Raw genomic sequence first — 135,356 nt, 5'->3', positions numbered from 1 at the left:
AAGTGCTAATTATGTTTCCATTGCATTGATTTACACTACCAGAGTCATTAGTCACTACCTTCAACATCTAAGGTTCCCCTCCGGGTGCCTACTTGGAGGGAAGCTCTGAGGACGGCAACAAGAGAGAGGGCCTTCTCTGTGGTGGCCCCCCAACTGTGGAACGATCTCCCTGAAGAGGCCTGCCTGGTGCCAACATTGTTATCTTTTCAGCGCCAGGTCAAGACTTTTCTCTCAGTATGTGATGAGAATATGTGATGAGCCTGGGTCTGTTTTTTAGGCTAATAGTTTTTTAAAGTTGTTATAGCAGTTTTAAATGTATGTGTATATTGTATGTTTTTGTGGTTTTTAAGTTTTGTATATCGTTTTTTCGTGTCTTAATCTTATGTAAACTGCCCAAAGAGCTTCGGCTATGGGGCAGTATACAAATGCAATAAATAACGAATAATAATAACAACAACAACAACAACAACAATAATAATGCTAGTGCCGTGACAGAATTGGATACTGCCCTAGAATGATAAGGGAAATGCAACTCCATGTTTCCCACATCATCATGATTTGAGGAGGACAAGTGTGTAGAAAATAATTTTCTGGGTTGGGTATTATAATATGCAGAGTCACAAATCAGTTTTATTTCAATTTTGGAACAAAAAATAAATCAGAAAAAAACCTGGATAAGATTAATCGGATTGTGTTTATCTGAGAAAATAAATCTAACAGAGATCTGATGTTTGTCTAAGAGATTGGACTAAACTGGACATGCAGAATGTAATAATTATTAAATCAGCCACTAATGACTTCTTTCTGAAAGGACATATTAGCTTCTTTATCTGGCTCATGTGTTTTGTCATCAGTTGCTTACGTAGGTATTATTTTGGAACTAAAGGAGGTTATTAATATCTTGCATTGGTAGAAAAATGGAATCCCAGCCTAAAAAAAGAAGCAAAACTGAAGTTACTTGTTCTTGTGGGTAGAAGTGACTAAATACTCAGAAGAAAGCCACTCATGTCCATTATGTTTTCCGTGCCCATACGGAAATTTCAGTGGGCAGAGCTGAAGTGTAAACAGCACACAAACCATGTCCATGAACTGTTAATTATGGGCAATTAAATGAGGCTCTCATTATGATAATTTTAGATGAGGCCACATTATGCTAGCTCTTATTTAGGCAGCGTAAGGCCATGATGCGGAATACAATTTTTGAAACAAGCCTCTATTGTGTATGAGTATCTTGTACGCCCCTGCACCAAAGAGAAAGAATTTGGCTGTGTATGGATCCAAGATGGTATTTTGCAGCCCATTAAAATTACTAAAAGCCCAAGTAGTGACCCTCTGCTTGTGCTCAAAATCACAACGTTAACATGCAATAACATTTTAAAATAATGCTTTTCAGTGTCTTTCTATTTTGTCTCTGATGTTCCTGATTATAGAACACGCCTTGTATTGAGCTTTTTGAGCTTTCCTTCACAATCTTAGGGCACAATCATATGCCTGTTTAGACAGAAAAAAAGCCCTAAAGCATTCCTCTCTAAAAATTAGAAACATTTAATAACCACTGGAACTCTTCAGAGTTTTCCAGTTTACTGCATTATCAGAAAGTCTATTAACACCTTGAATATTGTGTGGCTCTGAACCAGAGACTATTGTGAATAATGCCATTAAACTTTCAGAACTAGAAAGAACCAGTTGGGTGTTGTGAAGGAAATTAAATAATTTTTAAAAGTTTGATCAGTTTCATTTGGTTACCTCCATACTTGAGGCCTGAAGATCTGAGATGCAAGCAACATCGTAATATGCATTGATTAACTTTTTGATATTTTTCTTTGTTTCTACTTTTAAAATGCCACGTAAACTCTGATTTCCTTAAACGATATTAAGAGATATAGCCATGTTAGTCTGTTGTAGCAAGAACAGCAAAAAGTTTTGTGGCACCTTAAAGACTTACAAATTAATTATGACATAAGCTTTCATGGACTGGAGTGGAGTTCACATTATTTAATGATTCTGACGCTGTGGACTCTAGTACACAAAAGCTTATGCTATAATAAATGTGTTAGTCTTTAAGGTGCCACAAGATTCTATGGCTTACGTCTTTAGTGTCCTTTCTGTAGGCAGAAGGCATGTTTGCTTCATGCCTATTGCTTCATCGCACACTTCTTCTGTAATGTCTGCAAACAGGAAATAAAGAGGGACTGCCCAATGATGCAGTTAATCACCACAATACATGAATAGCACTGAATGGCGTGGGATGGAGCCATAGGAAACAACAACGACACTGCAAGCTTTTGATCCAGCAGACGATCCTGCTGGTGGAAGAGGAAGAGGCCATTTTTGCTGGTTCCCTCCATCTGCCACTGCTCCCTGCAGTCCTCCAACACTGTCTGGATACACAAACGTGAATTGTCACACTTTAGCCTATGGAAGAAATGTTGCTTTTTTGGCGGTGTGTGTGTGTGTGTGTGTGTGTGTGTGTGTTTCTATACTAAACTTGTGCAAAATTCCAGGTTAGAAATGGTTCACCCAATATGCTAATCCATGTTTAGCTCACAATGCTTAACCACTGTGGCTTAGTGTGTCGCCTGAACAGTGTCGTTGCTGTTGCCTATGGCTCCATCCCATGCCATTCAGTGCTATTCATGCGGTGTGGTCATTAACTGCATCATTGGGCTGTCCCTCTTTATTTCCTGTTTGCAGACATTACAGAAGAAGTGTGCAATGAAGCAATAGGCATGGAGCAAACACGCCATTCTGGAAACATTGAATGGGTCATAAGATAGGTGTCCTTTATGCCATGACATTTAAATGGCTGCCACTACGCAGAAGTAGCCAATTGTGGAAGTCCTTACCATGCTATCATTGCCTAGCCAGGAATGGAATTGGAGTTGAGGACCATGTACTAAGGACCCCTGTGATTGGCTGCAGCCACACAGTGGCAGACATTTAAACACTATAACAGGATCATGGAACAAACCTACCGAAAAGCAGCTCTCATGCCACTGTTGTAAAATATAGAGCAGCCTTCTCCAACCTAGTGCCCTCCAGATGTTTTATACTTTGAATGGTTTTAATTTTTGTGAACCGCCCAGAGAGCTCTGGCTATTGGGCGGTATCGAAATGTAATAAATAAATAAAAATAATATCAGCTTTCATCAGTCCCAGCTAGCAAGGTCAGGATTCCTGGGAGTTGTAATCCAAAACATCTGGAGGGCACTGGGTTGGGGAAGGTTGGTAAAGTGTGTACCACAGACGTCTTTGTTCATAGTTCATGTATTTTTAAGGCAGCTTTTATATACTTGAAATCAGTCTTAGGAATGAATACCTCACTATAACATACCCTTTCTTTATAATAAGCATGCGGGTTTACTTTTAGAACAGATGTGTGGCATGAATATCTCTCTATTGTTGTATCTGATCACAATGGCAGTAAGTGTCCTGTACATTTTAAACAAGCTGGAGCAATGGCAAGACAATACAAAATAGCAAACTGATACGGATGTGAAGAACTGGTCTTCAAGCAAGATTAATTTGCCATGTACAGCAGTAGATCAAATTTAAGAGCGCCAGGTTCCTAGGCTAGCTATTAGAGATCTGCTAGCACAAGTCTATATTTGTTAAATGCTTGGTTTCACTTCTGAGTGCTACCAGTCATAAACCCTTGTCACTTTATTGGTCACAATGACCACAATACCTATTGTCTACTCAAGGTTCCACAGGCCTCTGGTCGGCCCAATATCCACCATCATGTGGGAATAATTTTCCATGCGATTCAGCCCATTTAAGCAGATTTAACTTTGACACTGGCTTAACTGGTTTGCAGATTGAGTTGCAAGATGTGTATATATGTGTCAGATATACAAAACCGGATATAGAGCTTTCTATAAAACAGTGAAATTTAAATGACTTTGTAGTCTTTATTGTTATCTTCACCAAAGAAGAGTATAGTTGCTCCACCTTCAAGCTTTTGCTACTGTTCATAAGGATGAGGTAATGCTTTTGACCTTGCTTATAAATGCCATTTCTTTACTGCGACTCTCCTCTGCTGCTTTGTCTCTCTTTGCAGAATAGATGGTGTATTTGGCCAGAATATCTTTGAGTTAATATGATGTTTGATTAATTATGATGGATATGTTTTGTCTTGTTGGATTTATAGAAATGTAATTTTATGGCTACAGTTCAAAGAATGTAAAAACCTGTTTTTTGTTCCTTTTTTTTAATGGATAAATCTTTCTTGATATTTATAATGCTGCTGTTTGATTTCTTACTAGCAGTCGCTCTTTGTACTATTGAATCTTTTGATCACATTTCATATATTTGACCATGAACTAATTTAATACATACTTTTTGTCGAAGCCTTTTTTATTTTAACCTGGATCACCTTCTTCCTTGGGATAAAACCCACTAGAATAAATGTGCTGTGCCTATCAGAATCTGCTTAGATCCAAGGTCATTAGAGGACAACTTGTGACATTTCCAGTCTACAACTCCAATTATCCCCCTATGCTAGCAAGGACTGATGTGAATTGTAGGCCAAAGATCTGGAGGACTACAAGTTGACCACCCCTGTCTCAACCTATGGGTCATGTTGCACCCCAGAAGCACCTAAAAGAGGTATCAAAAAGTTCTAGGGAGGGAGAGCATACTAAGGCAAGCTGAATATGAGCCAACAGTGCGATAGGGCTGCAAGAAAGGCAAATGCTATTTTGGGCTGCATTAATAGAAGTATAGCTTCCAAATCACATGAGGTACTGGTTCCTCTCTATTCGGCCCTGGTTAGGCCTCATCTAGAGTATTGCGTCCAGTTATGGGCTCCACAATTCAAGAAGGACGCAGACAAGCTGGAGCGTGTTCAGAGGAGGGCAACCAGGATGATCGGGGTCTAGAAACAAAGCCCTATGAAGAGAGACTGAAAAAACTGGGCATGTTTAGCCTGGAGAAGAGAAGATTGAGGGGAGACATGATAGCACTCTTCAAATACTTAAAAGGTTGTCACACAGAGGAGGGCCAGGATCTCTTCTTGATCCTCCCAGAGTGCAGGACACGGAATAATGGACTCAAGTTAAAGGAAGCCAGATTCGAGCTGGACATCAGGAAAAACTTCCTGACTGTTAGAGCAGTGGGACAATGGAATCAGTTACCTAGGGAGGTTGTGGGCTCTCCCACACTAGAGGCCTTCAAGAGGCAGCTGGACTACCATCTGTCAGGGATGCTTTAGGGTGGATTCCTGCATTGAGCAGGGGGTTGGACTCGATGGCCTTGTAGGCCCCTTCCAACTCTGCTATTCTATGATTCTATGACCTTCAGCCCACCCCCATCTCTTTCAGTCAGATCCTTTCTACATGAGCCTTTTATTGTTCACTTGTGATTCCTTACTCACAATAGTTTACAGGTCCTTTATATGATGTTGTCATCCTCCGGAGCCTCTCCCATATTTTGCAACCATTATTGTGGTTTGAATGTCTGAAGTGGTAGTGGCAGATGATGTAATCATCTTTGCTAGTCAAAAAGTACTGATGCTTTGACCCTGCAAGCCCTGGTTCCACTGGACTGGATAGAGTTGCTAGGAAAAGGAGAATTCTACAACCTGCCTTCCCTCCCTGTAGCTAAGGCTTACTGATGAGGCTACCACTACTTTCCTCCTTTGGAGAGGTTCACTGATCAAGGTGGAGATGTTTCTATAGCACGCAGCAGAAAACTGCAGTTGCATGACTGTGTGCAGCTCCACAGGCTCACATGCAGAATAAATTGTTGGAGTCAAGTTCAGGAGGATGGGTGGGCAAATTAAGGGCACAATCCTATGCATGTTTAGACAGAAAAAAGTCCTGCAACTCCCAGCATTCCTCCAACCAGCCATGTTGACTGGAGCATGCTGGGTGTTGTAGGACTTTTTTTCTGTCTAAATATGCATAGGGTTGCACTCAAAGGAAAGTAATTTTAGAAATGGGGGAAGGTTTGCATTTGTTTGTTTTTAATTCTGATAAGAATGGTTTAGGATGGTCTTCCCTGCCTGTCTTATCTATGGGCTTGTCTTATCCATCACTGGTCTCTTGAAGCATTTGCTTTAGTTTGTTCATTGAAATTCAGCTGCAGGAGGCAGCCAATTTGTTCAGATAAGCAGCAGCAGCAAGGGGGGGGGAAGTCACCCTTCTTCCCCATGCTATTTGCCTATTCAAAACTGCACCATGCACACAGTCCTGCTGTATTTTACTTGTGGGGCAAGCAGCAGCTGGGAAGGAGGTGGTCAGGAAAAAAAGCACAGTAGAAAAGGATTAAATAGCCCATCTCCAGCCCTAAATTCACTACTGTACCGTACTTATGAATCAGCAAAAAAAAAAAAAAAAAAAAAGAGAGGAAATGCATCACCAGAAAAATGAAGGCAAAATTTGCGTAAGATGTGCATATGCTAATTTATATGAATAGATGCAAACTGAGAAATAATTGAAATAGAAGTACAGTAAATGTTAACATAAGTGTGGCATGTTACGTTTTAAAAATAAGCAACAAGTGAAAATTGTCAGGAGAACCCAGTTTGCCCTCCCCTCATGAGCCTTGTGATTAAAAAAAGGCAAAAACATCCTTGGGAAAGATTATGCGCAATTCTCTGTCCTCTTGTGATCATTCCCCTGGGTCAGAGCAAGATGCTGTGTTCTGACTTCTTTTGCTGGAGATATTCCCTGGTGACATGAGACAAATGTAGGCATTAAATTCTCAGCCATTTTGGTTTGCTGGGAGTAGCAGCAGGCCATTCTAGCCCACCCTATTTTCCTACAGAGATAGGAAGTCCCTACCCTATTTAGCATGTCTCTCCCACATTGTCTCCCCCAATGCCCAATTTATACTACTGTATTTCTTTGATTCTAAGACACACTTTTTCCCCCATATAAACATCTCTAAAAACAGGGTGTGTCTTAGAATCGCAGGTCATTTATTATTTCTTAAAATCAAGGCTTTTTTTCTGTTGGTGGTATTGAAATTAGTGTGCGTCTTACAATCGATGGCGTCTTAAAATCGAAGAAATACAGTATCACAGTCTGTACACAGACCATAACTTTGTAAATAGATACAACAGGGCCTTAGGCTCTCATCCAATTCTCATTCCCATCACTCTCTGGGAGAAACCAGAAGCTGGGAATGCAGGCTGAGGTCCTATCAGAGCCCCAAAGGATAGAACATCAACCTTTTTATAGAAGATAGAAGTTTCAATTTAAGCATTGAATGCAAAATTATGTAATGATGGCTCCAAGTTGGAGACAGGTATAGCAATTGCATTATTGCTTACCCTGTCTTCACCTGTTTGAGGAAGTGCATAGTATGAACCCCCCACAAGGTTTAATATAACCTCAAAATATGAGCTGTTTTGAAAAACCCACTCAATGGCTTGGGCAGCTCCAATGAATCATGAAAGCTTTGTATGTAATTTGCCAATTTCTCAGTAGAAAAGTCTTAAGGGGTTTTACCTCTAAAGAACCTGAACAGTTCAGATGAAAACATTGTTTTGGGAGACCCCTTTCAGAGTTAACCCAACAATAACCACAAAACAATCCAGAGCTCCTGGGTTCAGACATTATGGTAACAACCCAGGAACAGGCTGTTCCTGGATTATTGATTGAAAGTGGAAGCGATGAGTGCACAAGAGCCAGCATACTCACGCCCGCTTAGTCACTGCAACTTCTGGATGAAATAACCCAGGAATTGTCATTACCTAATGCTGATGGGTCTGAGCCTGGGTTGTAATCAGGTAAAATGTCCAAATTATTGGTTTTCTATTCTGAATTTGTCCAATTCCAATTCTTCCCTTATTAGTGAAATGCAATAGTCATCCTTTGGTTGTAATCTAGTGCAAAGTCAAGTCCTGTATAAAATGGGCCACCTACAATGGAGAACCACACTATCTTTGTTCTGTCAAGTTTAACTAGTGAGTCCACTGTCATAACGAATGTTTTTCTGCTGGCCACTGTGATGTTTTACTGCATATAGCTATGTTGTTAAGTTTAATATGGAAGTTTATTAAAGTTTGCAGAGTTTAAAGAAGGTACTCACTGTGTGTTTGTAGCAGAATGGTAAGTATGAAGCCATAAAGGGGGGAGTGAGTGCTGGATGGAAGGAGAGCACTGATTGGATGTTTGTGTGGAGCGTCTGGACTGGCTGTGAGAAGGGGAGGAGTCAGAGAACTGTGTAATATATATGCTGCTTCTGTCAGGTATGGGGAGAGTTGTTTATTTATTTATTTATTTATTTTATTTAAGGATTTTTATGCCACCATTCAGCCAAAAAAGGCTCTCACGGCGGCTTACAAAAGTATTTCTTGACAGTCCCTGCCCACAGGCTTACAATCTAAAAGACATGACACAAAAGGAAAGGGGATTGGGAGGGAGGAGGAGGAGGGGGGGAAAGAAAGCAAATTCAGGCACTATAATCTTAGTTGCAAAGTTCAGCAGTTACAGTTGACAGCAGGAGGGAGGGGTGCTCTCAGCTGGAGCTGGACCCAGGCACGGTGGAGAAGTGCCTGGCTGCTGCTTCCTCCCTCACTGGTGGCCTCTGCAGAGACAGTAGGTAGCAGGAGGGAGGGGGCTCTCAGCTGGAGCTGGACCCAGGCACGGTGGAGAAGTGCCTGGCTGCTGCTTCCTCCCTCACTGGTGGCCTCTGCAGAGACAGTAGGTAGCAGGAGGGAGGGGGCTCTCAGCTGGAGCTGGACCCAGGCACGGTGGAGAGGTGCCTGGCTGCTGCTTCCTCCCTCACTGGTGGCCTCTGCAGTGACAGTAGGTAGCAGGAGGGAGGGGGCTCTCAGCTGGAGCTGGACCCAGGCACGGTGGAGAGGTGCCTGGCTGCTGCTTCCTCCCTCACTGGTGGCCTCTGCAGAGACAGTAGGTAGCAGGAGGGAGGGGGCTCTCAGCTGGAGCTGGACCCAGGCACGGTGGAGAGGTGCCTGGCTGCTGCTTCCTCCCTCACTGGTGGCCTCTGTAGAGACAGTAGGTAGCAGGAGGGAGGGGGCTCTCAGCTGGAGCTGGACCCAGGCACGGTGGAGAGGTGCCTGGCTGCTGCTTCCTTCCTCACTGGTGGCCTCTGCAGAGACAGTAGGTAGCAGGAGGGAGGGGGCTCTCAGCTGGAGCTGGACCCAGGCACGGTGGAGAAGTGCCTGGCTGCTGCTTCCTCCCTCACTGGTGGCCTCTGCAGAGACAGTAGGTAGCAGGAGGGAGGGGGCTCTCAGCTGGAGCTGGACCCAGGCACGGTGGAGAGGTGCCTGGCTGCTGCTTCCTCCCTCACTGGTGGCCTCTGCAGTGACAGTTGGTAGCAGGAGGGAGGGGGCTCTCAGCTGGAGCTGGACCCAGGCATGGTGGAGAGGTGCCTGGCTGCTGCTTCCTTCCTCACTGGTGGCCTCTGCAGAGACAGTAGGTAGCAGGAGGGAGGGGGCTCTCAGCTGGAGCTGGACCCAGGCACGGTGGAGAAGTGCCTGGCTGCTGCTTCCTCCCTCACTGGTGGCCTCTGCAGAGACAGTAGGTAGCAGGAGGGAGGGGGCTCTCAGCTGGAGCTGGACCCAGGCACGGTGGAGAGGTGCCTGGCTGCTGCTTCCTCCCTCACTGGTGGCCTCTGCAGAGACAGTAGGTAGCAGGAGGGAGGGGGCTCTCAGCTGGAGCTGGACCCAGGCACGGTGGAGAAGTGCCTGGCTGCTGCTTCCTCCCTCACTGGTGGCCTCTGCAGAGACAGTATGTAGCAGGAGGGAGGGGGCTCTCAGCTGGAGCTGGACCCAGGCACGGTGGAGAGGTGCCTGGCTGCTGCTTCCTCCCTCACTGGTGGCCTCTGCAGAGACAGTAGGTAGCAGGAGGGAGGGGGCTCTCAGCTGGAGCTGGACCCAGGCACGGTGGAGAAGTGCCTGGCTGCTGCTTCCTCCCTCACTGGTGGCCTCTGCAGAGACAGTAGGTAGCAGGAGGGAGGGGGCTCTCAGCTGGAGCTGGACCCAGGCACGGTGGAGAGGTGCCTGGCTGCTGTTTCCTCCCTCACTGGTGGCCTCTGCAGAGACAGTAGGTAGCAGGAGGGAGGGGGCTCTCAGCTGGAGCTGGACCCAGGCACGGTGGAGAAGTGCCTGGCTGCTGCTTCCTCCCTCACTGGTGGCCTCTGCAGAGACAGTAGGTAGCAGGAGGGAGGGGGCTCTGAGCTGGAGCTGGACCCAGGCACGGTGGAGAGGTGCCTGGCTGCTGCTTCCTCCCTCACTGGTGGCCTCTGCAGAGACAGTAGGTAGCAGGAGGGAGGGGGCTCTCAGCTGGAGCTGGACCCAGGCACGGTGGAGAAGTGCCTGGCTGCTGCTTCCTCCCTCACTGGTGGCCTCTGCAGAGACAGTAGGTAGCAGGAGGGAGGGGGCTCTCAGCTGGAGCTGGACCCAGGCACGGTGGAGAGGTGCCTGGCTGCTGCTTCCTCCCTCACTGGTGGCCTCTGCAGAGACAGTAGGTAGCAGGAGGGAGGGGGCTCTCAGCTGGAGCTGGACCCAGGCACGGTGGAGAAGTGCCTGGCTGCTGCTTCCTCCCTCACTGGTGGCCTCTGCAGAGACAGTAGGTAGCAGGAGGGAGGGGGCTCTCAGCTGGAGCTGGACCCAGGCACGGTGGAGAGGTGCCTGGCTGCTGCTTCCTCCCTCACTGGTGGCCTCTGCAGAGACAGTAGGTAGCAGGAGGGAGGGGGCTCTCAGCTGGAGCTGGACCCAGGCACGGTGGAGAGGTGCCTGGCTGCTGCTTCCTTCCTCACTGGTGGCCTCTGCAGAGACAGTAGGTAGCAGGAGGGAGGGGGCTCTCAGCTGGAGCTGGACCCAGGCACGGTGGAGAAGTGCCTGGCTGCTGCTTCCTCCCTCACTGGTGGCCTCTGCAGAGACAGTAGGTAGCAGGAGGGAGGGGGCTCTCAGCTGGAGCTGGACCCAGGCACGGTGGAGAGGTGCCTGGCTGCTGCTTCCTCCCTCACTGGTGGCCTCTGCAGTGACAGTTGGTAGCAGGAGGGAGGGGGCTCTCAGCTGGAGCTGGACCCAGGCACGGTGGAGAGGTGCCTGGCTGCTGCTTCCTTCCTCACTGGTGGCCTCTGCAGAGACAGTAGGTAGCAGGAGGGAGGGGGCTCTCAGCTGGAGCTGGACCCAGGCACGGTGGAGAAGTGCCTGGCTGCTGCTTCCTCCCTCACTGGTGGCCTCTGCAGAGACAGTAGGTAGCAGGAGGGAGGGGGCTCTCAGCTGGAGCTGGACCCAGGCACGGTGGAGAGGTGCCTGGCTGCTGCTTCCTTCCTCACTGGTGGCCTCTGCAGAGACAGTAGGTAGCAGGAGGGAGGGGGCTCTCAGCTGGAGCTGGACCCAGGCACGGTGGAGAAGTTTCTGGCTGCTGCTTCCTCCCTCACTGGTGGCCTCTGCAGAGACAGTAGGTAGCAGGAGGGAGGGGGCTCTCAGCTGGAGCTGGACCCAGGCACGGTGGAGAGGTGCCTGGCTGCTGCTTCCTCCCTCACTGGTGGCCTCTGCAGTGACAGTTGGTAGCAGGAGGGAGGGGGCTCTCAGCTGGAGCTGGACCCAGGCATGGTGGAGAGGTGCCTGGCTGCTGCTTCCTTCCTCACTGGTGGCCTCTGCAGAGACAGTAGGTAGCAGGAGGGAGGGGGCTCTCAGCTGGAGCTGGACCCAGGCACGGTGGAGAAGTGCCTGGCTGCTGCTTCCTCCCTCACTGGTGGCCTCTGCAGAGACAGTAGGTAGCAGGAGGGAGGGGGCTCTCAGCTGGAGCTGGACCCAGGCATGGTGGAGAGGTGCCTGGCTGCTGCTTCCTCCCTCACTGGTGGCCTCTGCAGTGACAGTTGGTAGCAGGAGGGAGGGGGCTCTCAGCTGGAGCTGGACCCAGGCATGGTGGAGAGGTACCTGGCTGCTGCTTCCTCCCTCACTGGTGGCCTCTGCAGAGACAGTTGGTAGCAGGAGGGAGGGGGCTCTCAGCTGGAGCTGGACCCAGGCACAGTGGAGAGGTGCCTGGCTGCTGCTTCCTCCCTCACTAGTGGCCTCTGCAGAGACAGAGATTGTTGAGAGAGAGATACGTGGCTTAGAGATAGCAAGGGTCTGTGTGTTTGTTGTTTTGGTGGATTAGAGTGTGGGAGAGAGAATAATGTAGGTAGGAGAACCTTAAGTTATATTGTGAAACATTAAAGGGAAATTAACAGTGGAAACCGTTACGCATTGTACTTTGAAACCATACGCTTGTGTCCTGAGAGAAACCATTAAGCTTTTGAACCTGCATTTACGTCTTGTTATTAAATTACATTCATTTATACCTGGTGTAGTCATTGGAGTACCTGGGGAAAGGTACAGGTCGATCTATGGTGGCAGTGGAAGGGAGAAGTTTGGGTCAAGGGTGTAGATCTGTATAGCTGTGGAGCTTAAGCAGAAATAGGCGTGCTACAGGGACGGATTTAGCATCTGAAACCCCTGACGAATGCACCTGAGCTGGGTCTTTTGGGGTCCAGAAAGAATAAAAGTGATCCAGAGTAAACCCAGTGAAGGGTGGGCATCACAGCCACTAATTCTGACTTTAGTGTCAAATTCTATTGGCTGTTACATGTCTATCATTTATGTACATAATTCATGTTCATCATAAGCTAGTTGCCCCCATAAATGGCTCTGAGACCATGTGGGCGTATGAGCGTGTGCTATAACCAGAATAATATTTTATTCATTTATTTATTTTATTTGTATCCTGCCTTTCTACTAAGAAAAATGGCACTTGACCATTTGAGTTGAACTGACTTGTTCACATAAAGTGAGTGTGTGAGAGGTGGCACTAAAATGTTCAGAATCACAGCAACTCTTTTTTTGAGCTAACATATCCCCCACCCACCCCCACACACATTGCACAAAAAGGTCAGTGCAATGCCTCCATATAATATCAGGTTGGTCAAGAAGCCCAGTAGTGGCCCTGCATGTTCCCAGTGGACATCATATGGGAGCTGTAATCTATAAGAACTGGTTCTTTGTGGCCCCTCACAAAAAAACAATAAATGGATAATATATCAATGTACTCTTTGTAATTCCCCTTTTTATTGAACAGCATGTACTGTCATTACCTGGCAAGTGCTTTCCTGAACAGCCACAAGGTGTCGCCATATCTGAGCATACCTTTTAAAAAAATACATTGCTATTAAACATTTCCAGTAACTGTATTAAATTATAGTATACTCTATGTACCTTCTGTTTAGTTTATTTAGTTATAACTTTTGGTAATCACAAAATGCAATATAGTTTATCAAATATACAGCTAATAATGAAGGGTGGGTTTGGCTAATCAGCTAACACAAATATCGAATAGCTGTAGTTACAAAACACTAACATTAATATTTGATATGGCACATTTCTTTTGGGGAAGCATTTCTTTTGCTACAGCAAACTGGACACGTTAAAGATTTGTTCTAATCAGAAAGAAGTCAACGTATTTAACAGTTTCCCACTGCATTTATTTGTTCCACTAATAATTTCAGCAAAAAAAATCTGGGTCTCAGCAAGGCCTATAATGGCAATACAGATTAGGAGTAAGGTCCTCAATCACATTTATGCACAAGATTAGCATTCTTGAACTTTCCCCTCAAATAAGCAAATGGTCAGTTCAAAATGGTGGACTTTTTGTGGCCTGTGGAAACATCATGAGGATGTAATGACAGTACATGCTGTTCAATAAAAAGAGGAATTACAAAGAGTACTTTGATATATTATCCATTTATGCCTCAGCTATACATTTTTGTGCCACAACATAGAATATGACCTGTGATTTGTGACCCACATTTAATAATAAAGAGGATTCCTCACATCTAGGGTTTTATATCATAGTTGTGCTACAAAGTGATAGATCCATGCTTTTTGTAGTGAACTGTGGTGATAGTCAATTTGGGGTCATATCAGATCTTAAGGATTAGTTAAGATCCATGATTTTTTTCCTATGATTGTGGATCTGGAGGATCCACTCACAAGAAGTGGGTATATCCATGCTTCTCATATGATCAGTTATTAGATGGTGTGTCTCTGGCGTCTTCATTTAAGAATCATGAGCATCCATGTGATACTGTACCACAGATCTATGCTTTTGGTGCTACAAAGCGGTGAGTATGTTTTCACATTGCCGTCCATGGCTATGGATGTAATTTGACACAACTATATTTTTATTACAGGTATTTATATACTGCCATTCTATAGATTACAATAAAAATCCAGTGTACCTGCCATCTCCATGTAAAAAATGAGGAAGGATCCATTTAGGGTTTACTGTTACTTCCCACCCCATCCCAGTTCTCCTGGATCAAAAAGTTGCTTAAGGCTCAATCCTATGCATGTTTTGACAGAAAAAAGACCTACAACTCCCAGCATTCCCCAGCCAGCATGGCTGACTGGGGCATCTGGGAGTTGTAGGACTTTTCTCTCTCTAAACATGCAAAGGAATATGATTTATTCCAAATCCCGTATTAGTGTAATATCTTTATTAGGCCAGCTGAAAGATCACACACACTCCAAATGTGCAAGCTTTCCAGATCTCTTCATCAGCCAAGATGTTATTAAAACAACCACCCTTTTCTAATATCTGGCCTAACCAAGAGATCTCGAAAGCTTGCACATTTTCAGTGATGTTTTGGTTGGCTTAATAAAAGGTATTACACTAATATGGAATTTGGGATTTTTCTTAGGAACAGCACTTTTGCTTTATTATTTTATTTATGTATGTTATTAATTTCACAGTTAAAATATACGGTGTTGAACAACTCGCGTATATCACACTGAGTTCTACTAAGGAATATTTAGACGACAGCCGTATATTCGGCTTTACTCCTCCTTTCGTTTCTCCATAGAGATAAAATGAGGGAAGAGTGACACACAGCCCTCACATGGCTGCTTCTACCTCCTTCCTGTCACGGCCTGCTAAGCTAGTCACCAGCGCAAACTCCAACGTCCGCGCTCCTCACGGGCCCCTCCCAACTGGGTGGGGAGTGAAAACGAATCGACGAAAGCGATTGGCTCCTTCTCGGTACTCTGTGGGGGAGGGGCCTCTCGGCTCACGTGTAACGCCCCCTGACCAATGGGGGGATCGCGTGATGTGAGTCTCTGTTGCCGCCGCCGCCGCCGCCGCGGTGGGGTTGTTGTTCCCTCCCCCTCCCTTCCTCTCTCCAAGATGGCGGCGCCGGCGGGTGCCTGAAAGAAGCCTGTTACTACGAGAAGGAAGCGAAGCCCTGGCTGCTGCCGGGGAAGGCAGAGAAGACGTCTCCGCCCCGCGCCCTTTTCGCCGCCTAGCCCTCTTCCCCCTCGGCCTTCTAGGAGGATGGTAAAATGACCCAAGCGGGGAAGAAGAAGAAAAGGGCCGCCAACCGCAGCATCCTGCTGGCCAAGAAGATCATCATTAAAGACGGCGGGACGGTAAAAAGAGCGGCGGGGAAATGGAGCGAGCACGAGGCCTGTGGAAAGGAGGGAGGAGAGCGGGAAGGTCGGCTGGGCTCGAGGGGATGCTTTACGGAGGTCTCTGTTCCACGGGAGGCCTGTCAGCGTGTTGTTGTTTTGGTGTCTTTATACCTGATCTTCACGTTCAGATTCAAACCGCTTTTAAATCGGGATTAACTGCCACGGCTTCCCAAAAGGCGAACGCTCCAACTGCCCCTCTTTACCAGGATTTTAGCTCTGGTGCTTCCCCTGGTTAACGATTTCCCTGATTTTGGCCCTCTTTTGCTTTTGGAGGGAGGTTTAGGGATACCTTTTTAAGAAACTTTCCTAGCCCATTAGAATGTGCTAGTTTCCCCTCCCTTTTCCCCATAATCGCCAATGCAAATAATACATACTGCAGATTGTTTCAGTATTACAAATTGTTTCAATATATCCCCAATCCCTAACTTCTATAATTACGTGTACTTAGAGCAAGGGTGAGCAACATGTGGTCCTCCAGATATTTTGGCCTAGAACTCTCACTATTGGCTAGGGCTGATCTGAGTTGTAGGCCAAAACATCTGGTAGATCAGGAGTTGCCCACCCCTAACCCTGGAGTGTCTCAGGTGTATAGGGGTGGGCCATTTTGGTTCTAAACTAATAGGCATTCAACTACCTAAGGAGGGGTGATAATAGTTACACCCAGATCCCCTGTGCGATTAAACACTTTATTAAGCAGGTGTTTTTTTAAAAATTAAAAGTAAATTGTAGCATGTTTACTAACAGACTTTCAGAAGCTGGTGTAGGATGGATTGTTGCAGAGTAAAATAATACGAAATATAGATCAGTTTAAACGTTACAGGTATCCAAGCTTGTCCCTATTTTCACTTGTGATTTGGGAAAGATGTGTAAAATCAATGCTTGTGTGTCCATCTTCGCCATAAATTCTAGCGACAGTTGTAACCTCTATAAGGATGTTGAGATTTCACTGTAATATATCCTTTTCTTGCCATCTAGTTTTTCTGCAGGGCTTCTTTGAAATATTTGAGATGGAGGCACTGTTCTGTCCTGCTCCCCCTTCCCCCAAATGATCTGTGAGTTACATGGGCCTCTTGCCTTTGCATAGGCAGCTTGAGGGCCTGATTTGGCCCAGGGTTTCCTATTGCTGGATTCTGCTTTAACCCCTTCAGACACTATGTTGTGTCAACTATAAAATGAATGGAATGGAGACAGTTTACTTCTGACCATAGATGTTTGAGATTAGCAGACATGCTGTTTTTACACTAGTATTTTCCATGATTAACACACAAAACATGAATGGTGGCTATCAACTGTGTGTTTAGGAGTGCACATGCATCAGCGAGCTGCGCCCAATTAAGGTCCCCTGATGTGTGTATCCCTGAGTCTTTAGAGACAGGTCTCCTGTTTATACTCTGAAAACACAATTGCTGCATGAAGTGTGAAGCACCTTAGCTGAATCTGCTGTTGCTTTTTATGCAGGTGAGGTGTTCACATTTCTGCACATTATGAAGTTATGCCTGCCTGTCTCTTCATGCACAGGAAAAATGTTTTGTGCAAATTGGTAAAACATTGCTTTAATTCAGAGTTCTGAATTTCATTATCTTGTTTAATAGTCAAAGTCATGTGTTACCAATTTACACAATGTGTTCCTGGTGATTAAGATATATGAATTATACATTTCCTGAGGGAACAAACTATGTAACGTCTTAATAAATCCTGTGCTCCCCATTTATAAAAGGGAAATAATAGTGACAGATAACTGCGATCACTGATAAGATAAAGATAGTAAAACATGTAATATTTTTTAAAAATGCTCTAATGCATTTTGACTTTTAATTAACTGTATTTTAAGCTTAGGGTTATTGTAATGCTCATGTTATACATAGCCTATACTTGTAGAATACTGTGCGTAATGCTGATAACACTGGCTTTAAAGTAGATAGAACACCTGTTATGGTCCCACCAGCTTGCACAATTTTAGATGTAATTTATTCCTCTTTTAAAAATCAGGTTTAAGGACAGTATGTACCCTTCTTCGCCCCTCCTGCTATCCCACTTGCCCCTAGATATTCATTCTATATTGAAGAGGTATCCTGGTGGTATTCAAAACAGGGATGTTTGGGTATTTATATCAGGTTGGACTATGTGATAGTACATATAAATAGTGATTTATATGTCGGCAGCTTGTGTGCGAATGTATAGGATAATGTTATCATATCACCTTCCAGTGTATTTGGGGCTGTACATCCAGCTTTTTATCTGGTCATTTCCATTTCAAGTAGTATTATATGGTACCTCAAGATCACACTTTCTCAAACTTCTTTCTACTTGCCTTTCTTCCACAAAGCATAACTAAGGGGAAATTGACGTACTTGTTGGTTTTTTGTTTTGACTGGAATCAATCATACGAATAGAAAAGGGACACAGGCACCCCACCCCACCCCCGGAATTCATAGTGCTGGTACAGGTTGTATTGAAGTGTGAGGTTGCATGCTTGTCTACTTAAGAGCAATTCGATAACGATATTTACTAAGGTTTATCATCTTGAACTGCACTGAATGGAGCAATTTTGATAGAGTGTTGCCTTCTTGTTCAACAAATATATATTCTGGGATTTGCTTCTGCTTTTAAGGAAGGGTGGTGTCACACTTTGGTTTTGTTAAATCTAAGTAGAGGAATCAGTCTTGAGTTCTGCTTTTATATTTCCACACTTACTGAATTTGATTCAGTAGATGTAGCCTTGCAATTTATTATTAAACTTTCCTCTATCTTCATCCACCTCCTGCTCAGTTTTTCTCTGTGTGTCAAGCTGCTGTTGTAGTTTCTGAAACTGGAAAACAAGTATTTTAGATTCCATAGGAATTTGAACTCTTTTTGGGAGCCAAGATCAGGTTTCTAGGGACCTGGACAGTATAAAACTCACGTAAAACATCCAAATTATTAGATGCTTTATCAGTTCTTTCAAAATATCTGGGCAGTTAAATAATCCTGGTGATTACCCCCTCCTGACCGTTGAAGCTAGTAACAGTAATATACCAATACATAGGTTGATCCTTTATTGCTAGGAGAGGTGGTGGCAATTGTGACCTAGTGCTGTTTTCCAGTTAGGAAATAAGTACATTGCTCACAAAGCTATCTCTCCCATCCTTAAAGGGATGACTGGGACTGCTGCAAAACTGCCTCTTGCACTCCTTAAGTACAAGACAGCAACCAAAGTTGTCACAGCTAACCATGCCAAATGCCATGACTCAGTGGTAAATCACACACTTTGCATGTAAAAGATTCAGGTTTAATCTTTGATGCCATTAGTAAAGAGTTCTCTGCAGTGGTGGGTTACTTGTAGGCCAAAAAAAGGAGGGTCACAACTCCCATGATTCCTGACAATTGGCTATAAAAATGTAATAAATAAATAAAATAAAATAAATAAATAAAATAACTCAGTAACCCAGTTTGCATGTCCCCCAGTAAATCTTGGATTATTTAAGTCGCGATTCACCGGTTGTGAGCCTCATGCAAGCCACTTCCAGTTTCTGTAAGTAACCTCTCATCAGCAAAATTGGAGGTTGCCAGCATCATGTGTGAACCTGGACCAATGGGTTGTTTAGCATATAAACCATGATTAATCCATGACTTGTTAGGTTAACTGCTGGGTTGTTTAGCCCTTAAACAACCCATCAGTCCAGGTTTGCCCGTCACATTGACAATGTCCGATAGAGCAATTGGAGGTTGTTTACAGTATGTGGAAGTGGCTTGCGCATGAACTGGCCCAAGACAGCTTCTTTCAAATAAAGGAAGAGCTGAGTACTTTATATGCCAGAGAGAAGCATGATTGGCGGTCTTGAGCAGGCTTAATACCTAACTGTATTTATGAAAAGTTGCAGAGTTGTTTATAAACATGGGTGACTTTTGTATTAATATATAAAATTAATGTAGTCAGTTGGAAGCAATAAATAAAAATGGATGATGCGGTAAGGTTTTTTTTTTGTAGTCGTGTTCTTTCAGATATTGCTAAGAAGTATAATGCTTTTTTAAAAAACCTATGTGCGGCTTCTAGAACAATTCTAACTAATCTTACAGTTCCATATTTTCAAGAAGTATAATGCTTTATTCACCTATGTGCGGCTTCTATTTATTTTTATTTATTATTTATTTAAAGCATTTTTATAGCGCCACCTCACCATTTCTGGCATCGAGGCGCTTTACAATACCATATAAAACAATTCCATTAAAACCCTCAACCCTAACTAATTCTAACTAATCTTACAGTTCCATTTTTTCAAGAAAATGTAACTGCATAATGTTAAAATAGCTGAAGGAAAGAATCTCACCCTACAAAGGAAGAAACATTAATACATCTTCTCTGACCTTTTCTATGCTACTTGTAGATACAGGGGGGAAAAGCACCACTGAAGCGAGTCAGAAGTGAGAGACGGGCTCTGGTGCTGCTGAAACAGTTAAAATTCTTTAATAATTCTTGTTTGTATATAAATGCTCAACGTTTCGGATTTGATAATCCTTCCTCAGGAGCTACAATAAATGAGATTTATACAGTTAAAAAAGAATTAGAATTAAAAATAATGTTCTCCTTGTCTGTTTGTATTTTTAATTCTAATTCTTTTTTAACTGTACAAATCTCATTTATTTTAGCTCCTGAGGAAGGATTATCAAATCCGAAACATTGAGCATTTTATATACAAACAAGAATTATTAAAGAATTTTAACTGTTTTTAGCAGTACCAGAGCCTGTCTCTTGCTTCTTACACTTTTCTATGCTATACCTTGTATTAGTATTCTATGAATTCCTAGTCTCTTTGTTCAGACCATTACTTTAAGGAAGTGAGGTATACAGCTCTTGAGTGTGACAGGATGTGGTTAATCTTTTACTTGTTTTAGCAAGTATTCTCGAAGTTAGAATTTTAGGGTAAATATTAATATATGATGTTGCTGTAGTTTTAGTTACTGCCAAATGCCTTAATCCTTTGCAGAATTAATCCTTGGCACACAATGGTCCCAAAAATAATACTGTAGGTGGATGGTACACAGGACCTACATTTTTTCTCTCCCTTCCCCTCTGCTCTGTCACTGCTCTAGCATCTGAGTGTTGTGTTATAAAAGGAAGGAAACATTGAGGGTGGCAGGAGCCAGAGTGCTTTGCTTGGCAAGCATATGAGTGCACTGTGCCTGCTGCCCAGTCTGAATGCACTGGGTGTGTCACTATCCCAGCAAAGATTCAGTGTACAGATGCAGGAGCCAGAGCATTTTTATGTAAAGTGAGGGGAGGAATCAGGGTGCTGATAACTCCTGCCATTCTTGGCAAATGCCAGATGAATTCACAGACAAATGGAAGCACACTCTAGCATAGAGCTGGTGAAGGATGGTAGAGGTGCATGGGCTTTCTCTCTCTCTCTCTCTCTCTCTCCCCCCCTCCCTGTTGGAGCTCCAATTTCTTGTCAGGTTCAGAAACAAGCTTTTGCCTATGTTTGGGGCTTGGGAAGGGACAGGGATCATTTCCCACTCTGTAGCTTCAGAGTTAGGTGGAAGCTTATGGCTTGGCTCGCTGCTCACCATGAGGTGAGCGAGATTGTTGCGCTGTGTGTGTGTCTACAGAAACATGCACACCCCTATCTGCAAACACAGCTATGGCAATGCCAGTAGTTTCTCTGGAGAAACAGCTAAGTACTGTAGCTGTTGCATCTGTGCATTCCCTTTATGGGAAAGAATTTTATATGAAGCACTGATGGGGGGCTCTGCCTGGTTGACAGGAGGCAATTTTTACCTGCCTTCAGTGCCCTGTGCATTCAAAATCTGTTGTCTTGGAATTCAGATCATTTGGTTTTAGTTTCCGATATTGAAGAGTACAAAAATTACTAGTCCTTGTTTTCTGTGTGTAGGTCAAAATTCTGCACTGTGTTGTGATTTGTGCATGCATTCTTTACTTAATCCTTACTGATGAGTAATTGGAATCCTGTGGCAATTAAGGCTTTTCAGCATTCAACCCTTTCCCTCTGTATCATGTTTTACCCTTGTAATCACAAGTAAATGTGGCCTCATGCAGAGAGTTCTTGGAGGAATGCTGTAAGTGAAAGAACTTTACATGAGCATCCTACCTGCTGGTCCCTAAATGTTATGGCCAGCAATAAGCAGTTGGCACCCTTACTACATTCCTAAACTTAACTTGCTTGTAATCCAGAAAAGTGTTTTACTTTAGCATCCATTTTAGCAAAAGACTATGGCAATCCTCCAAGGCATTCTTCAGTTACTGACCACAGTGGAAAACATGAATCTCTGCAAGCAATACCATGTTGGATGTTACTCAGTGGTTGATGAATTGTTTTGGGTGTTGTGAATGATGGGTTGTTGCTTGTTTGTTCATTACACTTACATCCCACCTTTAAATGGTCCTGAGATGATTGATGAAAATTCTCTAAAGAGGTCCAGCACTAGAACCTATAGTAGAATCGTTATATAAGTGTCAAAATAGCTATTCACGGTCTTTTTTGCGAAGTGTAAGCCGCTCCGAGAGCCTTTTTTGGCTGAGGAGCGGGGTATAAATATGATAAATAAATAAATAAATAAATAAATGGCAGCTCTTATTGTATGTAAGATTGTATTGAAAGTTTTGCAACATTAATGTTCACTTTGACTGCATTCAGACTATGGGGCCATTCACAAATTATGGGTTAATTAAAAGAGGGTTAAATAATCCAGAGTTAACCTAATTACTAATTGTAAGTTAACTGTGGGTTGTTGAACCCTTGATTAACCTATAGTGTCCAGGTTTGGACTTCATGTAACAATCCCTGATCAGGAGTTGAATATTCAAAAATCCTGTGGAACATGTTTGGAACATGCTGTGCAAATTTTGGGTTAATTAACCCATGATTTGCCAGGGTTACGTGCAAACCAGGTCATGGTTTGGTGTTATGTTCACAAGCAGAGCCAAGCCTCAGGCTCATGTACTTTCTCCTCACCTCTATTTTTTTTTAAATTGGCTTTGTGTTTGTCAACAATCCATAGTTTGCCATTGTGCCTGAAAATAGCAAAATGTGGTTTACTTAAGTCATAGTTTGATCCTTGTTGAAGAGCAAAGTATGACTGATCAAACTATCTCTTTCATGTGCGATGGTAGACCATGGTTTGTTAGCCAAAAGGAAGTCAGTTTAGGAATCTCTGGGAAATATCCTGAGAGGAAGAGCAGATGTTTCAGACCTAAGCTATGCTATAGTTGGCACTGTATCTGAATACAACTGTATGTACATTCCACAACCTTGACTTAAAATGTTCATTTTCTTTTCCTACTGCTTGCATTGAGAACATTATTTGTACATCACCTATTAAACAAGTAACACTCATATTTCTCCTTTTTAGCCTCAAGGAATAGGTTCACCTAGTGTCTACCATGCTGTGATAGTTATATTTTTGGAATTTTTTGCTTGGGGACTCCTGACAGCACCTACTTTAGTGGTAAGTGATACTTTTCTTTTTAAACTTCAATTATAGTTTTCTGGCTTATGTGGGCAATTGCCCAGTTCAGATGCACAATTCCTAGTTTGCTAAGCCATAGTTTAGCATTTGGGAACAAGAGATTGGATTGCCCCCTCCCTTTCTTGCTGCTTCAGTTTGCTTTATGATCTTGATTAATAAACTGACAGTAGGCCACAATTCCTTGTTCTGGTTATAACAGCTAATTGCATTTTAATTAAACCAGGCTGTAAGAGTTGAGGAGGGAGTGCCTGGCCCCATTGCTTATTCCTAGTTGCTAAATTATGGTTTAGCAAGCTAGAAATTGTGTCTCAGAACCAGGAGTCTTGACTGAAGACTGTTGCAATAATCTTGGAAGGGTGTTTGACTTGTCAGTTTCTCTCCGTTCTTAAGCATGCTTATTTGGAAAGATGTTGCAGTGAAATCTGTTAAGGGTTCCTCCAGGTAAATGTATTTAGAGCTGGTTAAGAGAGTAATGGGATGTTTGCCGACGTGGGGGAAAGAACCATTTTGCTTAAGCATACAGGAACTGAAAGCAAAACTTCACGAAGCAAAAGGAAGAGCAAACGCATGTAAGAATCTGTGCAGAATTTGCTTTCAAGTCTTCTGTTGCGATTTGTTGCTATTCAGGTATTGGGGGAAATGCTTTATTAAAGGTAATGTAACCATCTGTAATAGTATTTGTGTGCAAAGAGCATAACATAATAGAGATAAGTTCTCAAGTAAGCATTCTGTTCTCATTGAAATATTTATGCAATATATTCTTAGTAGACTGGTTTGTCTTGTATTTGATGTAAAATAAAAACAACAAGCTAGTCTTCTCTTTGAATATACTTCCTCATCATATTAAATGAAAAGTGTAATTGAACTAGTCAAAGCTGACTTTGTAGAGAACTGGAGGCATTAAAAAAAAACCTTAGAAGCTGTGTTTATATAATGTACAAATTCTGTTGCTTAAACAATTCAAAGACGTATAGATACATTTAGAACTTCTAGTGACAACTGTGCTCTGATTCTTCTTTCCCTGGCCCCCTTCTCTGATGGGATAGTGCAAATCTACCGTGATCAGTCGATTAAAAATAAAAGGCCCTTTAGTTTTGAAATCCATACACTTGTACTGTGTGGATTGCAGAATGCAACATCACAAGCATTTAAATTGGAGTGAAAACCACAAAACATGCTGACAGCATCTGGGGTGGTTGGGTAGGGTTTCGGATTTTGTTATTTACTTAAATGAGAGGCTTGTTTATGGACTCCAGTGCTACCTAATCCTTCAGCATGCACACTAGTCATGCCTTCTATCTTTACAGCCCTATTCTTCCCCGACCCACCCCTCCATAAGGTGCAACCTTTTCTTCACATTTATTTCATGAAGCACTGAGAACATACAATTCCAAATGTTGTATGTGGAATAGTTCTCCACTTTCGCACAATTACAAGTTGTGCAGAGCATGCAAATAAGTTAATGGGGTAGCAAACAAACTCCTGCCCATTAACGCCATTTCTTTGTTTTAATAATATTATTAATAATAAATGTATTTATTACCCGCCTCTCCCTCTGGATCAAGGCAGGGAACAACATCAGATATAAAAATAATATAAAATATATAAAACTGCTACATTATTAAAATAACAGCCAGACATTTTAAAATTCGACTGGGTAAGCTTGCTGGAAGAGATCAGCCTTTATAGCTTTTTTAAATTCAGAAAGACTGTTAAGTTGGCGAATCTCTCCCGGCAGGCCATTCCACAGTATGAGAGCGTAATCAATGATGCTTATTGTGTGCTATTCTATCATGATAGAAAAAGATCTGCTCTTGGTATCAGAATAATGGATTATACTGGCTCCCTAACGTTGCCTGTACCAAAGTGACATAATTTACTCATGGGGAAGGGTATCTAAAAGATCAGGGCAAGAGGTTTTTTCCCTGTAGTTTTGCCACCTGGATATATTTAATATATTTATATGTCGCCTTTCCTCCTCCTGCGAGGAACCCAAGGCAGCATACATGTTATGGCTTTCTTCCTAATGTGATTGGGAGTACATCAGCAGTTGTGGTGTAGCTTGTGTTAGAAGACATTCTCATGTTGAGTGACACAGTTGCATGCTAACACCGCAACCGTTGCATGCTCTTAGCTATAGAACATGTCACTCTTCTGTTGCCATTCCCACTTCTTACTTCAACCAGTCCCACTGTATGTCACAAAACTGATATCTCTGTTTAAATAATTGTATTAGCAGTAGTCAGCATTTTCTGCTATGAAGGGAAGTTAATCAATTCTGTGTGTAGATAAGGATCTTTTGGTGGTGATAGTAATTGTGGTTAATAACTTCCAAGCATTTTTCTTGTTTCTTACTAGCCTATATATGCTACTGTAGGAGTGTCCTCTGCTAATATGTCATATGCCTAATTACTTTACAGGTTTTGCATGAAACCTTCCCAAAACATACATTTTTAATGAATGGCCTAATCCAAGGAGTAAAGGTAAGATACGACTAACAATTAAATCCTTTCTGTTGGGGTGTATGATTTATTTATAAATAGAATGTCTTCCAATTAGAGCTGTATATGAATGAAGCACAGCAATTGAAGTTCAATATTACTTGAAGTTGTAAATTAAGAGCGAGACCAAACATGACCTAATAAAATTGCATTGCTATGCTTGACTGCTCAGTCTATGGTAGGTGAAGTGCAGAAGGTATTGTAGAAGCTTGTACTACTCAGTCAAGCACACTTCAATCCTAGATATCCTGACCTTCAGCTTGAATTATTAAATTTACCAGCCTGTGGAACAGTGCTACCTTACTCGTAGATAGATTCAACTACCCTAGTTTGATTATGAAGGGACTTAATTGTGGTTTTCCGAAGCTGCAAAGAGACACGCTGGAGCGGGAAGTAATTGAATGTCATATTGTCTCTGGGCTGTACCAGAGGAGGCATGTGAAGCCTCACCATCAGTCTGAAGTGATACAATCCAGACATAGGTTTATAACCTCAGAGAGACCTGGGCCTGAGTCCAAATTGGAATTTCACAAGAACATCTGTTTCTTCATTTTCATAGTGGGAAATATAAAGGCACTTTTTTGTTCATTATTGTTTCCCAAGAGTTGGGAGACCTCCAGCTCAAATGAGCTGGAAGGTCACACTCCTCAACTAGCCAGAGGCTACATTCTCTCCGCCCCCCATGCCAGTTTTGAGGAGGGCTTGTAGTAAGCCCAGTGGTTAGTATCTAAAAATACCCTGCACCATCCTGTCCCATAACCGGGTTCCACAAATCGTTTCATCAGCATCCACTATACAGCTCTGCCCAGCCGGGCTTGAGCATCCCCATGCAAACCTCATACACAGCTCTTCCCTCATCACTTCGTATTCAATCCTTTCCACAAATCACTATTTACTCTCCACAAATCTGTCTTCTGTCAAAACAGTTTCCATTCCAATTCTGCCAACTTAAACATCGCTGTCATCCAAATCTCCTCATGGGCCACTACCACCACCATCTTTTCTCTTGGCTCCTTCTCTGGACACTTTGCATTTTTAAATTTCTTCCAGTTCAGCCTACTGTATTCTATTCTTATACTTCTTGCACTCCTTGAAAATGCACTGTTCATTTAAAGGGAGTGCATGAACAGCCCCAAAGCAAACTATGCCAAAGCAAACTATGTCATTGACTCATTAACTTTGTCTAAGGAGATCACTTCTTAGCCTTGAAGGTAGCTCAATAACTTGTATGGAATGTTGGAGGGGGTGCCATGGAATGCACTGGGGATCCCAAAAGATCTAATACGTTCTATGTTAATAAGTCCTGCCTCTATCAGTTTTACTCTTATTTTGAACTAATCTATGTTGAGGTCATGGTTTTTTTTAATTTTGTAACCATTACAAGTCATGGACTAAATTGGCTTTCATTCACCATCCCCTGTACATACTTCTAGCAGCCTGTTTAAGCTCTGTGGGAGATTGTAGGTCTCGGTTTCTAATACTGACATAAAGCAGCAGCATGACTTCTGAAGGTTGTCTAACATGGAGTTAGAGTATTGCTTTAAAAAAAATGTTTACAGGCATTTTTTTCCTGACGTGATAAGAATGCTTTATATCAGTCTTAAATGCTGTATTGAACCTGCACGGCTGATGCCACATTGTAGGGAGAAATGTTCTTTGAAAAGCATATCACAAAACCTCGTGTTAGCCCCACAACTTGCGTGTTTCAATGTCCCTTTTCATTTGCTGCAGACCTCGTTTTTGTTGGTGTTGGCTGCCCCCAGAGTGTTAGGGCACTATGCCGCCGTATTATTCTCCTGATCCTTCCATGAAGGGAGAGACAGCCAGGACAATCTTCTGGTCTTGGAAACAGCTGTCCTTTTACCCTCTGTGAGGCTGGAAGTATTGCCACAGAGAGATAATGGGTGGGTAGAGGCCATAGTACTGCAGAACTCCTTACAGCCTTGCAGCTACGTCTGCAAAAGCTACTAGCCTAGCCACCCAGAAATCATTGGGGGGCATGTTCAAGGATAAGAAAAAAATCCTTCCTGATCATCTGGAGGTAAGTCATGCTCATGATGGACATCCTAGTGAGGGAGTGTTTATTGGTTTGCTTTACAACACAGGGAAAGGCTGCTGCAAATTGGCCTCCAAAGCTTGGAGGGGTTCTGTGGGACTGCATTGCTTTGTTTTAGTGGACTAAGAGATGGCCTAATAACCCTGTCATGCACTTTGTTTATGTGACAGAGGTCCAGCATATGGGTGCTGTAACTCTCTGTTTGTTTGGGAGAAATCGTTAGTTGTTTCAAGGAACAGGCAAATTGTTCCTTTCCTTTCAATGTGTGTGTTTTCCTTCACTTAAAGCATGTGTATTTCCTTCACAGGGCTTATTGTCTTTCCTGAGTGCCCCTCTGATTGGGGCTCTGTCTGACGTTTGGGGCCGAAAATCGTTCCTGTTGTTAACAGTATTTTTTACTTGTGCACCAATTCCACTAATGAAGATCAGCCCATGGTTAGTGTCTCTTTCAAAGTCTGCCTTTATATCCTGTGCAGTTGAGATTGTTTGTAAGTCTAGTTTAAAATGCCACACTCCTCTTCAATTCATTTCAGCTGTCTTTGTGCAAGCCATGATTGGGCCTGTTGGCAGGATACCAGATCACTTATCAGTGAATGCATTGTGTAAGGCATAGAAAACTGTCCTTGGCTTCTCTGTTTGTTTTCCTCACAGACAATACTGGAGGCTAATAGGGCAGCACTGCTGTTTTTCGTACACTTCAGACTTTCCCGGAGTACAGTCTCTAAACTTGAAGTCTCTAATCTGGTTCACATGGCTCTCCTATTTCTCTCTCTCTTAACTTTCTGGACAAGAACGAGCCCTATATTGATTTTGCCGTAGGAAATATACTGTATATGTCTTAAGTCAGTGTCTCTTGAATGGCTAGTTGTATGCCACTTTTAGGTCTATTTCTCTGTTGAAATACTCACTTTTTTGTGACTGAAGGAAGTTTTCTCTTGCCTACAGGGGAGAATTGCAATTACTCAAAGCACTGAGGGAATGTACAATACAACAGAGACCCTCTAATTATAAGGATGCATTATTTGTCTGGTCAACCTACCCATTGCATATTAGACCTTTTTTCCCTTAGATTTTTGTTTGAAGTGTTGTTATTTGGACATTAAACTAGTGTTGGCTTCACACAAAAGTCAGTAGCACAAAAAGATCGTGGACAGGATCGAAAGAGCTATTTTGCGTGCATGTAAGGCTTAGGCATGGCAAGTGGGACGTGGGTTTTTTTACTTTTTGTTTTGAACAGCACACACTTCTTTCTATTCTTGAAGCTTCCTTTCAGGTTCCAAAGTGATTTGGCACATGGCCCTCAGGGTGCAGTGTGGGAAATGCAAGTCCAAAGCCCCCTTGAGCTACAGAGCTATCTGTATGTTTCTTTGGATCCAGGTCAACATATTTCTGAAGAAGCCTTTATTGTACTAAAACTAGCACGCAACATAGTAGAAGTTCTTAATACTTTCGGTGCTGCGTTTGTTTGCATATTTGTGTCCTGCTTTTCCTCCTGGTGCCTAGGGGTTTGTTCTATTTATCTTCAAAACTGATAGGTTGTGACTACCAAGAATTGTGATAGTGACTACTAAGAACTGTGAACTTTGTGGCTGAACAGATTTCCCTGATTTAAATCTACATCCTGTTGCCTGTATGGACGTACATCCTGTTCTGGATGGGTTGTACTCCCTCTCGACTAGTTGCTCTTGATAGGAGTGCATTTGCCCAGGTTTGGCGGGTGTGCCAGTTGCATCCCTTCTTAAAGAAGGTAGATCTGGCTACAGTGACACATGCCTTAGTCAGTCCAGATTAGATTATTGTAATGTGCACTATACTTGATCTTAGCCACTAAATGGGGCTGGCCTTGAAGAGTGATTGGAAACTGCAATTAGTGCAAAATATAGTGTCTAGAATGCTTGATGATGCTAGCATATTACGCCAATCCTATTTCATTTGCGCTGGCTTTCTGGTTGTTTCCAGACCCAGTTCAAAGTGTTTATATTACCTATAAATCCCCAAACAGCTTGGGAGCAGGATATTTGAAGGGCTTCTTCCTCCCACATTAACCTGCCTGTCAGTTGCAGTTGTCAGTAGAAGCTGTGCCCTTGTGTTCTGCCACCAAGGGAGGCATGCGTGGTGGTGACGCAAGACAGGCCTTTTTCTGTGGCAGCGCCCTGGTGGAACTCTCTTCTGAGGGAGGTTTGGCTGGCTCCCTCTTTGGTTTGTAGGCTGGCAGCAAAGGTGTTGTTATTCTGCCAAGCTTTTAACATCTTTTAAATGGTTTGTGAATTCTTTTCTTTTTTATGGCCACTTTTTAAGTGATTGTTTTAAATCAGTGGTTCTCAACCTTCCTAATGCCGCGACCCTTTAATACAGTTCCTCATGTTGTGGTGACCCCCAACCATAAAATTATTTTCGTTCTTCTCTACACGATCCATTGTCATGGGATGGTTTGCTAATGAAAATAATACATAACAATAGCTTTAATAATACAAAAGATGATACATGACATAGTTCAGTCAATACAGTTTCCTAAGACCATCGGAAATATGTGTTTTCCGATGATCTTAGGCGACCCCTGTGAAAGGGTCATTCGACCCCCAAAGGGGTCCCGACCCACAGGTTGAGAACCGCTGTTTTAAATTGTAAACAGCCTTAGGGGCCTTCTGAGGTCGGAAAGGCAGTATATAAACATTTTTATAAATAAATATTTGGTACCATAAATGTAGTATGCATTGTATGGAACTAATGGTCTATGCCCAGAGGACCAGCAAGTTGCATTAGTCAGACCATGGTGATGTTGGGGAGGTAATTGGGGATTGCAAAATAAGTAGTGGAGATTGGGAAAGGAAGACTCACATTGCAGGAAAGGTGATGCAGCTCAGGTGGTTCTTGAGGACTGTCTTGGAGAAGGAAATTGGATTGACAAATAGAGAGAGTATGAGGCTGATTCAAGTGTAGGAAGCAGCACGCAGAAGGCACAGAAAAGGTGTGAGTGAATGATTCAAAGGGGGCTGATAGAAGATGAGCATATGGATACATCTGGATATAGTTTCATGGTGGGGTAACCTATGGTAGGCTTTGCTGTCGTATATAGTACAACTGTAAAGCAAGCTTTCTTAATGACATTGAAAAGATGGGGGTGTCATAGAAATGGTGGTAGAGAACTACTGGGCTGTATTTCATGAAATTGCATTCCGAGTAAGTTAATGGCTGAACTCTGTAGAAATAACTATTAAATGTTGAAAGAGTTCTTCAAAAGACTTTCCAAAAGTGTTTTTTTGGTTTTTTTGGAAAACTGTTTTTAAGTGACATCAGAGAATGGATGACATTATGCTTAACTTTCCTAATAAAGAAGTCCAGTGCTCTGGCCTTTTATTTGTGGTGCCCTTATAGTAGACTTGTGTTGGGTTTTTTATAGATTAATATGAAGAACTATAAAATTGTTGTATACTACACACAATTCACTTTTTATAGTTGACTCTTACAAATTTGATGAAAAAGTATATCCTAGTTTTATGTATGCTATCCATAGTGCTTTTTACTCATTGTTGATGATGTATTTATGACTGTCAGGATAATGGTTAGAACAGTAAATAACATACATATGCAACTTGGACAGGCAGAATTAAATAGGTGTGTGTCTGAAGTACTTATTGATCAACTGCCTTTAATATTTCCATTTTAGTTCTGATCTTATGGTGTGTTTTATTCTTAGGTGGTATTTTGCTGTTATCTCTGTTTCTGGAGTTTTTGCAGTGACCTTTTCAGTGGTGTTTGCTTACGTAGCAGATATAACCCAAGAACATGAGAGAAGCATGGCTTATGGCTTGGTATGTTGGAGTTTTTAATGTTTTAAACACAATATACATTAGTAATTATAACTTTTTAAATATAGTTTATAACACTTTACAGCATGTATACGGTTTGAGCCCTTCTCTATTAGCATTTTAAAGTACAACTTTATATTTCCATCTTGTCAGAACACAATATTCTTTCTCTCTTAATGCCACAGAAGTATGCTGATTTATAATTTAAGCCATTCTTCAGCTATCTTAAGATCAACACTTGCTACAGGAAGAAATGATCCAAATCTCACTAGTCCCAGATTTATTTATTTTTTAAAAGTTACATTTATAGTTCTGCGAGTTGCCTTGAATTGCAACTGTGTGGCAGAAAGGTGGTGTTGTCCCCTTTTTCTGATCAAGGAATGTATCTTTAAGACTTAAAAGTATTTGGGAGCCTCAGCAAAGCATGTGGTTACTCACTAAAAGTATTTTCACTTGCTGTCATTCATAGGTTTCAGTTACATTTATAGTTCTGCGAGTTGCCTTGAATTGCAACTGTGTGGCAGAAAGGTGGTGTTGTCCCCTTTTTCTGATCAAGGAATGTATCTTTAAGACTTAAAAGTATTTGGGAGCTTCAGCAAAGCATGTGGTTACTCACTAAAAGTATTTTCACTTGCTGTCATTCATAGGTTTCAGCTACTTTTGCTGCAAGTTTAGTTACCAGCCCTGCCATTGGTGCCTACCTTGGTCGAGTGTATGGAGACAGTCTAGTGGTGGTCCTAGCTACAGCTATTGCATTATTGGATATTTGTTTTATCCTTGTTGCTGTACCTGAATCATTGCCAGAAAAGATGAGGCCTGCCTCTTGGGGAGCACCCATTTCTTGGGAACAAGCCGACCCATTTGCGGTAATGTATTTAAATGTTTGGTACAGGGAGTGCTATCGGGCTACTTGAAACTGTTTAACTTTTATTCATGTGCATTGTTAGTTCTTTGGTTGTTGTTTTTTGCTAATTTAGTAAATTATTGAACTAGGCACAGGAATGGGCAGAAGGTAAATCTCCAGGTGTTTTGGACTTCAACTCGCAGATGCCCCTGCTAAACATGGCCAATGGTCAGAACTGCTAGCAAGTTGAAGTCTAAAACATCAAGATCTGTTTTCTGTCCACCCTTGAACTAGAGGATTTCATGAGTTCAAGCTGCCACCGCCCCGCCTCCACTATTAGCGTCTGGCTATATGCCTGGCTGGTTTTCAGTTGTTCATTGCTTTGTTTACTTAAGTTGTCTATCCAGATCCTACCTTGTTATGTCCCCAGGGAAGATCCTGCTTAAGCTACATAGCTAGCTGTTTACCGACCTGCCCCTCTCTTTTCATGCACTTGCTTTGGGTCAGACACTTCCGCCTCTCAGTCACAATCTCTGCCACACTGCAAGAGTCTTCTCTGTTTTAGATTCTGTCTACATTGGCTGACAGGGTTTTCCAGCCAAATGGAAAAAACACACTTAACTGTTTTAAAACTATTATTTGGGGAAATGTCAAGATCCAAAAGAACAAAAAGTTGAACAGAAAGCAGGGGAATGAATACAGGTTGGTTGGAGGGAATCCATCTCTAATGGCCATCAGGAACCATGCAGAGGACTGGATTCTGCCTGTTTGAGTTGGAGGCCCTGCTGGAGCAAGGCTGTTGCAGAAGAATACTTAGGCCTAGCTAGCTTTTGTTTTTTGCTTTGAGTTTCTGGAATGGTGATACGAAAGCAGTGAACAACTTCCTAGAAATTCCCTTCTCTATTGATGGGAGTGGCAGGAGAATAGTGTGGTGTAGTGGCTAGAGTGATGGACTGGGTGTCGGGAGATCCGGGTTCTAGTTCCCACTTGGCCATGGAAGCTCACTGCATGACTTTGTGCAAGTCACAGTCCCTCAGCCCAATCTACCTCACAGGGTTGTTGTGAAGATAAAATGGAGAGGAGGAAGAGGAGGGTTACGTATGCCGCCTTGGGTTCCTTGGAGGAAAAAAGGTCGGATATAAATGTAATAAATAAATAAATAAATAAATAATAAAATAGCTTCCAGCCCAGAACAAGATGAGATCCACATGAATGTTATCTTATTACAGTGTGGAGACAGATGGTTGCAGAGATTTCACTAATCAAGGGAGTTTGATTAGTGAAAGGAAATACCCACTGTGCATCACTATCAGCCTGTGCCATCGGTTTCATGTTGATATGCCTACTCCGGGGAATTCTCTGTTGTGTCTGCCCAGCATTGGAATTTTTTTTCCCCTTTCTGGACTGTACTTTTCAAATGTAGTGAGGTCAAGAGGGAGAGAGTCATTGTTGCAGGACCTTGGCCTAATTTATAACGCATTAAAAAACCCAGAATTTTCTCATTTCAGTGTAGTTGAGTCAAAGTAGGGTGTGTGGCTTATGAGGACCAATTGGAAGGGCTAAAATTGGGATCAGGCAATAATTGGGCCACGTGGATTTTGTTAAGGGCTTCTGTCATTGTTTTGCTGTAATTCTCAGTTACTCAGTTGAGTAAGGCATGGAATAAAGTACTGGTAATTCCAATTAACAATGATAAAATGTCAAAATAGTAACTTCTGAACCATGCCTCAGTTTCCCTGAGAGTTTTATATATTCTCAATTAACAGTAGAGAGAAATAATTCTGTACAAGTTGCTTCCCCCACCCCGCCCTTATAATAAGATATGACCGCTGAGCTTCAGGACCAGATGAGCAGTGTTTAATATTTTTCTGCATGCTTCAGGAGATCCCCAAGTATGAAATCCCTGCTTTGTCCATGGGTGCCCCCCTTCACTGCCCCACTGAGAGGTATGAGACCATCAAATTTGCTTTTAATAGGGGGTGATGCTTGACGACTTTTTCTCTTTCCACATCCTAGTCATTGAAGAAAGTTGGTCAAGATTCCATAGTGCTGCTAATCTGCATAACAGTCTTTCTCTCCTACCTCCCTGAGGCAGGCCAGTATTCCAGCTTCTTCTTGTACCTCAGACAAGTAAGCATTTGCCTCATATTGTCTTGATTGTAGAAGAATAAGGAATGACAAAGCCAGATTGATTGTTGATAGATTCAGTTGCTAGTTTCTGGGTTGTAATTCCATCATAGCTATGCATAAAAAGGGTGAATTGCTTGTACTCCAGTGTGGAATCATGTATGTTTTAAACTTTGTAATACTGCCTTGTGGCCCAGTATTGGGCAAAAGGCGGGATACAATTATTATTATTATTAATTTCCTGTTGGAAGAATGAGTAGTGCTCAGCACGTCTGTACAATAGTAAAAGTCTTCAGGTTGATTTATTTTTGCCACCTATCTTCAGTATTTTATTTAAAGATACATATGTAACTAAAAACTTGTATGTAAATTGACCACACTTGTTCATTTCCCTTTAAATATCAATGGCAATTTTTTATCTAGATAATGAGATTTTCACCAGAAAGTGTTGCAGCATTTATAGCAGTCCTTGGGATTCTCTCCATTGTTGCACAGGTAACTATAACCAACCATCATGCAGTTGTTGTAGAGGTTCTCTTCATAGAATTCCTTCAAGGAGTCAGACTCGGTAATTCTGTATACACCAATTGCTGGGGAACATAGGTGGGAAGGTGCTGTTGCAGCATGTCCTGCTTGTGAGTCCCTGGTCACCAGCTGGTTGGTCACTGTGTGAACAGAGTGCTGGATTAGATGGACCCCTGGTCTGATTTAGCATGGCTGTTCTTATTTGAGGAACTAAGAGAGGCATTAAAGCAGTTTATCCCAAGATAGTTGTGGGAGATATGAAAAGCTCATGCAGATTATACACATGTATTTTGGAGTTGTGCTAAAACTAAAAACTTTTGGCACTTAGTATTGCATTATTTTGAACAGATTATAGGCAACAACATTCCAAAGGAACCATTAAGAGTATATTAATTTTACTTGGAATGACGTATTGACATAGCTGATGTTGAGTTTATTACAAACTTTAGCTAAAATGTCACTTGTTATGTATTGGGAAAGCAAAGTGGCACCACCTCTGATTAGTTCTATAGGATTTGGGACATAGCTTTAGTGCATAAACTTACATATTATATTCGGGCTTATGATAACCAGATGTATGAAAATCAATTTATAAGGAAGTGGTCAGGTTTTGTTCGTTTCTGAAATGATAAATTTGAATATATATGTCCCTACATGAATTGTTTATCTTAATATATGGAATCAATCTATTATGTAGTTTCTTTCTTTTGATTTTTGTTTACAAAGTTGCAAGGAAATGATCAGTAAAAATCAAAACAACCTTCTCCAGCTTGGTGCCCTCCATTATCTTCTTCATTAATGACCATATGATGGGAGTTGTAGTCCTTTATGAAGGGATGGATAGAAATAGAATAAATATGTGAAAAGAAACAGAAGTTGTTCCTATGCAGCTGGTGGACCTTGTTAGGTTTATGTATCTTCTGTGTCACTGAGAGGTTTGTTGGTCATGATGCTTCTGTTCAGGGCTAAGTCTTGGGTTGCAGCCATAATATGGGAGCTGTTTGAAAGGCTTCTATGTGCTGCTGTGATATGGCACATAACTTACAGTAGCATTGGCAGACTTCCCACAATGTGGCTGACCTACCTGACAAATAGGTTTACATACATTGCAGCAACTCTTGTTAGGTAGTGTTCGTATGTCAAGTCTGCTGCAGAAAGCACATAAGAATTGGGCCTTAATAATATAGTCTTTGGATTGATGAACATTTCAGTGATGAGGAGCCGTGTGCAAACCTAACAGTGCTTCCCTTTGCTTTCTCCACATGCATTTATTCATTTTTGTTGGCCTACACAGTATAACTTCAGCAGAGTACTGGAGGCTTTTACTTGGAAACCTTTCAAGGTGTCTCAAATGGCAGCTATAATGCAAAAGTATGTTATGGTCTACTGACAAGCAGCAAACCAAAACTGTGGCCTGCAGTGAATAAAGCTTAAGAATTGTTGTTAAGGATGTATGCATTTTGGAAAATATTTTAACATCCTAGAAGTTTTGATCATAAACGGACATTTTGTGTCCCCTCTATTCTATGCTCTCAGTCTCTGGCTACTTACAAACCAGATTTATATGACTGATTAAGAACCAAACGTTTCTGTAGCTAATGCTTTTATTAAATCTCCGAGGTGTTGTGCTTATTTACAATAGTAATATACAGTATTAAGTAAAACATGGGTTTTTCCTCTCCTCAGACAATAGTTTTGAGTTTACTTATGAGGTCAATTGGAAACAAAAACACCATCCTGCTGGGCTTGGGATTTCAAATATTGCAGCTTGCTTGGTATGGCTTTGGCTCAGAATCTTGGTAAGTAACTTTACTGTGTTGCTTACTCTGTTCTTGATTTAGAAGACTTTAAAAACTAGTGTAAAGCACGTGTTGCCATGGGCACTATTGGTTCTGTTCCTTTCCTGCTTCTCCCCCCCCCCCATGTGGCCCTGCCCCCTCCCTCACATGTCCTAACTGGCCACTTCTGTCCCTTTCCCTCTACTCGCTGCCACTGTAGCTGTGCGGCTGGGCCTGGGAGCCCCCTTCATGCCACACTGATTGGCCAAGCAGGACTGTCTGTCATCCCACCGGCATTGGGGCTGCCCTACCTGTTTGGCATGGAGGAAATTAATTGCTGTTAAAGGTCGAGCTTTGAACTTCTTCGATCTCTCAAATTTTTCTGTATGTCTGCACTGCTCAAGCTTCAGTTTAAAACAAAAATGAGCAAAATTGGTCTGGTAGATCTTTAGTAATGAGCCTTACATTTCTGTATTCTTATCTAAGACTATCCCTCAATACTATGTGACTCAAACATTCTCGCATGCAAGTCCAGTGCTTTGCTTTTATTCAGGGTATTGGAGACTATATATTGTACAGCTATACCATAAGTGTTTATTGTTATGAAGACTCTATTCAGAACTAGGCATAGAATGATTGGTAGAATTATGGTGAAGCATTTTGACAGTAAGTAGCCATCATTCTTTGCTGCTTCTATGGAGACCTTAAATATGGTGTTCAGGCTATTTTCTTGCTGCCTTCTGCACTAGTAGCACTGACTGAACTTTATGCATACATATATAAAACTGATGCATTCTTGTCATGATGAGTGCTTACCTGCCCATTTAGAATTCAAAGTAAAATTGGCTTAACATTTTGTTAAAATTGTAAGAGGAAATTCTAAATGGTAGCAAGACATCTCTTCCCTTATCAATTGTAATTTTCCCCCCAGGATGATGTGGGCAGCAGGAGCTGTTGCAGCTATGTCTAGCATCACATTTCCAGCCGTTAGTGCACTTGTTTCACGGACTGCTGATGCTGACCAACAAGGTAGGTGCTCAAAAATCTTAAATGGAAAATTCTCTTCTCCTTAGTGCTGGTGGAGATCTTGCCCTACTGGAAATGGACAGGTTTCCCTACCCAAACAAGTACATTGAGTATTAGTTTAAAGATCAAATGTTTATCACCAGGCAAGGCAGACAAATATTTGTTGAACATGCAGTGTCTTTTTATCACGAGCCCAGAATAGGAAAGCTTTTGTTTGTAGCTCACTACTTTGAATGTTGGTTGTTTTCTAGGTGTCGTTCAAGGAATGATAACAGGAATTAGAGGACTCTGTAATGGCTTGGGACCAGCACTATATGGTTTTATATTCTACATTTTCCATGTAGAATTGGATGAAATAGAAAATAATGGAGCCACCCAGTACCACCCACAGCAGCAGGTATTGTCTCCAGTCTTTTGTATGCATAACAATAGCAAAAACATTTCACACATGCTTTTAAAGTGTATACCTATTAATGTAAACCTTGGTGAAGAATCTGCAGTCTAAGGGTTGTATGCAGCTCTTAGCATAGCTTCATGCAGCCTGCAGCTGGGCTGCCATATAAAGCAGGAGGGGTGTGACACAGCACTGTATAATTCTGCAAAGTTGCAAGTCTCACCCAAGTTTGGATTCTGTCTCTGCCATTGCTGGCAATGCAGTCCTTGATAGAAAAATGGTTTCCCCTCCCTGATGTAAACTATCTACGCCAAATGCTCATAGTTGCAGGCCTGTGTATCAAGGAGCAGCAATTGGCAGCCCTTCTTTGCTGAGTGTATATCTTTTCAGGTATGGCCTTAGCATGGATTTGTCCACATGGTAGAGTGCAGGAGCATACCTTGGGCTCTTTCCCAAGGCTCTGTGAAACACTGATTCACACCAGACATGTTATATGCAGTAAGAGGGGTGCCTATGAGGTGGAAGCTCCATCTTGTGCCTCACTAAATATAGGACAATGCACTATTCTATGGCCTTGTTGGAAAATTCTTCCTGTCTTTGTTTCATTTAACTTTGGACTTGACTTTCCTGTCTTTGTTTTATATAACATTTGTGTTTACAACTCAACTTTACCATTGAGTTTCACGTCTTGTAGTAATTATTTCAAAATATTTCCTTCTTTTAATCTCAGCTTTGATTTAGGTGTCTCAAAGGGTTTATCTGTTGATTCATAAAACTGCTAATACTGCTAATCTATCAATAGTTGGAAAAAAAATTTCTTTTGTTTAGTGTTTTTACCTATTTCATACCCTTGACAATTGAAAATGGCAGTGACTCACAAGTGAGCAAGGACTTTTTTTTACACTATGGTGAAAATCCATATGCTACTTAGAACTGATTTCTGATTGAAAACTCACACATCACTTAGAAATGGTATGCACACATCACTTAGGAGTTGTATGCGAGTGTAAATTTAGATTTTGCCAGCAAAATTCATGCAAGCAAGGATCCAGTTATTACTAGGCTAATATAATGCTGGCAAAAACCACAATGCCATTGTGTGCTCACTTCGTTCTGGATTCTGTTCCTGGATACAAAAAATAATGCATGTCTACTATTGGTCACTTGCCTGTTTGACGTTTGGTAACATCTGAAGCAATTCTGCAATTTAAAATCAACAGCGAGAGGCAAGTTTAACAGGTTATTTATGAGTTTACTGACTCAAAGTTCAGTGCCCTTTAATCTCTAAGGCTAGCAGGTGGGGTGAGAAAGAAATCTGTGCAACATGGTGTAATCAAGCACAATGTCAAATTTTTGTGCAGTCCACTCAGTTCTGACATACGATAATATAAACAGGGACATCATTTAAATAACTGAACTAAAGTGCTTTTGTTCTTCTTTTTGTCTTAAACTTATTCTGTGTTTTCCTTCCAGAACTCCATCATTCCTGGTCCTCCGTTCTTATTTGGAGCTTGCTCTGTATTACTGGCTCTGCTTGTTGCCTTGTTTATTCCTGAACACACCAACTTAAATGTCCGATCTAGCAACTGGAAAAAACACTGTGGTGGCCATGGCCATCCACACAGTCCACAGGCCCCCGGGGAAGCCAAAGAACCTTTATTACAAGACACAAATGTATGACAAGAAAACTCACGGACTCCTAGAGCGAGTTTCTTTTTATCCTTTTCCACCTGCAGTTCTGGATGCACATTCCATTTCCATTGAAAATGTATTTCTTAAGGTGGTCTTAAGGAATTTATCTCTTTGCATGAAAATTGTAAGAACCACGAAAAGGAAGTGGGAAATTCTCCAAAGAAGTTATAATTTAATTTTTTTGTTTAAAAAAACTACTTAGGATTTTTGCCATAAAGTCCTAATGAAATATTAAACCCGTACATCTTAATTTTTGAAACAAAACTATATATATTTCAGGTATTGGCATGTGTTCCTGCATCAGTTTCCTGAAGGTGTTAAGCTTTATTCTCTTCATGCTGGTCTCAATGAGACATACTAGCAAGACTTGGGCACCCATTTATTTTATCCGTAAAATCTTGGGTCAGATGAATTCAAAGCCTTAACATAGATGCACTTGACCAAGAAGGTGAATTGGGTTGACTTTCAAATCAGTGACTGACAGGCTCTTTTTTTCTTTTTACTAACACAATCATGTGTTGAACACACATCCTGAACAGTACACACTCCTTTAAGTGCATTATTCTGCTAATTCTTTGTTCTTTGAATTAAGTATAGTATCAATATGTAGTACTTAAACTAGTGGGTAGTGTGAGCCTAGAAGATTTTATTACTGGCTCCAAAATTCTACCTTCCTAAATACAATTTGATACCACTATGCTTTGGATGTTTTGCATAAGGACCTCAAAACTTGAATACACAACTCTAAGCTGATAGCCTTGAAGATGTCAATGTGCTCTATATTGGATTGCCACTTCTATTACTTGAGAGGATCAGTAGCTATTGAATGTGGAGTTAAGGGCAAATGACAGTTGATTGCCTTTTCCTACTCCTTTATTTGTGAGGGAAATCTGCAGGGTGAGACGTGAATGGTAAGTACCTTGTCTAATAATCGAAGTGGCAATCCTCACTCTATAGTGGCCTTTCAGGACTGTCACAAGTAACACTTCAGAGCCAAGGGTTTGTCCTGCAGTTTCAGGACCACAGTACAGGAGAGAGCTTTATACAATTACTGATGTGAATTTCTCTAAAAGTGTATATTTTTGTGTCCAGTTGTATTATTTAAGTGTTCCTTTGTATAAAACGTGTATAAAGTATTGTATAGTTCAAATGTTTTCATCTTGTGCTGTGGTTATTGCTTAAGCTTTTTTAACTTTCACCACGGTTGACTAAAAGCTGGAAAATATGTAAATATACTGTTAATAAAGTTGGATATTTTAGTGATTTTTTAAAAAAAAATCGAACAATTTATAATGAGCTTATAGCTATATTGTAATTCTACTTTTATACAGGTCTGTATCTTTACTGATGGCAAGACCAAGTTGTATTTATCTTTGGTGCGGTCCACGAAGAGAGGCTATGCAAATTCCCCGAGTTTTAGTTGAAGTTTTCTTTAACTGCTGTAAAAACTTAAGAGGGCATCAAAACTATATAAGGTCAAGCGGAGAATGGGATGTTGTGTAATAAATTGCTAATACAGCAGTGCTATAGGCCTGATGTTGCCCTTATGCGTAACATATTTATTTATTTATTTATTACATTTCTATACCGCCCAATAGCCGGAGCTCTCTATTATAGCAAAACTCCAATCGTTCAATAATGGGAAAGAAGTTTTGGCAAGTGCATATTTTTTTAACCTCTGTAACCCCATGAAGTACCAATATGAATATGCCGAAACTCCTTTTTACTGTTAAGTAACTCAGGAACTTGTGTAGCATAGCTATGTATTTTATATCTAATTCTTTTGCTACATTTTTGTAGAATTAACTACAGCCAAATTACAGCTATAACAACTTAAACTATCCATGTTTAAGTACCTCTGCTGGTAAATAACTATAGTGTGCTGGTTTTATATTGAGGCAGTAATATAGCTATGGTCTTACCTTTACTTCTCTTCCTTTCCCACCTCGTTCTTTATGTAAAGGCAATGTGAAAAGCTTTATAAAATTTGGCAATAGAGTCAAAACCTAAAATAAGGTCAACACCCTAAAGTTATTGTTCTTTGTCTAGTACTGGGCAAGTATTAAAGTAGCATTGTCTAGTTTAATGCTTGCCAAGTATCAGAAGTACAGTAACAAAAGTAGGAGAAGCCTTTCACTCTTCTGCTGTAGTTGTGAGGACCTAGACTGAAACACATGGCTACTCTTAGTTCTTCCCAGGGAAGCTACAAAATAAGAATTGCTCATAGAAGTATTGCTTCTAATTACTTGGGTTTAGGTGTTTAAGGTCAAAACAATACTGCTAGGTCTCTCTAGTAATGTCTTGAAGGCTATATGCACTTCCTGCTCCTACAGCACAAAACCTGCAGCATTTCTGTGCTGGAACATAACTCTGAAAAATAAGCACTGAATGATGTGCTCTGAGTATTGTGAGACAATTCTTGGAATTGCCTGCCTTGATCTAGTCTAGGTTGCTTTAAGCAACAGCCAACATTGGACATGGAGAGTTCTGCTCACACATTGGGACATCCCCCTGCTTTCTCCCAGTTTGCTGTGCTGCAGAAGGGGACATGGAAGTCCATTTTGTCAGTGATGGCACAATTGGAGCCATGCTTAAGTTTTATTCTGGATGGGAAATTTAACCACTAAAACACACACACATAGATATTCCCTAATAGCATCCACAACAGGGAGGATCTGAAGTGAGCCTCTATATGCTCTGTCTTTCTTGACCTCCTAGGCAAAAGTCCCATTGCTGGAGTAAATTTATTATACAGTATTTTATTCTGCCCAATGAGTTTCCAAAGAAATCACTTTATAGTATCATCAAAGGTGTCAAAATCCCATTTTCTGTACATTATAGCACCAACATCTTTTGTTCCGCTATACTGCTTTTCAAAAGGTTTCCCAAGTCAAAAGAACATTTTGGAAAACTATTTTGCCCAAACTACATGTTTTAAGCTACTTAATCTTCAAAAATAGTTAATTCAAACAGCTTCAATAATGACTAATAGGATTACAGGGCTACATTTTTGTGACTATTTTAACCTAATTTTCAGGGGAAATGAAAAATGATACCACATGTCTCCTGTTGGGACTAGTATAAGATAAAATTGAATGACCCTTCAAATTAAGATTAATATTTAAACATTAATTCTATGCTAATATCCTTAATACTATTTTTGGAAATTAAGTTTTATTTGAAAATGTACTGAAACAAGCATTTAGATACATAAAAACACTGCATTCCGATTATAGACAAATGTACAAATTTTACACTGCAAAGACTGATTCAGATATACATATTCAAATTATTTCATTGTATTTACACACTTGCAATAATACACAGTATCACAGCTTTTCATTCATGTGCCAAAAAGCAAGTCACACATAACTCAAAGTTAAGCTTCTAGTACAACCCACTGACTCCTTTTAAAATACTTGAATCTTATTTGTATCCAAACAGCTAAAGAAATTTCATTTCAACTTTTAAGCCACACAGTGTTACAGGCAAGAGAGAAACATCAAAATATATGCTTGACAAAATCTTAAGGTACCCCAGTTCTGTCTGGAATAAAATTTGAACAGTTCATGAATGCAGTGAAGTCCCACTTAAGTGAACAGGAATTATGTAAGAACACCATTGGATATTTTGAAACTATTTCAAGGGGAGAATTTAAGTCATTCCCATTGATTTAAATAAAATTGGCTGATTAATATTCACATGTCAATGGGTTAGAGCCAGTTTCTCCCCTCTCTGGATAGAAGGGCTCCTTCCATTCACAGAGGGCACTGGAATCCAGGAGAGGCTTCTTGCTCAAGGAATGGACAAGGTCCCTCTTTTACAATTCCTCCACCCCTGTGCCATCTCCCATGCTATTTTGGAGGGGCCCACCTTCAGGAGGAGCTTTGCAAGGACTGCTGAACGACTCCTATCTTCAACACAAGCAGAATTCTGGATCCAACATTGTACCTCATGGACTATGCACCAGTTTTATATAGTGGGCATGATTTCTAAACTGACATCAATACATTTTACAGCTTTAAGAAAACAGGCTTTCTAGAGTTAAAAACGACAATAGCAGCAAATGTCACATTATTCTGTTTTGAGTCAAAAGATAAGAATCCTAACATACCTCAATATTACACCACAGACCGGTTTCCCGACAGAACAAGTATTTCATTTTCAATATGATTTCAAAATTGCATGCTAAAGAAAACTAATATATTGTGCTATAAAAGTTGAACAGAAATATAAATTCGAAAACAGTAGCTGTAAACAGGTTAGAAAATCCTGGCATGTACTGTTTGGAATGCTTTACTTTTGACGTTCTTAAGCCCAAACTCAGCAATGCTTAAGTAACCCTCCTAAGCCCTGGAGAGAACTAGCTGTCCTTGTTTATTGATATCAGATATCATACCCACTAGCATTGGAATTCATGGTGGATTTGTAGGCCAACATTGCAATCCTAAACCACGCTGCCTAACAGTTCCACTGAAATTAGTGGGACTCACTACAAAATTATATTTTGGTTAAATAAATCCAGAAGGTTGCAAAAGGAACTTGTCAAAGCTGTTTTATATGTTCATTTAAGGTTTTTCTATCCATAAAATTTAAAATGTTCAGAATAGGTTTGTTGTTGGGATCTGACAAACAGCAAATTTCAGACATTTAAGTTTCAGATTTAATTTGGCCATGTAGTAGTGCTATTACAAAATTTCTAATGCCACAAATATTGCAAAGGTTTCTAAAATGAATGTAGAAACTCGTCCTTGGTATACTTATTTAAACTGAAATGCACTTTAACTTTGACAGGCTCCATAAGCCTTCTCAGATGCATTCTTTGCCATGTTCCAGAAGAAGCTTCTGGCACAAAGGTAAATGAACCTAGAAGGGAAAAAAGCAAGCCTTTCTGGCTTGCCAGTGCACCTTTGATCATGGCTATCCAAAGCAAGTCCCATTATATATAGTACATGGATGGCTCAATAACCAATTTTAGTCTGGATGTTTGAAGTCAGTGTTAGGACATGTCTATTATTCACATAAAATATAGTTTAAACTTTAAACAGGCCAGAGAAATGCTAGCTTTTCACATTAGACTGTGTCCATAAATCTCACAGGTATTTGTTTACTGAACAATTTCTTGCTGATACTTTAAGGGGGAAATTAATGTATTTAAAACAATGATCATCAAAAATTCTCAACTGTTGATAAATATTTTATGATATTTTATCTGCTATCCAGGAAAGTAAGCAGAGGGTCTTGAAGATGCTGGAGGTTTGGATGGTATCTGTGTGTTTTTCAGTACAGTTTTCTGATGCCCTGGTAAAGATAGGAGAGAGTGCTCTTAACATCTTTAGAAGGTTTCAACATTTTAGAGTTCTCACATTTTAGTTAAACACACATGCTCACTTGCGTACCTGTGTTGTGAGATGTGTTTTGGCTCAGTCCTCGTAAAGGTATGCTGTCTTCCCTTTTTTTCAGATATTTTGCTTCCAATCCCAAGTTTTCACCACTAGACAGAAGAAAATAGAGCTGTACTAAACAGGAGCATTTTCAGTGTGCCCAGCTGGATGCATGTTTCACATTTATTAAAGAGAAGTTTCATATTACTTCCTTTAGAACAGGTCTAAGTCCCTGAACACTGAACTCAAGAACATGAAATGCAGTCATTTGGTCAAGGTCACCAAGTGAATTCCATGGCTGAATGGGGTTTTGAACATGAATGGGTCTCTTCAGTCTGGTTCTGATGGTAAATAGTGTCCAAATCCCATGTACACACAGAATCTAGTAGCAGCTTTAGTCAGACCTCTAAGGAAGGGGCTATAGCTAGGAGGGTGAAGATGGTCCCGGTGTACCTCAAGTTAAGCGGAGCAGAGCTGCCCAGCAGAGTTTCATTGGCTCCACCAGCACCATCATTTGTAGGGCTACTGGGGGAGGGGGCTGCAAAGGGTCCCATGAAGCCTGGAGCTGGCCCTGTAGGGCAGATCTGATTTCCACATTGGTAAGGTAAAGCCAATGGCATCGTCAGACCACTTTGAGTACCCCCATTTTAGAATCATAATTTTACTTATAAGATCCAGTGGACAAGATTATTCTCCAAAATTATTTTGAACAAGTTCATTTATCACCAATAATATAAGCTGCATTTTAACTATAAGATTTTACATCAATTTCTCCTCTAACCAATGTAAATTCTGGGACATATCTATGAACACTGTACTTTTTTTGTCCACTCAAGCAAACTATTTCCAGGACTGCATGCACATAAGACAATAACTACACATGTCTAAGTAGGCTTTTAGACTTGTGTTTCTAAGACGGGAGATCTTGAAAGAATGGCTCCTCTGGGAGCTGACTAACCTGTGGGCCAGGTTAGGTCCGTGGCCCACAGCTTCTCCAGCCCTGTTCTCTAGAAAACTAACTGTAGACTGGGAACTACACACTTATTTTGGTGAATGCATTATGTTTCTTTTCCCCGCAGCCAAACTGGGTATGTCAAAGCTGTTGAGAACATTAAAAGACGCTCCTTTCACGTGGTGGCCACAAAGGTCTCAAAAGTGTTCTGAGATGCAATGTTTTGGTCCAAACTACATATGACATTAGATACATGTAACCACTTTTTTAATATGCATTTTAAAATTCTTTAAATATCAGCTGCTACTTCTGAAATTGAAGGGACTTTCAAAGGCAGTTAGTGATATGAAACATGGGTCTGTTCTGCACAGTAAAAAAAAGTAATAAATCCAACTGGGCATATTAGTCAGGATGTTGAAAGGGGCTGGCCAGTATGATCATATAATATCTGCACTGAAAGAGCTTCATTCACACCCAGTTAGATGTTGACCTTTACAGTTGGGAGAATTCTGGGAGAAAGGCACTATATACATTTTTAAAAATACATTAAAAAGCAGAGTACCAACTTGGATCCTAGCCAGCGTCATGAGCAGGCTATACGCATGATCAGCTAGTTCACACGGTGACCTCATTCACACTTAACAACCCGCTAGTTTAAAGAACAATGGGTTGGTACTCATGAGCGGAAGGGAGCGGAAGTTCTGCCTGCAGTGCCCACCCCTTCTGCTTTTACTTGACAACCCCGAATCAGCTCCTTCGTCGGTTGCTGATGTCCAAATCCAGACTACTGGGTTGTTAGGTGGCCAAACAAACCTGCAGTTGACTCTAGTTTGTTGTTGGGTTAACCACTTGGTTGTTTAGCACCTAAAGAACCCAATGGGTTCAGACATCATGCTCAGCAGGAGCTGATCATGGGTTCCTGAGCTGATCATGGGTTGTGGAGTAAAGTGGAAGAGGCAGGCACACTACTGGCAGTGCACTCACAAATCCCAACAACCCCTTTAAACCGATGGGTTGTTGTTATGTGCGAGCAGCCCCAGTGTGTGATGAGCTGCTGCCTATTCAACATGATTGGCTAGTTCAGACATTATCTGTCTGTGCAAGCTTGAGGCCACTTACTTAATTGCTGTGTAGAACCTTCTACACAAAACACTAAATCAGAACCAGTGGCTATAATCTCAAAAGCCGGTTTTGGGTAGGACTTGTGCATGCACAGCAAAATCTTCTGTTTTTCCCCTGCCCTCCACCAAAGGAGTGTAAGGAGGGTAACCTACGATAAGAGGTGAATAAAATTATGCAAGTTGTGGGGAAGGGAGATAGAAGGGTTTCCCCCCCCCCTACTTCTCTCATAATACTAGAACCTGGCATCATCCAATGAAGCTGAAACGTGGGGGATTCAGAACAGACTTCACTACCACAGGATGTGGAAAGTCATCAACGTAGATGTCTTTAAAAGAGCATTCATTAAATTCATGGAGAATAAGGCTATCAATATGTATTAGTCATAGCTATATGTTACTTCTAGATCAAATAGGGAAATTGCTTCCAACTCCCAGGTGCTGGAGAACGAAAGTGGAAGAGGGCCTCCTTGCCCTCATAGCCGCCTTGTGGGCTTCCCGGGGACACTTTACCTGATCCTCCGTCGGTCTGACAAAATAGAGCTGCTTTATGTTAAGTATATGTGACATTAATTGCATGCCATCGTTTTGATTTGCACATTCTGTCTTCTTTAAATATCAGCTGCAACGCACAGGGAGTTTAACTTTCACCTTGCATGTGGCAACCCTGCCCAAAAACTGTTTCCTTTGGCACCAGTGGAAACGTCTGGGGCAAATATCAGCTTGGGAGGTGAGTGGCGGCACTGTGACATGTGGGGAATGGATTAAGCCGCCCACCCCTCCATCCCCCGAGCTTTGATCCTGTTTGGAGGCAGCCAATATTAAAGAATTTTTAAAATGCGCATTAAAAAAAGTGGTTACATGTATCTAATGTCACATGTAGTTTGGACCAAAGGATTGCATCACAGAACACTTTTGAAACCTTTGTGGCCAGAATGCTGGAAGGAGCAGCTTTTAATGCTCTCAAGGGCTTTGGCATACCCAGCGTGGCTGGGGAAAACAGAGACTTAATACATACAGAGAAATAAGTGTGGAGATCCCAGCCTACAGTTGGTTTTCTAGAGAACAGGGGTGGGGAATCTCTGGGCCACAGACCTAACCTGGCCCTTAGGGACCACCCCCATCCAGCCTATGGTGCTACCTGTCCCATCCCCAGGTACAGAGTGCACAGAAGGGGCAAAGAAGATGCTTGCAACTTGGTCAACACTTGGAGGAGCCATTCTTCCAATAACTGCCTGAGTTCTTTGGAATGCTACTGAACCATTCCCATCGGGATGGTGGGATTCTGCCAATTCTCTAAGTGCCAGCCAAGTCCCTTTATTTGCACAGAGAAAGGAAAAAGTGGGGAAGGGGCAGAATTATATCAGGGGAGGAGGCTTGGGGCAGAGCCCTGCACCCGACAATCATCTGGCTCATCAAATTGGTCCTCTGGACCAGAGGAAGTTTCCTGTCCTGATATAGTGCGAGTTTTGACAGTTTGTACAAGTGGGCTTGGTGGTAGTGTTGAATCACTCCCTCACATAAATGTATCTAATCAAAAAAGATCTCAGTATCTTTTGTTTACATATTTTATTATTTCTGTTCCAGAAAGAACAAAAAACATCTTGTTAAAAAAGAACTTTAAATTAAATGCTGTTGTTAAATTGTGTATTGAAAAAATAAACTTTTAAAATAACTTTATTTGTTGTAACTCATTTACAAGCATGTCTAAATAACTCACTTTTCTTTATTTGTTGGATGACTCATCAACACTGGAATTCCTGGTTGTGTATCTGAACATCTGTTGGTTTCTGAAAGATGCATATTGAACTGAACCTGTTGGGACATTAAAATAAATAAAATATATTTTATATCAAGACTTGGGTCATACATAAAGAAAGAATGAGAGTAGAGTTATCCTAAATATGTCAACGAATGATGCTTGATGGCAGTCAGCCAATTTAAATTGTCAACTAGACAGAATTATTCAAACTAGATTTAGACCAACTTTCCCAGTTGTACTTTCTAAACAGAAGTGTGCATTAATTGGCCTGACAATAAAATACTTGGATTTACAACAGAATAGAAGTGGGTAATCCAAAGCTTTTGCTCATGGGGCCCACATGTCTTTTGTGTGCAGTATTCTCTTTAAATGATAGAGGAGGGCGGCTGTGAAAATAAATGGATTTTTCGTCTCTCTCTCTCTACAATTGAACAAAATAATATTTCCTTCTGTCTAGATGATGACTCTCTTTCACTTAAAAATGAGAGGGAGGATGCTGTAAACCTCTGCTTACTTTTCAACTCCATTTTACATGGAACTAGGTAACAAATAAACAAAAACCCTTCCTCTTCACATGCATTGCTCTAGTTGCAGGCGGAAACCTGGAGAGAGCATTATTTTATTCAAAGGATCCAGAGGATTGCAGCTTACAGCGGTGATGACAAAAGTTCATTAAGAACACACACACACACACACACACACACACACACACACACACCAGCAAATCTTGTTTTAGTTCTGCTACTGTGAGCAACAGAAAAGTTCGCAATTCATGTGAAAACTTTTGGCTCAGCAACTATACTTACAAAGCCTGCATCCGGGGTGTACATCAATTCTAACTGACTTGAAAAGAAGCAAAAGAATATAAAGGAGATTGTAAAATATATTTAAGGTGCCTGCCTTTGCTCCTGATGCTTGCTGGTTGGTGCTTTTGACAGACGCTGCATCTGGTAAGTTTTGAAAAGCTAGCAAGGGAGAAAGATAGCCCAGTCCTGAGCTTAAAAATGGGATCCTGCTATCAACCTGTTAAAAAAGAATGGAACTTATAATGCCAAAACAACAACAACACAAAATCAATTCCCAGCTGATGCCTTTCCCATTTTTGTCTTTAAAGTAAGCACACCCAAAATTCAACTACTATACTACTAACCATTTATATGCACTTCATAATTTTTAGAGTAGTATACCCTGGGTAGTTCCCGTCTATAGGGAATCCATCTTCCTCAACAGTTTTGAATGTCTGAACCTGGTGTTGAGATCTCAAGTAAGGGAATCTGTTGGTGTACTGACCATCCTGCTGCCTAGCAGTCTTCCTGCCTGACGAGATGGTCTTCAGGGTGCTATTGAGGACCCAAAGGTTGGTGGTCTTGGGGACTTTAATATTTATACTGAGGCTACTTCAACATGAGTTTATGGCCTCCACAACAACCATGGGCCTGTCCCAGTTAATATCTGACCCAATGCATGTGGCAGGACATTCCTTAGATTTAGTTTTCTGTACTGGACTAGAGGATAATGATCTGTAGGTTGAAGAGCTGTTAATGATGCTGTTGGCATCAATAGATACACACCCTGACCAGTTTTAATGTTCAAACTACCTGTAACCTACACAGGAGTGGTGGACTTGAATTTGACGGACCACCCAAGAAGGCTGATGAATCTCAATGGTTTTCTAAGGTCTCTTGGAGATTTTCCCGCAAATTTAGCCAGCAGTCTTGCTGAGACCCTTGTCTCCACCCAGGTTCTTGACAGGCTCTAGACAGGAGAGCTCTCAAATATCCTCAACCCAATCATAGAGTTACATCAGTGCCCTGGTATTTTGGAGATCTGTGGGCAACAGGGCCAGTGACTTGTGCACTAATAGTGAAAAACTCAAACGAATATGACCATGAGACCCCTTTGGGTGGTGAAAGGCCTTCTTGGAGCAGGCCCTGGACAACAACAAGTTGAGTACTCAAAGGCCCACTGTGATCAATTTACTGGACATTTTGCAGGTAAAATAGTTCATATTTGTGCCAATTTAGAAGCCATTGTTTTCGGAGTCAGAGCTGGATGTGACAAGAGTGCCATCTAGTCATGTTATCATGGATATCTTTCAATTTGTACAGCCTCAGGATGTACACAAACTGCTTGGAGGATTCAAGTGAACTGCATCCTCTTGTAAAATCAGCCAGAGTTGGCCTGGGTGTTTGAACCTCAGGCGTCATTAATACCTCCTTGAAGAAAGGTGTGGTCCCCGCTAGCTTAAAAGGAAGCAATAGTGAGTTCTCAACTCTAAGTAGTAAGGCTGACTACTGGGATCCATTCCACTGGACTACTGAGATCCATTCCAATCAATATGCCAATGAAACTCAGCACTACCACTGAGTTTCATCTGCACTACGATGCACATGAAACTCAGCACTACCACTCCTTTGCATCCAATTTCCCTTGCTAGGGAGGCTGTTGAACGCCTAGACTGATGTGTGAAGGCGATTTTAGGATAATGAGGGCAAAGAAACTAAGACTCAGTCCAGACAAGATGGAGATACTGCAGATATGGAAACTGAATAATCTGAATAGGGGATTATATCTGGTCTTACATAGTGTTGCACTCCCTCTGAAGAACCAAATGTGCTGTTTGGGAGTGCTCCTGGACTCAGTGCTAACTGAGGAGTCCGGTTCTAAAGAGGGAGGATATTGCCTCGGTTATTCATGATCTGTTAACATCCAGGCTGAACTGCTATAATGTGCTGTACTTGGGGCTGCCTTTGAAGACGGTTTGGTAATTTCAACTGGTGCAGAATACTGCCACATGGATATTGGGGAGGACTGGGTTGTAGGCTCATGTGACACCGATACTGAGCCAGCTGCATTGGCTGCCAGTGCATTTCTGAGCCCAATTTGAAGTGCCATTTTTAACTTTCTAAAGCCTTAAATGGTTTGGGCCCATTTAAGGATGATTTTCTCCTGTACCAGCAGTGGAGGCCCTTCTCACTTGCCACTCACCACCAAAGGCAGCTAAGCTGGCATGTACAAGGGAGGGGGCCTTCTCAGTGGTTACCCTGCACCTCTAGAACCCCACTGTAGACTTGTCAGGCCTCTTCTTCTCAGGTTTTCAGGAAAGCTCTAGACACCCACCTGTTTTCTCTGGTTTTTCTTTAAGGTCTTGAGCTATTAGTTTTATTAGTAACTTGTGTTTTTATTGAATTTTTATCAGTAACCTCTGTTTTTATTAAATGTTTAATGAATAAGTATTGAATTTGTTTTGTGTGGTTTTAACCCTGTATGCCACTTTGGGGTGGGGAGTAATCTTAAAGCCAGCCTCAAAATAATTTTAAATAAAATGAATAAGTTTGCTTTTATCTGCTCTTGCTTGTTTGAAAACAAGGTCCTCTAGTTGAGTCAAGGTTGTTCCTCTACTTGGGACAAGATTGGGAGTGGATCCTAGACACCTCCTCTGCTCCTACCATGTGTAAAAAGTTACAATTTATGTACAGTGAGGGAGCAAGGAAATGGGACCAGAAGGAAGTATGCAAGGGTGAAGTAGTATCATCCCAAACAGGCCGCAAGTACCACTGGTTTCTAAAGAATTCGTGCAAAATATGCACACCTGATCTATGCAGGCTTACCCAGAAATCCCACTTTTATACAGCAATTTGTTGCAAGGCTGCAATTCCATGTGAGAGTTACATTCCACATAGGATTGCAACCTTGGAATCACAGCAGGTCACTATCACAGATATAAATACTTAAGAGTAATATTACTATTACCATACTGTGAGGTGAACTACCAGTTCTTGAAGTGGTATTGCTAGGAGAAGTAGATGATGCTAAGACTTCCTGCTTCTTGGTCATCTGAATTTCATTCAGTTGCTTGTTTAGCCATGTGATAACTACAAAGAAAAATATAAATCAAGCATTTCAATTTTCAGTTAATTTTATTGCTCTTTGAATCTAAAAAATAGTTAATCTCGGTATACTGTTAGGTATAAATTTCTGTTAATGTAGAAATTTCACAGCACAATCCTATGCGTGTCTACCCAGAAGTAAGCACCACTTAGTTCAATGTGGCTTACTCCCAGGTAACTGGGATTGCAGCCATAGCTTCATATTAAAATTAGGACATCCGAGGGAATTCCAGCTCACGGAGCCTCCTGGAATTCCTCCAGGAGATGGGGCTTGGCCTCCACACCTACCCAGTGAAGGAAACCCCACTGTTATTTCTGATTTAAGATAACAGTGGGCATGTGGGCAATAGGGGACTCCTGCGGTACTGAGAGGAGCACCGTCTGAGTCCCTTTCTCTGTGCTGAGAGACGCACAGAACTCCATGTTTCTGTCAACACAGAGAAAAGCAAAATGGGTAAGGTGATGACAATTACTGCATGCGTAAAGCAGAGAGAATCCCTAGCCCTGCCAAACTGAGATGGGTCACTCAAATCAGCTCTATTTGTTAAGACTCTCAAAAGCTAACAAGATTAGCCACTAATGCAATAAAATCACACACACCGTTTTCATTAGTTTTGAGAAGATGTTTGCTCTCTTCTAGCTTCTGCACCGTAGTTTCTAATTGTTCTTGCAGTTTGCAAACCTGAAATGTTTTCACAATATTAGTCCATGTTAATTTAATCTATTTTTGTCAGCAACATCCAAACGCTAGATTACTTTAAAAACCAAAGCCAAATACCAATCCAGAATAGATTTTTCTACTCATTTAAGGAGAAACATACTCAAGCTATTGGTGGAATTGGTCACGGAAGCCAAATACAATAATCTATTCTAAATACAAAATGACGTACTTGTTGTAAGTTATAAAATAAAAAATAATGCTCTAGATTGTATGTAGACAAAGATCTATATAAAATGCATACAAGGTATAGATCTAGCGCTTACTGCAGAGAAGTCAGACCCTTACCTCTTGTTCTTTTTCTCGAAGCGAACATTCTGCCTCCTGTAGTTCCTTTTGCTCTTTCTGCAGTTTTTCTTCCTTTTCAGCCAAGAGTTTTTCTTGCTGAATTGTTACTGTATTTTTCAGTTTCAATTTACTCATTAGAGTTTTTACATCTCCTTGCAATTTCTTTATTATTTCATTAGCCTAAACATAGAAGTCTAAATTAAGATCACATGAAGTCAGATCGTCATTATCATCATCATAAAATACAATCGTATGCTTGAACAAACCTTAAGGAGTTCAGTTGATAATGACTTCAATGTTGCCTCTAGTTTTCCTATCTGAATTTGTTTCTTTTCTGTATTTTCTTCCAGGTTTGCCTTTGAAAAGAGTATATATTTCATATTAGAAGATTTTGTTTTACCAAGAAATATTCAAGACCTGTATCTTGTATGGTTCAATTTCAAAATGCACTAAAATAGTGGTTCTTAAAGTCCTGTTCTGTAATCTAAAACACTTGCAACTCATTAAAAGTTCATAATCTCTAAAAATGCTTGTTACTATAATCTCAAAACTGTTTTTAAGGCTATGCAATGTATTATTTATTACATTTATATCTCACGTTTTTTCCTCCAAGGAGGCGTACATAATCCTTCTCCTCTCCATTTTATCCTCACAACAACAACCCTGTGAGGTAGGTTGGCCCAACGTCACCCAGTGGATTTCTATGGCCGAGTGGGGACTAGAACCCGGATCTCTCGACTTCCAGTCCAACACCTTAGCCACTACACCACACTGGCTCCATGTAGTAGATTGAATCTAATTATGTCATTCTACATATGGAAGCAGTTCTGTCAGTAGAGCTGGGAGAGGGCTATTCCCCCTTCCCTAGTGTCCTGAGCACCCTCAAACTTTGCCCTGGAGGGCTGGGAAACCCCCCAGAACAGATTTTCGGATTGTACAGAAAGCTGCAGAGGGAAAAAGAGAGGAACAAAGTCCCACCATACTAGCAGGTATCTGCTAGTGAAACACGGGATTTAACCCAGTATGCTTGGATTTTCTAAGCATTGCCACAATCCAGAGTACTAGCCTTGCATGCCCAAGCAGGATTTTGGGCTTTTGTTTCTCATGTAAAATGTCCCATGTAAAATACTTTGGAAACGTCAGAGGAAATTTAAAAGCAGACTGCGAAGGTTCTGCTCTTCAAATAATAAGCAAACTATATATTGGGCATGTGAACATCTACTATTTGCCTACTGTTACGCTCTGCATTGTAGTCCATGTTCTTTAATTTCTCCATATAATTCTCCATTTATTAAGCATAATTACTCCTGGACTTTAGAAACAAAAACCTTTTGCTCTTGTGTTGCAGCCAATACTTCTTTTGTCCTTGTAACTAGCTGTTCTTTGTCTTTGATCTCCTGTTCTAAAACAGCAACTCGCGTCTGCAGCTGATTAATTTGTTTTTCCTTTTCATGACATTCAGCATCTAGGGTAGTATTCTCTCGACGCAGTGAAATGACTTCTTGCTTTGTTCTCTGACATTCCTATATGATTAAAAATACTTTTAAAAATATTATTTCAAACACATTTTTCTGTTCACTGATCAACGTTTATGCTTGGTTTGAAAAATTAAGTATTCCATTTGGTATTGTAGGTTAGAATACATAACCTAGAATATTAAATTTAATTTCTATAATTGGGAATATTTGCCATATTTTCAATTGCTTGTGTTACGAATGACTAGAAACTAAAAGTGTAACAAACTGTATCCTGATTTTAGTAGGTGAATATGTCATACATCTTCAATGCCAGACAGCTTCGATTTAAGTTCTCTAACGGTAGAATCGCCTTTATATCTCCTTTCCATTAGATCCTTGTTGGCAACTTCTAATTCCTTCAGCCTATTCTGCAGCTGTTGGACAGTTTTCTGGTGCAAGCTTTCCAGCTCTCTTTTCTGCTGCTCATTCTGTTGTTGATATTGTGCTTGTGCCTACAAACCAAAAACCAAAAACAAGCACTTCAACAACTACAAATGTATAAGGATCCCATTGCCCTTATATAGCCTCCTTTTTACATACCTGCAGAGTTTTCTCCTTCTCATTTGTCAGTTCCTGAGTATGTTTGTTGGTTAGAGCTGCTATTTTGGATGTCCATTCATTTCTTAACTTGTCCAATTCCCTGCTCTTCTCTGACAAGCTCTACATATGAGAGAGAAAAATTAGATAGTTGCATGTAATCAAAGAGTCTTAATCAATATTATACCAAAGCTTTATTAAGGTCACAGGGAGGATTTCTTAATTATTTCTATTGCAAACACATCCCAATAGAAAAGTTGTTCTGTAGACCGTTCCCCAACAATGTACCTGCATCTTAAAAAAATCACAATTGTTCTGCCCTTTCCTTCATATTTTTTTATTTACTTAGAATATTTTTTGGCTGCCTTTCAGGGCAGAAGCCCTCACAAGGCAGCTTACAACAATAAAATACATAAAAACAGGTAAAATGTTAAAAGCAATAAAAACATAAAACACAATAAAATAGCATTAAAAACAATAAAAGCCAACAGTAAAAACCAGCAAGAACAATGATGGCAATAGCAGCAACATATCATGAGAAGGCCATAGTAAAATAAAATGTTTACAGGGCCTTCTTAAAAACCTGCAAGGATTGTGCCTAGTGGACCTCTGATGGGAATTTGTTCCAAAGGTGTGGGCGCATTGCAGAGAAGGCCCTCTTCCATGTGGACACCAACCTAATTGCTCTCATGGGTGGGCAAATGAGAAGGACCTCTTTTTCTGATCTTAAAGTGAGGGCAGGCTGATATGGGTGAAGGCAGTCCTTCAAGTAACTTGGTCCCAAACTGTTTAGGGCTTTAAAGCTCAAAACCAGCACTTTGAATTGGGCTTGGAAATCTCTGTCTAGACACATACAACCCTTCACAGAAACAAAAAAGAGGATAATCTTATAGCACCAACAAGTTGCATTTAACGAAGTAGGCTTTTGCCTACCTAAGTTCATGATACAATAAATTTGTTACTCTTCAAGTTCCCTAGAGTTGTGTTAGTTTTCGCTACAACAGTCTAATGTAGAGGAAAACATGTAAGAACAGCTACTGACAGGTAGTCAGTAGTAGATCTTCCATATTTTATAGAAATACGTGATTAAAACAGATATTTTACACTCGCTTTCTATAAATTAGCCCACATTGAAATTTTGCTATTACCTGCTGGGTATAAGTCAGCTGTCTTGTAAGGTCCTCTTCCGTTTTGCTCAGTTTTTGTTCCAGCAGCAACTTTTCTTGCTATGAATAATTGACAATTCATTGGTCAATACTACCATTTCCATTTTTGCAAGTGATAAATGCTGCAATTCTAAACACTCTTACTAGTGAGAATAGGGATTGCTCAAAACATCAGTTACAAACACATATCTGTTACAAGAGTTGAGCTAGTTAGCTTCCTTTCTATATTCATTATTCTGAAATATGCATTGGCACTCATTTAATTCTGGAAGTATAAAGGAAGTTAGGCCAAGTTTACATTATTATTCCACTTTCTTTAAATGACAAATGTAAAGATTTTGCTCTGACTTTATACTGTTAGTTTTACCCTACCCTGTACCTGTTTGGTGCATTCTCTTCCCCTCCTTATTGTTTTATTATGATTTTATTAGAATGTAAGCCTATGCGGCAGGGTCTTGCTATTTACTGTTTTACTCTGTACAGCACCATGTACACTGATGGTGCTATATAAATAAATAAATAATAATAATAATAATAATAATAATAATAATAATAATAAAGATGTATCAAGTCAATCTCAGATCCTGTGTGCCTTACAACTTTATGGCCTGTTTCAGACAACACGCTAACCCAGCAGCATGGTTTAGCATGTTGTCTGAATCAGGCCACTATTTTACTTCTACAGGTGGACAAAAGACCAAAAATAGTCATTACCCCAACATAACTGAAAACGTATGCCACAATGTACAGTTTAAATCCTCATTTTACCTTAACACATTTCAGACAGGTTGCCAAGAACTTCTTGACTTCTGCATCATTTCCTGGTAAGAATTTTAGTGATAAGTGGGTGAGATGTTTAAATGGGTTTGTCTCAACCACATTTAACAAAGAAGGACAGTAATCTAAATTAGATCCTGATGGAACCAGTTGTAGCAAAAACCTAAAAAAAAGAAAAGAAAAGAAACTGGTCACATGTGACAAGAGACTTAGTAATTGAGCCTCTCAGCCCATGAAGCACATATCTCTGTGGAAGTGCAGATTGGCTGAAAAGAAATAACACCCTTATTCTGCATCCATCTGATCAATGTGCTAATCTACCAATCATTACAGAGACTAGTTCCTTTGCCAATTGATTGCAGTATGGATTAATACAGAGGCAATAAGCTTTTCCTAAGCAGCCTGCAAGCCTTATTTAGAAAGTCAGGCAACAAAATATAGCCTTCTAGGAGGGGATCACCATAACATGAGGAAGGGTAAAAGAAAAGGAACAAGGATTCAGCGAAATAAGGTTATGTTGGACCATATCAGGACATTAGCTGGAATGGGCAGAGCGCTAGATCCAAAATCAAACAGAATTTAAAGAGATAAGTAGTATGCTGGATCTCTGTCACCACCCTCTGACTTGGAACTAGGCAGGATTAGAACTCTTTCCCACACAGGAAAGCACACACAAGTTTGATTTGCATAAGCCCCGCCTATTGGAGCGACTTGGAGGAACAATGCATTTGAGGATACCGTCCTCCACTGCAGGAAAAGTATTATAATCTCACAACAGAAGATATGTGTCCTCCACCTAAAGGGTGCAAAGCAGGGGTGGGCAACTTGTGGCCCTCCAGATGTTTTTGACCTACAACTCCCATGATCACTCACCACTGGCTATGCTGGATAGGGCTGATGAGAGTTGTAGGCCAGAACATCTGGAGGGCCACAAGTTGACAACCCCTGGTTTAAAGCCAATTAGCATTTCTGGAGGCAAGTCAAAGCAAAATACAATGGATAGCATACGATTCTTATCACAATTGCTTTAATTCAATTCCTTTTCTTACTGAACTTGATATTTCAAATAGAGTAACTGAACAAATGTGCTTTAGACAAGATGCTGTGGCGTTCCTTTGATGCTAATTTTGTTGCTTGTATGATTTAATCGTTTTAAAGAAAATATTGCTTAGAAATCACTAACCTTGGGATATCTTTATTTTGTTCTTGGATACAGTGTCGAAGAAGATCTATAAATCTCTGAGGAAAAGCAGAAAAATCTACCAGAAGACTCTGCTGTAGTTTTAAGCTACATAAAAAAGTAAGAAAAGTATAAATACACATACACATACATATAGAGTACATGTTAAGAGTAACTAATCTTCTAGCTATTTCTTTCAAAGCATAGAAGTACTAATATGGCTGGCCCAGAAAACACTTTTTAATTACTTGTTTATCACTTTTTAAATACCATCATGCAGTGAGAATTTCAGTTGAGAATTATACTATTGTGTGGTCTCATCCATATCCAGCCCAATGCTTCTCATTTAATCTTGCGGCACGCAAGTGGGGGGAGACGTGAGGAAGGAATAGGATCCTGAGACAGGTGGAATCTTTCTTCCACCATCACCCCGGGACATCAGCAAATTGAATGCACACTCTGATCCATGTTGGATTTGTGGGAGTGATTACACAGACACACAGACACACACACACACCACTTGCCCCATCCCAGTCTGGATTTGGTAAGAGCTGCTGCATTTCCTATTCCTCTCCTAATGCAAGTGTTGGACTGCTTCCTTGCATGTAGCAGCAGTCTGGATGTACATGACTGTGTGCGAAAACAGTCTGCATACTCATTTGTGGAACAGATGTGGGGGGGGGGGAACTGAAGGTTTAGACACAACAATGGGGAACACGTGGCCCTCCAAACAATTCCCATCTGCCCTAGCCAGGATAGCCAATTATGAGAAATGATAGGAGTTGCAGACAAACAACATCTGGACATCCATACATCCCTCATCCCTGGTTTAGGAGGGGGCTGAGCATTAAAAGTCAACTGACCTAGCCATTTAAGAAGGCCTGTTTGCATATTCTACACTTTCAGACAAGCATTATAAACTTCTGCACCAAAGTAACAAATTGACTTCTGCAAAGTACAGAGGTCATACATAAAAAGGCACTTATGTTTCTGTTTTTCTACCATTTATTCTACATCTGCTCATCAGAGAAGGGACAAAAAACTACATAGAACATTAAATCCCACTCCTAACCATTTGGAATCCCCAACACCTAATCTTTACAGATTTAAAGGATTAGAAACATGCTGAAAGAAAGACCATTCGGCTAATGATTCCAGAACTACTACAGATTTAGACATGTATATAATGGTACTGCTGCATTACAGAATCTGCACAGCCTTGAAATTCTATTGTATAAATCTGGCAGTCATCATTCATGCAAAAGAGAACACTAACTAAAATTTACATAAATTTATAAACCACTCTCTATATAGGAGAAAGTAGTGAACAACAAAGAAAAAACAACAATTAAATTACAAAAGAATCAGAATATTTTAAATGAAGTTATACCAATAAAATTATGGCTATTTATTCAGAAAAAGCTTGTCTAAATAATTATGTCTTCAGCAAACGATGAAAACAAAGCAATGTTGGCAACATGCCTGAAATCAACTGGCGGGAAAGTACTACTTCACATAACCTTTAGTCTATAGATAACATAATTTGGTTAAGTCCTTCTGTATGGACTTTATTGTACGATTTATACTTTTTGAGATAAATACATCGATACTAAGTACTTAACAATCATCACATAAAAGTTTTGGAATTTGAAATTTAACTAAATATCCCTTACAGTACATTAACTTGAAAACATACCTTTGAAAATCTTCCTCAGAAATAACAAGATTATACAGGAAAAAGGGATCAGAATCCTCAGTTAGCCGAACAACTAAATCCTAAAAGCAAAGAGTTTGAAATAATTATGTAGTTGGTTAAAGTAATATATTTCTCTAGTAATGCATTCAGTAACAGCCTGCCCAAATTTCATAAAAGTGATGAAAGTTTCTATGCAGCATATGAACCCACTGAAGATCATTTCACAGAACAGAAATATACAGTTGGAGGGGCACGGTCATTCCTAACGTTCCACTACAAATTGTGCTGCAAAACCCACCGAAAACAACTTCTTAAGGCAAGGATAGGGGACCTCTCTATCCAGCCCACCAACCTCTCCTTCCAAACTTGTCCACTCTCATTGGCCCCTGAGCAGCCCTCTTTTCCCCACTTCCCAGCTGAGCAGTGCAGGGTCGGGGTGGAGGGAGGTAATGGAGGAAGTAAGGTTTAAACCTCTCTATGAGCTCTCTCCTCCCAAGTGATTTGCGGAAAGTATCTGAACAGTGAGGAAGAGGAGGCATGGGGCTGCAGTGTCTCCGCTGCCAATGGAGGAAGAGATCACTTTCTTCCTTCACTGGTAGCTTGCTGCATTTCCATGCTGTGTGTTGAGAAAGAATCATAGAATCATAGAATCATAGAATAGCAGAGTTGGAAGGGGCCTACAAGGCCATCGAGTCCAACCCCCTGCTCAATGCAGGAATCCACCCTAGAGAACCCCAGCTGTCTCAGCACCCAGTACAGAAGCAAGATTTTGATGACTGTGTGAAGGGGAAGGGAAGAGTGTGCTGGATGCATAGGTATGAAGGTGTGGAGAGTGTGAATTGGGAATGGAATTTGGATGGATGCATGTGAAAGGGGGAGTATACAGATGTATGTAATTTGGCTAGCCTTGCCCCATGTTTGGCTTTCATCCTGTCCTGCTAATATTCACCGCCCCCCAAGTGTGTTTTGATTTTTAAAAAAAGATTAATAATCACTAGATGATTACTACTCACTACATGGAAGCACATATTTGGTGCTGCCTCGTGAATAAGCCTACTTGCAGTAGTAAGCAGGTATCATATGTAGAAGCAACTGAATATCAATACCAATAGCATGATAAATGAAGTACAAACCTTTCTATGAATGGGATTTGTTGTTGATTGTAGTTCAATACTCACACGAACGTTTATTCGTCTGCAAAACAGACATGTAACTATAAATCACTCAACATTATATTGGAAAGTATATTGCTCATAACCAAAATCAAACAAAGTGACCTTGGATATGGTACATAAAGGATTCTATATGCTCCATGGTTCCCCATTTGCTTTAAAAGTTACTTTTAATAATAATCGCTTTCTACAGGGGAGGGAGCGTAGCTCAGTGGTAGAGCACATGCTTTGCATGCAGGAAGTTGCAGGTTCGATGCCCAGCATCTCCAGGTATAGTAGGAAAAACTCCGGCCTGGAACCCTGGAGAGCCAATGATCTGACTCAGTTCGGATGATTATGATGGGAAAAGAAGTAATTGTGGCTTCTCCCCCCTTGTGGCTTTTCCCTGCAAGGGGGAAAGAAGCCATCGTGTTGCATGCGCAACCACCATTTGCATAATCCCCCACAATGCAACATGGGTCAGTGTGTTGTCCAAACCCAGCGTGCGGCAGGGATAACTTCGTACTCACTCTACAAGCCACAAAACGCAGTAGAGGTTGTAGGGTGAGTATAAAGCCACCCCTGCTGCACGCCAGGATCAGATGACATGCCAACATGTATTGCATCACGAGGGATTATGCAAATGGTGGTCATGGGCACGCACACACTGGGGTGAGTAGAGTGGCCACAATGGCTTCATTTCCCATCACAGACTAGAATAAGGCAGCTTCTTATGTTTCACTACTCATTTATACAGAGCACTAATCCTAAAAACAATTCCAATGATAAACCAAATGAAGAACAGATCTTATTGAGTCATATTTGGAATTTCCAATTCATTCTAAATATATTGGTTTTTAATTCAGTCATAAATTGTTTTACTGTTCTCATATAATCTGGGGAGGGGGGAGCTTTGAGAGAAGATTAAAAACATAGCTAGCATTTAATTGCTCCAAAACAAATTGCTAATTAGCTTAAAATAGCAGCATTCCCATGAAGTTCATTAGCTCCTTCATGGGAATGCAAAGTTTGCACCTATTGACAACCCATGGGTTGTTGAAACCATGGGTTGGCAGGGCCAAAAGTGAATGAGCCTCCCATGTGTAGTGTGCATTAGAGCAAATGTGAAAAAATGGTCCACCAGTCCACAGAATCTGCATGACTCAGAAAAAGCTTGTCCACTTTAGAATCCGTGGGCCAGATTCATAGAAATCTGAACTCAACCCTTGTGTTTCTCCAACATCCCTAATTTGAAATAAGCTTCACTCAGATCCATGGTGTTTGCTCCCAGGTATGAGTTCATAGGAATGCAGTCTAATATCCAAGGGCTGATTTTGATCTTGAAAAGCCCTAAACAGTCTGGAACTATTTTAGCCTCCTAGATGGACAAAAGTGTTGAAGGTAAAAACAATGAAAAATACCTTTTTGTTGTGGAACCAAGATTTTGGAACATTCTCAAACATTCTACCTTAATCCATCCTTCCCTTTCTTATTGTTTTATTATGATTTTATTAGAATGTAAGCCTATGCGGCAGGGTCTTGTTATTTTACTCTGTACAGCACCACGTACACTGATGGTGCTATATAAATAATTAATATAATAATAATAATAATAATAATAATAATAATAATTACTTGTTTTGAGATAAACAGCAAAGACTTTTTATTTCAATGAGCCTCTAACCATGTATATTATAGTGTTTAAGAACTATGCTACACTCATGTTATATTAGTGTAAAGCCCATGTTGTCCTTTCTCATTTTTTTGTCCCTGTCCTTTCACCACAGAGGGGCTCATGAATAATGGAAATGTGGCTCATGCACAGTGAATACCCCCTTTGAAATTTGCATGCGGCGCAGCCCCACCCTGCACCTCCCCTCCCTCGTGCGTCCCAATTGGCCGCCACCGTTCCCTTCTCCCTCCCCGCTGGTGGCAACAGCATAACTGCAGGGCTGCAGCCGGGGATCACCTTCGCACCACACTGATTGGCCAAATAGGACTGTCCATCATCCTGCTGGCAGAGGGGCTGCCCTGCATATTTGGCGCAGAAGAAATGAATTGCTATTAAAGGTCGAGCTTTAAACTTTTTCAAACTTCCAAGGTTTTCTGCAGTTTAAGACAAAAATTAGCAAAATAGTCTGGTAGATCTACCACATATAAGATATTTGGATTGTGTTTACTAATGTTTTAATTTTCTTTAGCTGCTTTAATTATCTTTAAGACGCAAAAGAAGAATGAAAATAACTAGAAATAAAATGGCTTAAAATATGTAGTTCCACTTAACTGTGCTAAGGCATCTTAAATACACATAATATCAGATTATATGGATTGCATTATCTCAGGGAAGTTCCAATGATATTTACACATCAGAAAGGACTAAATAAGCTTACTTTAAATTGGGACTTTGCCAAAGACATCCATCAGGGAAACAACAATGTACATTTGGTTTACATAAAATGCAGACTAACTTTCACAGTATGGTTTTACAGTATGGTAAAGTACAAGCAGAATTAGTAAATGTTTTCTATCAGATCTAGTGACTAATATATTTAGGGCTGCCAGATTTAATGAGAAACCATGTACTAGTTATCCCATGCATTTAACAATTCCACAGAAACCTCCTTGCTACAATCAGGTTTGTATCTAGGTTTTGAAAAGTACATCTTATCACCTAGGTAACATATTTTAAATACTGCAAATATTGAACATATTCTACATATGTTAGCATATACATCTACAGCTACTAAATCCCATGGTTTTCAGAATTGGCCCAAAACTATCAATTTCCAGAGTAGGTGCACCAAAAGGATAGGTTCAACAATATCTCCCACTTGGTAATGTAATCCTCTTGCTTTTAAGTATTGAACTGACATTGTCAGCATACTCCCATTCAACACTTTCCTGAGTCTCCAGCAAGTCCAGAAAGAGGAGATATTGGCTCCCTAACTGCTCCGAGAAAGATCCATGAACAGGTGATGGTCTCTCTAAGTGCCATTTGGGCATCAGTGGATAGGCAGTCACTAGCGAGATTGCAAAGAATGGCATGAGCTCTTCTACTGCTGTTGCCAGTCAACCCCAGCACAGGGTGGATAAAAATCAATGATTTTTTAAAAAAAATAAAATAAAATTGGATTTTTTTTAAATAAAATGCTTTTTGAGGAAAAATCTATCTAAAGATAGTTTTCTATTTAAGATACATTATAGTCCAAAGGTTATTCATCATGAAATAAGGATTAGATTTTAATTATGTAGCATGAGGCTGTTTAAATTTTTTGGTAAATGAATTCCATTAATCCATTCACAATGTCATGCTCTTCCAGAGGTTTCTGTAAGATTTTTCTCCTTCCAATAAAGTACAGCAGAAAAGTTGTCCAAATATGAATGATTAACCTATTAAGCTGGAGATAGTTAATCTCGCAATAATTTCATAATTATCTATCTATGATGTGTTTCTAACAGAATAACCAAATCAGTATTTTTTGATATAATTGTAAAACTAATCTGAAAAGTTGCTATTCTAAAAATGAAATCTTCATCTGGTTGCAAATATTAAGATTATACCAGCAAGAATGAGTCTTTGGTAACTCTGAATTGTGTAAAATATAGCGAGGAAATTGATTGAAATCAAATCTACCCTGTCCCAGCAACTTATGATCAAATCGCTCTCCCCGGTTCAGACAACATGACAAACCAGCATGGGTATGAACAACCCTAGAACAAGCCATGGGTAGTAAGGGTGACTTGTTTGAGGAAAATAAGCCACCTTGCAGAAAACATGCCAGTTTCTAGCAACACAACAATCCATCATAGTTGGCTGCCTATAGTGGGTAGTTGTGTCATGGAAAGGAGTCTTGTATTAGTCTTTAAGATACCACATTTATTCTGGCAAAAGTTGTTAAGCCTGGTACCAAAGTAATCATACATACACAACCTCACATCCCTTTACTTTTTAGTTCTACCGTATAGTGTACTTAATGCAAATTAACTGCCAATAATTGGTCGCTAAGACTGAGTAGAATGTGCATTGGGTTCCATGCATAGAAGGAAAAATGGGCCTCACTACCACGTTGCACAGCTTCCATACATTGCATGGATATTTGGCCAGGGGAGATCTGCACATTTAGAGCTCTATATCCCGTATGACCACGATTCAGGTTTTGAAGAGATGAGAAGAAATCATTGTTTGACTACCTTTTACTGACCATAATTCTATGATAGAGCGGGATAAAATAGTTAGGGGTAACTAACCTGAGTACAGTGATACTAAGAATTCACCTGAAAAACAGAACTTTGAATAATATCCATAATTTCAACAGCTATTCCTTCTAATGCATTGGGGGGAGCCAAGGAGGAAAAATACCACTCACTAGCCACTCTTTAAACACTCTGATAAAGAAAAAAGACAACTAATGCCTGTTAAGTGACCCATAACCAAGCAATTTTGAGCAGATGTTAGAGTTGCCACTTTTTCCTCTGAGAGGGCTCTGAGGGTTTAACAGCTACACAACACCTGTTAAACTGGTGACTCTGAAAGCATTCCCTGCCGAACATCTGCCTGTCATGCATATATTAAAGGCACAGGAGTGCTGCCAAAAAAAGTGCCAGTCTAATACATCCTCAAGATTATTTGAGTACATGCAGCTGTTTAAACCATGCAAGTGCTAGAACTGGATTAACATTCGTAACCCAAGTATACTTTAGGCACAATACTTGTTTCCTATCAACGGAATACAACTGAAGAACATGGACAGAAGTTCCACAGGAGTAGCCCCTTTTATTTGTTGCTGCAAACACACCCACACCCACCCCATCTTAAAAACCTACGGGCACAATCCTATGCATATTTCAACAGAAAAGAAGTCCCACAAGTCCCACCATTTCCCATCCACCCGAGAGTTGCAGGACTTTTTTTTTCTGTCTGCACCCTAACAGATTCATTTAAAACCCGGGTGGGCTACAATCCACAAAACGTTATGTAGTAACAAACATATCAGGTTTTTCAAGCACCACATAAGTTTCGGGGGGGGGGGGGGAGTCGAGAACAGAAGTTGTCCTATTTCAGAAATCCACGGCCTTTTCTAGCTATTAGTTATTTTTGGAAAATATTTGCAGAAAACCCTAAGTTTGGTGTTGGTGGGAGAGAGGCGACCATCCAGCAGCTCAAGGCTCCCGCTCAGCCTTCGCAAAGCTCGTCAGGAACTAGCCAACTGCCCATGGGCTAACTTGGCCGACCACGGCCTGATATATAAGACGCACGGCTAGAACTGGGGAGCCCAAGCAAGTTATTAGAAAAGCAGCTCTCTGGCTTTCGACCATTGCCATGAAAGGCCCGAAGAGTCTTCCTTTCCGCCCTCAGGAAAGAAAGCCGCGCCGGCCGCTCACCTCTCCTCGCAGCCCTGACCCTTCACTTGCACGGGCACCAACTGGCTGAACAGGCTCTCCGTCGCCATCTTGCGCTTTGAGTTTGGCGCCGGGCTCCCGCGGGGGGGAAAAAGAGGGACGGGCTTTTGGAAACGGGCCGGCGACGGGAGTGGCGGAGGCGGAGCAGAGTGACAGCGAAACAAGATGGCGGCGCCCGCCGAGTCGGTTTCCCCTCAGCCTGGGCGGTGCGCCTATTTCGTGGAACGGAAGCGGCGCTTCTGCAAGATGGTCCCGGCCCAGGGCAGGCGCTTCTGTGGGGAGCACGGCGCTCACGCCGAGGTAGTAGTCGGCAGGCAGGCAGGCTGGCTGGCTGGCTAAGTTAACTGCAGGGGCGCCGAGGGGAAGTAGGACACTGGCTTCTTTCGGCAAAGAGAAGCGTCGGGGGTTCAAGAAGCCTGTTTGTCGGCAACACGGAGAAAGCGAAATCCAATTTACACAAGGACTAATTCGTTTGGTCTGAATAAGCGTGACACCGTACCACGCATTTCCAGATATAGGTGAAGTGATGAGGCAAAGCCACTTTGCATATGTTCAGAGGCGTTCGGCGTTTCACAGGTTTCAGCTTGCCCCTCTTTAACGGGACTCCATGCCGTTGTCTTTAGTACCCGGTACAAATGCAATAGACACAGAGGGGTTCGGACGACACGCTAATCAACAGTTGTTTTCCATTTTGTTCCATTTATTTATTTATTTATTTATTGCATTTTTATACCGCCCAATAGGCGAAGCTTCCTGGGCGGTTCGCCCCCGGTGATTAGCGTGTCGTCCGACCCGGCCAGATTTTTCCCATGCTAAGTAAAAGCTCCCTCTGTTTTTTAATTTATGTCTCCTGCCAGAAAAGACAATGGAACTAGAAACTGACACCGAGGCTGTAGCATGACTCACTTAACATTTTTTTTTTTTAGCCATCCTCCTCCTGATTTAGGTAGGACTTAGAACACTTTGAGGTGGGTTGCTTATTGTGCCAGTGCCTTCATTCATTCATTCACATTTAACAGGGGAAGACTGTAATCCACCAGAGTTTTATGAGTAATTCTTTTCCCTCCTTTACTGCAGAAAATGGGACTTTAAAAAATATTGGTCACCCTAGGACGTATCTATCTATCTATCTATCTATCTATCTATCTATCTAAAATGCTTAGGTATGTTTCCGTACAGGCTTCAGCTGATACAGGTTGCTAAGCAACAGTAACAATGTGTAACGTCAGCTGATACAGGTTGCTAAGCCCCTCGCCCGACTCCTCTGGGCTTTCCAAGGTAATCCTACCCCACTTTCTGCCTCTTCACTCCCCGCCCCCACGAAGGGGGCAGCGCCATGGTCCAGAGCATAAGCGAGGCACGGCCGAGGCCCTGGCCTAATCTCATGTGATCTGGGCGGGTGGCCCAAGGCTGACAGGAACCCTGGGGAGAGGGTCTGGATCATGAGCGAGGCATGGCCGGGGCTCTTGGTGGCCGGGTGAGAGGTCGCTTGCCTGCTGCGAGCCCAGGCCCTGGCCTAATCTCATGCGAGCTGGGCGGGCGCCCCAAGGCCGACAGGAACCCTGGGGAGCGGGGGACACCTGCTTCCCCTCCCCTGACCTCCTTGCCCCCAGGTCTGCCAGACGGCGCTGTATCGGCGGCCTCCAAGCAGCCTGCGCCCCCGCGATATTTAATTAATAAACTTTAAGATATGCTACAACAGCATATGTTACGCTGGGTAGCTAGTTTTGAGGAAATCTGTTGAGAAATTGAGTGTAAACCACGCAGGGTGCTTCCAGTTGAGGTTTTCATGGAATTTTGCAGGAAGTCCAGATGATGGGCTCCATCGCACCAGCATTTTATCACACTCTCATCATGCATGGTTTGCTGTTTTGCACCATGGTACTCACATGACGTCATGCCTGTCTTGCAGTCACCCCAACTCTTCCCCTCCATTTTCTGTGTTTCCCTAGAGTGGGGAAAGCTCGTTTTATTTCCTCCATGTGGGATTAAAGCACCCTTCCAACCCTGTGTATTGCCGTTCTCGCACTAAGTCCTTTGTTGGGGGGGTGTGCTTTGAAGGGAGGTCTTGCTGAGGGAGGAGGGCAGGGTGGTTCTCCTCCTCCAGCATGCAGTGTTGAACAAACGGGCTTGTGTTGACTCAGCTGAATGACAAGAACCAATGAACTGGAGGGGGAAGGAGGAGGAGAAGGGACAGGGTGGAATGGGAGAGCAAACAAGCGAAAGGAGATTTCAGTAGTATAGTGGCAATGCCACAAACACACGTGAAAGGGACCATTAGTTTGAACCGCTAATGAAACAGAGACGGAAATTGTGGAGGCAAACCAGGGGGGAAAAAGTAGGTGTGATGGCGCCCAATATAATCTTCCATTTGTAACCCTCCTGTGTGTTCCCATTATTTCCATGTTTTTTCATTCTCCCCTCCCCCCCCCCCAAAAAAAAAACTAAGGAAGAAAAGATGTATACTGCCATGTAGCACTAAGGGCCTTCCATCTGGAAGCATCCATAGTCAATTCTATTACAGTATGTTGGCTGTTTTTATATTTTACTAACCAATGTACCCAGCTTTGCACAGGTTGGAATAAACCTTACTGGGACTAAAAAGCAAATGTACACAACTGTCAGAGTTGGACGCATTGTGCTTTTATATGAGTGAATGCACAGCTCCTGGCACCCTTGCCGTGGTGCACTTCTATAGCCTTCTGAGGTAGAGATCTGCCCACTCCATTCCTCTGAGGGAAGTCAGTCACCTAGTGACTGAAGATGGTACTGCAGGCTTCAAACACCAACACATTTAAATTAATTAAAATTAGGACACAATACTATTGTGTTCTCACTGCTTGGAAGCCCCTGAACTCGAAGACTTCCAAGTTTCCAATGTCCTGCAAGTAGGAGGAGAGGTGATCTCTGTCTCCCTATCCTCCGTCTTTCCTGATTTTTGCTAGACAGGCTTTTCAGCCTATCTAAAGAGGGCACTTCAGGGGCAGGGGGAAGGCTGGAGGAGGCTCAAAATAACTCATATCCTGGCCTCTTTGGTCTCCTCCCCTCCCCACCCACTGGAATACCCCCTTTCATCCCCTTTTGCTTTTCCGACCTCAGAGAAGCAGTCGGCGCAGTTCTTTTTGCGCCAGCTGTGAGGGGGAGGGGGTTAGAATTGGATTTCTGACCTCGGAGGGGTTTTCCAAGCTGTCTTCTGGTCCATGGGATGCATAATGTGTTTTACAAATAAAATGATCTTGACGTGCGTGCCCCAAAAGTTGCCCAGCATGTATGCTACCCGTCAAGTGTTCTGGTTTCACAGGCCTGAAGCTGTGGCACTGACAGACATATATCATCTTTTATTATTATATATGATTACAATGTATCTACATACTTCAGAAATTCCCTATATTATGTATATGTAGTTTAAAAAGAAGGAATGACTGCTCAGTACACTATATTAAATTTCAAACCTTTTTTTTTTTTAATTAGGATGAAAATAGCAGAAAAAGGATTCCTTGCCCTTTGGATCCAAAACAGTAAGCCAGCTATATTTTTGTGTGTGTGTGTGTGTGTGTGTGTGTGTGTGTGTGTGTGTGTGTGTGCATTCTTTTAAGAATGTGAACAGCATTGCTTGTTTTCTTTCCATTTCTGACTTTAGCACTGTATATGAAGATCAGCTACAAAAACACTTGAAAAAGTGTAATTCAAGAGAGAAGCCAAAGCCTGTAAGTTTTCTTGGAACTGTTTGAAGGAATTAAAGTGGTCTCTAAAATGTGTAAGCACAGCTGTTTTATGCAACGGTTCTCCCTTCTGCAAGTACTGTAACGAGAAATGTGCTGCTTATGTGGGTGGTACTTTATATTACAGCAAAGCACATTGTTTATGGAGTTCTGGGCACCCTTAAAGCTGTGGATATCGAAATATAAGGCAGGATTTAGTCATCACATCTGAGGAGGGGATGACAAAAGCACTAAATCAGTTTTTAAAAGGAGATAAATAAAAGAGATTGCATAAAAATAATGAAAAAAGAGAAAGGGGTGGAGAATAGTTTTTGAAAGCACAGGAATAAAATAAAGTTTGACTAAATATGACTACATAAAAAGAACCATGTAAAGTGAAATTAGCATTCACTGCTTTCTCATTTTGAACTTCTTATTCTGGTTACAGAAAGTAAACCAACTTTGGTTTACCTTCCCTCCAGGCACTTTGAGCATTATTAAAATCAAGATGACCATTGTGATTGTCTTAATGGAGTAGTTTGATCAAGCCTTGGTGAAAAAAATGGATTGTGTTTTTCATTCAACCTTTTAATTAAAGGCTAGGTGAATCATTATCAACATACTGAAAAATAGTGCATATTGTTGAATCATAATTAAACTGTAACTTGATATTTGTTCGTTGGTTTACTTAAGGTCTACTTTGTTCAAGATATTAATGCAGGAGTGAAAGACGCAACAGAGTTGCCTGAAGAACAGGTGAATGTTTTTTTTAAAAAAATAGATGTTGTTTATCACACATGATAATCAAGGAGGCAGAGTTCATCCGCCAGTTACACAGGGTTCTCTAGTGCAAGAATGCTGCACTCTGTTGTAGATGCTGCAGCATCAGAGGCAATAAGCCTATATACACCAATTACTGGGGAACATGGATAGGACGGTGGTATTGCACTGTGTCCTGCTTATGGGTTCCTGGTCAACAGCTGGTTGGCCACTGTGTGAACAGTGTGCTGGACTAGATGGAGCCTTGGTCTGATCCAGCATGACTCTTCTTATGTTCTTAACTTGAATGCCCAGATTTTATTACAATCTGCGTTGACCATGGTTTTGGAGCAAGACTTAGTAGACTTTGCACTTATGTTTTTTCATTGATTAAGTTGTCTTCCTCGGGATAGAGCTGTTTCTTTGCTTTGGGCTTAGGCAGAAACTTGCTCCTGATCTTTTTTGAGGCATCTCACCTAAAACAACTTTGTACAGGATCTAGGTGACTGCATCCATTTCACGTCTGCTGTTATCTCTTTCATCCCAAATCACCAGACTTGTGTAGGTCATAGGCAAGCTTTCTGATCCTAGTGCCACCCAGAAGTTTTGGATTTCAGCTGTCATCAGCCCCAGCCAGTATGGCCAATGATCCAGAATGGTGGGAGATGTAATCCAAAACATCTGAAGGCATTAGCTTAGGGTATTGCTTAGGGCGCAATCCTGTGTCTGTTTAGACAGAAAAATCTCCTACAACTCCCAGTTTTCCTCAGCCAGCTTTGCTATAGGAAGTTTTCCTATCCAAACAGGCATAAGATTGCATCCTTATCCTAAGTATCCTTTTTCAAAAGTAGACATCGCTGACATCGCTAATAACCATTCTGCTAGATGTGTGTTTGTCCTTACAAGCTACAGTGAGGACAGCAAAACATTGAGTACTCCTAGATAAGGGAATTGTGCCATATTTATTACCACAGTAAACTCCTCTTTGCTCTCCAGTGGCTACATTTTGTAATTGAAGAGAATTTGAGTATCATGCCCAGCAGAGTTGTATGTGGTCACCTCTTTCTGTTGACTAGCACCAATCTAATGGATTTGCATATTGTTTGGAGCAGGCCAAATTTGATACTGATTATTTGAGCATTATTCTGCTTGGTTTATGTGGGCTAACCTTTTGTTAGATAAACAAAGAGAAGACACTTTGTATAAATGTCCTTTTCTGTACATTCCAGCAGGTACCAATTTCTACACTTTCAAAAGAAAAGTTAGAGGACTTAATTAGGAAGCTAAGAAGAGCAAGTAACAGTGAGTCTGCTTTTTATTTTTAGATTAGGTTATGTTGGTGCTGAAAAATCAAACATTTTAGGAATATGTCTTATGGTTACATCCTAATTGTTTTAGAAATAGTTATTGGACACCTATTAAACTCTAGCTGTTTAAAATAATTACTTAGCCAAATTAGACTCTGATATGACATTGACAACTCAGCATTAAAACATATTCTCCTGGAAGGTAGTTCTTTTCAGCTACCTCAACTAAAACGCAATGGAATAACTCTGCATCTTATTTATAGGTGTAAATTATGTACTTAAGGACCAAACCCTCTCTCATCAGGCCTTACAAGAGGCTCTAAAAGACCCCCAAAATGGAGATGCAGCTTTTAAGCATTTGAAACAACAGGTAATAAATATATCTTTCTTAGCAGTGAATATTATCTTTTCCATAATTTTCTGGTTATTTTCAAGTTGGTTTGTAATCTCAGCAGTTGACTTATAAAACTCTTAACTTTTTACAGTATATTCTTTACATTCTCAAAACATTAGCAGCATTACCTGGAGATTTCTTTTAAAAAGTGTTGCTGAATCTAATTTTATTTATGAAACTGCTTAGTGCATAATGGAACTTTTGTTCACATCTCTCTTGTTCTGAGTTTTAATATGAAATAAACCCTTATCCATAGATGCTAAAAGTAAATGCTGTAGCATTGCATAATTAATAATCAAAAGGATGTGTGACTACAGTTTACATACAATTTACATCAATCTGAATCTGCTGAAAATAATTATGCAATAATCTGATCCTCAATTCCCATCTCAAATATCTATAATAGGGTCCTATGCACAGGGGAAAAAAGAGATGTCACAAGAACAGGAATCCCAGAAGCCAAAGCAAAATATGTTGTACCAGTATGTCCCATACGTATAGGAAGAATCAGAATTAGTAATTTAGTATGCGTTATGAAAAATTATCAAGAGATACATGAATGCTTTCCATCTGATATTACAGAAAATAAGTTTGCTGGGTTCATAAATAATCTTTTGACATCTGTAGGCTTCTATATTAGGTAACATGGAAAGACTGCATTTGCTTGGATCAGGGAACTGTTACGTTGAATTTGGAGCTGGGCGAGGGAAGCTGTCCCACTGGGTGGATATAGCCTTACAAGATGCTCAGGATGTTCATTTTCTTCTTGTTGAAAGAGCAGCTACCAGGTTCAAGGTAGGGCATTACTGCGAGCTTTCATTTTTTGCATTCTGTGTTATTCAAGTTTGGTTGGTTGGTTTATTTTAGTACAAACAATTTCCCAATAAAATTTCAAAAGCTAAATTCATTCCGTTTTAAAATCATGCCAATAACACCACCATAAGCAATGAATCACTTTTAATACTGCGTGTTTTTGTTTTGAGCTGAAAAGTTATAACCAGAATTTTCTGAGCAGATTATTGGGTGGCCATTCTTTCATAATAACAGATTGTTTTGTTTACAAGGTAGATGGCAAGCACAGAAAAAATGGCTTTGAAAGGCTTCAAGTTGATATCCAGCATTTATGTTTAAGTAAGTTGCTCACTTGTTTACATAAGTTTCAATTACAGATTTTTTTAATGAACTTTGTGAAAGACAGTGCAGAAGAACATGATGATTTTAGGACAGATTAAGGCAGGTTCAGTCCTATTAATGTCAGTTAAATGTGAGAGCCAGAGTGGAGCAGTGGCTGGAGAATTGGGTTGAGATGCCAAGATTCTGTAATAAATGTTTAAATATGATTTTTGAAGTGCTTGCCCAACTGCATGGGTTGCATCTTAACCCTTGTCATCACATTGAAGTGAAATGTGTTCTGAACTCTTTGCAGAAAATGCTAGATTCAAATGTAACAAGTATTATGCAATTTACTGGAAGTGCAGCGCTTGAGCATTGGGGATTCCCATGACTCTAGTAGAATCCTGTTCCCCTCTCCCTTCATGTGCAGTGGAGCAAGTTGTTGGGGAGATACTGTTAAGCATGAATAAGTTGCCCTGAAGGAAGGGCTGGATGGAGATATGGGAGGTATGCACAGATTTCCCATTCTCTCTTGTGGGGTGTGTTTGCATAAGCAGGAGGAAAAGGAAAAAGAGGGGTCTGTTGAATTTATGGGAATCCCTGCATATGGATGCTGCTCTCATTATGAACTGTACTGTGCACAAACCAAATAACACCAGGACCATTTTGCATTAAATGGGTTTTAGGATGCAGCACCCATGTTTTGTTAATAAGTAATTCTGAAACAAGATGGTAATTCTAAGCATAATCCAGCTGCTATAAGTCAAGTGATTGGGGAAAGGAGGCAGATAAGTCTATCCAAATGGTTTCTAGGTAGATGATACCACCATTACGCAAATAGTGACCTCAAGGGCCAGAATCTATTTACATATAAGAATTGATGAAGTTACACTTTAGAAGAAAGACATCACATATTTAAGACCAAAGTATTCCACTAGGTCTATATAAATAGCACATAGTACTAGATTCTTCTTGTGGTCTCTATTTGTATTTTTTTTTTTAAAAAAAAAATCATAGTTAATCACAAACCAGGTCAGATACACAAATCAATTAGAATGCTTTGATTTCATGTGAATTATACTGATAGGCTTCTACCCTGCATATTTGGATTGCCATCAGATAACTAGTTTCAGCTTAATCCTATATACTTCTAGTTTATTGAAGAGGGCTATTGCCTTGATGCCCTGCTTGTGGGTTTCCCAGAGTCAGCTGAAAAAACTTGTGGGAGAGAGGTTACTGGACTAGATGGACCTATAGTCTGATGGTTCAGCAGGCCTCTTTAGATTTCTGATACTTGTTATCCTACTATGCTTTTTGAATCCTCATTTTGTTTACCTTTTATCTCGGTATCTCTCGCTGGCCTGTAGATATACACATATGCGATGTGTATGTAATACCAGGCTGTATTTAATCTGAAAACAATGTACAGCACCATGTACATTGATGGTGCTATATAAATAATAATAATAATAATAATTGAAGCAATTCTTTTGACTGCTTCATGTACATGTGTATAGCATTTAAAAAGATGCAGGCTGGAAGTAGTAATTCTTGGATTCTTTGTATTTTTCAGATAAGGTACCTGTTCTCGGGAAGGAGAAGCTACCTGTGATAGGCATTGGAAAGCATGTATGTGGTGCTGCAACAGGTACAAATTGTACAGATTTTCAGTGTTGGTGAAGATACTAGGTTGGGGAAACCTGTTGTTGGACTGCAGCATCCATTGTTCTTGACCATTGGCTGGGACTGATGGAAGTTGGAGTCTAACACCCTATGAAGGAGTACAGGTTCCCCACCTCTGGTGAAGAGAAAGAAGATGATTAAAGCATAGTCCACACAGCTAGTTTTGCTTAAAATTATACAAAGTTGAAAGGTCACATCAATCAGTGCAAGCTTTGACTTTATTCTGAGTATCAGTATTTCATTGCCTCTTTCTTTTGCTTCTGAAGACTCTAGATCTGCTTAAAATATCCATAAAAAATGTAATTTAAAGGTAAGAATACAAAGTAATCTAAGGAAGCAAGTAATACGGCTTACCAAATACTTCCCTACATTTACATTTAATATACTTTGGCTGCAGTTCTATTCACACTTAACTAAGTCCTATTGAACTCACTAAACCTGGAAAACATATGTAGAACTGGGCAGTAATGCTAAAATGATAGCTTGAAAATGTTGCACCATATATATGGTACATAGGTAAATGAGTCCCATTTTTCAAGTGTAAGAGATTGAATCAGATGAAAAGATGGTCCAGATATCGTATTATACAGAAATTTCATAACATTATATGCCTTTATTATTTATATTGTATAAAGCAGCCACCGTTCAAACAGTACGTATGTATTCACAGATCTTGCTTTGAGATGCTTAATTGAAACATATGCAAAAACTTGTGACAAAAAGGAAAGTCCTGCACCTAAACGCTTCAAGATTGATGAAGGAAACATAACTTCTAATAATTCTGATGAAACACTTAACAGCTTTATAAATGACCACTGGAGCCCTGTGGCTGGAATTGTTATTGCACTATGTTGCCATCACAGGTGTGAGTGGCAGCATTACGTAGGCCAAGAATTCTTTGCAACAGTAGGACTTGGGGCAATGGAATTCAATTATTTTAAAAGAATGACAAGCTGGGCTACTTGTGGCATGAGAGAATCTGCAACAAAAGTCTATGAAACTGACACACAGAATGAAGAACAAAGTAATGAGAAAGAAGAACATGACCAAGATGACAGAAGTGTTGAGTGCAATTTGGATAGCCTCCAAGGGTATGTGATCATTTTCGATACAAGTTCCTGAAATAAATACGGTATGCACTTCATATCTTTCAAATATGTTGATCAGGAGAACTATTTTCCCAACCGAAACGTATTTTGTAATTGAATGCAAATGACATGGTTTTAAAGTGGACTCTAGTCCACAAAATTGTGCCATAATAAATTTGTTAGTCTTTAAGGTGCTATAGGATTCTTAATTGTTTATAGATTGTAAGCAAATTTAAGCCTTCTGGATGCATTATAATGCTCTAAATCTAATGTCCTGATTTGATTCTTTGAAATGTTGGTATATTCTAACTTTTTCCCCTTTTGGTTCTAGGCTACTAAACACTGAAGAACGAAAACAGATAGGTCACCTTTGCAAACTGTTGATTGATTATGGTCGGATTCAATATTTACAGCAGAGAGGGTATGAAGCGGTGTTGCAGCACTATACAGATTGCAGTGTGTCCTTAGAAAATGTACTCTTGACAGCTGTGCCATATAAGTCTTCATTAGCCCCCTCAACTGCTTAAAAGCAAGAGGATTTCAGAATGGTTAAACACACAGTTTGTAGGAACTTCCTTAATTTCTATCCAGTATTGTTCTTACCAAACTGATACTGGTTTTTATAATCTACTGTGGAACCAGAAGAAGGAAGCACCAATTTACTCCTTTGCATTAAGAGAATACCTCAACATCTTTGCTACAGTGAATATGAATGCTCTTCAGTGTTTTTGTGCTTGGAAGAACTATAATAGTTACCTTCCAGTAACAGTGAAAACCCAGATTGGCATGGATTTATTTTTTTCATTTGTCAGCCGAGGCATCAGCTAGGATATCACTTTCCATGTTTTCTGAAAGAGAAGAAGCTTAATGGAACAAATCCACATGCCAAGAAACTTAAATTTATATTTTAAAAAATGTAATGAGAAGAGATTTATAATTCTCTATAACCTTTTTGTAAGAGTTTTTAAAACATGTTTTTAAATTGCCTTTGAACTGTGCATTCGCATAAGATTAAAGTACTTAATTGAAGTCTGATCAGTATTTTTTCCCCCAGCTAGCAATGACTATGGGCCATACTCAACTTTACATTTCAAGTGTTTCTCTTTCAAAATAGCAGCTATGGGCTCCAGATTTGCGTTGAGACCAGAGTACGCAGGTTTAACCTTTTCTGCTGTGCCAAGGTAACAAGGAAAATCCTATCCACTGATATAGCAATTTATCTCAGGAGGGGGATTGTTTTTATTAGGGAAAGGGTTAACCCCCTTTCTGTGCACTGCAGTCCTGATCCTGTTTATTTCCCCACCACTATGCATATTTTTAAAAGAAAACACACACAACACCAAGCTGCCTGTAACATTTCGTCTGTTTCTCCAGAACCTCTGCCATCAGAGACTTAGGGTGCTTCACATGCCCCAGAACAATGTGGAAGAACAGGTTCTAAGCTCCCCTTGCTAATCTTGGCATGAAGCCCTTTTCAAAAACAAAAACAAAACAATCAAAGGCAGGAGCTTAGATACCATTTTAGATAAAATTCTTATTAAAACAAGAGTGTGATAAAGAGGACAAACATTAAAAGTAGAAAGGTACAGGATTAGTGTAGATGCCTTTCTTCACTGCTTAGCTCTGGTAGAATTGTATGTTCTAAAAGGCAGGCCATTTCAAAGAGCATCAGATAGAACAGCAGCAAAAAGAAGGCAAGCTACTAGTCCCACTTGCTGCTTTAAAAAAATCCTGCCCAAACATTAGGAGCATGCCTTCAGGGGGTTGCCCACCCATGGTTGGACTAAAATTCCCATCATTCCTGTCCAGTGACTATTCTGGGTCCTTCTGATGAGAGTTATTATTATTATTATATTTATTTGTATCCCGCCTTTTGCCCAATGCTGGGCCTCAAGGCGGCCTTACTAAGTTTAAAATATACATGGGGTGAGGAGGGAAACAGAACCATAAACAATTAAAAATACACAACAAAATTATAAAACATTAACATAGATGGAGGGCTGGATTATTCTCCAAAGGTCTGCTTGAACAAAAAAGTTTTAGCCTGCTTCCGAAAGCCCATCAAGGAGGGAGCCAGCCTAGCTTCCCCAGGAAGAGAGTTTCAGAGCAACGGACCAGCCACCGAGAAGGCCCTCTCCCATGTTCCCACCAAGCGTGCCTGTGAAGAAGGTGGGACTAAAAGAAGGGCCTCTCCAGAAGATCTCAAAGCACGGGCAGGCTCATAAGGGAGAATACGTTCTTTCAAATAACCTGGACCCGAACCATATAGAGCTTTATAGGTCATAACCAGCACTTTGAATTGTGCCCGGAAACAGACTGGAAGCCAGTGGAGCTGTTTTAACAGGGGAGTTGTATGCTCCCTGTAACCAGCCCCGGTCAACAATCTGGCTGCAGCTCCCAAGAGTTGGAGTCCAACAACACCTGAAGAGCCACAGGTTGCTCACCCCTGCTAGTCTTTGTGTCAAATGCAGCTAGTCTAATAAGTTACAAATATATTAGCATTTAAATCGAGAAAGGGATGAGGCAGATAATCTGGCAGACCAAATAAATTGGTTCCCTGTACGTGACACTCAGGATTCAGACACAGGAAGTTAAAAGTACATTCAAGTTAGGAATGGCTATGTTTCCAGCTTTGTCCTCCAAAGTGGAGCTTGAACACTACAAAATGCCGTAGTACAATCTCAAACAAACTCCAGATCATCACACTTGTGGCTCTATTTTAACAATGGTTATTAGCTGCAAGAGCTACATAGATAACTGTTAAAATTATAGGCTACTTTGAGCTGACTTGATCATTAAGATGATGATTATATATGGGGGATGGGGGAGATATTTCAATGAAGTCAATTTCTGCAGTAAATGTAATTCATATTTTCAGAATGAATATTTAACGCAGATTAAAACAAACACGTACGGTGTGGGTCAAATTAAGTTAATTGTAATGTTAGTGACAGGAACACTGTCTTGCAAAGTCAACATTCCATGATGCTGACTTAATTCTTCTCAATGTGGGAGAGAGTAGTTCCCCCTCCATCAAGTTTCAGTCATGTTTATCTCTGAAAGGTCAATGGTAGCATTAAATAGGCAGCTGTGTGTATTCAGCTTTGCAATAAGACACTAGCTAGACTACTGACCTACTGCAACTGCAGTGGGAAACGATAGTTGCCAAACCCTTTTTCTTATTTCCTGTCTGGTTTTCTGTCATATGTGAGAAACAAATGGGTTCCTGGAAGAGCTTGTTCTCATTTTGCATGCACCCTGATATGAGACTCATTGCTACTAGTCAAGGCATTGGTTATTACTTAGCTGTAGGGAAATAATATCGAGCTCCATAACCAATGTTTTGACGTTGGCTTATTTCAAAAATTAACCACAGTCAGTCCAGAAGGCACTACAGCTATAGTTATGCTTCTGAACATCTTCAGGCCATGGAAGGTACAACACTTGAGTCTCAGGCTTCTCTCACCCTGTTCATGGCACACCATTGAGGGCAAAACTACCCATTATTTCTGCAAACACAGGTTCCCATTTTGCTGAATAATGTGACGGAACATTTTCAGAAGAAATCTGTTTTCCTTCAGGAAACCTTATTTTCAAGGAGGACATGAGACCTAAGATGACACATGCAAACATGCTTTGTTGTTTCCCCAATATGCCATAAACTAGCTTTTGATAGTTTGGAGAGAAATGACTTCGTTTCTCCTGCAGTTGGTAAAGTGGCAGCAACGATCTAAAACAGAACCTTCTTCCCTGAGGAAGATTAAAATGTAAAGGACTATGAGGTTGTATCACTTCAAAAGCCAGGGGCATATTTTCCTTGCTGAATTCAGATTTGCTTTCACTTTAACTGTATAAAGATACCTTTTCTGCTGAGTGACTCCTGAATGTATGCGTGCATGAATTGAATTCCATACAGTTCTCGTTCCTCTTCCTCTTCAGTATTCTCACAAGGGGGAAGTGTTACCTGCAGCTTCAGTGGGTTGTCTCTGAAGTTGACAAATCTAGTGATATATTAGAGTGTTAATGAAATGGCTTTCCCCCCCCAAACAAAAAACCACACAAACAAAAACAGGAAGGCTGATTCAAGCCTAACAATCTGATCCTCAGGTAAAATTGTGAGTAGCACAACTTCTGAAGTTCACTTTAATAGAAGCTTCCATTTTGGATTAACCTCAGTTTAGCATTATGACCAAACAAACTATGGTTAGTCTTACTGGTGTGTTTAAACAAACCAGCTTCTTAAAGTATGAAATTGGCTTGTGTAACAAACCCAAACTTTCCCCCTCCATTCTAGAACATGTCCTTGAATAAAGGATATGACCAGGCATCTGTAGGTACCCAAATCTGTATTATTCCATATCTGAGGCTTGATTCCTCAATGCTGGAGCATCCAACATGATTTACCTTTTAAAGACACACCAGACCTGCATGCAACCCATTTGTGCCTTAGCTCACACTGGGAATCATTGGTGTTTGGAAATGCAAAATTAACAATAAGCAGAAGCTTCAATCTTGCATGCTACTATTCAAACCATGCAGGGTTTGTGGCACTATGCAACATTTCAGTTTTTACTTAATCATAAGCAATATTGTTCTGTGCATTTGTCCACGGCAGGGGAAGATTCCAGCAGTGACTTTCCTCTCACCTTAGGTCTGTCATGTCCTTCATGCAAGCAGGAATATCCTGGAGTTTGTTGTTGGTGAGGACAAGGGTGCTCAGATTTTTTAGGTTACAAATGGATTCTGGTAAGAAAGCGATTTCATTTCTTTGGAGCCACAAAGTGTGCAGGTTTTCTGCTCTATAAAGTCAAATGGATCTATTAAATTATGAAGAAAATCACCTGGTTATATATACATATGTTTTCAACTTCTCTGGCTCTGTAATTTCCCATTGTGGCCATAGTCTTGGAGTGTGGCATGGATGGTGTCTTATGAGCAATTTATCAGAAGTCTTCAGTTATAGAATCACTTGCAGCATGGTGTGGCTAAATCTCCATCTGGGATCTTGAAAAGATTGTGGTAATCAGGGCTGACAATACCAAACCATTAGTCTGACTCAATGGAGGGAAGGCCCTTATAAATTATTTGATAAGTACCATAGCTTTTCTAGGGGAGAATATAGCCAACGAAGTAAAACAGTTTCCACCAAAATAGTTCTGTCATTCACCTGCTCGCCTTTCTCCATCATACCCATGGGAGGGCTTTCAGTACTCCTCATCAGTATATGAGCTCAAGCTACTAGCTCGATTAGGCAGGGGTGACAGAAGGTAGACCAGGATCCACTGGTAGACTTCTGAGTTATTTGCAGTAGATCAGCAACCGGTTTTGACTCCCAGGCTATAAATGAGGGATTTATAGCACGCTCGTGACTAGCTGCTCATGGAAGTTTGCGGGTCAATTTCATGACATTGTTATAAGGCAGGACGTCTCTTGCCCTTTCCCCCACCCCCTTATCCAGCTGTCAGAAAACACATAATCAGTTTTAGAAAATAAATCCACCAAATTGCCCCACGTATTACAGGTGTTGTGCTATAATTCCACCACTAGATAGCAACTAAATAAAAGTTCAAGCTCAAGGCAGAGACAGGAAGTATTCCATCGAAACCATGTGGCTACCTGTGTAATGAGCCAACTGCAAACTTGGGATGAAAATCGAAGCAGAAAGCAGCAGGTTTTTGTTTTGTTTTTTGCTTTTATTTCTGTTTAATGTAGAGAAGCTGCCAGTGGTTTAACAATAGTGACAACAAAAAGCCTTTTCCCTCCTTCTAAATTAGGCTGTTGTATATTTACCTATCAAGATTGCCAGGGATTTCCTTAAGTTTGTTACTCCCCATGTCTAACCATTCCAGGCTTGGCATATCCAGGATGACTGATGGGAAGGCAGTAAACTGGTTCATGCTCAGATCCAGGTGATAAAGCTTCTTCATTTCACTGAGCTGAGGAAAAGAAGGAAAGATCAGCAATAGTAATACAGCTCTCTAAACCATGTTTCAACAGAGGAATGGCTTGGGCTGTAATCATTGAGGAAGGACTGGATCTAATTTTTGTGCATTTGGGCATTAGACTGCAGTGGTCTGACTCAAAGGGTGGGACTGGGAAAGAGGAGATCTCTGCACATTACTCATGTTACTTGTGTGATCTTGAACCCACTGATCTTCAGAGTTCCAGGATTTCTCAATGGGACCTAGACAGGTGCCTGCCCTTATTAGGACCTGTTGCCAGCTAAGATCAAGTCATTTCCTTTCAGAAAATCCTTTAGACAACACTGGCACTACTCTACAGTTTTGGATTTATAATCAGGGTGCATTTTTATGGCGCCTATTTTAGAATTGACTAGCTACAAGAGTAAGTAAGATGAGTCATACCGAAATGTCTGCAGGGCAGATATTTTGAGTACCCTGCAAAATGCACCTGTATCAATGAACAAATCTGCTCTATTCCTACAGCAACCAATAATTTCCTCTGTTTCTCCAGGCAGACGTTTATGACAAAGGAGTACACTAAACTCATCACTGTGGGGAGAATGGAGTGCAGGCAGTACTGAACAGCCTTCCCAGACTTCAAGATGTTTAAGTAGAGTGACAAGGGAAAACTTGCTGTTATTGAAATTTGTCAAGTGAAGGGCTGCTGCAACCAGGCAAACCTTGGCCACTGCATTATAGCCACTTTGTGGTGGCACCAGTCTCCCAAACGGTGCCTCCATGTCAGTACTGCTCGATCATGAGCCCAGTGAGAGTCGGGCTAAATTGGTGCTTAGCGCAGGAACAGGTCCAGCACTAGTTACTCTGGTATTAAAATGGTCTTTATCAAACATGCCCAAAGAGAACAGTCTTTCCAAACCTGATGGGGAAGGTCACAGATGTCTCGATTCACTGCCAGCTCCAGTCTTTCTAAGCTGACACAATTGCTTAGCTCTTTAGGAACAGATTTAATTTTATTGTAACTGAGGATCAACTCTTGTAGATTTGGCAACTGACCTGCAGAAGTTACAAATAAAATAAAAACCTTAGTAATATGTTGACTTGTAAAACATTTATTTTTCAATAAATAGTATACCATTAAAAGTCAGAGAAAATGTCAAGAAAAGATGAACAGTGTTTCGGATCAGCTGTTAAAGATTTTGACAGCTCTCTATATCCCCCCCCCCCCCGCCAATGACTTTAGAGTTAAGTTGGGTCCATCTTCACGGATCAAGCAAAGGTATTATTTTGCTCTCACACATCCACAAAAAAATCAAATTGCTGAAGGGTCACTATTCGTATTCTGTTTTACTTTCTGGTTATAGGCCTAGTAGGGCCCCAGCTAACAACTAATTTTTAATGAGGCCCATAATGTAGCAAGTTATGTGGGGCACATAACATTGCCCCTACCTATGGATTCCTTCCCTTAGAAGTCAAGACAAGAGGGCACTTTAATTTCCTTATTTCCCCTTCTTTACATCAGCAGCAGGAGGCAGAGGGGATGGGATTGATTGCTCAGAGATGGTTTATGGGATAATGGGGAGGGGGGAGGAGGAAACGTGAGCAGGCAATGGTGGACCAGATCAAACTGACTTTCTAATATGACTGATGGAAGCCTTTTTAAACTAGCTTGAATATAGTATAGGACTCAAAAGGGCAATTACAATTTTAACTATAAATGCTGTCCTCCATTTATTTATTTGTCTATTTATATTCTTATTTATGCCACCTTCAAGGACAGATCCACAAGAAGGAGCTTCTGCTTTGACAGAGCTCTTGACTTTATGTGACAGCGCAGCGATTCATTTTCATTTCCTTGTCTCTTGGTTCAGATGAATGTATGAAAAGGGAGAACTGTAATAGACCCTCTGCCCATGCCAGGAGAGGAGAGGAAGCCATAGTGCCCTTTCCCGGTATCTTACTTTTGGCAAAGAAAGGAATTATGTTGAACGATGCAAGGGAACTTGGGATCTGAGGTTATGCTAAAGATCAGATGACATTGGGGGGGGGGCGGGCAATTGAGCCCCTAGGTTCCAGGCATCTATCTCTAGCCTATGAGGAAAGCATGAAGGCAGTACACAGTCAAAAGGGATAAGAAAGTACAACAGCTGAGTGAATTCCAGCTGCTTGCTGCTGTGCCCCCTTTCCTCAGAGGGCCTCAGTAGAAGGTTCTGTCTAGGTGACAGGAAGACACTAATTGGTGACTAGGAAGGACCAATGACAAGGGCAGGAAATTTTGCCTAAATAATCCTGCCACCATGTCTTTTCTGTTACTGAGACTAGATTCTAATATGACTTTACTGTGAGCCAGTTCTGGAAGCCAGTTCAAGAGCCCAGTGGTCTATAAGTTGGGATATGAGTTTCAAAACAAAGAGAATTAGTAGTTACAAAATATACTTTATTCAAAGAAGAGAAATCTTAATGGATTAGGAAGGAAATGTTATTCAAAAAAAGAGCTCCAAAAAAGGTTGTGAAACTCCTGATTCAGAAGTGAAACAATAGCTGAGAACTAAACATTTTCAGCATTCAACTCACCGATCTCCCTAGGAATTTCTGCAATGGAATTTCGAGACAGATCTAGAACAATGAGGTTTTGAAAGCGACCAATGAATTGAGGGATTTTTACCAAACCAGTTCTGTGAAGTTGCCATTCCTGGAGGTGGTTCAGTTTCAGTAAGCAAGAAGGTAGAGTCTAAATTTGTGGGGAGATAATTGAGCTTGTTAGATCAAACACTACAATAATCCAATCGGTTTTGGACTAAATAAGAGAATAAACAAAGGTAGACTGAAGCAAATGAATTAATATCAACACAAGTTGTTTAATTGATTCTCTTCCTCTTTGTATAATACTTTTCAAGATTCAATTACTTGATGAGAGAAAATACTCAATTAATATTCATCTAGCCTTTTCCTCATCCAGTTTTTAGTCCTACAGTGCAATCCTATGCCTATATACTCAGACATAAATCCATATAGTTCAATGAGGCTTTCTCTTAGGTAAATGTGTATAGAATTCCAATTATGTTTACTTTTATTTACAGTGGTTTTTGTTGTAGAGTGTAAGACCATTACGCAAGTCTTAACTTAATGTATTTTATAAAGCATTTCAGAATGTATTTTTAAGGTGCTCAACAATATAGTATTACTGTACAATAGCTTCTAAACGTTGCAGAGGATTAAATTACCAGAATAGAATTCTGGTTAATCTTAAATTTGGGAGGATTCCAGCACTGATTTTATGCCAGGTGAGCACATGAAGAGATGGTGGCAAGATGAATCGCCATCAGCATGTTACTCAACTATCGTTTTGCCTTGATGAAGCAGGTTCTGGTTCAATTTTAACCATATGAAAGTCAACCCTTCTATAGCAGTCAGAGCCACAATGATATGAATTAAATCATTCCAGTACTTATTTGACATTGCATTTGTTAGGATTCTCTGATCATAAATGATTGACTTCAAAAGAATCATTCAGAATATCAAAATTAAGATGAATGTGAGGATCTGTCTCAGCCTTTCCCAACCTGCTGCCCTTCAGATGTGTTGGATTACAACCCCATCATTCCCAACCAGCTTTGCCAAGTGCCATGCTAGCTGGGGATGGTGGGAGCTGTAGTCCAACAGGCAGATAAATCTCATGGTGCACCTGGTCCAATATACCTATTTATTTTATTTATTTAAAATGATTTTAGGCTGCCTTTAAGGGTAGAACATTCTCAAGACATCATACAAAATGAAGCTATACATAAATATACATGAAATATACATAAAAATCAAACAGAAAAGCAAGAAATAAATACTATAAAAACACTACAAAAACAGGTAACACCAAGAAAACAGACTAACTTCCCCTATATATACTCAATCAAGCTTTAATATTTTGTCAAAGGAGGCCTTTTTGGCAGTTCTGCAGCCAACAGAATGCAACCATGTAACATCATTAAAATCTGCATTCTCAGTTGTACCCACCCACCCTCTGGAATACCCTCTCCTGTGTGGTTCAGGAGGCATAAAATGTAATGACTTTTAAATGCTTTCTGGGCATGCACTTGTTCACTCAAGTTTTCCATCAGTATCATCATCAGCATCATCAATTTATTTCTTACCTGCCTCTCCATTTTGATCAAGGCGGGGAACAGCAGTAAGTATAAAATATCTAGCATATCCATGGTATGCTGCAGCTCTGTTTTACTGTTTTGTTTTGTTGCAAACTGTTTTGGTATTCTATATATTCTTTAGCTGTGGTCTTTATAATATTTTCTATGGAAAACAGCTAGATATTTTATTATATTAAGGGGTTTTCTAGTCTAGTCCTTTCCCCACTAGCTAGTTTTTTTACACATTTGGTGTTGTTCTACATTGAAGAATATCCATATAAGCAGTTTCTTCCATGTGCATATGAAATGGTACTAGGAACTATATGATTATTTGCACATGTACATCCAACCTGTTTAAGCTGGTTAGTTTGATATTTCAAAGTTTTACCCATACTCAAAGCTGGCATGATTATCTTAAGTCCCAATTATTTCAATGGGTCTATTCTAAGTAGGACTCACATTGGATACAATCCAGTATGTTCTGCTTGTGTTAGGGCAGCCATATTGAGAGGGCAGGAGCCTTGACCTCTTTTGTATCTAGTCACTTTAGCTATACTCCTGCAGCTTTACCTGTTGTGATGAAGAGGGAATTTCAGCAGGTGTCATTTGTATGCATGCAGCACCTGCTGAAATTCCCTTTTCTATACAACTGTTAAAGATACGGGAGCCCTGTCCTCCTTTTCATATGGCCACCCTAGGTTATGTATATATAAACAATATTATAAAAAAATACATGTCTCCAAGCGCATGCTCTCATCCAAAAGAAATGAAGCGCTGCAGCTCTCCAAGAAGTGAGGAGTGCAGAACAGTAGATCAAACTGATGATGTGAAACACCGAAGCAATGTAAACTCTTTTGTTAGTTGTATATATAAGGTGCTGGTTCTTGCCTTCAAAGCCCTACATGGTCTAGGTCCAAGGTACCTTAGGAAGCGCCTCTTCCCCTATACTCCAGCCTGCCACTTAAGGTCCTCGAAGGGTTACCTGCTCTGACTGCCGAATATAGATGGGCATCACGTGCCAGAGGACCTTTTCCTTTGCCACCCATCAGATGTAGGGTTGAAATGTGCCTGCCGACTTCTTTGTATGTCTTTAAGCAGGCATTAAAGACTCTGTTAGTCTGGCAGGCCTTCCCTTTTTAGAATCCTTTTGCTGACCATTATATCTTTTTATGCTGTATGGTTTTATTGATTGTTTCATCTTTTAAAATTGTTTTTAACATTTTTGTGCTACCTATGGTATTTTATTGATTGTTTTTATTTTGTTTAAATTGTGTTAACTTTGTATGCTGCCTAGGGTATTCTGTATATAGGCAGGTATAAATGGAAATAATAATATAATAATAATAATAATACGAATAATACCTTCCATTCTTCCTGTTCAATCCTTAGAACAGCCTTTCCATCTTCAGTGCTTACTTTTTCCTGAAGCTTGGCCAAACTGGCCCTTTCTTCCCAAACAAGTGTCAATCTACAAACAAAGTTACAACGCTTTTAATTTCCAACTTTTAATTTCCAAAATTCTGATCTATAGACATGGTCAGAAGTCAGGGCCCAGGATAGGTCAGGTAATGGTGCCTGGTACTGTTATCAAATACATAAGCAAGAACTGACATTTGTCACTTCGTAATGAAAAGGTACTAGGCCACTGTACTGATCTGTACTAACAAGGTATCCTTTAAATGCTGATGGCATACTGTCATAGGCCTGGTTTACACACTAGGAGGATGGGGCATTAGAATTCTGGATTGTATCACTTCAGCCTACAGACCTGGGGGTGGGGTGGGGTGAGTAGCATATTTGAACACTCCACCAAGTTAAGAGTTGCTACTTCCACCCATCCCATTGCTTTCCCCTTCTTTTTCTTAGGGGAGCATTAAAAATGTAATTTAAATGGTACAGTACACCTTACCTCCTCGTTCCACTGCACATGTAGACCAGGCCTCAAATGAGATTGTTTAACTGAACAAACAACCTCCCTGCAAATAAAAAACCTTGCATGTCTTGCAGAATGGTTCAAGCCCAACTTTACCTGCCATTAGTTGTCTCCTTGCAAAGGGTTGTTATGCTCACCCTGACCCCTTCTTTTTATTAAAAATGTAACTTTCCACCAGATTTCAGGACTCTGACTGGAATGAGATTGAAGTGGTACAGTGTGCCTTACCACCTCATTCTGTTACATTATATAGGCCAGGCCTCCAAAGAGATAGTTCAGCTCATGAAGCTTTGAAATCTTCTAAATCTTGCTAAATACTTACCTCCCTGCAGTCCTCTGCCTGAATTCTTTTTCTTTTCGAAGGTCTTCCTTTATTTTTTCAATTCTGACTTCCCAAAGTGCCTTAACAGCTGTAAAGGAGCCAACGCAAACTGCCTTTTCAGCCGTGGCTGTTCCATATTCTGATTCAGCATCTGGTTTCATTTTTCTGCATCACTATGCCATACCGGAGCGTCATGTATATAAGAGCGGAAAACCTGGAGAGATTGTCAAGTGTCTTAGACCCTGTAACTTCAACTAACTTCCAACAAAAACTTCCACAGCAAAACAACAACAACAAAAAACCCACAGCCTGGGATGGTTGGAGCCACCTTTGCGGGCCTCTGCATTCAAGCAGCAAGAAAGAATTTTGTGGCTTGGACAGACAGAGCCTGACAATTATGCCATGAAACACTGATCATGAACTGCCAGGCATCTGAAAAGCGTGATCCCAAGTTTAGCTGCAACATAATATCCAGCTCACTCCACAGGCCAGCAAGCCCCTTGCCAATGAATTCACCTCCAGACATTAAGAGAAGCATTTTGTAACAACTTACTGAAATCATTGTCTGTTTTTCCGTGGCTTGTTGCTTTCTGACGGACAGAAATCAGTCTTGAATCTTGAATGGTTTGCTGAAGCCATTTACAAACCTCACACCAGCTATGACAAGGTGAAATGTAATGCCAGCCAAGTTCTAATTTTAACCCATGACACAGGCTGGGAATAGTAAGTATTGCTGTGGCTAGACGCCATCCCTCTCTAAAAGTATTTCCCATTTTGAATCTGTTTCTACTGTTCAGCTGCTCTGGACAAAGGAAGATATTTTTCTATGTTTACTGTAATATCACTATGGTTACAATTAATGAGATGAATAAGGAATTTGGTATGGAAGAACTGCCATTTGGAGGGGGGTCAGAACATTGAAAATGGGACATAATGAGAAACATTTTCAAGTGCTTTATTGGAAAGTTCCCCAGACATGTTTTAAGTATGTTTTATCTGGAAGGAAAAAGTATTTTAATATTGTATTATCTTATGGTCAGTACTCTAAAACAGTCCAAATCCATCACAATGTCAGCATATCAGAATTGGCAATCCACAACCATTATTATTATTATTATTATTATTATTATTATTTATTTATTTATATAGCACCATCAATGTACATGGTGCTGTACAGAGTAAAACAGTAAATAGCAAGACTCTGCCGCATAGGCTTACAATCTAATAAAATCATAGTAAAACAATAAGGAGGGGAAGAGAATGCAAACAGACACAGGGTAGGGTAAGCAGGCACAGGGTAGGGTAAAACTAACAGTATAAAGTCTGCACAACATCAAGTTTTAAAAGCTTTAGGAAAAAGAAAAGTTTTTAGTTGAGCTTTAAAAGCTGCGATTGAAGTTGTAGTTCTCAAATGTTCTGGAAGAGCGTTCCAGGCGTAAGGGGCAGCAGAAGAAAATGGACGGAGCCGAGCAAGGGAAGTAGAGGCCCTTGGGCAGGCGAGAAACATGGCATCAGAGGAGCGAAGAGCACGAGCGGGGCAATAGTGTGAGATGAGAGAGGAGAGATAGGAAGGAGCTAGACCGTGAAAAGCTTTGAAGGTTAACAGGAGAAGTTTATATTGGATTCTGAAGTGAATTGGAAGCCAATGAAGAGATTTCAGAAGTGGAGTAACATGGTCAGAGCGGCGAGCCAAGAAGATGATCTTTGCGGCAGAGTGGTGAACAGAAACCAACGGACTGATGTGAGAAGAAGGAAGGCCAGAGAGAAGAAGGTTGCAGTAGTCCAACCGTGAAATAACCAGTGCATGAACAAGTGTCTTGGCGGAAGAGACAGACAAAAATGATCGAATCCTGGCAATATTATACAGGAAAAATCGACAAGATTTAGCTACTGCCTCAATAGGCAACGTGGTCCCCACAAGAACCAATGTGCCCCCCGACACCTTCCTCAGTGCCCGCTGTGGGATCCTACTCCTCCCAGATTTTATTTAAAAGTATTTTATCTTTTCTTACTGGCAGCTGAGGTTACTTCAAAGTGAAGTGGGAGCCGCTAGCTGATGCCATCTTAATTTCCCATGAATGCATCTGGGCAGGTTACTTGTCCTTTGTGACTAGTCATGCCCACCCATGGCAGCCATTTTATGGTTATGCCTAGGACAGTTTCCCAAATTACCAAATGTGCCTATAGGCCAAAAAGTTTGTCTACCCCTGACCCTAGAGCAGCCTCAGACCATAAGCCTTACTGGATCCCATCACTGTGAGATTGTTTAGGCACCAATTAATATTTATTTATTTCATTTCTCTGTCACCCCATAGCTGAAGAGCTCTGGGTGGCTTATAAAAAATAGAGCAGCTATCTCTAGGACTCGCAAGGTGTTTCCTCCTTCCAAACACACCTCATTCCATTAGTGCAGGACTCTTTCCTAGGGACCTGGAGATAATGAATCCCTAACTAACTCTAGGACTTCCTCATTTAGGCCCACACAATACAATTAGCCTACATGTAAGCACATTGCTAAAAAGTGTGATTCCCAATGGTGCCGAGGAAAATGTTTAATTTCAATCAACTTCATGTGCCAATGAGCTCAAAGTACTGCTTTCTCATGAGGAGACTAATGGTGGGTGCTGTAGCCCCTATCTAGGTATGTAGATTTATGTTCTTGAAGGACGTAAAGCCACATAACACCTCCAGATAAAAGTCTAAAGCCACAGACGTTGTAAGAAAACAAGATTTATTAAGAACAGACAACAATCAAAAAGAAATGTTAAGGCAGAATATACTTTTTTTAAAAAAATCAGCAAGAGCTAGTATAAAATTCTGCATGGATCTACAGGAGACATGAGTATCATTTCACATGTCTTCCCCCAGTCCCCCAGCCCCTCAGAACACCAAATATAGGGAAAAGTCTCTAATAGGAGATATTTTACCTCAACCTTCTTTTAAGGTATTTAAAACAAACAAACAAACCACCCTACTCATTTATGAGCTGATTCGGATATGTAGCCAAATAATCCTTCAAACACAGGATAAAAGATCTTAAAAAATGAACATTGTGAGTGCACAATATTAGGTTTCTATTGAGCACTTCGTTCATATGATTTTAATCATGCCTGCCTGCTTTAGAGGCATACTCGCTTTTAATCTTGCTGAAAAGCTGTGCATTCATGTGTTATTTACCTGAAAGCCTTTTCTTCTTCTTCTGAGGTTTCAGCCACTCTTAGGGCTAGTCTGTATAATACATTTAATCTATGCACAAGCACACAGAAAAATGGAGTGTGAATCCCAATGGTGGTGTGGGAAATCTTCAACTGAAACCAGTCCATCTATTTTGTGTCCGCTGTTTCTTCAGAGAATATATTTATTTAAATGTGTGTTCACATTTCTACTATTGTACGCAAGGCAGTGAATGCCTTTCCTTCCCTCTCACAGTTTCCTAGTTGCCTCTTGAGCCCCAGATATACATTCATATGGACAAACATAATGCATGAATTGGCTATTAGCAAGCTCCATGATTGTGGTGGCTGAAGAAATTTCATTATGATCACATCGACTGATACCAGCTATATTTGTGATTGCCTCTTTCACACATGAAATTTGTCCACAGCAGTATGTGGAGATATTAAAAAATATACGTGCAAACTATCCCTTAAAAAGCTCTGTTACATTTGTTATATTTTATACAGAATACTTAGCACATCTCCATATCGGCACCAAGAATTGTCCAAATTCAATTTGGCTCTAGGGATACTTCAGAAATCTCTTCTTGAAAGCACCTGCTTTTGCAGGGAGAAGAGCTACTCATGTATGACTCCTCAGTATATCTTGTAAAGTTGGCCTTTACACACTGCTCTTGGATACTTCTAAGGTCTTCTCATATTGAGAACTGCTTCACACATCACTGAAGTACCAGATGCATATGTACCTGCAGTGTTCCTTGTAATATGTAAGAGCCAGTTTCATTCATTCATATATATATATATATATATACTACATTTGTGGGACAGGGCTTCTTAAGGGGGTACACATGGCCCATAGTGCGTACCAGCTAATTTCTATTATAAATTTGTTAGGAAGGAAGGACATTTTAAAAAAGGGAAAAGTTATCACCATTAACCAAGAAAAGGCAATCCCCAAATATGTCATTAAATAAGCATAAAAGGCATTTTATTTGAACATTATTTGTAGTGTATTAGCTACATTAGAACTTAGTAGCATCCCTTTATTTTTTTCAAATAGAAATTCTTGTTTCTAATCAGGAATAAACTTTGACATAATTTATTTTGTGAACAGCACAAGCAATTAAAAACAAAAATCCCACAAGTAACTTTAACAGCCTTCTTCCGCTAATGTCAATTTAGTGGAATAGAGCATTGCTTCATCACCACAAATTTCCCACCGCCTTCCCAAGGAATCATGCTATGAACTATGATGGCCTTCAGCCAAATAATTTATATTATTACACAACTAGGCAGAATGTAACAGACAATCAATGCATTGGCCAGTGAGCTGATAGCCCTGTCTGTCACACAATGTAACTGTGAATTATAAAATGTCATTTTTAAGGGCACTTGCTAGCATAGCTAGCTTGATAGCTGTTCAAAATTTAAAAGGAACTGTCCAGCCATTACTTTTCTTTATTTAAGATCCAGCAGCATGGAAGCAGGGTTCTCCAAGTACGATTTCCATAAGTTAGAAAAACGGGACATGGTTGCGCCATCGATGATTCTGTGATCAGCTGACCAGCTCACATTCATTATCTGTGCTTTACATACTTCACCCTTACTGTTAAATCGAGGAACGATCTAGAAAATAAAGAACAGAAGAATATACTACAGGGAAACTGAGCAGGAGTATACAAGAATTCTCCAACAACTGATGCTTTTGACTGTGCTACACAAAAGCCCATGAAATTTTTCTGATCAGAGAGTTCATCCTCTAACTCTGGAAAAATGCCCCATAGAATTCATTGTACCACCAGTGCTTAGAAGACAGTTGATTGTGAGATGCCTTCGAAAGACCTCAAACCAAATGAGCAGACAACAAACTGTAAAGAAGAGAAACGCTAATATTTCAAGTCACTTTTCCAGCATAAACCTAAGCATGCTTACTCAGAAGTAAATCCCACTGCATTCAAGGGTAAGCAGCATAAGACTGCAATCTTACTGTACAATCCCATGCATATGCACCCAGAAATATATCCCATTAAACATCCTATTAAGTAGTGTGTTTAGGAAAGCAGCGTTTGTCATCTGAAGATGATTCTTACTTGGCACAGTCACAAAAAATGTCTTAGCTAATACCGGACTTCCAACACAGATAAAACATTTCATAAGATAAAACAGGACAATCCTGCATATGAGGATAGGGTTAGGGGCAAAGTCCAGCAGTCCTGTGGCTTGAGGCCAATACAATCTAGATTAAAAGGGGGCTCCTCCAAGAATATGCTTAGATAAGTATCCATACACAGGCTGAACCTACAGTCCTTTCCCCACAGAAAAATCCGAAACTGCTTTCCTTTTCTGCTCACCAATATCCCTCATTCCAGCAGCCTAACTCACAAGATGTCTTCCCTGCCCTCATAATTTCCAACAATATAGTTGAAGAAAGTACTTTCATATTTTAATGTCTGTCTTTTACTGATGTCTATAAATTAAGAGGAAGAGCTCAACCAAGCACTTCCCTGGGTCTAAACTACTTCTGCACTCCAAACTAGCCTTTCTTTCCTTAAACAGTCACCCAGCCTAGATGTGTGGGTGTTGGTGTGTCACTTTATGTTGCCTACCTCTTCCTTGAATGTGTTTTTTCTCCATCTGCATATGCTGGGAGAAGTTGAGAGAAACAGCCAGTAGTAAAATCAACTAGGGCTGCAATCCTATGCATGCTTAGACAGAAAAAAGTCCTACAGCAGCTCCCAGGATTGCGCTCTAATTTGCATTTAGCATCGAGAACTTGCAGAAGAAAGTTCAGGTTGGGAGGTGGGAGAGAATGAAAATGTACATTTAAAATAGTATGTTTTCAGCCCATTTCTTTTCCTGCCTCAATAAGGACTTATAAGTTATTAGAGCAACAATTATAGCTTTTAGCATAACCAGAAAGTAAAATAAATCAAGAATGCAAGTAATACATTCGTGATGTTACACCAGACATGTAGACTAGAAAAAAAAATACTGAGTGAGATTTTCCTTAGAAAAGGGCTCTGAAAAATCACTAATATCAAGGGTGAAAATGGGAGAGTAACCTATTATGTTGGAAGGTAGGATATTATATATAACCAAACTTATCGGCCACTTACTGGTCATCCGTAGCAAACAGGAATGACCTCTAAACAACCAGGCAGGGATGTTCTGGTCTATTAACTTTTCTAGATTTATTTTCAAGCCCGATAGAAACCTTTAGCTTGCACTCAAATTAGTTTTGCAGATTGACCTTACAATACATTTAAGACAGTAAAGAAGGAATAATGCTAATGCAAACTTTTATGAGGGAGATCTTATTTTATTTCAACCATAATTGTATGTTTATAAATCAAAATCAACACACCTGTATCTTTCCAAGAGCTCCAATAGCTACTTCAGGAGGTAGGATCACTGGCTTTGCATATGTACCACCAATCTAGGAAAGAAAAAGTATCAGGTATAGTGAACCGGAAAATCAACGTAGTTTGGGATGTTACCTGCATTAAGCAACTTTTATTTGGAAACTATCCACCATTGCCCATATGGGTGCAACTGCGCATACAGCACACAGCTCCATTGAGCCTCCCCCACCCCACTTGCCCTTGGTCACATACATTCAGTACATCTGTGCAACAGCACCCCAATCATTAATGGGAGGCCGAAATGTACCTCTCATTTCACCATTGGACTATCCCCTCCCAACACTCCACCCACATTCCTGCTTCTGCCCACTTCCCACAGGGAGATAGTTTGTTACCCCGTTATATTAAAAACAATACAATTATTTTTTTAGGGCTAACTTTTAAGTGTTATTGAACTCACTGTGCCAATGTTGGAAAGTGTGAACGTTCCTCCAGTGAGGTCATTTGTTCCCAGCTGGTTAGCAGACCCCAGGTTTTGTAGGCGGTTTAACTCTGCTGCAATCTCAAACAAGCTACAGGCCTGAACGTTCTTTACATTCGGGACAAGCAAGCCTTGTCCTGTATCCATAGCAATACCAATGTTGTGAGAAGCCTAAAATATACAGCCAGAGATAAATAAAGCTTAGTTGTTTATACTGAAAATAGTATTTACAAAGACAGCTATCCCCAAAACTCAGGAAGGCCTCTGCCAGTAGTTTCATATTTATGTTAAATAGCATGGAGGACAAGATGGAACCCTGAGGGATATAAACCAATGACCATGGTAGTAAACAGGGTTTCCCCAGCATCACCTCCTGAGATTGCCTCTCCCAGAAGGACTGGAGCCATTGTGTCTCTAAGTCTCATCTCAGTCAGGCAGTTCAGAAGGATACCATGACTGATGGTACCGAAAGCTGCTGAGAAATCTAGGAGAACCAATGTGGACATCCTCCCCCTGTCTAGTTCCTGGCGTAGATTGTCCACCAAGGCGACTAAAAGTAGTCTCTGGCCTTAGCTAGACCTAAGGTTTATCCCGTGATCATCCTGGGGTCGTCCCTGCCTGCTCCCGGGATCCCCTGTGTGTCATTTACATGAACAGGGATGACCCCAGGACGATCCCAGGATAAACCTTAGGTCTAGCTAAGGCCTCTGTCTCACAACCAGGCCTGAAGCCATATTGAAATGAATTTAGATAATCCATCTCATCCCTGTAGCTGAGATGTCACCAGGAACCCCAAAGTCTTACCCAAGAATGGCCATTATAGAAACCTAAGAAAATTATCTCTGGGTCCTGAATAACAATATAAGAACATAAGAAGTGCCCTGATGCTGGATCAGACAAAGGGTCCATCTAGTCCAGCACTCTGTTCGCACAGTGGCCAACCAGCCGTCGGCCAGGGATGAACAAGCTATAATTTAGCCTATAATTTACTCAATTAAAAACAATATATCTCACCGACACTAATTTTGGGACAGGGGAGCATGTTTCTAATGGGTTGTATATAAGATTACACCAATGGAAATCTGTTTGCCCAACTGAACTTCCCTGCTGCCTTTTCCCCACTGCAGCCCACCACTATCCCCAGCCTCTCCTGAGGGTCAGCTGGCCCTCAGGAAAGATATGAAATACGGTGTGTGTGAATTATAGAAAGGGGGGAGAATCATAAAAAAAATGGTCAAAAAAACTTGTAAAACCAGATACGTGCTTCTGCAAGGAACCTCCACTAGATTTCCAGAAATTTTCCCTTCTCACTGTAGTTTCCCTACTCCACATCCCAATCCCAGCTTTTTCCTGAAGATCCCCTCAATCCTCAGGAGAGGCTTTTTGGGGGCATAGAAGACTGTGCGGAGGGATTGGGGACAAGCAACTTCTGTTCGCAGAAACTTTGATAAAACCCAATACCTTTAACTCAGACTTGGTCCAAAGAGACCAGAATTCAAATCTTAAACTAGCCACAAAAGCCAGCAGCCTTCCCCAACCTACTGCTGCCCAAATTTGTTGGATTGCAACTCCCATCAACCCCAGCCAGCATAGCCACAGTCCTGGCTGGAAATGATGGGAGTTGCAGTCCAACATATCTAGGGGGCACCAGGTTGGGGGAGGCTGGCTTACTGGATGACCTGGGGCCAACTGCTCTCCACCAGCCAAACCTAACTCACAGGACGGAAAGAACTAGGTATGTTGCGCCCTGATTTCTTCGGGGGAAGAGTGAGATAATTTACTGTTTTGAAGTTATTCAAAAAGGAACACACCTAGCAAGCTGCTGTTGGGGAAACTTCCTGTCTGTGATACAAACTTAAACATCCCTTTATTATTTAATACTTGTAAAACTTAACCAAAGCTGGAACTTCCTGGCAGCTGAAGACTAACAGGAAAGCCGTCTTTATCATGTACAAACCTTGTATGTGATGTTTTCGCAGTTGTCATCCACAGAAGCATTAAGAATAGGGTAATGTAATAAGCCTAAAGAAGCAGCCTGTTAAAATATAAAACCAAACACACTAGTAGCAAAGACAAAAAGCAGTATACGCCAGTTTGTTTATTTTCATAAATATGTTCAAAATCAAGTTCTTCATATAAATAAATGCACTTAAAAGCAGGCTGCATGTTGGACCGGATTCAAACAGAGCCATTTGTACATGGAAGGGCTCCTTCTGTACAAAGAAGGCTTTTGACTGAGAAGAGAGAGTTCCCACTGGAAGAAGGGGAAGGTGACAGTTTCCACCAATTTCCCTGACCCTCTGCAGCCCAACCCCCTGGAACAGATTTTGGAGGCAGCAGGGGCAAAGTCTGAATCCAAGCCATTACATTTTCTCTGCCAAAAAAATAATTACATTTTGAAAGTGGACTTTGGATTACACCTCATGCTTTTCCAGCCTTTTTGAAATATTTTGAAAATTATTAAAGAATTCATTTTTTTAAAATAAAAAAGCTTATTTCCCATTGCAGCCAAACCAAAATGAAAAAGGTAAGCTTTTTTAAAAAATGTAAAAGCTGTAATAAGGAGGGCCGTCCGCCAATTAAAGACTTATTATTTATGATAGGAAATTCTATGTCGCTCCAAGAAAAACACACAGAATGGTGTACATACAAAGTATTTTTAAAAAAACACAACATTGCTTCATTTATTATCTTTGAACTGATTGCAGTTTAGTACATTTGCATCGTACCAAAACCACAGTGCAGACGGCTTGGGATACTAACAAAGGTGAAAGATGATTGATAATTTAATAATCTACCACTATAATCCCATGTGTGCTTATGTGGGAGCAAGGCATTACATGGTCTCTGTTGTCACCACATAAGCTAAAGTGACCATCTGAAAAGGAACACAGGGCTCTCATATCGTTAACAGCAGTATAGAAAAGGGAATTTCAGCAGGTGTCATTGGTATGCGTGCAGCACCTGGTGAAATCCGCTCTTCATCACAACAGTTAAGCTGCAGGAGCCCTGTCTGCTTTTGTACCTGCTATAATAGAGTGACCAGATACAAAAGAGGGCAGGGCTCTGCAGCTTTACCTGTTGTGATGAAGAGGGAATTTCATCAGATGCTTCCTGCATACAAATGACACCTGCTGGAATTCCCTTTCAATACAACTGTTAAAGATACAGGAGCCCTGTTCTCTTTTTCATATGGTCACCCTACATAAGAGCCATGTGAGTCAGGCCAAACACCTATTTAGTCCAGCATTCTGTTCACACAACGACCAACAGCTGCCTGTGGAAAGCTCACAAGTAGGCCATGAATGCAATAGCAGCCTCCTGCTGGTATTCCTGAGTAACAGAGACATACTGCCTCTGATACTGCAGGTAATATGGAAGCAGCCATTAATAACCTTACCTTCAATTCATTTTTCTAATACCCTTTTAAAGCCATCCAACTTGGCAGCCATCACTACAACTTGTGGTAGTGAATTCCATGGTCTAACTATGCACTGTGGAGAAGTACTTCCATTTTGTCTGTCCTGAATCTCCCACCATTCAGCTTCATTAGGTTTGTTATGGCCCTCGGCTGGAAGAAGACAGTTCCAAACGGCCAGGAAAATTAGTCTGCTAGCCATAGGCAACAAGAAATAGCATTCAAGGGAGTGAGCGGAGCTTTCACTTCCTCGCTCTTCTGAGCCCAGCATGGAATCAAGCAGACTGCTGAAGGAGGAAAGATCCTTTCTCCATGTCCAGCATAGGATGCGGTGGGCCGCTGCAGAGGGGATGGAGCTAGTATTTTTTTTCAGTCTTATAAATAAGCCCATGAAAGTTACAGTGCTGTGGTACTTGACCGCCTTGCATGAGTCATCTGAACAGAGGAGCAGTGGAGGACCAGAGGGGCCATGCCACCTTGTCTTTTGTATTGCCCCTTCCCCATGTATTGTTTTTAGAAGGGTGAGGGGGCATTATTTGGCTAAAACTGGTGAGGGACAGAGGGCTAGTCTTGTGGATTTCATAATGGTTTCTCCTTCCCCCCCCCCCCCCCAATAATTTGAACTTTACAGAGAAGTTGAGTCGCTCCCTCAGTTTGGACATTACACACACGTCCGTCCCTCAATACTAATAGTTTTGTCTGGATGGCTCCAAAGTCAGCCCTGGTGATGTGTATTTGATGTACAGCAGGTACAAGGTCTCTGATTCCTCGCACCAGCTGGTTAATATCATGGAGGTAAAGTTCCACTGAAATTAATTGGAATGTGCTTCTAGGAAAATAGCTCTGGGGCTGTGCAGACAGTCTTTTCTTTTTCTTGCTGTTGTACTAACTGACAATTAAGGTGTAATTGGCCATCTGCATTGTACACAGACCAAATTATCTTTGGTCCGCCTCGGCTGATGCAGTGCATTTTAAATACCTGTGGAAAAGCACACATGAATAAATGTCACACCAGCAATGCAAAATACAGGCAGATTTTGGATTCTGGTGTAACATTCCCTCTAGAAGAGAGGTGGGCAACCTGCTGCTCTTCAGATCTCGTTGAACTCCAACTCCCATCAGCCTTAGTCAGTATGGCAAATAGTCGGGGATGATGGGAGTTGGAGTCCAACATCGGGACAGCAGCTTGCCCTTATGTGCTCTGGGAGGATAAAACATAACAGTAAAATGAGCTCAGTGTTTCCTGTGAAATTTTACCATTCTTCATCGGCCAATGCCACATGTGGCTTCTAGGCTAGAATAAAAAAATCTTGCTTTGCACATTAGCTAGGCTGCCATTATGCCTCACCTTTAAAAAGAAGGGCATGAAGGAGAGGTTAACCCCCCGTTCTTGTGCTATAGGTTTCAACTCCCCTCTCAACTGGATGAGATGAGTGAGATCAACCTCATCACAATAACCAAAGTGAGGAATTTTCAAAGCAGCAGTCATGGTTTTCACCATTACCTTCTGGAATCCTGGAAATTAAAAGGGGGGAAATATAAACTTTAAAAAATGCTTTACAATTAGTGCTTTTCTTGTCTCTTGCTTTATGTTCCATCTTCCTTCAAACGATTTGTCTTAGCCATAAAAATCTAAATCACCTTTCCTCAACTCAGCATCCTCCAGTTTTGGACTACATTTCCCAGCATTCCTGACTATTGACCATACTGGCTGGGGCTGATGGAATTGAAGTCCAAAATGGTCTAAATACTGTGTAAGAAATTACAGAAACTCTGGGTCAAAACCCATACGAGAAAGGGATTTAACTGAACAGGACTGCAGTATACTTGAACTGACGAAGGTTGGCTTTGTCAGCTGAACTGATTGGGGCATCCAATACTGTAATATTAATGAAGCTAAGTGTGAACTTGATTGACACTGGGATGGGAGACTTTTGAGAACCACATATGGTGGTGTTCATGGCCTGAGGCCACAGTAGAGCCCTTCAGACTGTGAAGGGAGACATCTCCATCACCTCCAATGAGGGTGCAATCTTATACATGTTTGGACAGAAATAAGTCCTACAACTCCCAGCATCCCCCAGCAAGCCTGGCTGCCTGAGGAATGCTGGGAATTGTAGGATTTTTCCTCTATCTAAACATGCATAGGATTTCATCTTTAAGTAACACAAAGTACTGGGATAACCAGTTGCAGTAAGCAACACAAAGTCTACCTTACACTGCTACTAGGTTTTGGACTTCTGCCCCTAGTAATGATATCGCTGCATTTCAGGGCCTACAATTCTTACCCAGACAGAGCCTAGATTAACTTTCTTAGAATCAGGAAATTAATCCAGTTACTCCCAATTAATTTTGCAACAGATCAGGAGTGGGAGGAAGTCTGCTGATCCCTCGAAGCTGCCATATGCATCAGCTTCCAATTTCACTTTCCCAAAGCCGTCCACCAGTTGGCCCAGAACCTGGATCCATCTACATTGCCATTTGTACAACAGCTGAGACCCTGAATCATCTCTGTTACACCCAGCTGCTGGCCTTGGATGGAGATGCATGTATATAAAAAAAAATCCAGCTTGTTTACAGCATTGTGATCTAGATCCACATCGTGGCAGGTGGGTGAGTCTCCTCCTGAACATAGAGGTCTCTTGCTAGATCAGGGTGAACATGCTGAACATGTGCTTCCCACATATATTCTGACATGACTATTGAGCTAATTGTAGCTCTCTTTTTTTATGCATGGTGTCCCCACGGCAGCCTGATTACAAAAGTACTAATAGCGTTTTTTAGTATGTAGAAACCAATGTTCGTGGTGTAATTTTTCAATTGTTATTTACAAATATTTTATGTAAAGATTTTTTGTTTGTTTGTTTTTTACCTGATAAAGGCACTGTTTTATCTTTCCCTGTAATTACTACAGGCTTGGAAATGGGCGCAGGAATTCTCAATGCTTTCTCCTTTGCCGTGCTTGCTGCAGGCTGCAATTTTGGTGAAGGCGGGATTATTTCAGGCTTTGGCGAAAGAGGTAAAATTGCTCCTGTCTGCTTGGCCAGGTAATTGAGAATGTCTTCTTTGAGGATCCGGTCATCTTTCCCTGTTCCAATGACTTCGCTCAGTTTAATCTGAAAGATATACAGCAAGTGAAGGAAGTAGAACGCAATCAGGAAAAGCATGCACACTTCCAGGAAAAGCACAAACCTCTTCCACGTGTGGAAGAGAACCCGGGCAAATAGTGGGCTCCATACCTTTTTGTTCTACTCTTCCTCTGACCTTTTTTGCTACCACCAGGTGGAATCCCCCCCCCCCTTCTGACTGATTCCCCCAAACCAGCTTTAAAACACTCTGTTTGTAATATCCACTTTTAGTTAGTGTGGGGGTTGGCTATTAGATGTGGGGTGGGTATTTATTTTTATTTATTTTATTTATTTATTACACTTATATACCGCTCCCATAGCCAGGGCTCTCTGGGCGGTTTACAGCCCAACAAGGAAACAGACTACGAAAAAATTAACTCCGTAATATCCAAAAAGCAAACTATATATATAAAATACAAGACAATGCCGTTCTTTCACAGCACGTAATCCATGCGGCTATTTGGAGAAGAGCTCCTGCATTCAAAGGTGTAGTGGCTAAAGTGTTGGACTGGGAGTTGGGAGATCCAGGTTCTAGTCCCCACTCGGCCATGGAAACCCACTGGGTGACTTTGGGCCAGTCACAGACTCTCAGTCCAACCTACCTCACAGGGTGCTTGTTGTGAGGATAAAAACAGAGAGGAGGAAGATTATGTATGCCGCCTTGGGTTCCTTAACATGTGAACCGCCCAGAGAGCTCCGGCTATTGGGCGGTATAGAAATGTAATAAATAAATAACAGGAAAAAAGGCGGGATATGCAAAAAATAATTTTAAAAATATTGCCAAAACTTCCTTGTTGTGACTGAAATATTCTACACAAGAAGTTCACCACTTTAAATACCAGATCCTAATCATGCAAGCCACATAACAAAAGCATGAGAGTTGCTTGCAGGCCATCATGAGTCTCCTCATGCTTACTAGGGATGGGCTCGCTGGAGCCTTTTAGCCCACACTAATCCCCAGCAGCCATCCCCACCACCCATTGTCGCTTTTGGCCTTATATATTGTGGTGGGTGGAGCTTGCTGCAAGCCGAGCCCACAACATTGGATGTGCAGCCGCCATTAACAGCAACAAGACAAGCCTGCGTGGAATCAATGTAAACATATTGCAGGTTTAGAGGAAGGCAATGCATCCCTTTCCACCACAAAGAAATGGCCAAATCCTACCATCTACCAACACCGTCTTTGACCAGCTGTGATATCAGCACAATCTTTCTGTAACAACTGCATTTTACTACGCTCATATCTACCCCTCTCCACCCCCAACAATGCAAATGAGAGATCAATTGCAAGATGGCCTGTTTCAGTACATAACAAACGCACATTGTTTTCCATGGCAAGGCGTCGAACAGCTGGAGTCGCCAAGGTTTTGTGGCCCTTAATCTCTTGGTGGGTCTGTTCTTCATGCGACACAGCAGGTGTTTCAACAACATCCTCTTCGGGAGCTACATCTGTGGATCGGACGCAAAATAAAGAAACGTATGTTAAATAACATAGCGCTCTTTTGCACCAGTTTCTTTAAGGTAAGTTTAAGCACATGTTAAATGGGTCTCACTTAGATTCCAGCGTGTGGAAAATGTGGTTCCTTCGTACTCATTACTGGAGTAGGATGGAATAGCATCACAGGGCAATAGCTTCCAAGTTCCTGTAGCTATGTTCTATTACTGTATTGTTTTTTAAATGTGTAAGCCACCCTGAAAGGGTATACCCTTAAAGGCAGCCTAAACATTATTTTAAAAAAAAATTAGTGAGAATGTCAGGATTTGAAACAATGGCTTGATCCCTGTTTGTTTGCACTAACTATAGGTTAAACAAACCACAATTTCCTGAGTTAAGGCATCACGGGGAACTGTGGTTAGTTTAAAATGCAAAGCAGGAACTTCCAATATCCTCCTTCTGGTATGCAAAAGAAGAGGATAGGAGATGGGGACGAGCAAGCCCAAAGCTTGGATATATAACAAGAAACAGGAGCCCATTACATCTAAACTTAGTCCTGACATGAAGATCTGCTTTTCAAAGACTTAAAAAGTAAAAACAACACCACCACCAAGCCCTCTGGGCATGACCAAGCCTGTGGGTACACCCAAAACAAGTCCTTCTGGCTCTACTATTCTATGATTCTATGACTGATCAGTATCAAGACATAGATGAAGCAGCACATAAAGTGCTCATTTTATTTTCGCACTGTGTGGTACAGATAAACCCCATGCAGCTGGAGGACTTGCACTGCATTTCAAAACAAGAATTGGTTTAATTTTAAAAAATCATAGTCAGACCTTTGGTCGATGTAGCCCAGTATTGACGACACTGACTGGCAGCAGCTCTGCAGGAGATTTTCCTGCCCTACCTGGAGATGCCGGGGCTTGAACATGGGACCTTCTGCATGCAGAGCAGGTGCTCTACCACTGAGCCACGGCCCCTTCATGTCTGATTATTTTTGATTCTGTGGGACTAATACAGATGCCGTCTTCACCCCCATCACAATGATGACAACCAGTTAACATTACCTTTCAAGGTAGCTGTTTCTATATCCACCAGAGGTTTCCCCACATGGGCTATTTCATCTAACTCATAATGGAGTTTTCTAATGATGCCATCATAGCGGCTGGTGATAGTGACGGAGGCTTTATCGCTTTGTACTTCACAGATGCTGTCAAACTGCGACACAACATCGCCTTCTTTTACATACCTAAGAGGAAAGACAGACTTGCGTAACGTATGCAACAGTAAAGCTGGACGTTGTCACTGTTTTTGCAATGCTGTGCCTTCAGTAAGAGGAAGGGTGCACTCAGAAATAGGTACTACTGAAGAAAACATGGGAAATGCTGCATAAAGGGGTTGGTAGCGCTGCGTAAAGGTGGTGGCTCACTGAGGTTTCAGGAACGCTTCCTCCTAGCTGCTTTCCTTCTGACTGTCATGAGAACCTTGAAATGTGTGGCTTCCAGCCTACTCCAGCCTACACTCCTCACATAGGAACATACGACGCTGCCTTATGTGGAGTCAGACCATTGGTCCATCTAGCCCAGTATTGTCAATACTGACTGGCAGCAGCTCTCCAGGGTTTCAGGAGGGATTCCTTTCCTTGCCCTACCTGGAGAAGCCAGGGATCGAACATGTGACCTTCTACATGCAAAGCGTGTGCTCTATCACACTGAGCTATGCCCCCTCCCACACTCAATCACTCACTCTAAACCGCCAACACAGCCTCAGGCTGTGGGAGTGCATCTAAATGTTTTCATCAGTGGGCTTTCAGGATGGAGGGCATCAAGTAACAGTTTGGCTAGGTATGTACATCCCATCTGGATGATAAAAATAATGAAGTCTGCTCTTGCAAAATTCTGCTGCCGTTAACCTGCAAAGCAGCTCCTGACAGCTGGATTTTTCATGGCCTGGTATGTGAGGTCACTCTCTAATTCTGGCCAATAAGATGTCCCTCATGTCTCATCACTATCTACCATAGATACAAGGTTAGATCGACCCAAATAGATTAAGCTCTAATGTACAAATTTAAGTGAAAGTATTCTTTACTCTATGTGCATAGGAAGCTATGTAATAATAAAAATGTAATAAATAAATAAATAAATGCTGCCTTAAGCTGGTACAGTGTGCTGAAATAAATGACCTCTGGACATTTGAGGAACTGCTTTTCCCCACATTAGCCCATGTTTCAATGGCAATGAAACAATCAGGTTCTGTTCTGTATGCCCAGACTGAACTGGATTAGAACAGTGATAGCTATAAACCCTACACTCTAGAATGCTCTACCTATCAAGGTGAGGAGATCCTTTTCTTTATGTATATTATACAAGGGCTGTAAAATTTGCTTTTGTTTGATCCAGTGTCATGCTCAATGATTCCCTATTGGCTGTTTTAAATTAATTATTGTGTGGCATTCTCCTTATTTGGAAACTCTGGAAATTGCTCCCCAGGGAAACTTGCATACCCTCATCTCTGTTACCTTTTCAGCACCAGGTGAAGGCTTTTCAGGATGTCTAGCTTGTTGCAATCCTATTCTGTTATATTACTTAAATATATATTAAATCCTGTACCAATTTTAATATCTCCCCCGGCCGCCCACAACACTTTGTAAACCACTCTGGGAGGTTTTTTTACCTGAAAAGTGGTATATACATGCTTAAAAATAAAATTCCTGAAAGCGATTGTGAGCACTGAAGGGGAGGGAACCTTCTAAAACATTTCTTTAAAATAATCTTCCAGATATTATTCTTTAATTATTTATTACTTTTTATGGCTGCAATCCTATACACACTTACTTGGGAGGGGGATTTAATTCTGAGTAGACATGCATAAGATGGTGCTGAAAATCAATTAAAATCAGGATTGATTAAACGATTATCCTCCCCACCTCCCACTACCAACAAAAGTATTTCATTAACATTAGTTATCTATTCATCATTTTCCTCATACGCAGGAGTTGTTGTTTTTTAAGATCACTTCAGTAATGAAATAGATCTCTCTGACTGATGAGCTCCATTCCTCACACCTATGTCTCACACAACTCTGTAATGTTTTTTTCCTTTCCTCCCTTATGCCAACTTTTCTGTGGAAGGATGCAACTTAACTTACCATTCCTTTACAGTCACCTCTGTGATTCCTTCTCCAATATCAGAGAGCTTGAACTGGACAATTTGGCCATTTGAAACTTTAAAAAAGACAACGGAGCAAATGTCAAACAAAGGAGTACAACTAAAAATGTATCTGTTAAAATTATACTCATACAGATAGTGTATGATTGTTACAAAACTACAATGCAGAATAAATGGATCAGGAATTCGATAAAGGTGCTGATTGGCAGAATAATCCTATGCAAGTTTAGCCAGAAGTTAGGTCCCACTGTGTTCAATGAGACATGTTCCCAGGTAAGTGTGCACAAGACTGCAGTCTGAGCATATCAAAAACTGAAAATTTGACTTCTAGAATACCTGTGCATGAAGGACTGATAAAAACAACTCATTTTACAGATAAGTTCTCTCTTGGTTTGTTAAATTTGCATTGTAATAACAGTTTTTGCTATACTTAAGGAAAAATAAACGTGAAACCATGCAGCAAAGGTCATACTGGACTATATTTTGTGCATCCCGGTCCTATGCATGTTTACCTGAAAGTCAATCCCACTGTGTTTAGTAAGAATGCCTAGAATAATAGCCTGAGGTTGCAATCCTCTGGACATTTGCCTGATGAACGCAGTGGCCACATTCAGACAATCACATATTTGCTTAATAGGTTGAGATAAGAATGAACTCAAGCAATCCTTTTGCAGCCATTTTGCTCGAGACCCTCTTTGGAATTTATGGACCAAACACACTCCAATTATTATTTTTTTAAAAAGTGTGAAACTCACCAACAGTTGTTCTAAACAATCGGTGTTGATGTCGATACCTCCACACAGACTTGTCAAACCCACAAATGTATTTTGCCTTTAGCAAACGAATGCTACTATACAATCTAACATGGCGAACACGGAGCTGGCGAGGGAAACAAAATCAAAACTTTAGAATGAAGTACTACTGAAATCACGGTTTAGTCTTTTAAAATTTGCAGAGAATACACAGAGACAAATTACTTATTTTTAAAAAAGTTTGCAGAATAATAAGCATTTGTATTGATCTTATGGTTGATTTTTGTTTGTTCCTTTTCCTTCAGAAAGGAGATAGTGACAAATCATGTGCTCAATGGAAATTAACAAAAAATAAATAAATAATGTTCAGATTGTTTGGTTGAAAATTCCCAAGTCTGCACCAAGCTAAAACCACTATCCCATTGCATTTCCACTGGTATATGTGTATATGCTTCAGAGGCAACATAAGATGAAGCCGTCCCCTTTTCTTCAATGTTGGTCAATGTGAGTGAATGCACATCACACTGCATCCACAGATCATGCTTGAGTGCTGAAAGGACAGCCATCTTCTCTCCCATGAGCTAATAACCTAACCAAAATTCACATGTAGAAACCTGACCCACGAGTGACGTCTCAGAAATTTCAAACCGTACAAAATTATTACTTGTATCAAAGAAATCACAATTGATTTAATGCTGTAATTGGGTTAAAATGTCAATGAGAGGGTGCAACTGATTATTCTCTATGGACATTTACTTAAGGCGCAAACCTATGCATGTTTAGACAAAAAAAAGTCCTGCAGTTCTATGCTGGCTGGGGAATGCCTGGAGTTGTAGGGCTATTTTTTTTGTCAAAACATGCATAGGATTGCTCCCTTAATATTTTTAAGAGCAAACACATCCAGATAGGGATAGTTGGAATCAATTTGCAACTTATATGGGGATTCAAAACTGTAATAAAATGCAATAGAGATGCTGAACTCAGCCATGGAGACACATCATGGTGGGAAGTAGCTGGCAGGCCACATCTGGGCCTCATGCTTTGGCTTTGAAGTCACTTGCAAATTGAGAATGTCTGCCGAATAAACTATAGTGCAGCATTTTTCATTTTAAACTACATGATCACCAAAGAGTGATTATTTTGACAGCCTCCCAAAATAAGTTGCCTTGAAACAGTCTTGCCCAACCTGGTACCCTCCAGATGTTTTGGACTTCAACTCTCATCAGCCCCAGCCAGCACAGCTAATGGTCAGGAAGCATGGGAGTTGTAGTCCAAAATATATGGAAGGTAACAAGTTGTTGGAAGACTGTCTTAGAATCCCCAAAATTGACCATAATTGCTTTAAAAAAAATGCTTGGAAGTGTATCTAGTCCTTCAAAATACCTCAAGTTGTTCACATATTAAAAACTTAGAAATTATCTTCTTAGCAGATCCAGTAAACAGGGGACCTGTATGAGAGAGTAGGCAATTGTTTGTTTTAATGTGATACTTTTAAGCCCTTCATACAAACAAATAAAGCTATCCATGCCTGATTTATTATATTGTTCCTGTGGCTAAACACTAGCCTTCTTCAGATGTTCTTAAACTAGACACATATCAATATGGGGGCAATAAATATAATGGTGTCACGTCTTATCCGCAGTCTCTATGATTTTATTATTCCTTGTGTTCAGAGGCATTGTGTGTACAAGGTGATTAGTTGCTGCCAACTTGATGCCTCTGTGACTAGTTTAAGAAAGTCAACGCAGGGACTGTATCTGCTATCTCAGTGACAATTAACTAAGACTGCTTCTTGAAACTTTTAATACTCCAGTTACTTTTTTTTCAGAATATGGGGTTTCTTTTTGTAAGCATATGCTTACTCTCTAAACAAGCATTTCTCACTTTTTAAAAGTGGTTATAGATGGCTATTTCAGTACTTTTCATTATGATCATATTTACTAATTTATGAATCAAACCTTTGTCTAAATATTTTATACAAACCAAAATCAGACCAGACCGCAAGAGCATCTAACAAATACAACAGACCAAAAACATACACACCTGCTTCAATCATTAGATTAAATCAAAATAAAGTACTGAGATCCACAAAGCCAGGTGCTTATTCCTGGTAATCCTTTCATTGAGATTAGCCATAAAACAGTCCTACAATAGGCATATTCCACAGTGGAATTCAATGTAATTATAAAAGGAGCTTGAAGTTAACTAATATCTCTTTGCCAATTCAAATTATCAAGTTCCATTTGTCTTCCAAAAAAACTGCATGTATGTAGATAGGATTCAGCAATGCGAGAACAAGTAAGGGCCTAATCCTATGCATGTTTATACAGGAAAAAGTTTGGCTGAGGAATGCTGGGAGTTGTAGGACTTTTTTTCTGTCCAAACATGCATAGGATTGCACCCTAAGTGATATAATTGCAGTTAAGGCGACTTAATGCAGATTTGCTGATTAAGATACTTTGTGAATTATCCTTGTCCATCATAGATGGAGTGGGCATACATGGAATCTAATCCTCATCTGCAAATGCCTAGTTGGAACCATCAACATTCATAGAGGCCAGACCACTGGGAAATTGCAGGAGGCTGCTACAGAACATTGCTTGGATGAGAGACTCCCTGATCTCTTCAGAGCATCACATGCATAATACGTACACACAATATAACATGTTTTAATGCGCGAAAAAAACAGGCAAGATTTCTTCCCTCCGCCCCAATGAGTATGTCTTACTGAATATAGTGGGATTTACTTATAAAGGGTCCAGGTGCGACAGATTTTGGATTGTGAGGTTGAGATCAGAGAATGATAGTTATTTTGGATTAACTAACTCAAAACACCTCTTTGGAGATCATATTACCCAGGGAGTCTGGGAAAGGAGAGAGAAAGAAAGGCCAAATGGTGCTGGATTCAGAACAGACACATTGATAATATGTTATCCGCTTAATAAAGAGCAAGAATTTCAGAACCATCCATGCAATACTTAAAATGAGTAGCAGAACATCTTAATGAGAGGCAACAAGACATTTTCCCCCAAAATTAAAGTACAATTTTAAGGTGAGCTGTGGTAGACGTTATCTCTGAAAGAACTGGAATTTATTAGCTTGAAAGTCTCTTCCATTGACCACTTTGAAGCTACGGATCCCAAGAATGTTCAGATATCTGGTTAAAGTTACAAAGACCCTTAAAAGACGAGAGAAACTGGGGTGTCTAGAGATACTTCAGTGTAATTTCGGCAGGCTCTACAACCAGGACATGGTTAAAGGCAAATCTGGAAGTCGGGGACTTGTGTGAAGAAGATCTTGAAATTATAAGAGATAAACGGGCATTTTTTTAAAAAAACGTCCGCATCACAAATGCCACTTTTTGTTAATACTGATGTGGGCCAGAATTTTTTTCGGTGCTTTATTTTTCTACAGGTGTACTATCTAGTATCAAGTATGTGAAACAATACATATATGCCACTGAAATACATATATGTCTCAGTGTGAAATAGAATTAATAGCTAGTGACAGGGAAAATGAAGGTGTCTCAACAACCTCAGTGGAAGAGTTGAACTTTGTTGGAATAGAAGACTGGTTATCAGCATATCATGCAGTTTTTGAATTGATAAAATGTATTAGTGCGTCAACAGTTTTCAGTACCTTTGTTTAAAAATAAGGGGAAAAAACAATGTAAGGGAAGTGCATGCTATTGTCTTTAATTTCTGTCAAGTATTCCAATAAAAATATCTACATAATGTAGCATTTAAATTATATTAGGTGTCTGTTATTTTCTTTCTCTCAAATATTTCAGGTCAAATACTCAAGGTGTATTGGAACCAAAAGTTAATACGGGGTACTTTTTTTTAGTTTTGTTTTCTAAATTCAATAAAAAAATAAACATGCTAATTTTGATCACTCTCTGAGGTATTAGAAACTTTCCCCATGCAAACTGAAACTTTTCCAATGTAAATTACCAAATGCAGGTTACCCCAATTTGCATAGGAAAAATTTCCACCTGAATATTTTCCAAAAAAACCACATCACTGTCAAAAGCAACTGAACAGAGGCACACCGAAATCTACAAAGCCAAGAATTTAAGATTCAATGCTACATGCAAGATTAAGTCACACAGCTGCATTTTGTGTTCATTAACATGAATTGACTAGCAGACCTTGGGTTTGTACTCAGAATCACCAACAAAGATTAGAAACCTCCCTACACTCAGAGGTACATATCTGAAGGGCAAAAGAAATCCACCTTTTTATTATGCGTGAATAATGCATAACTTATCTGTATTGAGTCTTGTGTTTGTCCCTAACGTGCCACATTTATTATGGCATAAACTTTCGTATTAAGTGACCTTGATTATTAGGTGATCTTGTGAACTTACCATATGTGACCTACAAAGGAGTGAGCCCAGGATCACATCAAGATCCATCTAGCCCAGTATTCTGCTTCCTGTTTCCAAGAAGAGCCACCCAAATGCTTCTGGAGGCGCACATGCAGCATATGGAACTGCTGGACATCTACTGTTGGTTGTCCCCAGCATCTGGCACCCAGAGGTATACTGCCTCTATACATGGAGGGGTAGGTAACCTAGTGCCCTCCAGACGTTTTGGACTATAACTCCCATCAACCTCAGCCAACATGGCCAATGGTGAGGAATAACGGGAGCAGTAGTCCAAAAATGTGGAAGGCACCAAGTTGCCTACACCTTTCAGTCATGAATTTGCCTAATCTGTTTAAAATGCCATTTACAAGAATCCACGTCTGGCACCCTAACCTTTATACCGGAACTTCAGAAATGAGCGACTCACAATCTTATACCTGCAGCAGGACTGGACTATGAGGTGTTACAGACTGGATATTTTTGGAGAGAAGGATGAATCAGGCTGGGCACAGATAACTGTCACTGCAGTCCCCCTTTTTGGTGACAGTGGTTTAGATGTCATTTCTGGTTCTATAAGCCGCCCGGAACCAGCGGGGTAAAACAGAGAACCTATGCACTTGCATGCATGCAAACACTAGGAGATTGCCCCTCAACCCTAGGCAGGTCTTCCCAGCTCGTTTACTACTCTCTAAAGGGAAAAAAGGAAAGAGGCAAACAGGATCGCTGAGGCCGCGAGAACTACTACGCAGCTGCTCTCCTCCCCTCGCCGGTTTCTCTGGCGTTTCACTCTACACCCCGCTTTCTGCTCCCTTACCAGGTGCCCCGCAGCCCTGTAACAGCTCCTCAATGCGATCGCTGCCGCCATCTTATTCCGGAAAAAAAGATAATCCCCCCGCTCGCCTCTACACCCCTCCCACCTATCAGCCAATTGGATCGTACTATTTGCACGGTAGCCAATTAGACTGTGGGAAGCTGCCCCCTCCCCTTTGCTCCAATGAATGGCTAGGAGAAGGAGGTGCATTGTTTAGACGTCTGGGGAGAGGGATGGGGGTACGTCAAGTAGTTATGTATAGCTAGCCTAAACTGTGTCCGGGTAGAATATGTGTAAGCATTCGAGTTACACAGAACCCTTTGGACAACATGCCTTTTCTGATAAATCCAAGAGATAAAAGTTTATTCTTTAATAGCAAAAGACAGAGTGCAGTGACAATGATAACTAAAGTTAGTGCTCTCCAGAAGTTTGGACATCTGGGTTACAAATTCCATGACTCCTGACCATTGGCCATGCTGACTGGGGCTGATGGAAGATTGTAGTCCAAAATAACTGGAGGGAACCAGATTAGCAAAGGATGGCTAACTGATTTGCGGTGGCCTGAGCTTTCTTAAGCACCAGCACACTTCAACACCTGCTTTTATTAGTTTTGTGTAACTGACTTGCAAGCTTGAGCTGTGATACACCAACCCATCAAAAGCTGTTCCAAACAGACCTATTTTGTTGCTTTAAACATTCTGTTTCTGTACTCTTTGGAACAAGCAACAAAGCCTTGGCTAAGCAAATATTTTTTAAAAGAACTTGTACAGGCCTAATGGAATGAAACTGGGCAACAGTGGAAAGAAGTCAGGGAAATCATCCTCTGTTCACTCATGGTCTTGGTGGTCCTGGCTGTGGATGATGGGAGTTGAAGTTAAAACACTTCTGGAGAGCATCAGGTCAGGGAAGGCTGAGCTAGGGTGATGCTGGTTTGAAAGATAACCAGCCTGCCAGAAGGCTGTGACATTACAAATGTCCATAAAGATTATGCTGCTAAGGCAAATGTGGGCAACCTGTGCCCCCCCAGATGTTGCAGGACTGCAACTCCCATCATCCACTGGCAATACTAGCTAGGGCTGATGGGAATTGCAGACAAAATCTGGCGAGCCTCAAGTTGTCCACCCTAGCTCTAGGCAGACATTCCCCTAAACAATGAATGTATGTGTGTGTGTGTGTGTGTGTGTGTGTGTGTGTGGTGTTTTCAGTTTGAACATCTGTATGGAGTCCTTTGAACACTTACCTGAGAATGTCCCATTGAATTCAACAGGATTTACTTCTAAGTAGGCATGCACAGGATTACTCTATCATTGACGTATTATGTTTAGAGCACAATCCTATGCATGTTTAGATAGAAAAAAATCTATGTATGTACAACTATAAGCACATAGAACTGTACACATGTGTGTACACAAATGGGAACCTTGCATTTCTAGGGAACCCTGCATTAATGCATGGGGCGGCCCTATGTATGGGTCTTCATCAGACACACCTCGCTCAGAAACCTGAGAGTGAGGAATGAGACTGTAACCACTAGTCCTGACAAAGCCATGCTTGCTGGCCACATCCCTCTGGCAGCTGCACATGCAGCATTCAATGAGTGGGATTTAATTCTAAACAAGCATTAGGGGCATAGGTTCAAACCCAACTCAACCATGCCACTGACAGGGTGACGGGGTCAATCATTATTTGTCAGCCTAACCTCTCAGGGTTGCTGTGAAGATAAAATTGGTGTAGAGAGGACCATATATGCCACCTTGAGTTCCTTGAAGGAAAGGCGTTAATATAAGGGTGCAATCCTATGCACTTTTAGACAGAAAAAAGTCCTACAACCCCCAGAATTCCTCAGCCAGACATTCTCGCTGGGTAATGCTGGGAGTTTTAAGACTTTCTAAACCAGTGGTTCTCAACCTGTGGGTCGCGACCCCTTTGGGGGTCGAACGACCCTTTCACAGGGGTCGCCTAAGACCATCGGAAAACACATATTTCATTTATTTGTAATTAGAAATAAATATTTCACAATATATAATTACATATTGTTTTTGTGATTAATCACTATGCTTTAACTATGTTCAATTTGTAACAATGAAAATACATCCTGCATGTCAGATATTTACATTACGATTCATAACAGTAGCAAAATTACAGTTATGAAGTAGCAACGAAAATAATTTTATGGCTGGGGGTCACCACAACATGAGGAACTGTATTAAAGGGAAGGTAATTAGGAAGGTGAGAACCACTGTTCTAAACGTAATAAGTAGATAACACCGCAATCCTGAGTAGACGTGCATCATATATTTGATATGCAGTAAGCCTTGTTGAGTTCAGTGCCACTTATTTCCGGGTGAGTGTGCATAGGATTGCGGCCTGAAAAGAAAAGGAAAAAAAAACAAGTCTTACCATGCACAAAAAGGGTTACTCTTGTGATAAAAAGTTTTTAACAAATCGTAATACTGGGTAGCGCTGGGCGATAAGAAACTCCCACCCCTTGAGAAGCCCGAGGAATTGGACTTTGTAAGTCGCGGTACCAGCAAATGATGCTGGTTGGTGATGCGCTTCGACTCCTCGGAAGATCCGGCTCTAGACTGGCCTGTACTGCGCCTGCTCCATGCGCCTTCGGAGTCCAGACCGGAGCCGAGGCAGGAGGAAGTGCTGCCTTCGACCGTGTCTCCCTCCCTCCGTCCCTCCCTGCGGCCTGGGGAGACGGCTGATCTGTCGGGGTTTTCTCGCGCTTTGCAGGGCCCGGGCGCCTGCTTTTCAGCGACGGCCCATCATGGGCGACGGAGACCGGGTGGAGATAGATGGCGGCATTATGGAAGGGGTGAGCCGGGGAGGAGAGGGAGAGAGAACCGCTGGCGGAGAGAGTCCATTGGGACCGGCGGGTTCCTGGGAGGGCGCAATTGCGCATGCGGCGCTCCCGAATGAATGGGAGTGGGGGCGGCTGGCACCGAAGCGGCTCCCCGAGCGAGCCAGAGTGACAGCGAGGGCGGCAAGGGAGATCAGAGCTGGATCCCTGGAGATCAGGGCTCGCAGGGTAACGCCCCCCTCTTTAAGACTGGGTTCTCCAGTGGGAATATTAGCTTGTGTTTTCCTTTTTTCCTCACTCGATACGTTACGCTGGGATTTATTTATTTGATTTGTACCAAGAAAAATGACGCCTAAGGCGTGTTTACCTATATGTGTTTACTCAGAAGTAAGCCCCCTTTAGTTCAATAGGGTTTACTCCCAGGTAGGTGAGTATAGGGTTGTAGCTTTGGTGGCCTACCTCACAGGAGTGCTCTGAGAGCAGATCTTTGATAAATGTTGAGAAGCAGAGCACTTCAGAAGCAAACGGAGGCTGTAATGGTGCGTGTACTCATCCCGGATACCCAATAGGACTTGCTTCTGAGTCAGCATGCAAAAGGACAGGCTGCATAAGCCTACTTTAATTTCTGGAAAGAAAAGTGCAGGGTGTTCAGCAAGCCTGGAAACCAGCCAGGGATGGCCTAAAACATTTTGCTGCTTGAGGCAAAGAATAACACCCCCATCCCACATACAGATCTGACTGGGCTGGTAGTTGAATTTTATTTCGACACTAGCAATGGGACAGTAACCACCACCTCTGGGATGGCTCTGATGCTTTCAGATGGAGGGCTCCTAGCAGGCCTGTAGCCAGCCTTAAAGGTCTGAGCAGAGGGTACCCAAAAATAGAGGGCAGTTCATCTGGTTTGCAGGCCTTTTAAAGACAACATTTTAAACTTTTTTTTTAAAATGGTAACATTTTTTTAGGGGGCAGAGAAAATGTAGGGGGGTAGGCCCACCTTAGCCCACCCTTGGCTACAGGCCTGGCTCCTAGCACTGCCAATTAGAAAGTGTCATGTAGCTCATCCGTCTTTTTCTTCTTCATGGATTTCCTGTGGTAAGAAAAAGGACAGAAGAAGTAGTAGGAAAATACGGGAGTGTTATTAGTGGGAGGAAAGATCAACTGTCAACTCCATGAATGAGGCAGAATGATGGCACAATAAAAGCTTTGTCTAGAAGCATCCCGTTTATCTTTTCCTTGAACCTGCGTTCTGTTACTTGTAAGTCAGGACAGACGGTGGTTACTTGATGAGAAAAGAAAGGCAGTGTTCACATGCCCAAATAATGTTTTGTTTATCCTTCCTGATATGAGAAATATATTACAAGCTAGGTTTGGCACAAGTGAAGTCCTAAATAGCCCTTCTTGTCTCCAGCAAGGCCTGGTTTTATCAGCATTTGATCCTCTCTTTCTATTGCAGGGTGGTCAGATCCTGCGTGTTTCCACAGCTCTGAGCTGCCTCCTCAGTACACCTCTGCATGTGAAAAATATCCGAGCTGGCAGGAGTCAGCCTGGCCTTAGGTAAGACCTGGTGAACTCTTGTAAAAGCGGTTTCCTTTAAAACACAAGGCGGGGGGAATTAATCTTGGGATCAAAGAAGGGATAAAGAGCATAAATGAAAGCAAGGAAGTTAAGGAACTAGGTTAAAAATGCTATTTGATAAACTAAAATATAATGTTAAAAGTAACATACACAGAGCATTTCACATGTACAATAATATGACAAAACAATCAAACTGCTAGACAGAAAATGCTCAGTAGACTTAATCGATTTGGCCAGATGTGTTTCGATTCTTGGTCTTCCTCAGTGGCCAGTGTGCCAAGCTAATTAGTACCGTGGGCTAACTTTTCTCTGGACTGACTTAAAAGTTCCAAACAATATAGATAATCAGATGTCACTTCCCACAATATACGGTATAATTCCAGATATTCAAAGGAAGCCCATAGAAGGTATTCTAAACAGCCCGTGCTTGCAAGCTAGGCAAGTGGGTGATTGCACCTTTGCTGTAGAGCGCTGTTGCTGGGCATGCAAAAGCCAAGCATCCTTTGTAATATGAGCGCATACACAGGCTGTGTTTGTGTCCTAATTCAGTACTCTTGACTTGTAGGCCTCAGCACCTGTCAGGACTGGAAATGGTCCGGGCCTTGTGTGATGGAAAGATGGAAGGTGGAGAAATTGGGTCCACGGAAATCACTTTCACGCCTGGGAAGATCAAGGGCGGAACCCACACAGCAGACACCAAAACAGCTGGGTATGTTCCTGTGTATTTGTTGGTGCTGTGCTGATAATGCCGCAATTATCACTCAGTGTTGTATTACGGGATGAAAGAAAAGGGATTTAATACTGAAGTGACAGAAATGATAGTTTTCCTTCATAACACTAAACACTGCAAGTGACTTTTTAAAGTCAGCCATGCTTCAGTAGTTGGATGTTTCAGTAGATAGATTTTCAGGGGCGGGTCTATGTATGTTGTTTTGCTTTTGAAAGCATAACCCTTTTGCAAGGGGCATCTCAGTTTTGTGTGGCCTGTTGGGTAGAAAATGAGATCTGGGAGATTTGAGTTCAAATCCCAATCCTGCTGGGGACCTCACTGTGTGGTGCTGGGCAAGCTGCTATCAGTTCCTCCATTTATAAAAACAGGAACAACAGCAACTAATCTCAGACAAGGGGGCTGTGAGGTCAAAAATATAGATTGTAAAAGGAGCACATTGGCACAGTTTTATGCTTGGTGCACCAGGTTCGACCCTTTCTGGCTGGGGAGTGCTGAGTGTTTTAGGACTTTTTTTTCCATCTGAATTTGTATAAGATTGTGCCTTAAGCCTACCGCTTATTAGGAAGAAAGGCCATCATCACGAATTTATTTTTTCACTCGCTATAAGAGTAAATGCACCAGAAATAACAGATTTATCTCCCAGAATAATGGAATTGCCTCCCAATTAAGGCTTGCAGCTCTTCGTTGCAATTCTGCCTTCACAAAGCTCAGAGTGTAAAGCAACTTTCACAGGGATCCCAAGATGTTCTTCTGCTCCCAATGCCGCAGCTGCTTCCAACACATGCTCTTGCAGTGCAGTCCGGAGGAATGAGACTCATTGCCTGGGCTTTTCTGCATGAGGCACTGATGGTGTGCTTGTCATTCCCTATTTATGGTTGTTTATAGGTTCTTCAGACGATTTGTCTTCATGAAAGTTGGGCATTGAAGCTAAGGCCCAGATATCTAAAGTTGCGTAATTGTTCAGTAGATTCATTGCCCAGCTTCCACTTACTGATCTCTTTCCCAAAGACTACAATTTTATTCTTAGCATAGTTAATAGACAAGTGCGGTCTTTGTGCAGAACCTACTCAGCTTTCTCAAGAGTCTTTGCATTCCTATTAATGTATTGGAGATCATTGCGATATCATTTGCATATAGAAGAACTGAGAGTTTAACATCCTGAATAGAAACTGGGAAGTATTGCAAGTTACTCAGTTCTTGTGGAATGCTGTTGATATAAAAACTAAAAAGGGAGCCAGTTGATGTATGGGGCAGAGGTACCAGGATATACAAAAGCCTCTATTTCTGAGGTAGGCCAGAATTCCGTTATGGGATCTCTCTTAACTGTCCCCCAGGGTATACCTGCATCGCTTTTGAGGGCAGAAGTAGGATTGACTTCTGTTAAAACATTTATCTATGTTGCACTTGCTTTAGATTGGTTTAAGCTGGCTTATGTGAGTGACTCCTGCCTTCCCCAAAAAATGCTTTCAAGAGTAACTTCAGACTTATCCCAAAAGTCTTGGGTAAATTTGACCATGCCTATATTACATGCTTATGAAATTGATTGTACCTTAAGCCTACCACTTTTACTTCCTTTGCTTCTGATGATAGAGTCAAGCAGAGGCTTAAAGAAAAGAAAAAATCCCTATCCTAAGCGGTTGGATCTGGATACAATCTCACAGATGTCTTATAGCTGCTCATAACCACTATATAAGATGGCATTTGGTCTGGAGAGCTATTTTATAACTATTACTGTGCCCAACCCCCCTCCCACTGAAGGAAATCATTCACAGCATTATGCTTTCAATGTATGCCTTCTGCCTTTCTGGAGTGAAGATTGAGGCCTTAGCTAGACCTACCTGTTAGCCCGCGATGGAGGAGGGAAGATCTTGCGTTGTGTTTAACACGAGATCCCTCCTCTGTTTACACATGATGTGCGATGATCTCAGAAGGAGAGGCGTTGTGCCCGCTATGTTTTTATTATTATTAAAGGGCCAGCAGCGCATGAATGCTTGTGCGCATAAGGTAAGTGGTTTTTTTAAATGTAAATTACTTTCCCCACTCCCCCACTCTACCCTCGATGGGCGCAGTGCTCCTGAGAAGCGCTGCGCCCCATGCACGGCTCCCGGCTCCTCGCACAGAGCTGGGTCAACCCACGGCACCCTGCCACACGTTCCATGTTCTAGGGCTCAGCCCGGGGCCGCAGAAAAACCGGGGCCAAAGGGGAGGGTGAGATCCCGGGACAAGGGAAGGATCATCCCTCCCTGATCCCAGAATCCCCTGTGCATCATGTGGATGCACAGGGATGATACCGGGGATCACCCCGGGATAAAGCCCTGTCTAGCTATGGCCTGAGTAATACTCCAGTCTATCAAAGATTTTCTGTTTGTGGGTCTGGGGAGGTTGAGAATGTTTCCCAATATTTACTAAAATGTCCCCCTCTATGTCCATCCGAGGCATAAATCTCTTGCTATTATTCCCTATTTTTACCGTGATCCAGATAGCAAAATTTGCCTTGGCAGCAAGAGAATGTTCCAGATCTTAAATAGCTTAGGGGGATGTTCTTGTTGGGTATGCATATGTGTGTGTGTGTGTGTGTGTGTGTGTGTATATATATATATATATATATGGCTGTACTGTTGTTGTTTCTTTTTATGTGTATTGCAGTGGCCTATGGCTCCAAGCAATTTGTCCAACATAAATAACATTCTGTCCCTGTCCGATTCCCACTGTAGGAGTGTTTGCCTATTGATGCAAGTAGCAATGCCCTGTGTGCTGTTCGCAGCCTCTCCTTCAGAGCTTCGTTTGAAAGGCGGCACCAATGCAGAGATGGCTCCCCAAATCGACTACACTGTCATGGTAAGGGAAGGCTTATTTGCTGAAAGTTGACCCTTCAGTTTTGCAGCCCAAGTAATCATCGGCTTCTGTAGTTGTTGCTGAGTTCTATTGTGAAACAATGTTTAACAAGAAAGCTATGTTTGAAATGGATTACTGTGAATGGTTAAGTGAACATAGATTGCAGGAACTGGAAATGTTGCAAGTAATCTACAAAAGTTACTAGCTCTCAAACATTTTTACTCATTCACCTGCCTGGACATTGTGGCATGTCATTGACAGGAAAGAAGGTCTGGGATGTGGGGAAAACAATTTCTAAAAGTGTCTCTGCCAGGATCCCATAAATAATGTGGGAGCACCTCATGCTAAAGCTAGCAGATGTGGGGCTGGAAGCAAAAACAGGTTGGTAAATATTATAATAACTATAATAAATGCTTCCCTGTCTGATCACTTGGAAACAATTCTCACTCACCACAGGTGAATAGGTCCTATTTACCAACCTGTATTTGCTTATTGCAACCATTCAGTCATATGCTACAAATTCTTAATGGTTGAAATAAACAGGATTGCTTGGGTAATTGCACACCTCTCTTTACAGAATTGTGGTCTTTTATGCATCATACATTTCCCCTCCAGCTCATGTTTCATTCTCCTTCTTGAAAGGTATCTGCTTGTACTGGTCTTTCATTTTTAAATATTGAAGTACACTTGAATTTTAAAAGCTCTGCTTATTCTTTCTGAAATGTGAGCGAGCCTGGAAGAAAATGGCCAGTCCTAAAAGTAATAAAGAAATCTACAAATTGCAAAGGGAATGATCCTATATGGAACAAATTATTCCCCCCTCCCAAGTAATTAGTTTATCTAGCATTTCCCAAAGTAGGGGAGGAAAGGAAGGGGGATGGTTATGGGTCCACCTGAAAAGAAGTGGGATGGCATTCCACCCTATTTTGAGCACTGTCTGTCACTAGGATATTTGGTATACTGGCTCAGGTCAGACATAATGGCAACCATGGTGAGCCTTAGGATCATACAGTCCCTCTTCCCTTCATGCATAAGTGGAGGAGCCTAGACGCTTCTGCACAAAGCTGTTTAGCACAAACCATAGTTTGTCCTCAAACCTGGTTTGTGATCCTGGCATGAGTGTAAGCTATGGGTTTTGAAAACTACAGTTTTCTGCATTTAAATATAACTGAAATGGGAGCTTCTAATATCTCTCCTTCCACCCACCACCCACCCTCATGCACCAAGGGAAAAAGAAGAGGGAGAAATATGCAAACCCAAGAGTCTGAACAGAGTCGCTATCTGCCAGAAAGATGTTTTCTCTGGCAAAATAATAATAATAATAATAATAATAAATTTCTTACTCGCCTCTCCAATTGGAGAACATCAGGCATAAAACACTGATTAAAAACATGGTATACACTGTTTAAAAACATCCCAAAAGCATCCTAAAACATGATAGAAAGGGATCTTTTACTCACTAAAAGAACACATCTGTGTTTTTCAGCAAATGTATTTACTCTTCAGGTCTTCAAACCAATGGTTGAGAAGTTCAAGATGACACTGGACTGTGATATAAAAAGGAGGTAAGGCACAATTATGCATGGCTCTGTGCCTTTATCTAGGGCACCTTTCTTGTCATCCACAGAGTTGACCGTGTATGCCTGAGGGTGTGAGAGAGTGTCTAGGACTGATGAGCTATGGGTGAGAGAGCATATAGGGTGGTGATAGAGAATGTGATAGAAAAAGAGATGATGGGGTGCAGTGTGCTTGCTGGCAAGTGGGGGAAGAAAAAGGTTTTGCCTTCTATGAAATAGGTTTGTGTTGGCACTGAAAAATTTGGATCCAAGGGAGTTGTTTAGTGTGTTGGGGCTCAGACCCCACCTCTACCTTGTACTCAGGTTTTGGGACGGGTTACTTGTCCTTTGTGACTAGCCATACTCCTTTGACAGCCCCTTTGTGGTGGTGCCCAGGACAGTTTCCCCAGTTGCCAAATCTGCCCACAGGCCCCCAAAGTTATCAATCATTGTACAGTTTATACCATAACTCCCTCACTTATCATCTTCTGGTGCAGTTTTGAGGGTTTTTTTTTTTCTGTTTTAACTAACTACAGTTTAGTGTTGCACCCTAAACTACCCTTTCTCAACCTTAGGTCCCCAAATGTTGTTGACCACAGTTCCCATCATCCCCAACCAGCATGGCAAATGGACAAGAATGATGGGTCTTGTAAGCCAACAAAACCTTGGGATCCAAGGTTAGGAAAAGCTGCCTTAAACTATGGTTAGTCTTAACAATGGTTGAGTGATGAGCAAATTTCACACACACAGACACATCTGGATGACACCATGTCAGAGAAGACTGATCTAATCCAGCATTTAGTCTCCAGGAGTGATGAATCAGATGCCTTTGGGAAGCCCAGAAGTAGACCAAGATGGAGTCAGTTGTCCTCAGCGGAAACAGAAAAGAAGGGTTTTGTTTGGTAATGCCAGTAAACACTCTGGATAATGTAGGTTCTATGGTCACATTGCAAACCCAATTGCAGGAAAATATTGATGCCCCACCTGCCTGCCTGCCTGACAAAAGGTCTCAAAATATAGCCTTGCTGCTAGAACATATGTGAATTACCAAATTCTGTGTCTTGACAGGGGTTACTACCCCAAGGGCGGTGGTGAAGTGATAGTCCGAATGGCCCCTGTTAAGCAGCTCAGCCCAGTTGATTTAACTGACCGTGGCACCGTGACGAAGATCCACGGGAGAGCTTTTGTTGCTGGAGCTTTGCCAATCAAAGTAAGTATGTCAGACATTCTTTGAGCAGGGATGTAGTCCTGTACAATGGGTTGGATCGAGGCTTAGCCATGCTTAGAAGAGACTGATAGAAATCAACAGGACAAGTTCATCGTGATTACAGAGCTGGCCTGAGAGATTTTGCTGCCTGAGGCAAAGAACAAGATGGCAGCAGTTCATACACAGAAGCCAACTGTAAGAGATTCGGAGTGAACCAGCTGTCTGCATCATCCTGCCAAATAATAAAGATACTTTTACCACACATCGGGTTGGATACAGAAATGCCCTTCCATGAACAGAAGGACTCCTTCCACTTGCCAAAGGGACTGAGATCTAACATAGGCTGGTGAAATGGGAGAGACAGTTTCTCCCTGTGGCCCTCAGCACCACCTCCGATATTGCTCCACAAGGTCCCCCAACCTTCTGGAGTAACTTTTCAGGAGGCTGTGGGGAAAGGAGGAATTGGAAAAAAAATGCCTCTTCCCCTTCCTGCAGCAGGAGTGTCCCATGAGCAGAACTCATCACAGAAAGCTTGGATCCAATCAGTCACATACATAGGATCCATAAAATAGTTATCTGTATCCACCCCTTTTCTCTCTTGGATCTTCAATGGAAAGTTCTTGTATGAAGGTTTCAATGTAACCACTGTCCCTGTTTTATCTTGTCACATTAGATAGCAAAAGACATGGCATCGGCAGCAGTGCGGTGCATCAGAAAGGAGATCCGGGACCTCTACGTCAACATCCAGGCTGTTCGAGAACCTGATAATGAAGCCTTTGGAACTGGAACTGGAATCATGTGAGTAGGTTCACATTGCACAGTATCACCAATCAGGGATCCTAGTTCACAGCCCACTTAAGCCAAAATGTTTGGTTTTGAGGGGATTTCTTTATTACATTTCTATACAGTCCAATAGCCGAAGCTCTCCCAATATATTACAAATGACATCCATTGTGCTAGGCTTGAGTTTTGGGATTCCATCAAATGTAGCCAGTTTGCAAGTCAGGCAGATGCACCAAGGGTAGAATAGGGAAGGAATGAGGTGACATGTACATAGCATTCCCCCCCTCCCTTGGAACTTGGGTTAAATTTTAAAAAAGTCAATTATTCTGTCTCTTTTTTAAAAGAAATATTTTGTGTATTGATCCTGTCACCAAACTTCTCATTTAATCTGTAGAATCCCTAGCCATTTATTTATTTATTTATTTATTTATTTATTTATTTTTATATCGCCCAATAGCTGAAGCTCTCTGAGCGGTTCACAACAATTAAAATCTACTGCAAAAGCAATAGAAACAGAGGTGTGTTGTTGTTGGTTTTTTTTAAAAAAGACAGTCATTCAAAGCTCTGGACACACCAGTTTCTTTTTCCTCTGAATAGAGTTTCCTGAGTTTTTGAAGCCTTTATTTGGCCACAATGAGAAGCAGAATGCTTGACTAGATCTGCCCTCCCAAACCTGGTGCCCTCAGAATATGTTGGACTTGCACTCCCAGCATTCCCAGCATGCTGGCTGGCTGGAAGTTGTGGTCCAACGCATCTGGATATTTTCTGCACGTCAATGTTTTGATCTGATTCTGTAACAAACATTTCCCTCCTTCTGTTTAGAATAGTTGCAGAAACCTCCACCGGCTGTTTGCTGGCAGGATCATCACTTGGTAAAAGAGGTGAGAATTTTGGCACTACCAAATTTCTTTATGCTGCTTAGCCCACCAAGAAAAGCTGATGAGGCCCTCTGACATACAGTACTTAATGGTATTGTGACATCATCATCCTCTGTGACATCATCACCCTCTTCCTTATTAAGAGAACCTTAAGCCTCGTGTGTGTGCATGTGTGCGAGTGTGTGTGTGTTTACAACCTTTGGCTTAGTTCCTTTGTGGTTTCATTTAGCCCTCATTGGTAACAAACAAGACAGAGAAAGGTGTGGTTTAAAAGAACAAAACAAAATTTAAAACTTTATCTACAAGGTTTAAGATGTTTCAGTATAGCTTAGGTTCCATGGTGTTCCATGAATGTTTTAAGTTTTTATTATTTCCTTACCTAATAATCAGTCTTTAAAATAAATATACGTATACCTCACTCCACCTCCCAGGGTAATCTAACCACCACCACCCCCAATTCTAGAACCCAGATTCCCTGATCCTACCCCACTGAAAGCCAGTCCTTATCTAATTCCCCAAAGAAAATCAAGTGACTGTTATCCCACCCCCCTCTCTGTCCCAACTGAAAATGGAATAGCCAATCAGGAGACATCATTCAAAAAGATAAACATTCTAACCCCCCCCCACCAACTTACCATTGCCCGTAAGAGAAAAGATTTGTTAAAGTAAATCAAGCCTGCAATCAAACATTCAAATGTACATCTAAAAAACAAAATAAATACCATTTTGTCACAGGTATCTTGTTTTGTGTATATGTGTGTGTTTTATTATTGTACATTGTGCTCCCTTACTGACGCATCAGGGTAAATGAAGCATTCATAGAATCATAGAATAGCAGAGTTGGAAGGGGCCTACAAGGCCATCGAGTCCAACCCCCTGCTCAATGCAGGAATCCACCCTAAAGCATCCCTGACAGATGGTTGTCCAGCTGCCTCTTGAAGGCGTCTAGTGTGGGAGAGGCCACAACCTCACCAGGCAACTGATTCCATTGTCGTACTGCTCTAACAGTCAGGAAGTTTTTCCTGATGTCCAGCTGGAATCTGGCTTCCTTTAACTTGAGCCCGTTATTATTGCCCTAACTGGATTTTGATAACATGCAGCACAAGGTTGCAACCCACTCTTACATTTTTCCCATTATTAAAGAAACAGACCTGTTTTGGAACTTTTGTGAACCTCTACCTGTACTTCCCCCTCCACCCCCCAGGTAAAAATGCAGACAAAGTTGGAATTGAAGCAGCAGAAATGTTACTTGGGAATCTTCGACATGGAGGAGCTGTAGATGATTATCTGCAAGACCAGGTAAGAATGGGAAGTAGAAGTTATCTCATAAAGTGAACAAGATTTGACAAGGGCAGAGGGGGACACTGATCAAAGCCAGAATATCAAAATAGATCTTTCCCTATATGGATGGGGATTCCCTGTTGTTTTATAGAAACAATTCAACGTAATCTATAAACAGAGATTTGCATATTTGGGGAGGGTGCGGTGGGGTGGACCCTGAAAACCCCCCCAATTCTGCACCGAGGAAAATTGTATCATGTGACATGGCTAAGTAGATTTGCATTTTCTTTTAAAAATTGCATAATTTGCCTTGTTTTGAAGGGAGTTATGCATCTTACTTGCAGTGAAGTGCTATGCATGTCTACTCAGGGGTAAGTCCCATTGAATTCAATAGGATTTACTCCTGGGTATGTGTATATAGAATTTCAGTCTAAGGTCCCAACACCACCAGTAATCCTATTAAGCCACTTCCCTGGCTTTTGAATTTTTTCCAGGCTAGACAGACAAACACACAGACACACACACACACACTTTTGCATGTATTTTTGCAGCCAGGCGGATTAGAAACTTGCCTTTCTTAAAAACTAATACCATGAAAGCTGATATTCTCAAGATGTTAAATTCTTACTTTTAATACAAAGTGGCTTATGAACAACATACCTAAGAGACTGCCTCCTACCTAATTTGACATCATAGTTGGTAAGATGAACTGAGAGTACCCCATGCATGAACTGAATTTGTCCAGCAAGGGTACATACAGCAGCATTCTTATGGGTTGCTCCAGAGCTATGAAATTCCTTCTCTAGAATCTCACCAACATATAATCTTAGCCTGTCGCTTAAGGATCCTAGATTAAAACGACAGCGTGTTGGTTTTTTTTTTAAAAAAATGTGTTTTACATTGCAATTCTAGGTATGTACTTCTAAGTTCAATGAAATTTACTCAAAGTGTGTTTAGGTTTGCAGCCATAAAGAATGGCTCTTAAAATATAACACCTCTTTCATATTTGCTTGATCGACTGTTACCTGTCCAGCACTTTCAGGATAGGTACCTGCTATAAATATAAATGGAAAGAGATCCTGGTGAAAGCAGGACCGAGTCAGTTGTTCAAGGGTTCCTGCTTTGACTTGCTTTTTTTTACTGCCATGAGAATAATGTTATATCACAACAGAAATTCCTGATGGTTTTATTACTATTTTTCTCCTCTCAAGTTGATCGTTTTCATGGCTCTAGCAAATGGGACCTCTAGAGTGAAGACTGGACCCATTACTCTTCATACAGAAACTGCTATACATTTTGCAGAACAGCTGACAAAGGTGAGTACAAACTTACTTTTTAAGCTCGGCTGGCTGATCTTAAAAACGCTGCCTCTGTACAGTTAGATCTTCGGCCTGTGGCTTATCAGAAGTGAAACCAGGACTGACCCAAGTCAATTTTTGGCCTGAGGTAAAGGACAAAATGTTGCCCTCCCTCGCTTCCACGTGCAGAAGCCAACCAAACTGGCAGTATTTCAGCACTACTGAAAGGACCATGTCTCCACTGCATTTGGGGGCAGCAGGCTCACTTAGGGGGCAGAGCAGGCCATGTGGCTCACACAACTCTGTCTTCCAACCCTGCCTTGTGTACAGCCAGTATAAAGCAGGGGTGTTGAACCTCTTCCAGCCTGAAGGCCGAATTCCATTTTTGAGAAGTTCTTGGGGGCTGCATTCCGGTGGTGGGCGGGGCCAAAAATACCTGCATCTTTTAGCTTAAAGCTCTTATTTCCTGTAACTGAGCCTTTGGAGAGGCATTCTAACTTTTTAAAATGGGGGGAAACAGCACAAAAGCTAGAAAACCACCAAACCGTTGGAGGTTCTGGGAAAGTGGGTGGAGCTTCTGGGGAAATCCAGAAGGCCAAATTTGGGACTTCAGGTGGGCCAGATTGAAATCTGGGACTGATGGACTGCACTAGGGCTGTGTTCCGCTCTGGGTTGGAGAAGCAGAAGCGAATCGGGGTGCTTCGCCTCCCGTTAAGGCAGAGGTGAAGAGGATTGGGGGGGGCAGCGGAGTGTCATGAAGCAGATCAAGATGAAGGTGGATCCTTCGCCATGATCCGGAGCTCCGAAAGAAAGGTAAGTGGGGGCTTACCTGGTGCTGCCGCAGTCCGGCGGCGGCTTCAACTGAGGCTCAAACCGGAAGACCATGGCCTGCCTTTCCACTTTGAGCCTCGGCCTCAGGTGAAGCCGCTGCCGGAACGCGATGGATGCAGGTAAGGGGGAGGAGGGGGGCCTTACCTCCCACCGCCGCCGCCGCCACAGTCTGTGCGGCGACAGCAGCAGAGCCAGATAAGGGGGCAGGGGGGAAGGGTCTTACCTGCGTCCATCCGCGGTCTGGCGGCAGCTTCAACTGAGGCTGAGGCTCAAACCAGAAGATCAGGCCACAACCGTGGCTTGCCCTTCTGCTTTGAGCCTCGGCCTCAGGTGAAGCCGCTGCCGGAACGCGACAGATGCAGGTAAGGGGGGGGGGCTTACCTGCAGCCGCCACTGTTGCTGCTGAGCTCCGATTTGGATCCGGAGCTCCGCAGCGAAGCGGACTGTAGGCGGATTGGGAGCGGAGTGGGTGGTCCATGCACAGCCCTAGACTGCACCACTGGTAATAAAGGTTGGTTACATTTTTTTAAAAAAAGTAATAACAATCATTATTGTGCAAATAGGGAGGTTCAACTGGTGCTGCCGTTACATTTTTTGGGGGGTGCCAGTCAAGAGGTTTTTATTTGTTCAAGCATTTTAACTGATCATATTGCTTCTGCTGGTTGCAAAGCTTTCTTGTATTATTTCTTTTGATGGTGATTTTAATTGTTTTTGTAATTGTGGGCAGTGTCCAATATTGCAGCTGCGCTTACACTATTGACATACCACTAGCAAAAGCATCCTTTAGCAGTACGACAATAGCGTACGCTGGTCTGACAGATTTTGCGGAGAAACTGGTCATACTCGCTTACACTATTGCCATACGGCTAGAGGTGGCTTACGTTAGCAGTAGGTCAATAGCGTAAGCAGAGCAGCAGTGTTGAATACTGCCCTTTGTGTTTGTAATTTTTGGAATTCTTTTAATGTCTTGTGCCCCACCCTGGAATCCACTTGGATGAGGGTGGTCTCGAAATTTTTGAAATAAAAGAATAAAAGTTAATTTTAAATTAATTTTGATTGCAGGCTAAATTCACAGTGACAAAATCAGAAGATGATTCCTCCAAGGATGCCCACGTTATTGAGTGCCAAGGAATCGGATTGCTAAATACCAACTTGTAGCTGCTGCTGTTGGGAGAGGCATCTGGGTTGTTGTTTTTTAGTGTTGCCTTCATGATGAATTGCACTACATTTCACTGACGTGTTTGAGAAAAGATAGTGTGATTAGTAATTGGTTTGAATTAATTCCAATGAAGGACAGTCATTTTGAGTTGTGTGGCCAATAGAGAATTCCATTTGTCTTTGATGATAAAACATTGCAGAGCAGCTGTTCAATACAGATACAGCAGAGTGGGACAGGGATCGCTTCGGCTTTTTAAAAAATGACTTCTTATGATTCAGTCGTTCTTCTTGTACCCTGTTGGGAAGTGGTGTCTGTCATATGAAATACTTTACATGCACTAAAACATAATGTGTGCAAAAGTACATTAGTCAGCCGCTACCACCTACATTTTTTTTTATTTCTGTAACCATTTGTTGCACATAATTTCAGTCAAATAATAAAGCAATCTCAACAAAGACGTTTACAGGTTGTTATCAGTGAAGAAGGTGCAGAAGTTTGTGATGAACACTGTAGTTTACTTCTGATAATGATGTGTGTGTGTGTGTGTGTGTGTGTGTGTGTATGAGAGAGTGAGAATGTTCACTTTTCAGATCAGGGCTTGGATCTAGGATCTGTGAGAGGTAGACCTCAATTTTTGGGGATTCCTCCCCAACACACAAGTCACCCCATTCAGCAGGGTTTCTTTACTCCCTGTATAGCATTTCAAGAGACTGGAGGGGTTGGCATGGGAAGAAGAGGAGCAGAGAAGTATAAACATGGATCCAACCCAAGGAATGTAAAGAGGCTGTAAAAAATGTATAGAGTTGGGTTTTTCCCTCACAAACTAGTATTTCTTCTCTATCCCCATTCCATTCTTTATTTTTCACTATGGTAAACCAAAAAAGCACAGCTTTTTTATTTCTTCCTTGTTTTATTCATTAAAAAAATTGTTCCAACTTTCCTAATATTTGGTGCACCTTTCAAAATAATAAAATACCAAGAAAAAATTATCCTACACTTAACACTTCTCGTCCCGCACCAGCAAACCAGTACGCACACCTCCAAAAAATGGGGAGAAAAGGTTAGATAAAACTATGTCCAGTATTTAAACATCTTGGAGAGGGAGCCAACCTCTTGGAAGAGTATGGACATGGGGGTGAAGCTTGCTGGAAGAGCATTTGGGGGTGAAAGCATTTTGGAAACTGTGATTTCTAATAAAAAGGAAGGGAAAGGATTTAGCATTTGTTTCCTTGCATCACTCTTTGCTGCTGATCACAGCCTCTGACATGGTTTTTTCAATTTAAAACAAAATGACTGCTCACATATCGCCCTTGTATTGGCTAGTTTGCCCAATATGCAAAAATGGAATTTGTGAATAGGCAAAGAGTTGTACAGCATGGCCCAATGGAATGATGGGAGTTGTAGTTCAAACACAACTGGGCGACATCAGGTTGAGGATGGCTGCCTTAGCTGAGCATGGAAAAATATACCATGTTGGTGGAAAAATAAAGGCCAGCTGGAGTAAGGAAGGATAACTGTATCGGTCATTATGTGTCCAGCAGCTAAGATGGCAGATTTCCAAGGAAAGCTTCTTCCAGGAATTGCCCTGATTACACTGAAGTGAACTGGTTTTCACCCCACCTTCCCAGCTACTGGTTATTTGCTCTGATGTTTGGCAGTAATCTCTTTTCCAAATGTGTCCCTGTGTAGTGATAAAAGCTGGGCTGGATTAATTTTCTCTTTAATCAAAAGGAACAGCTGTTCAGAGAGATTTCTAATGTTAGGAATTGCCTGATGGGGGCAGTACATGACTGCATAAACACATGGTATTTGAAATGTCTAGGACCAGCGAGAATTGTGGTATTCCTGCAAAATAACGATCACAGAACTTTCCCTTGAGTTTGTAGTGATTGCTTCTAAGGCCCCCAATTTACTGGTCTGCCCTTAGGAGAGCTTGAAAAGTAGCACACTTTCTGGGTATCTGCTTTCATAGAAAGTGGCATGATCCACTATTGTGGTTCAGCGACTGGAAAACTGGTGCAAAAGTCTTGGATTAAAATTCCACCTTTGTCACTGATACAGCAGTCTTGAGCTTCTCTCTCTCTCTCTCTCTCTCTCTCTCTCTCTCTCTCTCTCTCTCTCTCTCTCTCTCTCTCTCTCTCTCTCTTGTATTTCATAAGTTTGTTGTGAGTGTTGCAAAAACCAGTCTTCATAAAAATAGCCAGGCCAGATCAGTCCAAAGATCCATCTAGTCAAACATTCTGTTCACAGAGTGCCCAACCTAACCAACTGCTCACAGAAGATTTAAAAGCAGGACATGAATTCACTAGGTCCTGGGTTCAGGATTATACTGAGCGTCACCTTCCCTCTGGTCAGTTCCATGACCAACTGTTCTAGGGTGCAGTCATTTAGGCCATAACCTTATTATTGTGACTGGCACTTGCGTCAAGGTCAAGTGAAAACGGCTATTATGAATAACAAAAACAGCAGAAGTACTAGAACTATGGCTTGGAAAAGGATAGATGTTTAGTGAACCCCCAAGAAAGCCAGGGATTAGGCCTCATGCATTCAGGTCATATATCCCAAGTATAGCAGTATGTGTGATTTTTTAAATTGTGAGTTGAAATCAAACCATCACAACTTCTGTGAACCCTTTCTTTCACAAGAGGTGCTTGCTGCAATGCTCTCTTGTCATTCTAAAGAGGTGCAAAAAATGGTTTGTCAGGTGGTTTAATAATGGCACCACCTAAACAAAGGCTTGGTTTTGGAATTCTCCTTAGACAAGGGGGACCTGCAACAAAATGTTGCAGCGCTTCCTCACAACCCCTTCTCCCAGGAATGCTCCAGTTCAGGAGTCCAGCCAGCTTGAAGCAGGAGCCTTGCCCCTGACTTTGAAAACTCACAGGACCTTGTGGCATCACTTTTTAAAAAGGCCCTGGTCAGCAGCTAGATTGGCCCTGTGGGTGGCTCCAGTCCAAAGCCAACCACTGTGGTGATGAGTTATTCCTACTGTTCCTGAACAGCATCGCTTTGCTGGCTACTCAGGAGAAGACTGTGTGAGTAGGATTAGATGCTGCTGGCAACGCCATTTTAATATGTGCTGGGTTGTCCAAGAAATGAAGGCATTTTATTATTAGCATGAGCATTATTAGGATTAGGATTATTAGCATTGTTATTAGTAGTATTTATATACCGCCTTATCTGCCAAAAAGCCATCAAAGCAGTGTACAACAACTTAAGAACAGGGTCTGTTTGGGTGGTTGACAAAGGAACCTATAACCTACAAAGAACAGAATGCTGGACTAGACGAACGCTTGGTCTGATCCAGCATGGCTCTTCTTATGTTCTTAAACATGATTCCTACCCCCGTTCCCAATGTCTCTCCCCTTTTTATGGTTAGGGGTTCCCAAGCCCAACTAGCATTAAGCTGGCATGGAAGTTACAGCAACACCAGTTGCTGCTTGACAGAATACCCACATGGGATGGTTGAGTTTGAGGGGTGAAGTGGCCGCCTTCTTTGGGTTGGGTTCCGTTGACTTCTAGAGAAATGTGTTTGGAATGTTTGGGTGGAAGGACCGTGCTTCAGCGAAGGCGGCTAGATTACAGGTCCTTCATGGAGACATACAACCTATGATTGATTTAGCAAACCATGAAACGTTTTGCCCCTCTCCAGCCCATAAATCTCGTTACTGTTTAAAGTCGGTGCCAGCCATTGAAATACTTATATGAGGAAAATGGCCTTTCATAAACAAAACAGAGCAAAAATCCCTTGCTTAAGCACGGCAGAGTAACTATGAGCTTAGCTTCACAAATCTTGTAGGACGCAATCCAGCAAAAGTTGCACAATTTTAAACCCCATGGATTTCAATGGGAGAATTAAACAAATGCTTAAATACCTCCTATAGAAATCAAAGGAACTTCCTTAATTGCTGGCTGGATCATGCCTCTGTTTCTTATTAAATATTTCAGAGGAATTTTTGAGTCCTATATATTTCGGTTTAATGTCTGTGAAGTCAGTATATAGATTTTTGTGTGGTGGTTATATTGCTCTTCAACCTGTATTGAAGATATTGATGTTTTAACATTTCTGCTTTTATATCTTCGTACAATTTGTTCTGTTTTAATTCTGACTGACTGTTTTAATTCTGGTTTGTGCTGCCCTATGGCTGTAAGCAATAAAATGTGTTTGTTCACCCTAGTGACACTTCTCTGAAATCTGTGCTGTATATGTTTGAGCTTCAGTTTAGCAAATTAATTAGTCTTTAAAATATAGAGTACAATCAAGTGTGATATTGGGACAACACTTTTTTCCCTTTTAGACTTTTAAACCTCCCTGTATTAGCTAAAGATATACAATTAATCATATCCCATCCCAAAGTAACTATATTGTCTGTAAACAATCGGGGTAAGAATATTATGCCAGCTGTAGAGAATGCATTAACCTTCTGCTCAGCATGAGAATGAGGGAGGCATCTCTGAACTACTCTGTAAATGTGTGGGGGGTTTGCTTAGGTAGTTCGTGCCAATCTGGATTTCATGCAGCTAGCACTACAGGTGTTGAGTGGAAGCGAAGAGGTTCATCTTTAATATAGCTTAAGTGCAAAGGATGACTCTTAAATACGTCACTCTTTGTTTCCAATAAATGGCTATGGTTGATCTTCTGCAATTCAGCCCAGATGGTTGTATTTGATATGCTGCCATCCGAAGAAAAGAGACTATTTTTAAGGGAAGGTGATGATCCAAGGAATTCTTAGTCTGCCAAACCTCGGGGCAGTGTGGCCATCTAGTGAGGGCGGGGAG

At 41.3% G+C, this 135,356-nt stretch overlaps 6 protein-coding genes across 8 annotated transcripts; 3 read left to right on the top strand and 3 right to left on the bottom strand.

The window, feature by feature from the left end:
- The first annotated feature begins 15,130 nt into the window (after nt 1-15,130).
- On the top strand, nt 15,131-40,939 carry MFSD14A (major facilitator superfamily domain containing 14A). Its single transcript, XM_063135794.1, has 12 exons — nt 15,131-15,385; nt 22,775-22,870; nt 25,312-25,374; nt 27,756-27,883; nt 31,146-31,260; nt 31,905-32,123; nt 34,118-34,231; nt 34,652-34,723; nt 36,440-36,552; nt 37,463-37,560; nt 37,809-37,954; nt 39,425-40,939. Exons 1-12 carry the CDS (start codon nt 15,299-15,301, stop codon nt 39,629-39,631), a joined length of 1,458 nt encoding a protein of 485 aa, XP_062991864.1. The 5' UTR covers nt 15,131-15,298; the 3' UTR covers nt 39,632-40,939.
- A 1,874-nt stretch (nt 40,940-42,813) lies between these two features.
- On the bottom strand, nt 42,814-67,229 carry SASS6 (SAS-6 centriolar assembly protein). The gene is made up of 17 exons (XM_063135781.1): nt 67,162-67,229; nt 61,762-61,822; nt 60,629-60,708; nt 58,936-59,040; nt 57,744-57,915; nt 56,958-57,035; nt 55,813-55,932; nt 55,533-55,724; nt 55,084-55,278; nt 54,022-54,111; nt 53,756-53,935; nt 53,350-53,431; nt 52,613-52,734; nt 49,760-49,882; nt 48,818-48,912; nt 45,043-45,137; nt 42,814-44,944 (listed from the first exon to the last, which is right to left on the bottom strand). The coding sequence occupies exons 1-17, from the start codon at nt 67,227-67,229 to the stop codon at nt 44,859-44,861; spliced, it is 1,944 nt and encodes a 647-aa protein (XP_062991851.1). The 3' UTR covers nt 42,814-44,858.
- Nucleotides 67,230-67,339: 110 nt separating this feature from the next.
- Nucleotides 67,340-78,253, top strand: TRMT13 (tRNA methyltransferase 13 homolog). Of its 2 annotated transcripts, none has more exons than XM_063135756.1 (11): nt 67,340-67,479; nt 70,651-70,697; nt 70,820-70,886; nt 71,574-71,636; nt 72,872-72,941; nt 73,210-73,316; nt 73,968-74,135; nt 74,405-74,471; nt 76,027-76,101; nt 76,807-77,227; nt 77,556-78,253. In XM_063135756.1, exons 1-11 carry the CDS (start codon nt 67,345-67,347, stop codon nt 77,749-77,751), a joined length of 1,416 nt encoding a protein of 471 aa, XP_062991826.1. In that variant the 5' UTR covers nt 67,340-67,344; the 3' UTR covers nt 77,752-78,253. The 2 variants fall into 2 exon arrangements, with proteins under 2 accessions (XP_062991826.1, XP_062991816.1); XM_063135746.1 differs by having other exon boundaries at nt 72,869-72,941.
- LRRC39 (leucine rich repeat containing 39) lies at nt 75,979-90,189 on the bottom strand. The gene is made up of 10 exons (XM_063135767.1): nt 90,090-90,189; nt 89,537-89,750; nt 88,644-88,749; nt 85,720-85,876; nt 84,065-84,201; nt 83,015-83,160; nt 81,871-82,023; nt 81,086-81,225; nt 77,981-78,072; nt 75,979-76,251 (listed from the first exon to the last, which is right to left on the bottom strand). The coding sequence occupies exons 2-9, from the start codon at nt 89,695-89,697 to the stop codon at nt 78,026-78,028; spliced, it is 1,047 nt and encodes a 348-aa protein (XP_062991837.1). The 5' UTR covers nt 89,698-89,750; nt 90,090-90,189; the 3' UTR covers nt 75,979-76,251; nt 77,981-78,025.
- A 3,522-nt stretch (nt 90,190-93,711) lies between these two features.
- DBT (dihydrolipoamide branched chain transacylase E2) lies at nt 93,712-113,699 on the bottom strand. Of its 2 annotated transcripts, XM_063135732.1 has the most exons (12): nt 113,642-113,699; nt 112,828-112,925; nt 108,462-108,585; nt 107,687-107,762; nt 105,607-105,788; nt 104,423-104,550; nt 102,846-103,089; nt 101,322-101,488; nt 98,513-98,590; nt 96,535-96,726; nt 96,077-96,148; nt 93,712-94,338 (listed from the first exon to the last, which is right to left on the bottom strand). In XM_063135732.1, exons 2-12 carry the CDS (start codon nt 112,873-112,875, stop codon nt 94,171-94,173), a joined length of 1,479 nt encoding a protein of 492 aa, XP_062991802.1. In that variant the 5' UTR covers nt 112,876-112,925; nt 113,642-113,699; the 3' UTR covers nt 93,712-94,170. The 2 variants fall into 2 exon arrangements, with proteins under 2 accessions (XP_062991802.1, XP_062991794.1); XM_063135724.1 differs by lacking the exon at nt 112,828-112,925 and having other exon boundaries at nt 113,642-113,696.
- Nucleotides 113,700-116,311: 2,612 nt separating this feature from the next.
- RTCA (RNA 3'-terminal phosphate cyclase) lies at nt 116,312-131,032 on the top strand. The gene is made up of 11 exons (XM_063117624.1): nt 116,312-116,459; nt 117,898-117,998; nt 118,585-118,728; nt 121,464-121,587; nt 123,091-123,149; nt 124,209-124,350; nt 125,021-125,145; nt 125,953-126,011; nt 127,213-127,307; nt 128,501-128,605; nt 130,481-131,032. The coding sequence occupies exons 1-11, from the start codon at nt 116,412-116,414 to the stop codon at nt 130,574-130,576; spliced, it is 1,098 nt and encodes a 365-aa protein (XP_062973694.1). The 5' UTR covers nt 116,312-116,411; the 3' UTR covers nt 130,577-131,032.
- The last annotated feature ends 4,324 nt before the right edge of the window (nt 131,033-135,356 follow it).

Source organism: Elgaria multicarinata, chromosome 1 (genome assembly GCF_023053635.1).
Source record: "Elgaria multicarinata webbii isolate HBS135686 ecotype San Diego chromosome 1, rElgMul1.1.pri, whole genome shotgun sequence".
Lineage (NCBI taxonomy): Eukaryota > Metazoa > Chordata > Lepidosauria > Squamata > Anguidae > Elgaria > Elgaria multicarinata.
Note: the sequence above shows the minus strand (reverse complement) of the source record. Positions and strands in the feature narration are given on the sequence as shown.

Coding starts and splice junctions, on each gene's coding strand:
- MFSD14A (XM_063135794.1), top strand. CDS start 15,299: ATGACCCAAGCGGGGAAGAAGAAGAAAAGGGCCGCCAACCGCAGCATC. Junction 34,724..36,439: donor TTCTCTCCATTGTTGCACAG/GTAACTATAACC, acceptor TCCTCTCCTCAG/ACAATAGTTTTGAGTTTACT. Junction 37,561..37,808: donor TGCTGATGCTGACCAACAAG/GTAGGTGCTCAA, acceptor GTTGTTTTCTAG/GTGTCGTTCAAGGAATGATA.
- SASS6 (XM_063135781.1), bottom strand. CDS start 67,229: ATGGCGACGGAGAGCCTGTTCAGCCAGTTGGTGCCCGTGCAAGTGAAG. Junction 61,823..67,161: donor GGTCAGGGCTGCGAGGAGAG/GTGAGCGGCCGG, acceptor TCTGTTTTGCAG/ACGAATAAACGTTCGTGTGA. Junction 57,916..58,935: donor CAAAATAAAGATATCCCAAG/GTTAGTGATTTC, acceptor TCTTTTTTTTAG/GTTTTTGCTACAACTGGTTC.
- TRMT13 (XM_063135746.1), top strand. CDS start 67,345: ATGGCGGCGCCCGCCGAGTCGGTTTCCCCTCAGCCTGGGCGGTGCGCC. Junction 73,317..73,967: donor TTAAGCATTTGAAACAACAG/GTAATAAATATA, acceptor TGACATCTGTAG/GCTTCTATATTAGGTAACAT. Junction 77,228..77,555: donor AATTTGGATAGCCTCCAAGG/GTATGTGATCAT, acceptor TTTTGGTTCTAG/GCTACTAAACACTGAAGAAC.
- LRRC39 (XM_063135767.1), bottom strand. CDS start 89,697: ATGAAACCAGATGCTGAATCAGAATATGGAACAGCCACGGCTGAAAAG. Junction 88,750..89,536: donor AGGCAGAGGACTGCAGGGAG/GTAAGTATTTAG, acceptor CTTTGTTTGTAG/ATTGACACTTGTTTGGGAAG. Junction 85,877..88,643: donor TTGAACAGGAAGAATGGAAG/GTATTATTCGTA, acceptor CCACAAATTTAG/ACTCTACCTTCTTGCTTACT.
- DBT (XM_063135724.1), bottom strand. CDS start 113,692: ATGGCGGCAGCGATCGCATTGAGGAGCTGTTACAGGGCTGCGGGGCAC. Junction 105,789..107,686: donor GAGGTGACTGTAAAGGAATG/GTAAGTTAAGTT, acceptor CTTTCCTCTTAG/GTATGTAAAAGAAGGCGATG. Junction 98,591..101,321: donor TCATGCCCTTCTTTTTAAAG/GTGAGGCATAAT, acceptor ATATTTTAACAG/GCTGCTTCTTTAGGCTTATT.
- RTCA (XM_063117624.1), top strand. CDS start 116,412: ATGGGCGACGGAGACCGGGTGGAGATAGATGGCGGCATTATGGAAGGG. Junction 118,729..121,463: donor GCAGACACCAAAACAGCTGG/GTATGTTCCTGT, acceptor TTCCCACTGTAG/GAGTGTTTGCCTATTGATGC. Junction 125,146..125,952: donor GGAACTGGAACTGGAATCAT/GTGAGTAGGTTC, acceptor CCTTCTGTTTAG/AATAGTTGCAGAAACCTCCA.